The following is a 132,025-nucleotide window of genomic DNA, read 5'->3' on the forward strand; positions in this document are numbered from 1 at the left end:
TGGAACTGAAAACCGGGTGGAGTGAAACCCCCCAAAAACTCTGTTTCCAGAACTGGAGAAGCAGGTTCTGCACCATGCCATAAAAAGCCTGCAATCAAGACAGGAAGAGACACAGAGGGGCAGGAATAACCTGTCAGGAAGATAGCAGAAACATAATTTTGTGGGTCCAACAGAATCAATTTGCGGGCCCATTGGTCGGAAGGAGCCAGGAGCACTTTGTGACACCTGCTGAAGCCTTTAAGGGCTTGCATTGCCAGAGGAGAATGTTGGACGAAAAAGTAGTTTGCGTGTATGGAAAGACCCTGCTCACAGTGCGGCTCCTTCTCTTTCCGGGATTGTGAGGAAAATGTACTCTTCTCTCTGGTAAGATTCTTGAGGATGGTGTCCAGGGTGGCATCAAGGAGCTGCTCACCGGTGAAAGGCAAATTGGCCAATGCTCTCTTAGAAGTCTGGTCTGCAGTTAAGCCAGAGAACTTGCTGAAGCACAACAGCTGAGATGGGGGGCATTAAAAGCAATAGTGCCACAACATCTGTGTGCACAGCACATCCTTGGGACCCTGAACCACCCAGTCTGCAAGTTCTATGTAGTTCAGAGGCACCTGCTCAGTACCCCGACCTTGGCAAAGAGCTTATTCAAGAAAAAAAAAAACAAAGTGATGAAGCGGGACTGCAAACATGATGCTTCTTCCGGAGAAAAATCTAAAAGATAAGAAATATATATATTTTTTACATTTTTAACGGCACGCTCTGTGAATGGGAACACAAACATATAGTGGTGTTTTCTTAATTTTGACTGCAAAAGTTGCAATACGCTTTAAGGCGAACCTGTGACCAGTCTAAACACATTCAAACTTTTACATATCTTATATGTAAGGATAAGCTTATGTCAATGAGCTTTTAAAACAACTATTCAGACTTCTGTAGCTGGCATTGTGGAAAAATTCATCCGTCAGTTCCTATCAGGAGCTCAGCTTACCATGGGCACTGCCTAGCACCCTTCTCACCTGTAATGTAAACACAGAGCAAAAACTCTGGGAGGGGGAGCAGGATGAGCTGAGCTGCTAAACCTCAGCACTTCTACTGTGAACTTTGAGGATGTCTTTCGCCACAGTGCCCTGCCGGAGGTTCAATTTAACAGCTTGCCGACCTCATCACTTAGATGTGCAGCAGCAAGGTGGCTCTCCTGCGCTGGATCATGTACTTAGTATGTGATCCAGCACTTCCGGGTAGGGGGCACGCTCTGCCCCAGCTATGCTGCGATTAGACACAGCACAAGCCAAGCAGTTGGTCCCTGCCAATGATTGACAGCCCGTATGCACTGATCGGCAAGGAAGAAGACAGGGCAGAGCTCTGTGTATGTAAACAATACAGAGCTCTGCCTGGTCACTGGGGATGTGATTTTTGTTTCCCTGCAAAGCAGGGAATAAAAACTGGCTCATCCCCTAGTAAAAACACCTCATATTACACATGCAAAGCAGTGTTAGGCATACACTTAACCCTTTGTATATTATTAGCACTGATCACTATATTAGTGTCACTGGTTTCCCTCAATGTCAGATTTACCTATGTACTATTACAGTCCCGCTATAAGTCGCTGATTGCTGCCATACTATTAGAAAAAAAAAAAATTCCAGTATATATTCCATAGGTTGTAGATGCTATAACTTTTGCGCAAACCAATCAATATACACTTATTGGGATTTAAAATAAAACCCTGTTGGTGTCAGTACATTTTCTCAATTCTTTATTCCTTTGATGTAATAATCCAAATGTGGTATAGGCATCCACCATCTACCTCAAAAAAATATAAAACAAAATAGTGTATTACCCTCAGTATATAAACACAAAATAATCAAAACATATAGAATAATATTTGAAAAAAGTGAATAAACGTAAATTTGGAGGATATTGCACTATTAAAATCTTTTTTTGGAGGTAATTTTTCCACAGCTACTATGGAATGGTTTTGAAGGAATTATTGGAGAATACCTATCGGGAATATTATCTTAAAGGCTTTTGTCTATTTTCTTTAGCGTAAGAGTATTTACTCTAGCAACTTAGAAGTGCTCACAGGGTGTTCCACTTTGTCACGTGATTTACGTTTATTCACTATTTTCATATTGTATTCTATATGTTTTAATTATTTGTGTTTATATACTGAGGGTAATACACTATTAATTTTATAATTTTTTGAGGTACACGGTGGATGCCTTTAAGGGAATTCCCAGGAGACGGCTGACGAATAGACATGCGCACAGAAATGCGCGATCGCGCACACGCACGACGAAGATTGGCACCAGACGGACTATTTAAAAGGTGCCTCTGTCTGTGCTGAGTGCGGACTGGTCTTCAGCTGTTCCCCGTTTCCTGCTCGTTCCTGTGTGATTTCCTTGTTCCTGACCTGACTCTGATTACGCTCCTGCTTGATACTATTTCCTGACTTTGGCTTGCTTCTGATTTGGTACCTCGCTGTCCGCCCGTTGATGACCTTGGCTATTTCTTTGACACTGCTCCTGTCTCCCATCCCAGCTTCCTGCCGTTCTCTGGTGCACAACTGGCAATCTATCATACCAGCTCTGCATATTACTACTGTGCCTGAATTGGAGGTTCATCAGCCTTCCAAGGTCACCAACCGCAAGAGCTGCAAACATCTACTGGCGCTTTTGTCCCCCTGGTCCCTAGACACCCTCTGTTCCACCTCCAGTGGGGTTAGGGCTAGTGACACAAGGGAGGCCTACCTCGTAATTTCAGTCTCCTATCAGGTACGTGACAATGCCTATACATTTGGATTATTACATAAAAGGAATAAAGAATTGAGAAGATGTACTGACACCAAGAGGGTTTTTATTTTAGACTTTTGGACTTTCAGGGGTGAAAGTGTGACTTTGAGTGTCAATTAAGGGTATTCTTTGTTTTATTTCATTTGAACACCGATTTTTGAATTTTATCTACTTATTGGGATTTCTTTTAACAAAAATATATAGCAGCCTACATTTTGGACTAAATTTATGAAGAAATTTGATTTTTTTTTTTTAATCGATATGTTTTATAGCAGAAAAGTAAAAAAAAAAATTTTCTAAATTGTTGGTCTTTTTGTTTATAGCGCAAAAAGTAAAAACCCCAGTGGCGGTCAAATACCACCAAAAGAAAATGCTATTTGTGGTAAAAAAAAAAAAAAAAAAAGTAAAATTTCATGTGGGTACAGTGTTGCATAACTGCGCAATTGTCATTTAAAAGTAACAGCACGGTATAGCAAAAAAATGGCCTGGTCAGGATGGGGGTAAAAACCTTACGGAGGGCAAATGGTTAAAAGGTAAAAGTGTACAATCTCTTTATACACGTACAGTACGTACAAGCCCAATACTTTGCATAAACCAAATGAAATATAAACTGATAATTTAAACTAATAAAATGTACGGCTTGCTTTTTAAGCAAAGTGATGTCCCTTTACAGGGGACCTATTCTGAGCTATATTAAGTTAGAATGTGAATTCTAAAGGGAAGACTAGACTGTTTGTCTGTTTGGTCCAGAATTTTGTTTCCATACATCGGTGTTTCTAGATACTGTTTTCAACCCTTTATACATCCAAATGCCTTAGCAAAATGATGAAAAGCTTTTTATGCTTTATATGAATTCACAGTCAAGCGTCTTTTTCTGTATTATTTCTTTTCTTTGTATTTTTTTTTTACTGGCTTCTTCTATATTATTTGTAACATCTCATTTGTCAATACTATGCAAACAATGCCCATTATGTATTTGTATATAAAACTATGTCAATCAAGTTACTGACTAACACAGGGCATTTTGTTCTATACAGTGTGCTAGTTCAGTTTTGAGAATTAAGCTTAAAAGAACAAATTTCTCTCTTTGTTATATCATTCCAATTTTAGACTAGCTTCAAAATGACCAATTTGATAAGCTACCATGCATTTATTCATCCTTTACTCCATAAACTGGCTTGGTACAAATCTACACATTAGGGATTGTTTTTCTGTGTATACCTTTGCCCTGGTGCCAAGCCTTCCACAGCTTTGTCCAATACAAAATAGCTCCTTCCCAATGAACTATTATAAATTTAGTCCCCAGCCTCTCCCAGGATCCCTGTTAAGTTAAAGGATGTCTATGGCACTCAGTTTTCTGTTATCCAGGTGTTACAGCACCCATGTCCTTTTCACCATAATGCTTTTAGGTCTCTCTCACTTAAAAGGTCAATTTAATCTTTTAGGAAAATTTACAGACAATGGTAAGGCCAGGTTCACATATGTGGGCCGCAATTTGTGTTGGCACGAGAGTACATTCATTTGAATGGACTCCCGTGCCCCGGGACACACAGGGAAGTCCCTGCACTACTTGGAAAATCAAAGCCTGCAAGGGAACCGAGGTTCCCAGTACGATTGCCATTTCCAGTGAGGGCAGTGTGCTATAAGAATTAATGGCACCAGCCTGCAGGTCCCACATTCCTCTGTGCGGGTGCCGCAGTGGCACCACCCGCACCGATGTTAACCTAGCCTAAAACACACTGCGCAGTTCAGTTAAAGGCTGGTCCAATTCCCAATTGACTAATCAGTTTTTTGTAAGAGTGCAACAAAGCTTTGGCTTATTAAATGCAATGGTGCTCTTTAATTTATCAATGTCTGTATTTAACCTCGTAAAAAAAGAGGGAGCTATTCTGCAGCAAAACGTTGGCATTTCTTTGGTCTATCAAGTCTACCACCTGACTTTTTGGACAGTAAGCATCACATTTCCTATTTTCGGTGTATGCTTAACTTTTTCTTTTCAATTCCCTTCATATTTTGTTGAGGACATGCAGTTTACCTCCACCACATTACAGCAGTCTTTGGTCCTTCACCCAGCCCTAAAAACCTGACATAAGGTTCTAACCTCTACCCATTCCATCAAAAATTCAATGAAAAGGTTGTGGCTGCAGTTCCACTTTCACTCTTAAATAAATAATTTTGCTGATCTTTGATAAAAAATACTACAGGAATTACTAGAATGTTTAAAGAAATGTCTGCATGGCCTTATAACAACTAATCACATTACATCCTGTATGTTAAGTGAGATGCATATAAAGATAGTTTTAATCGGATAGGTTTATACGGTGCAATATAGACAGTTCTTATTGAGAAAAAAAAAAAAAAACAAAATGTAGAAACCTTAAAAAATTCAAGAGCTATTCCCCCACTTTCTGTCCCATTGACAACAGTGTCACCAGACAGGAAGTGAAGGAAAATCTAAAACTAGGAAAAAAACAAAAAAAAAATAAAATGTAAAATCTTACAAGGGTCTAGTCTTCCCCTTAAAAGTTTATTTCTGTCTGTGTAGCTGTTGGGGAGTTCCAGGCAAGTAAGCAATGTCCACAGTACAGACCACAAAGGGTAATTTCTCAAACAGTACCCCCATTAAAAACTCAACAGGGCTTCGAATCCTTCTCTCTCCAATATTTGGAAAAAAATGTTTTGGCTGACTTTTAAAACTAAATGTATTAAATGGTAGCTGTTTTACCTGCTAAAAAGATTTGCATTTCTGGCCATCCGATCATGACATTTACAGAGCACAGCCTGATTTGTATCTATTGTAATTAGGTGACACATACAAGTCATATACCTCCCTCGGTCTATGACTGGACAATAAATAGAGATGCAGCAAATGGATTAGCTCATCTGTTACTCTGCTATCAACTCCAGAATGCCCCTCTTTAGAACATGGGCACTGCAGCACAGCTCACTGGCTCCTTGTACTGCTTCATCTTCTCCAGTCTGAGTTTTTGTTATACAGGGGGACTGAAAATTGGTAATACCAAGTCACATTTAGGAATGTTCACTGTTTGCATTTAAAAATAAATTTAATTATATGTTAATGAATACAGAGCTGCATTAGTTTGTGTCTTTAAGTATGTATAGAGTTCATCTTTAAAGAAAACTGGATGAAAACTGGAGCTGTTGCAACAGATTTTGTTTTAATAAATGCTTTAATAAGTCTATTTGTTGCTGCGGCTACACAACACCAGTGTTCATAAATCAACTAAGTACCTGCACTTTATACCTGTCAGAGGCATTTCTTTTATTAAGTAACAAAGCCACTGAATCTACAGATGAGCTCCCAAATGAGACTTCTAAAGTATTGCTACAGGAGTGCATGTGATAATTTGAAGACTAACTATTCTTTTTAAGGTCATGTATGGAGACATCTGTAAATTAAGTCTCCCCCTTAAGCTAAGACACTGTATAAGTCTGGAAAGGAATTCCATATGAGAAGGCAGGTTAAGTTTTAGCAACTGTGTCACTGGAAAGTTGTTGGAACAGTATCTCTCGTTACATAGGCCCTAGTCTAAAAAAAAAAAAAAAAAATGAGAACAGTGAGATGACGGTCATCTGATCCGGAAAATGTAATGGACCCCCATCTGGCTGTTTTTGGCATACTGGAATGGATGTAGGCAAGTGCAAATGTACACATGGACTTTTACACCTGCCGCCACATACAGGAGAATGGAGGTTCCCAATCAGGTCCATCTGAAAAACAGACAGGTGGATTCAAGCAGAACTTTCATGTGAAAGGGGACTTAAGACTGAGAAAAACTGAGGTACTCACTGCTATGGGATGATTATTAGTTGTATGGGTGGGGAGGCTCATATGGGCACAGGCAGATACCACAGACGCGCCTTTTTCTCAGGGGAACTAGCATTAGTATTTGATAAAGTCAAAAGTATGTTTGGACTTCCCGAGCCTGAATGCTGATGGAGTAATATTTAAAGGAAAGACCGCTCTAAGGTTAAATTGTGTCTGCAGGTCCCCACAGCTCTGTGAGGCCTACAGCTAGCTCTAGGTTACATTATCTTCATGTATCAGCCATCGTGATATCAATAATCTCACTATGAGCAATAGAAAAGTTTGGTCTGAGAATGTTTATTGCACAAGACAAGACACAGGCAAGGCTGGAAATACATGTCATGTATTCTGGCCTGTCATTTCTAGAAAACCTGGAATCCAGTACCTACATCTTTACTGGAGAACCTGAAAATAACATTTTATTACACACAGGGGAAATGCTTTTTGGTTGATGCATCAAAAAGACATACATGCAAATTCCTTCTAAACTGCATAACATGAACAAAAAAAAAACAAGATAGACAACTCCTCCATCTCCAGAATGTTTCCCATTAGGAAATCTGTGATACAATATTTAATTTATAATTCACTGTAAAAACATTAATTAACAAACCTGGGCATTGTAAACTATGCATTATCTTAAAAAATACAAAAAGATTACCTAAAGTAAAATCTCAGCATGTCAAAATGGGATATAGAGAACAAGAATTATCTGTAAATCCCAATGTTTCCATGTTAACTTAGAGCTTCACTTCTCTGCATCTTTCCACCTTCCTCACGGTCCTTTTAATATGATAGGCAGTGGTACCCTCACTGACTACTCGGGAGGCTTATGAGGTTAGAGGTAGTAGAGTAAAGGTCAGCTTTTACAGAAAAAGTGTACATTCTTACATAAAGTCAGCTTTTTATAGGTCTGGATCTACTGATGGCTTCAGCGTGCCATTTTCATTGCAGGTAAACAAAAACTCCTGCATTTAAAATATATGCTCAATCTGAATTTCCCAATTTTGTGTGTTACTTTTGAGGTCAAGTATCATAGATAACAGCAATGGGTACACGCTTTAGTTCTAATGGTGATCTGGCTTCAGCAACAAGACCCTGCAGCAGTTGCACTACCATTTTATCTAGACAAAAGTTCTAAGATCTCTTACTAAAATACAACAGCTGTAAAATGGGGTAAACCTTTCAGCTCACAGATCTAAGTTGCCAAAGGGCAAAATGCATCTGAAAATCTGGTTAAATAACATTCTGAAATCTAACCTACATTGAATAATTGCTAAATCAGAGTGTTTCTATTCTGCTTGGTTGAAGAAACTTTACAAAGTTCAACTGCAGTTGCAGGCCACAAGTGAATACAATCTATGAGCCACTAATGCTATCCTGCAAAACTGCTACTGTGCTTAAAAAAAAATAATTCATTTGATTCATTCAATTTACCTTAACCTGAGAAAAGTATACTGTACTGGCTAACTTCCTCTCGATCTACTACTGGTATCAGAAATTAAGTTTAGATTTTTAAGGCAGAATTGGATAGGATAGTGACATTTTTCTTTCCACCAGGCTTTACAAGTGTTTTAAGCAACAAAGTGCCTGTTGTGGGTGAATTTATGAATCCTCTACTACATCATGAGGAGTTCTCAGATCACCAGACCAAAAAAATAATAAATCAAAAATAAACACACAATAGAGTGGACAGGTGCACTACAATTCTTGAAAAGAAAAAAATGGAAGTGTTGAGCAGGTAGATGTGATCTTTTATGCATTACAGGATTTACTTTTCAATATGGTATACCATTAATTGTTTTTAGCTTTAATTGTAATATGATTCTGCTCCCAGCAACAATCAAAAGGGTGCCTTTTATAGAATACTTGAGAGCAATTACAAGGAGGAGATATTTTTCAAGAATGAACAACGTTGTTAGACTGAGAATCTATTGCACTCTAACTTTGAAGGGTTTAAAATATAAGCCATAAAAATGTACATATCATATTAAATTAAAAAAACACAAGTTGTACATAGAATGCAGTATAGATGGAAAACTAGCTCAACAATTTTACAAGTAAACCTCTCATGAATATTATTTGGAAGGCACGTAGCAATAATGTACACTGCCTTAAAGCATCATGGTGTATCAAATAACATCATGATCACTGGTCCTGGGCAAAGTAACAAGTACCCGGGGATTGCGAAATGAAAACTGTTAAACATCATCCTGAAACTTACACTTGAGTAGTATTTACAATAGTTTACAAATGGTTGTTTAAAAATTAAAAGAACTCGATGGAATGCTGTAAACACAATTTCCCAAGGTGCTAAATCACTGGAGACAGTCATCATTGTGTGTCATCCCAACATCCATTTAAAGTCTGTACAAGGTAGTATTCTTCATATTCAGGCATTTGCTGAGAAATGAAAAAAATCACTGCCGTCGCATTGGTTAATCCACCTTTACAACACTGTAGATCTTCCTGACAAACCAGTAGCATGCAAAGAATCCAATAGTACCTGGAAAGTAAACAGTTAATAAGTAAGCATGCAAAAACAAATATCCTTCAACATGATTCAAACAGTACAATTCTGGACGGTATAATCTGACATAGGGTTGTGAAAAAAAGTTATTTATGCGATTTTCAGAGTATTTGTAAGCCCAATACAAAACATTATGTGTAAATTCATCATTTTAGTAAGCTGCTACAGTCTGAGTATAAAAGCCTGTTCTTTTTTCAGCATGATGTAAAGAAAATATCTAGCTTTCTCTCTGTGTGTAAACTACCACAATATCTAGTGGCTTCGGGTGTTACTGAATCACCCTGCCCAGGAACAGGATTGAATTTTCTTGCAGTGGGAAGATGATCTGCTGCAAAGTGCTGGAGTGAAACTGAGCAAACAGTACTGCTTTTGAAGGTGGAGACTGTCCAATCTAGTACCAGCCCACAAGCAATACCTCAGGGACAGCCGACAAAGAGATCAAAATTGTCAAACCTCAAAACTGCTGCAGCTACCTTTGCAAACAATTGAAACTAAGGTAAGGTCAAAGAGAAGGGCCAGACTAACAACAGATGTCATCCACCACAAAACAAAGAAATCACAGATGACCCAAAAAGATCGGAATGTGTAGATATACATCCCTTAGGTCATTGGATGCCAAGAGATCTCTATGATGCAATTTCTGGGAGGGAGGCAATTTTGACATTACAGAGACATGGGAAGAGGTGAAGCAAAGGACCATGGAGGACAGAAAGATAACTATTTTGTAGCCTCTAGGAACTAATGCTCACATCCAAGTGTCAGATATGCAAGCTTCCCAAAATTTAACAAAGGCCATCATACAACTCTCCACCTTTGACGGAACTGGTGGAGGCAGCCCTAAATGCAGTGGCAGTTATCCACAGGCTTTGTAAATTGAAGAACCGAACAGACAGTCCTCTTCCCATGAAGGGTAAATTTAATGAAGTCTTCTTGCATACCAAAATCAAAGCCTCAGTGCCCCGATGACAGAGAAAGGGTTACCCAAGACATTACTTGGCTAGCCTCCAATGCCACAGCACATAAAATAGGAACTTGCTGTAAAATCTAAGTTCTTGTGGTTCATTGAAGGACACATAAATTAGGATACACTTGGGTTATACTGCTGCTTACAGGAGGATTTGGTACTGGTAAACTAAAAACTTTTAAGCCAGCCAGTCCCAGTACAACCCTTCCTCTACCAAACATGCTTCGGATTTGTGGTGAAGCAGCACTAAGAGCATGAACAAACACACAGATGGGATGGGTGGGGACCTGCCAAAAATGGAGTTTACGTTCAGTACAAAAATCCCATTTTCTTTTTTGTCCATTGAGAGAGACAGAAATTCAGATACTGTCCAAAAGTACTCAAACTAAGGGAGGAGCAGCATAGCAAAAACCACCTCATTAGGTGGACTGGGGTCATGTGTAGCCCACTTGCTACCTAATGAACCACCTTTATGCAGAAGGTTTTTCAGAGGGGTTAGCCCTACAGACAGCACAGGAGGCAGGCCCAGAAGGCATTATGGCACCAACTACAGAAGTAGGTGAGATTCAGATGACCACTCCCTAGACCTCGCTGGTGTCCAGTGCAGGGTCAAATATACAATGTACATCAGAGGTCAACTGAGTCAGATGCTCTTTGGTTGTGCTTCTGGAATACTGATGACACATCCAGCGTGCCCTGCACATCTGTATGGACATCAGATTCATGCAAGATATAAAAGTTTAGATGCTTGTAACAGGCCATTCCAACCAAAGCACAAAGCTCCAAACATTTGTTCCATCCGTACTTTAAAACCAGTGAAGAAAAGAAACCTTTGGAGGGAACTAACCCAGTCCAACACAGTCTGACAAATTAAAGTAATATTAAAGCCTATTTTTTTTGTTATTAAAACAATAAAGAGGTATTGCACAGAACAGTCCCTTACCTTTTCTTCTGGCATCCCCCCGGCAGCACTGTCCGCTCATTCTTCCTACAGGTGTCCCTGTAACAATCCATGTACTGAGGGCACTCATGCGCTGCCAGGCCACGTTATGTGCCTCCATAGACACACACAGCACTGCTCAGCCTTGCCCTCTTGCTCCTTCCTCACAGAGCTTGACTGACAGCAGCAAGAGCCTATGGCATTTTCTACTGCCTGTGTCTCATGTGAGACCAGGAAGTGAAGGGAAACCAGCTGCAGCTGGAACAGTACAGGATCACCGATAGGACCCAGCTAAGTGTTTTTGGGGGGGATGTGAGGGAATGCATTAGTGACATTAAAGTTCAGTTTTATTTTATTTATTTTATTAAAATAAACATGTCATCAATAACATGATGACATACATATATATTGGTTACGCAGAGTTTTTATTATTTTTATGGATTTGATTTGCTGTGAGAACACACAACAACAGCTGCTGCAATCACTGTGGAGATTATTTATATTTAATATATTTTTTGTAGTAGCGAGGGAGATTTTGTTTTTTGTAACAAACATGTCATACTTACCTGCTCTATGCAAAGGTTTTGCACAGAGCAGCCCTAATCCCCCTGCTCTCGGGTCCCCTGTCGGTGCTCTGCTCCCAGTTCCTCTCCCTCCCGAGTGTCAACCATAGGAAGCAGTCAAACTGATCTACTTGTGTCTATTCAGACACACAGCCCAGCTCAACCCTTTCCCCTGCTCATTGGGTTTGACTGACAGCAGCAAGATCCAATGGCTCCTGCTGCTCTCAGCCAAGCCTGTGAAAGTCAGGAAAGGGACTGAGATCAGGCTCATGTGAGCATCTATGAGGAAGGGGGGGGTGAACAAAGGGCAGAACCAGCCAATCCAAACTGAGGTTTGAGGAGAGATTCTAACTGTCCACTGTTTAACAAATTCCCTCTTAAAAAGGAGAACATTCCTACACACTTTTAGGTTGGGCCCAGGACCAATCAGACTGCTTCCAGTTTGCATAGAGGAAGATCTCGAACAGCAGCTGTAGGAGCTCTAAAGGACGCAAGGCTTGAAAAAGTAAGGGGATCCTTCACATGCAGGGTAGAATGCCCTATATCAATAAGGTCAGGTCAGACACAACCGCTTGTAATTGTGAGGTGAATGCAAAAGACTGGTATGCCCCAAAGATATAGTCTCCTAAAATACAGACTGTTGGACTATGAATTTGAATCAGAGCTAGACACAGGGATCAGCAGCTTGGCCTGACCCAAAGGCTCTAACAGGCCAGAGATATACTCTGCACAGTATGTCACTTGAGCACATTTAAAGCCTCTGTGGTCCATGTGTATGAAGAGATATTGGAGACACGTGGAGATCTTGTGGATGGGTCAGCAAACTCGACTCTACCCTATGAAGCTTATGAAGGCTCAGATGAAGTAGAATCGATAACTATAAGGGAACTTGGTTGCAGAATACAGGTGCCGGTTCCTTAATAGGTTACCGCGTAAACACAGCAAATATGCCCGAAGTGTGAGGCAAGGCCTCAGTTACTCATATACTCAAGCAACTGATGCAAACAGTTACAGTCAGGTCCATAAATATTGGGACATCAACACAATTCTAAAATTTTTGGCTCTGTACACCACCACAATGGATTTGAAATGAAACAAACAAGATGTGATTTAACTGCAGACTGTCGGCTTTAATTTGAGGGTATTTACATCCAAATCAGGTGAACAGTGTAGGAATTACAACAGTTTGCACATGTGCCTCCCACTTGTTAAGGGACCAAAAGTAATGGGACAGAATAATAATCATAAATCAAACTTTCACTTTTTAATACTTGGTTGCAAATCCTTTGCAGTCAATTACAGCCTGAAGTCTGGAACGCATAGACATCACCAGACGCTGGGTTTCCTCCCTGGTGATGCTCTGCCAGGTCTCTACTGCAACTGTCTTCAGTTCCTGCTTGTTCTTGGGGCATTTTCCCTTCAGTTTTGTCTTCAGCAAGTGAAATGCATGTTTAATCGGATTCAGGTCAGGTGATTGACTTGGCCATTGCATAACATTCCACTTCTTTCCCTTAAAAAACTCTTTGGTTGCTTTTGCAGTATGCTTTGGGTCATTGTCCATCTGCACTGTGAAGCGGCGTCCAATGAGTTGTGAAGCATTTGGCTGAATATGAGCAGATAATATTGCCCGAAACACTTCAGAATTCATCCTGCTGCTTTTGTCAGCAGTCACATCATCAATAAATACAAGAGAACCAGTTCCATTGGCAGCCATACATGCCCACGCCATGACACTACCACCACCATGCTTCACTGATGAGGTGGTATGCTTAGGATCATGAGCAGTTCCTTTCCTTCTCCATACTCTTCTCTTCCCATCACTCTGGTACAAGTTGATCTTGGTATCATCTGTCTATAGGATGTTGTTCCAGAACTGTGAAGGCTTTTTTAGATGTCGTTTGGCAAACTCTAATCTGGCCTTCCTGTTTTTGAGGCTCACCAATGGTTTACATCTTGTGGTGAACCCTCTGTATTCACTCTGGTGAAGTCTTCTTTTGATTGTTGACTGACACACATACACCTACCTCCTGGAGAGTGTTCTTGATCTGGCCAACTGTTGTGAAGGGTGTTTTCTTCACCAGGAAAAGAATTCTTCGGTCATCCACCACAGTTGTTTTCCGTGGTCTTCCGGGTCTTTTGGTATTGCTGAGCTCACCGGTGCGTTCCTTCTTTTTAAGAATGTTCCAAACAGTTGTTTTGGCCACGCCTAATGTTTTTGCTATCTCTCTGATGGGTTTGTTTTGTTTTTTCAGCCTAATAATGGCTTGCTTCACTGATAGTGACAGCTCTTTGGATCTCATCTTGAGAGTTGACAGCAACAGATTCCAAATGCAAATAGCACACTTGAAATGAACTCTGGACCTTTTATCTGGTCATTGTAGTTGGGATAATGAGGGAATAACACACACCTGGCCATTGAACAGCTGAGAAGCCAATTGTCCCATTACTTTTGGTCCCTTAACAAGTGGGAGGCACATATGCAAACTGTTGTAATTCCTACACCGTTCACCTGATTTGGATGTAAATACCCTCAAATTAAAGCTGAAAGTCTGCAGTTAAAGCACATCTTGTTAGTTTCATTTCAAATCCATTGTGGTGGTGTATAGAGCCAAAAATGTTAGAATGGTGTCGATGTCCCAATATTTTTGGACCTGACTGTAGATGGCCGAAAGTGACCAGGTCAATGTAGGCAGCAGTGGGAATGGAGACCTGAGTGCCACAAAGTGCTTGCAAGCAGGAGATTGGAACATGCTATAGAGCAGAGCCTGGTGCACCATTGTTACAATCCAAGCTAGCCATGCACTTCCAATTCCAGCAAGGTCCGGTATGACACTTCAAAATCAGGCTGAGGAAAGGTTGATCTGGTAGAGACCAGCTCAAGCAGCAATGTATCAAGGAATCTTGAATGAGGTCAATTTAAAAAAAGGAGTCCAGGAACAAAAACAAAGAAAAAAAAGGCTAAGCAGAAAAGTTGGAAAAACTAAAGAATGCTGGGTAAAGGAAAGGCTAAACTGGGGACTGGCTTACAATTTTTCTGTTTGCCCGTGTCCAATTCTCCTGTAGGTAGCAGTATAACCTAAACTAAATCTGAAGATCCCTTTCCCTTAAAGGGCGAGAAAGAAAACAAAATTTACATTATAATCATCTGGTCAACACAATCAATAAGCAGATTGATAGGGTCAGTGGCCAACCAGTCTGGAGAAAGAGTAGACATGAACATGGGATGAGGGGTACAACCCACCAAGGTTTAAACTTACCAAGAAATTGCTTCCAATTTTTTGTCAGTAGGATCCTTTACCCCTCCAGCCCAGACTCCAGCATCCCTTTGATCACTGTGCTGAGACAACATTCTAAGCACAGAAACCTCGGCCATCCATGGACATGTGTGGTGTTTGGGTGTAAAGCCCACGCTTTTCACTGCTGAACATGTTGCATGGTCAGCAAGAGATTAAGGAAGAAGAATCTTCTAAGGGGATGGTTAAAGCTTATTAAGGTAGAAAATCTGAGAGCAAAGCAGACACCAATACATCCTTATTGATGAGCAGATGTAAGTGGACTTGCATTACGCCCACCTCTGGGCCCATTCAGGTCTTTCGGATTAAACAAATGAGTCCATGTTTACTGACTGGACCAGAGGTAGGTGGATATAGGCAAGTCCATGTAAATCCACCTACCGTAGATATCATATGGGTTAATTTTTTTCCATGGAGAAAAATGAGTGGACACAGAAGTTCCAAATGTGACATCCATACCATTCTGATCCAAGCCAGCAGGGAATCAGTCTAGGATCCCTTGCCAAGACTGAACATACACTGCCTATGTGAAAGGGGCCTTAGATGGTTGTAAAAAGGTAAAAAAAAAATTAATTTTTTTTTGTTACAAATCAACTATGTACAGTCATGGCCGAAATTGTTGGCACCCTTGATATTTCTCCAGGAAATCATGTATTTCTCACGAAACGTATTGCATTAACACATGTTTTGCTATACACATGTTTATTCCCTTTGTGTGTATTGGGACAAAACAAAAAAAGGGAGGAAAGAAAGCAAATTCGACATAATGTCACACAAACCTCCAAAAATGGGCTGGACAAAAGTATTGGCACCCTTTCACAACTGCGGATAAATAAGAATGTTACAAGCATGTGATGCTCCTGTAAACTCACCTGGGGCAAGTAACAGGTGTGGGCAATATAGAAATCACACCTGAAAGCAGATAAAAAGGAGAGACGTTCACTTAACCTTTGCATTGTGTGTCTGTCTGTGCCACACTAAGCATGGACAACAGAAAGAGGAGACGAGAACTGTCTGAGGACCTGAGAACCAAAATTGTGGCAAAATATCAACAATCTCAAGGTTACAAGTCCATCTCCAGAGAACTAGATTTGCCTTTGTCCACAGTGCGCAACATTATCAAGAAGTTTGCAACCCATGGCACTGTAGCTAATCTCCCTGGTCGTGGACGGATGAGGAAAATTGATGAAAGATTGCAACGCAGAATAGTCCGGATGGTGGATAAGCAGCCCCAAACATGTTCCAAAGACATTCAAGCTGTCCTGCAGGCTCAGGGAGCATCAGTGTCAGCGCGAACTATCCGTCGACATTTAAATGAAATGAAACGCTATGGCAGGAGACCCAGGAGGACCCCACTGCTGACACAGAGACATAAAAAAGCAAGACTACAGTTTGCCAAAATGTACTTGAGTAAGCCAAAAGCCTTCTGGGAAAACGTCTTGTGGACAGATGAGACCAAGATAGAGCTTTTCGGTAAAGCACATCATTCTACTGTTTACCGAAAACGGAATGAGGCCTACAAAGAACAAAACACAGTACCTACGGTAAAATATGGTGGAGGTTCAATGATGTTTTGGGGTTGTTTTGCTGCCTCTGGCACTGGGTGCCTTGACTGTGTGCAAGGCATCATGAAATCTGAGGATTACCAAAGGATTTTGGGTCGCACTGTAGGGCCCAGTGTCAGAAAGCTGGGTTTGCGTCCAAGATCCTGGGTCTTCCAGCAGGACAATGACCCCAAACATACGTCAAAAAGCACTCAGAAATGGATGGCAAAGAAGCGCTGGAGAGTTCTGAAGTGGCCAGCAATGAGCCCAGATCTAAATCCCATTGAACACCTGTGGAGAGATCTTAAAATTGCTGTTGGGAAAAGGTGTCCTTCCAATAAGAGAGACCTGGAGCTGTTTGCAAAGGAAGAGTGGTCCAAAATTCCGGGTGAGAGGTGTCAGAAGCTTATTGATGGTTATAGGAAGCGACTGATTTCAGTTATGTTTTCCAAAGGGTGTGCAACCAAATATTAAGTTAAGGGTGCCAATACTTTTGTCCAGCCCATTTTTGGGGTTTTGTGTGACATTATGTCATATTTGCTTTTCTGCCTCTGTTTTATATTTGTTCCAATACATACAAAGGGAATAAACATGTGTATAGCAAAACATGTGTTAATGCAATACCTTTTTTGTGTGAAATACTTGATTTTCAGGAAAAATATCAAGGGTGCCAACAATTTCGGCCATGACTGTATGTACTAAATTAAAGTGAAGACAGCATTAGAAATTGTTGCTGCTTTAAACAAGTTGTTTGAATTGTTTGCTAAAGAATATTCTCAAAAGTAAAATCCTGGTGTTTTCCTATTATTTTCTAGGTTGTACAGCTTTCATACTCGCCTGTCAATGACAACAATGGTGTGATTCCCTATTTCTTGCCCAGCATCATCTGCAGTGTTTATAAAGAAGGGTGTTTATATACAACCAGGCAAGGTAGTTACATTGCTTTAACTACTAGTTCCATTTTAGAAGCACAGTAAATATGTGCATGCACAGCCAATTCTGTCTGTAGAAAAAAAAGAAGGCTGACTGTCTGCGTTCAAGGAAGCCCACTTCATGAAAAAAATGTAGATTAATTAATTCCAATCTGCCGTGAAGACACAGCGAGGCAGTTGTCTGCTAGTGTATGTTTTTACTTGCCTAATGTATGTTTAGACAGATCCAACCTTAAGCTGCGCTAATTTAGTGCTTTTTCTGCCAGTGTTTCAAATAGAGCTGGAGACAATTATAGAAATCCCTTAATACTAAAATGTGGGTAGATCGGTTAAGTGATTTTACGAGTGCATCCTGAACTGCAGCACTTATACCAATCTAGATTGACTATAAACACTATTCCTTTACTATAGCAAGTGTATTCATAAAGGCAGTGAAGAGAGCAGTAATGTGTTGTAGATAGTCTACAGCAACTCTGTGCAAACCATCTGTTATCTGATCTGGCCACAGTAAAGAGCACCTGTGGCTGGAGATCAAACAACATGCTGCAGAGGAGGAGAGGAGGAAAATAGGAAAGGTGGGCAGTCCTTTTTCTCTGTGGCCTATTGAGGGACCCAGCTTGATTATAATTAGGTAACATAGGGTTATGCTGCTGCCTACAAGCGAAATGACCACTAGGCACATAGAAAAATGAAGACCAGCTCATTGGATACCTCAAACCTATTCAGTTACGCTTGCTGTCCTTAGGAGAATGGATGTCTCCCTCCCTCTGCTAAATTTTGACTTAAATTGCAAATTTGTTTTAGCTATAAACAATCACTGGTAGATTCAGGTCAGATCTTGGAACTCCTGGAAGGCACTCCAGCAAGCGCAGGTTTTCTCAGTTCATTAAAGCGGTATTAAACCATAAATGTAATATGTTACAGCTTACGAAACAATAGATGTGGTGGCTGCATTAGTTTTCTTTTGTTTTTTTCCCCCCCTCAGGGGACAGAAACAAACCTCCTGTATTAGCATGCCCCCACTCTGGATGAAGGAGCACAGGAGGCAAAATTAGACAGCACCATTGTCAATCTGGGGGGGGGGGGGTGATAAATATACTATCAGATTTTGATACACCAACAAACTGAAACTGAACTCCAGCTAACACGTTATAAGCAATTACAGCAGGAAAGCTTGTTGTTAAAAAACAAAAACAAAAAAGGTTTACTTGCCAGATAACCAAGTGAAAATAAAAGAAATAAAGCCTAAAAATTGAAAGCTAATGCAGCCATCACATCTAAGAATTGGTAAGCTGCAATATAATAAATGTTTGCTTTTGTGTTTACTACTACTTTAAGTATACTGGTGTTGTGCTGTTGCCAGTGACATCCTGCCTCCAGTTAGCACAGGACTCGGCTATTCAAGTCAGCACAGTTTATCTGTGGATTCCTTGCAGAGTTATCAAGACCAGAGCTGTGGCAGTTTTTTCTGTTCCCATCTCTGAAGACTCACTTGTCAGTGGCTGCAGCAGGTCTCTTGTTGTGTTAAGGATAATTACCTTTTAATGTACTTGAGATTTTGGTTGTATTTACCCAACAAGCACCTGTAGCTGGCTGGGCATTGTTGAGGGGGACAGTAGTTTCATGGGCATGTTTTTTTTTTTTTTACTTCGATTTCAGTTTTACAGGGTGTGACATCCTTTCTTATTCTAGGGCTATGAATGTGTTCTTCTGGTAGTTGGGCACTGTTTTATGCCCGAACCGCCATTTTCCTATATCAATGCAGTGTTTTTGTTGATGTGCTCTGATGACCAGGCACTGTTTAGTTTGAACAGACATTTCAATTTTCTGCCACTACTCTTTTTCTAATTAGGTTTTTATAACACAGTAAAATGTATAGCAAACTCTGTACGATGTCTGGTGCCAAGTAGAACGGCATTCATCAGGTGGCTGTGGGCGACTATCTGGTTCAGAACATCATTTGCAGTGTTTGTGAGGTTGAGCTCGACACACAAGGATTATATTTTCTGTGCCTCTTATAAACCCCAGTCAGATCTACCTATGGTACGTGCAAATCAGTTGGTCTCAGTTTCTGCAAATCACAGTTCAGCAGACTAAGATTCCGAGATGCCCGATATGGCTGATTCTGGCATGGACCCTCAAAGTATTTGTTGTTAGATTTTGAATCCTTCACTTTCTACAGGAGCAATCCCACCAATCCGTTTCACCAAAACAGAGAAAAACTGTATTCTTTCTATTGGAGGTAGTAGGCACTACTCCTAAAGCCTCTGTGCAGCCAAAATCACAAAAATCAGTACAAGAGACAACACTTACAGTAAGTAGGATGTGTCTTATGTACAAATTCCATTCCTGTTAGTAAAAATCTTCCTCCATCCTATGCCAGGCTGAAATATGCTACAGCTGGACAGAGCTGTTACTCACATTTAGGACCCATATGCATTCAGGAATGTATACCCAGAATGCAGGTATTCTGTGTTCCAGGCATACATCCATGAACACTGGGATATTGTGGGGAATTGTGGTAGTAGCAATTTCAGTGAGTCATGCCAGTCCCAACTGTAGTTTCAGGGCTTTTCCGCTCAATTTTATTGAAAAGGAAAGGTCCTTACATCAGGCTTCCAATGCAGGGGTTTCAACTTTTCACAGCATCAGTTTAGCACAAATTGTTCAGTCGTCTGGCTGTTTCTTTCAGGCTCCCAGTCTTGTCCAAATGCCTTTCCTTAAGGCTAGAACAGATACTTGGCGAGTGTTGTGGTCACACAAACTGCTCCCTGGCAACACAAGACAATGACCAATACTGTCTATGTCAGTTGTCTGACCGGACAAGGCACCTGTCTTCCACACTGGACATGCACACACACTACCCATGCAGCCATTTGTCTCCTGGAAAGGGAGCCTCCTGTCCACAGATAAAGCCCTCCTTACGCCTATGCTCCTGACTTCTGGCTGGAGCCCACACCTGCCTCCTGATGGGAGCTCTGACCTACGACACATAGCTTGCCGATCTCCTGCAAGACCTAGACACTGGATTGGAAACGTCTTCCCACCCAAAACACTTTGAAGACTCCAGACCCCTCATCCGAGAAGGACCACTCAGTACAGCATTCAGCCCTGTCCAGTCATAGAATACTATGATAGCATAAATTACATATTGGATGCACCATTTGTAATCTTTTACAACAGAACATCCACTTAGTAGCAGCATAAGCCTCAGAGGAAAGATGAAAAAGATCATCTCAAAGCAGCAATGGCAGCTGGACAACTGTAGCTTAGAGCAGTGATTTCCAAATTGCAGCCTGGGAGCCAGATACAGCCCTTTGCTTGTTTTTATCTGGCCCTTAAGGCTTTATTCCCCCCACTCCCAGCAACAGTGGGGCATAGTTCCTGCCACGGACACCGACAATGGGGTACTATTCCCCCCACTAACACCAATGATAGTGCAGTATTCCTCCCCCTACTACCAAAGATTGGGCATGGTTTACTGCCACTGACACCAGGACATTTTCTACTCCTGTTGACCACAGTATAGCCCCCCTAAAGTTTGAAAGACAGTAAATTTACACTTTGTTTAAAAAGCTTGGAGACTCCTGGCTTAGATGGTGAAGTCTCAGTACCAGAGCCCCAAGAAACAACATGAAGCCAGTGGGTGAATGAGCTTATCATCCTCTGTCCAAAACTAAAATATTAATTTTTGTAGACTTAAAGTACATCTAAAACAAAACCTTTTTATAATTTTGGATAGATCAGTAAAAAGATTTAAACCCTCTTAATCTTCTGTTGCCATCCATGCCCTGAATGAGAAAAGTTTCTTCACTTGTACTGAACTGTACTAAAAACCCTTCAAAATGAGAAATGTCCCAGTTCCCTTTATTTCTGCTCTGGCGACAACTTAAAATGTTGGGTTTTCATTTACTTTAAGTGGTCTGGTGACAGTGGTCCCCTAGACAAACTGAATAATTTTCCATAATGGGAATAGCAAATTGAAAAACAAAGCCGACAGCGGTTCTACTCTTGTATTCAAAAAACAAAAACATTTTAGCTTTATATCAGCTTGAACCTTTAAGATAGCATTAAGTGAATGCTCTATAAGACTTTCCTATATGTAAAGAGCAACACACAGTTTTTAAAACAATTACTAAGACCAACCAGATGACAGGTTTATCACTTCTGTACAGAGAATGAACTTTCAGAGAAAAATGAGTCACTCTACATCCACCTGTACTACTCCGAGGGCAAAAAATGGAAAAACAAACACTGCCGGCTAATTAGTAAGGCCTAATGGCAAAGCAAGAAAGGAATACTAGAAAAGGAATGATAATTTTCAACGTCTCAGAGAAAAATTGATAACTATTGGTGCTAAGATAAAGTAAAAGAAATCCAATCCATCTTTATAAAGATTTATAAAAAGTAAACATAGAAGTTATCCCTTCAGTTATTCTGGCTGTGGAAATTATTTGTTTTTTTGTTTCACTATTATTTGCATTACAATGTTTTATTATTTGAATTGAATACACTTTAAAAACAATACGATGTAGATGGACCCTCAGGTCACTGGCACTTTACTCCATCCGGTGCTCACCGTCATAAATGCGTGTTTCTAGCAAAGCTTTACAGAATTTCAAGGAAGGGCAAGGTGTCTAGTTGTGGCATTAAAGCCAGGAAATTAAGTTTCAAAAGGAGGGTTGCAATGACAGCCCAAATATTTGTCTTGTGACAGGTACACCTTTAAGGCATTCTCATCATCCAGTACAAGTGGGAGCAACAGTGCACTTGTGCACAGTCCTTTATGCTGTACAAAGAGCAGTCAAAGTTGAGCTGCAATTGGTTGCTAAAAATTAAAGCATTGGGATCTTTGTTTTAATATCTAAGCCTTAAGATTACTTAGAAAGATAAAGCTTGATTATCTCTTGCACATCCTCATTTCATAAAACAGGAAACTTGTATAAAACAAATACGTTTCTGGGAATTGTCTATAATTATCACCTACCTGTAAACAGGAAAAAAATTAAAACCATGATCATTGTGTATCCAAAGTACAAAATGGTGCTGGCAGCTCCTGTGATTTGAAGCTTAGAGAAGAAATAATGAACTGCATAGATAAAAAGGTAAACAGCAGTGAATCCGCTTGTTAGGAAGGACCTCCACCACCAATGGTAATCCTAAAAGAAAAACGGTAAAAAAAAAAAAATAGAAGTATAACAACAAACGTATGTATGGTCAATAATAGCAAAGGCATAAAAAAGTGGACTTGAACTTAAAAAGTAGATATTGGTTATGTTATAAGAAACAATTTATAACATTTTTATTGTGCCTAAGCAGTACCTGGAAGATTTGCTATTGTGTTGCTCAAGTGTTCTCTTTGCTGGAGGCTCTGACATAAGGAAACAAAGATGTATGCCTCCATCAAGATGGCCACCTCTGCACAGAAACAAACACAGTGCAGAACAATGTATGCTATGTGGAAAAGACCAGCTGTCGAGAGACCATAGGGTATACTGGTGCACTAGCCTTTTGCCCTTTGCCTGCTTTTTTGGGCACAGCTTCCTAGTTACTTTTTAATGAACAGTCTGTAGTCTCATTGCAGGTAAACCACATATTTTTTTAAAGGGTTGATTCACCTTTTTTTTTTTTTTAAATTAAAAAAGGTGAACACCGTACACAGTTCTTGTCTCCCTGTCCCTAGTGTACTTATGTCTGTGGATGCAGAGCTGGCAAGTGCCGACACAGCCAATGCCGCGGTCTGGGGATTTGAAATCGTCGCTCTTCTCCCTCTTTTCTCAGCAGTGATTACTGAACAGATGAGAGCGATGCTCTGTTCCAGGGCTGTCCAATCAGAATCGCTCTGGTATGTCCTGGAAGCGCTGCACAGAGAAGAGTGGGCACTGATAACTCATCACCCAGGGAGGTACAGTGGGGACAGAGGGAATGAGGAGGGTGTACAGTGTTTATTCATGATTCATTTCAGCAATAAAGGTTTGTATTAAAGTGAAACCATAAAATACAACAGTTCTCTTTTGAAAACAAAATTGACTCCATTGACCAGAATCCAATTCGTGAGATGTGGGGGTGGTCAGCAAATCAAACAAGAGATCATTTATTGGAAATATCCTTCGAATAGCACACAACACAATATGGGCAAAGTGGGTAAAGTACCTCTGCACATAGATGGAAGTAGCACAGCAAGATGGTAGCTTCTGAACAAGTTATCAGTAGTATTATGAACACCAGAAACAGGAAACCAAACATATAGTACATTTGATGAGACCTACAAAACAAAATACATAAAGTGAACACACACACGCATGTCTACAGTATACATATCCAAAGAAACAACTCTGACAGACATTTGGATTTACAATGCACATTTAAAGTGTTACTAAACCCACAACAGTGAAATCAGTCTGTATATGCAGTAAAGCATGCTTGTTATATTCACTGTGGAACCTAAGGGGTTAATCCTCCATATTGTGTAAACAGGCTGTCTGATCTTGTCTTCTCTGATCCTCCCCTTATTCTACTGTCCACAATCCATCTGCTGATAGTACAGAGCTCTAGGAGTTACTCTGAACATGCTCAGTTTAGTGTACATTGCTAGAGTTTTTTTTTTTTGTTTTTTTTTTTTTGGGAGGGAGCATGTGATCAGCACTGGGCCAAATCAGCGCTGTCCAGACAGAAGGTCAGGGTTTATGCAGCGTCACAGAATAGTCAGAGGAGAACGAAAACTCCTTCTACAAGATTAGCCAGTGCTCAGCTGGACACAGATAGAAGTCACAAGACCGCTATATATTGCTGATGAGAAAAGGTATTTAGCAGTTACTATTTACTACAATAGTTGCATTTCCATGTTCTGTGTACTGTCGAAGATCAGATATAGTGAATGCAGGGTCCTGGGTTTAGTAGCACTTTAATGTCTAGAGCAGCATGATATGAATTACATAAAAATAAATGTTTTCAGGGAGGCCCTTATGAACCTGTATGCATGTAGCGATTAGAATACAGCAGCTGTCGGTCATTGATTTGTACAGGCTGTCTGCCGCAGCTGCCACTCCTGGTAGGAAATATCTGGCCTTATTGCACATTATATGGTCATTTGCAGCCCTGTGCATGAAGCCTAAAAGACAATATACACACACGCGCATACCTTTACTTTGATTATTTCCATTAAAAGGTTATCATATTAAAGTGTACCAGTCATCCACAATAAAGGTAGCAAATTTTCAGTAATTACACATTTGAGTTACAACTGCCTGAAAGTAATTTTTTTAACCAATGTCTTGCATATTCATCAACCAGCTGTTTCAGAATGTATTTATCTGTTTTTAACATGAATTGTTTGCATTAACGTGTGAATTGAACTTCTTTTGGGCAACACGCATCACGCAATGTGGTTTGCCGCATTTTATCACATGACAATCACGGCAGAACCGCACAGAGTTTTCAGGTGCCATTAAAATGAATGGCATCTGAACATGCGGTTCCACGATCTGTCATTTTAACAGAGCGTTTTGAAATTGCAGCTGTTGTTCTGTTGACAATTTTCAGTCCAGGTCCTGCAATTTTTCAATTGAAGGATGTCAAGTGGGAGGGTGGCAACAGAGCCACTTGTGGAGCAAATTTTAGCTGGTTCATAAGAAACTGGATGAAATTCAAATAGTGTATGGCAAACTTTGGATAACATCCCTATAAACTGCTGCTGCATAATTCAGGCCTTAATTGTTTTCAATTAGGGCAGACCTGACCCATACCTTACCGTGTACGGGTTTAAAAAATATCCACTTTTAATTCGTTATCACTTTTAAAGATATTATCTTTTAATTACCAATGAAAAGCTGAAAAGGGGGGGGGGGAATTGGGGCTAATAGGAGAGGGGCAGCACTCTGTGTTATATCGATCTTAAGCAGTAGGCCACTTTTATTATTAAATGGCATGCTTTAAATTTGAACAACAGATCCAATTTAAGGATAAACCAACTGCATATTTGGTTTAGTATGCTAAATGACAGGCAGTCTTAAGCTGGTCATATATTGTGTGGAATTCCCCATCCACAGAAGCAAAGTGGATGGGGGAATACTCCCTGCTATGCTGCCGTATTCTGAGAGCAGGGACTTCTCTGTCAGAATACACAGATCGAACAAAAAGCCAGTTTGTGAGAAATTGATCATTAGACTGACGTCTCATGAATGGGAATGACCATAGATGGATCAAAATTTGACTTGTCCCAACTGAACCAATCTAATTTCAATCCACCTATGACCAGCTTTAGTTAGGTAATATGCATACTTCTGTGAATCTGAAATGAAAAGGTCTTTTGTCATTCTACCACCACATTTTTAGTCCTCATGCACCCTGGACGTTTTTACAGCTGCTGTTTTTGGCTTTTGACATCTTTTGCTACAGCCAGTAAACTTCCCAGTTTGTTATCCTATGTGTCCATGCATGCATAGACTGTAATCAACGTTTTTTGGCAGGGGCGTTTTTTGGCTGGAAAAACCCAGAACTAGTGGGTTTATAGAGAAGTTTTTTTAGCTGTAAATCGCAGCAAAATGGCATTTTTGGACAACTTTTTGAGCAAAAAAAAAAAACACGCTAAAAACCGCAAACACGGCAAAACATCGCTAAAAGCAGCAAACGCCGCTCAACGCAAATGCAAAAATGCTGAAAAACTCACGTTTTTAACGCAACTTTACACAGCTAATGTTACCAGCGTTATTAAAAGCCCATTGTGCATGGAGCCTTATTCTCACATCCACAATCTTATTATAACCTGTCAAACAATAGGAGCTGCTAATGACGACTTGATTTTAAAGATGCAATCCCCTGGATGGTCATCCTTAACTACTTAATGAGTCACTGGAACAAAACACACATTATTATTATTATTCAGGATTTATATAGTGCCAATAGTTTGCTCAGCGCTTTACAACAAAACGGGAGACAATACAGCAACAATACAGTTCAGTACAAGAGGGAAAGGAGGGCCCTGCTCCTTGGAGCTTACAATCTAGGATGTAGCCAGTGATGGGTCACAATACAAAATCTGCACAAACTAGTTACAAATCAGTGACTCTCTAAGTAATGAAGCCCTACAGCAAAATAAGTTAGCACTGACAGTCTCCATATGTCCACCCTGAAAAGTTCCTTAAAATGATTTGTGTGTCTTTGCTGCCTTCCAGATCCAACAGAGATTTATTCTTCACAATTAGTTCTCATGCACACTGGACATTTTTACAGCGGCTCTTTTTGGCTTTTGACATTTTTTTCTACAGCCAGTAAACTCCCCAGCATGTTATCCTATGTGTCCATGCACACAGACTGTAATCAACGTTTTTTTGGCAGGAAAAAAATCCCAGGACTAGTGGGTTTCTAAATGAGTTTTTAGCTCTAAAAATGCTCTAACGCTGAAAAACGTGGCAAAAGGCGGTAAATCGCGGCAACCAGCATTTGTGGACGCTTTTTTGAGGTAAAAAAAAAAAAAACACCTCTAAAAAAAACACAAACATGCCGCTAAAAGCTAATACAAAAACGCTAAAAAACTCACCTTTTTAACAGGACTTTACACAGCTAACGTTACCAGCATTATTAAAACACCCCGTGTGCATGGAGCCTTAATGCAGACAGACATCTGACACATCCTGATCAACTTACAACATTGTAACAGCAAACGCAAAAATATAGTCAGTCTTACTGGATTTCAGGAAAGCAAGATATGGATAATGTTTCTACACGTTAGGGCTAACACTGCACCCATGCACATCAGCTATCAAAAGGAGAGTTCCAACTCTATAAAGATATTTTAACAAGTACCAAAAACGCCAGATGACCCTATGAGCAGCTGAAAAAACATCCGATGTGCATGAGGCCCAACCGTTGAACTTCGCTACGTACCTGCTTCCAGCAGCTATATCAATGCCCTGGGAGTGGGAAAGAGGGTAGTCAAAAGATGGAGAAAAATCTTCAATCCTACATGCATTGCCATCCTATATTTAAAGGGGGATCAAGAAGGTAACCCAGGAGGTAAAAAAAAAAAAAAAAAAATGAACCCCTGCATAAAAGTAAGAAGTATGGTCAGGCCAAAAAACAAAAAAAAAAAAAAAAAGTACCAAATAACCATAGGAAGGACCTCACATCCATTCTATACTGCAACTATTCTGGCAGGTTCCAGGTTTTGTGAACCACAAAGGTATATAGCCTATTTTATAGGCATAGAAGGAGGTGAGTGCACATTTTTACTGGTTGGAGGATTCACGGAAAGTCACCAATTGATGATTTATGAATCACTTTATCACTATTATTGGACTGTTTATTGATTGATGGGACTATTATTAAGAATACTTTGTTAATAATCACATTTTTAGTGTTTGATTTTTAATCACGGTCACTTTATTTGTTATATTTAATTTTGAATTTATGGTGTGTGTTATCACAGATGGAATCATATATTTATTTATTATTGTGGTATTAGGGAGCGCTACATTTATAGGTATACAACCAAATAACTTCCTAGCTACATAAGGATTCTGAATAAGAGAAATTTCTTCCCAATGTAAGGAATTACATACCGTATTTTTCGCCGTATAAGACGCACTTTTTCTTCCCCAAAACTGGGGGGGAAATGTCAGTGCGTCTTATAAGGCGAATATGGAGCGGCCGGTCCGGTATTTCCACCGCGGCCGTGTCAGAATACCGGGCCGGCCGCTCAGCTCTGCAGCGGGACCTTACCTGTTCCTCTATCCAGCGGCGTGCTGTCTTCCTGGCTTCTGTAGTGTGGGCACTGGGCATGACAGCCGGGTGTCAAGTGCGCATGCGCAAGAAGCGGTGCTTTTTGTGAATGGTAAGGCGGTACCTGGGACACATGACAGATCCCAGAAGCCGCCGGACCAATCACAAAGCGCAAGTGCTTCTCGCTCATGCGCACTGGGCACCCGGCTGTCATGCCGAGCACCATTACAGAAGCCGGGAAGACAGCGCGCGGCTGGATCGAGGAACAGGTAAGATAAAAAAAAAACTCTGCGGAAGTAAGAGCGGGTACCTGTCAAATTCAGGTACCCGCTCCCCCCCTCCCCAAAGGTCAGCAGTCATCTGTACTGTCTGCAGTCTCTGGTCATCCCTGTGCTGTCCGCAGTCTCTGGTCATCCCTGTGCTGTCCGCAGTCTCTGGTCATCTCCTGTACTGTGTCCGCAGTCTCTGGTCATCCCTGTACTGTGTCCGCAGTCTCTGGTCATCCCTGTGCTGTCCGCAGTCTCTGGTCATCCCTGTGCTGTCCGCAGTCTCTGGTCATCTCCTGTACTGTCCGCAGTCTCTGGTCATCTCCTGTACTGTGTCCGCAGTCTCTGGTCATCCCTGTGCTGTCCGCAGTCTCTGGTCATCCCTGTGCTGTCCGCAGTCTCTGGTCATCCCTGTGCTGTCCGCAGTCTCTGGTCATCTCCTGTACTGTCCGCAGTCTCTGGTCATCTCCTGTACTGTGTCCGCAGTCTCTGGTCATCCCTGTGCTGTCCGCAGTCTCTGGTCATCCCTGTGCTGTCCGCAGTCTCTGGTCATCCCTGTGCTGTCCGCAGTCTCTGGTCATCCCTGTGCTGTCCGCAGTCTCTGGTCATCCCTGTGCTGTCCGCAGTCTCTGGTCATCCCTGTGCTGTCCGCAGTCTCTGGTCATCTCCTTACTGTGTCTGCAGTCCATTAGTTCAGAATTTTTTTTTTCCTGTTTTCTGCCTCTAAAACCTAGGTGCGTCTTATGGTCAGGTGCGTCTTATATGACGAAAAATACAGTAAATCGTGGCCACGGAAAAATAACAAATACTGCCAAATAGGAAACAAACTTACCAAATGCTGTTGAGAATGAAAAACAGTTGGATAAAAATGCACCCAAAGGGGAGAATACCACCCATAATGATGCCAGGAAATGGCTTGGTGAAAAAGGACTGTGTGGGAATCTGACGCGGTATTTGATTTGTGCGAACCGGATGTTCAATAGGCTATAAAAGCAAGTAAGAAAATGTAAGAAACAGCAAAGACTAAAAAAAAAAAAAAAAAAACAACACACAACAGAATTTACAAAAGAAGCTTAAAAATATCACATCATTTCTAGACAGCAATAAAAAGCCATACATTGGGTGGGTGGTGATAAGGGTACACTGAGGCTGCAGAGGTAAGCGTAATCATATGCTCAGTCTGAAGATCTGCCTCTGTCACGTTTCTACGGTAGTCTGCTCTTCTTGCTGTTCTCATTGCCCTGCATCTCAGTTTATTAAAAGCCAATATAAACGAACACTACCACATAACGTATATCAGAAGGTAGGTTGAATGGCAGGTAAAGAAACTGATAGAAAAATGTAATGGTTCATTTCTGGAGGCAAGTACAACTTTACACCTCCACTCAAAATAAAAGTACAGTAGTAGTATACGAGTAGATTACTACATTTGTTTTTGCAGTTTTTACTTTACTGCCTAAAATAACCACTTGTTATGAGGTACACAATTTATTTTCAATCATTTTACCTGTAATTTTATCTACTTCAACTTCATAAATATCCCCCTGCTGATAATTAAATGTAGAAGGCAACAGATGATCCAGTGAGTTTGTATTTGTAGCCACCAATGGAAAATTATTGCGTTAGTAGAGAGAAAACTAGAAAAAAAAACCTCATTGATGAGAGAGAGTGATGCCACCTTGTGCCCATATCACGTATCACTAATACAAAAACTTGGTGATTCACAAATGGCTTAAAGTAGAACTACAGACAAAAAACTTTTTTTTTCATTTTGAATACAGCAAGGTAGTTATAACCCCTGTGAAGTTTTTTGTTTTTTTTCACCATATTTCTCCCACTGTGGATATTTCCCTTCACTGCCTGCCCTATAGCCAAACAGGAAGTGAAAGAAAATCCCTGCAAAAGAAGGGAATCCATTGGGGCCCCCAGGTCACCAGAACTAGTGTCCCCAATGGAAGATTTCCTCTCCATATGTTTCTGGGGACAAACCAAAATTTGGGATTCTCTTTTACTTTCAATGATAATGGTAAACAGGACAAATAGAGAGGGTGAATCTACTTAACAGGGACACGGGTGTGCTAATCTTCTAATCCATCTCTCCTTTATGCAAAGCATAAAAAACAGGTTTTCCCGTTAGTTATACTTTAAAGTGGTTGTAAAGTCTTATTCAGTGAAGTGACTGGCCTCAGGTGATACAGAGAGATGAAACAGATCCTTCTACATAATTTGTACTTGTTTATCTGCAGCCATCTGTCCTGTACATCCATTCAAAGTGCAGAAATTACCCAGGATCTCTCTGCTCTAAAAAGCAGGGGGCGGTGAGCTGAAATTAAACTTGGCAAAGCTCAGTGAAAAGATCTGATTGGTGGGAAGGGACTCCTGCCTTCACACAGGACACAGGAACATAGCTGAGGCTGTCAATCACAGGCTGTGTGCTGGAGCTCTATCCCCTTTCACCTTTTTTCTCTAGATGTAAAGAAAATCTGTCACAAGTGATATACTTTGTTCATGTTTCATGTCTCATGTTCACAGCCACTTTAACCTCCCTAGCGGTATGAATATGTCAGTATTTCTGTGCTCAAAGCAGTACGTTTTTTTGAAGAACATATGTCTTTTTTTTATTGTAGGCCTGTAATTTTTTGGGAATAACTCACTGAAATCTGTCCAAACAAGAGTCTAGTAAACATCTCGGGTATGATAAAATTTGAAACACTAAATCATAAATTGTAATTTAATAAATAATCATAAAAAAATAGAATAATAAATTGAATTCAATAATGTAATCAAACCAAAAACACTGAAATTTGAAATAGAGCACCAAGTTCGCACATCACTGAGCAAAGTCGCAAAATTGTTTTCAGTGTCTGATGACGAATTTCCCCACAAATCATTATCACTCAACTCTAGCTGGTCTAAAACTGCTTTTGACCTAAAGGGACGCTTTTTGGACGTTTCTCAGTTTCCAGGCAGAAAGAACAGTAAAAATGCAGGCAGGGCACAGGACAAAGCACTAGGGACAAAATGAATGTGAAACACTTTGATACAGTAATGTTTTATTATGTGATTTTAGTGTATTGAGTGAATGTCACTTTTAAAATTTTTGAATTTCCCGCCGGTTACGTCCCCTGTACGTCCTGACGCTCGCAGGGACCGGAACCCGGATGCCTGCATTGGCCGGAGGAGGTGGCCGGGGACGCTGCAGGGGGGACATCGTGGGAGCGAAGGAGAAGGTAAGTGCAAGAGGGATCCCGGAGCAACGCTGCAGGGTAATCCTGAGTGTAGCTCGGGGTTACCGCTTTTGGTACTGAAAGTTTACCCCGAGCTACACTTGGGAATACCTCCAGGGAGGTTATTGACATTATGGGACTCTTCAACTGCTTCCCGACCGCCTATAGCAGAACTACTGCTAGAGGGTGGCAGGGCTGTACAAATCATGTATATATACACATGTGATTTTGCATTTCCAGGTGGGGCGCACGCAGTAAAACAGCACACAGTTAACCCCTACTGCCCAGTGTCGTTAGTACAGTGTCAGTGCTTTTTATCAGCACTGATCACTGTATTAGTGACACTGGGGATGTGGTGAATGATGGTTAGTCAGTTCCCACCCCCAGTGTCAGAATGCCCTCCGCAGTCCCGCCATAAGTTGCTAATCACCGCCATTACTAAGAGATTATATATATATATATATATATTATTCATACATACATACACACACACACACACACACACACAATAAAATTCCAGTGTATATATACCGCCATTTGTAGATGCTATAAGTTTCACGTAAACCAATTAATTTAGGAGTATTGGGATTTTTTTTTTTTTTTTTTTTTTTAGCAAAAGACATATAGCAGAGTACATTCTGGCCTAAATTTGAGAAAATTTGATTTTAAAATTTTTTTAATGGATAGGTTTAAAAAAATAATTGTTTATTTTTCAAACTGTCGGGTCTTATTTTTGTACGTAGCACAAAAAAAAAACAAAACAAAAAAAAGGACGCAGAGGCGATAAAATACCACTGAAAAAAAGCTCCAGTTGTGGGGGGGAAAAAAAAAAGGGACATCATTTTCATTTGGCTGCAGCGTTGCATGACTGCGCAGCGTCATGTTGTAAAAAAACGGCCTGGTCAGGAAAGGGGGGGGGGGGGGGGGTTAAATCCTCTGGAGGGGGGCAAGTGGTTGAAAATAAAGAATAAAAATATGAAACTGTAAAAAAATTTACAAAATTGACTTGCAGCTATTGATACCAATTTACTTACTTTTTTTTTTTTTTTTTAAATAAAGGTCAGCCTTGCAGTAGAAATCTGTCACATGATAAATAAGCAAATGCACAAGCTCTGGAGGGTACAGGAATTGCCTTTTTGTATTGATATGCTGTGAGATGTTCATAACCAGGCTTGAAAAGCTGTGTCATTTTCCTTGGTACCCTCACCCCAACAATTTTCTCAGCAGCAGTTGCAGAATATCTTGCTGCCTACTCTCCAATCAGAGCATCTGTTGAAAAGCCTAAATCAGCTGAGGTGTGCAAAGGAAGGGCTGTAAAGAGAACTATACCAACTGCCTACACACTGTACTGCAACACACCAAAGAGAAGGGATGCAAGGGTTAACCAGCAGAGCCTATCCTGTCCTACTTCTGTTGATATAGGAGTCATGGCTGGTCTGATTATTGTGACTTAGAAGCTCCAGCATACTGGATCTGCCTCTCTCTTGTCTCTATAGAACTCCAAGCATCAGCACATTAACTAGAACTATAGGCAAAACTTTATTTCATTTTGGATAGAGCAAGGGAGGGTTACTACCCCTGTCAGGTTTTTTTGCCATCTGTGCCCCATTGGGCAGAATTTTCTTAATTTCCTGTCCCAAAGCCAAAAACAGGAAGTAAGGAAATCTCTCCAAAGCAAGTAAATCCTTTGTTGTCACCAGGCTCACCAGAACTAGTGTCCCCTTTGGAAGATACCCCTCTATTACACGTTGTGGGGATGATCAAAAATTAGGGATTTTCCTTTACTTTCACTCTGGGTGATAAAGGTAAATAAGACAAACCGAGAGAGGGTGAATCTCCCTAATGTTGAGACAGACAGCAATAAAAACCTGACTGGTGTTCTAATGCCTCTCCACTCTACCGAATAATAAAAAATTGCCTTTAGTTATACTTTAAATGTATTTATTTCTCAGTGGTACAAGTCTATGCATGCAATACTGTCATTTCCCCATCTGTAGAACACTAAAGTGGACCCACAAAAACCCACACACAGCAAAGAACAATTTTTATCAGTTAACATATTCATTTGGTTATGCACCTGGTAGCCACCTGTCCCATCCCGGAGACGAGATTTTAGTTTTAATTGCAAAAAATCATTAACAGGATATCTAAAATTTTTATATATTGCAGCTTTCCAGTCCTTTGTTCTTAGGCTGAATAATGAAAATCTAAAAATCGGTTTTATCAAGTACAGAAAATACCTGTTGAGCTTGCCAGAAATGCTGTGTTCTTGTTAAGTTGACAAGAACTGTGAGCTGCACTGAAAGCCCAATGTTTTCTTCCTTTTGTAAAGTGCTAACCCCACTACCCTCCCTCCATGTCATGGCAATGAAGAGAGGAAGGCAAGTCCAATGTGGGTGATAATCATATCTCGCTCTATTATTACAGTGGTAAGAGAAAGTAGTAACCTTAGGATAGAAAGGGTATTATTTACAGGATTACCAGTTGAAGATAAAAGGGAAACCAGCCTGAAAAAGGAAAACAAACGCATCCACTAAAGTCCAATAATCCACAATAAATAAACATTCTTTTGTTTGAGTTTAGATACGCTTTTAATAATGTAAGGAATATAGGATTATTGTCCTCTGGTACTTACTCTGTCTTTAAATCCGAAGTATGCTCCTAGGAATGTCAGGGGGACAGAAATTCCAAACCACATTGCCAGGATAGCCACTAATGTCCCAAAGGGGATTGCAGCTGAAGAGCCTTTAACCCACAAAATTACATTCATAATGAAGAAATCAGCAAAAATAATTCTGTGGAAAAAGAAAAAAATATCCAATAAAGGAACAAATATGGCAAATACTAAAAGCACCCTATATATGTAGTTGGCACCCATTATATTACAGCTTCATTCTGGTAGCTTTAGCTATGTGGCTTTCTGGTGGCCAAATCTAGTAAACAGATGTCCATGTATAGTCTTTATATTAAAAGGATAAATTCACCTTTTGGGGAAAAAAAGGAAAAAAAAATGATTGCACATATTTTTGCAGGAAACATGTACATTTATTATTTTCCCCTAAAGAGCCTGAAAAGCATTGCACTCATTAGTGGTTCAGGGGTTCAATGCCAAACTCCAAGAGGGAAGCCCTGCAGCTTTCAGCCCATACCTGCATACAGGCTGACTGCTTACAAGCTGCAGGTCTTGTGAATGAACCAAGAGGCCGCTCATCTGCGACCCCGCTGTCCATTCATAACTGAAGATAAAGGCAACAGCCACAAAGGCTGATAGTACTTGTAGTAATTCACAGGAATCTCTGCCGTGTTATTTTCAAATAGTGACCGCAGGAGCAGGGAGAAGATCCTTGCTCGTTGTCACGGGGAGGAGCGGTGGAGGGGAGGCTGCAGCTGCTGGAACATATTACATGTTCCACCCTAAATACAGGTAGAACATGTAACAATGTTCAAAAAGGTTCTTTAACCATTAAACAAGTTTGGTTATATAGGATGCTCTTGACTATAAATCATATTATTGAATGCTTAAATAAATATAAGAAATGTAATATATGTCAATCAAAAATGAAACCCTTAAATTATTATACTAGCAAAGATAAATGTCACAGGCATAGTAGCAGTGGACCTATTAACTACATAAAAAAAAAACATGATCATAGAAACACCTTTACATTTTCAAGCTGCCACCAACCATGATTTTTTTTAAAACGGAGGGGGAAAAGTACAAATGTATTAATCTGGAAACCATGGAAATAGTCTACTCCATTTTTACATGGACTTTTCCTGCCTGAATAATTTGGGACTTCCTTCATCAGCCAGTCACATGACCATTGTCAAGATTTAAAAATCCAGAGTCCCATATTTGTTTTAGCAAAAAGCAATTGTTTACCATTCACCATTACCTTATAACATGATGTTATTTGATTTTTCCAATAACCTAGGCTTGAGTTCTGCTTTAGGCAGACTAGTAGTGGAAGTTTTTTTTATATAGCACAAAAGTACGTAAAATTTTAGAAGTACACCAACAGATCATACCCATCTACTTCGAAACATAGACGCCGTTTACATCTTTTTGGCTCCAGTGGTGGAAATCCTTGCTTTGAGGTCTATAGCACCAGTGCAAACTAGGTAGAAAGACTTTTTCAAACTTCCCTCAACTGAACTCTACAACCCCATTACACCTGAGCAACACTACTGAGTCACGTTTTCACAGTTTTTTTTTTCTGCGCTTTTAGCACGTTTTTGGAATACCACCCACTGCGCTGAAAGCACGCTAAAAGAAGCTCATGTACAGTTGTGCTCAAAAGTTTGCATACCCTGGCAGAAATCGTGACATTTGGCATTAAAATTGAAAATATGACAGATCGTGCCAAAAAACACTTTTATTTAAAGGATAGTGATCATATAAAGCCATTTGTTAACACATAGTTGTTTGGATCCTTTTTAAATCAGAATGATAATAGAAAGCACCCAAATGACCTTGATCAAAAGTTAAAATACCCAATAATGATTGGCCTTGGTACAGACACACAAGGCAACACACTCAGGTTAAAATGGCAATGTAAGGTAAATTTCCCACATCTGTAGCTTTTTAAATTGCAAATAGTGTGTGTATAAATGGTCATTGACTTTGTTAGCTCTCACGTGGATGCACTGAGACGGCTAGATACTAAGCCATGGGGAGAAAAAAAGAACTGTCAAAAGACCTGTGTAACAAGGTAATGGAAAAAAAATATAAAAAGACATCAAAAGCCTTGAATATGCCAGTCAGTTCAATCAATTATTAAGAAGTGGAAAATTCGGGGATCTCTTGATATCAAGCCACGGTCAGGTAGACCAAGAAAGATTTCTGGTCTGGTATGGGTGTTTTTGGGGGGAGCCCACATTTTTTGGTGTGGGTTTACCCCTAAAATCCACACCAGACTGAAGGGCCTGGTATGGCTGGGGGGACCCCCACACTGTTTTTTTTTCCAATGCCGACATCTTTGTTTATATTCTGCTGTCAGCGGAAATCCCCACTGACATCAGGGATGATTCACCATTGGTAGGATGCTGGCAGCTTAACCAATGACTCATTCCTGCTGCTGGCAGCAGGAATGAGTCACAGGTTGGGAAGGCGGTGGGTGCCTTCTCCTTAAAATGCCAAAGCTGAAAAATGCTTCAAAAAGTTTGTACAAAAACACTCAAAATGCCCAAACAATGCTCAAAAAAGCAATGCTCAGGTGTAAATGCAGCCTAAAGAACAATTATACGTTTATATCACTACAAGTTAACAATAAACACACAGAACTTACCCTGGACACAAAAGGGCTGTCAGTAGCACATTGGATTTCCATCGCTCTCCTCCAAAAGCTGAAAAAAATTGGAGTACAATGAAAGCAAAATTAGTAAAACTTGCTTGCTACATACAGTGGATATAAAAAGTGTGTGTGTGGGGGGGGGAGTAAACATAAAATACTAAAATAATGTGGTTGCATAAGTGTGCACACCCTCTTATAACTGGATAAATAGGAGTCAGTACACACCTGTCATCATTTAAAATGCCTCTGATTAACCCCAAATAAAGTTCAGCTGTTCAAGCACGTCTTTCCTGACATTTTTTTTGTCACATCCTACAGCAAACGCCATGGTCCGCAGAGAGCTTCCAAGGCATCAGAGAGATCTCATTGTTAAATGGTATTTGTCAGGAGAAGGGAACAAAAGAATGTCCAAGGCATTAGATATACCATGAAACACAGTGAAGATGGTCATCATCAAGTGGAGAAAATATGGCGTAACAGTGACATTACCAAGAACTGGACGTTCCTCCAAATTGATGAAAAGATGAGAAGAAAACTGGTCTGGGAGGCTGCCAAGAGGCCTACAACATTAAAGGAGCTGCAGGAATATCTAGCAAGTACTGTCTTTGTGGTACATGTGACAACAATCTCCCGTATTTTTGATATATCTGGGCTATGGGGTAGAGTCACAAGACGGAAGTCTTTTTTTTTACAAAGAAAAACATCCAGGCCTGGCTAAATTTTGCAAAAACACATCTGAAGTCTCCCAAAAGCATGTGGAAAATGTGTTATGGTTTGATGAAACCAAGTTTGAACATTTTGGCCATAATTCCAAAAGATATATGTTTGGTGCAAAAACAACACTGCACATCACCAAAAGAACACCATACCCACAGTGAAGCATGGTGGTGGCAGCATCATTCTTTTGGGTGTTTTTCTTCAGCTGGAACTGGGGCCTTAGTCAAGGTAGAGGGAATTATGAACAGTTCTAAATACCAGTCAATATTGGCACAAAACCTTCAGGCTTCTGACAGAAAGCTGAACATGAAGAGGAACTTCATCTTTCAGCATGACAACCACCCAAAGCATACATCCAAATCAACAAAGGAAAGGCTACACTAGAAGAAGATTAAAGTTTTGGAATGGCCCAGCCAGAGCCCAGACCTGAATCCGATCAAAGATCTGTGGGGTGATCTGAAGAGGCCTGTGCACAGGAGATGCCCTCACAATCTGACAGATTTGGAGTGTTTTTGCAAGGAAGAGTGGGCAAATATTGCCAAGTCAAGATGTGTTAGCTGATAGACTCATCCCCAAAAAGACTGAGTGCTGTAATAAAATTAAAAGGTGCTTCAACAAAGTATTAGTTTAAGGGTGTGCACACTTATGCAACCATATTACTTTAGTTTTTTATTTTTTCTTCCCTCCACCTAAAAGATTTCAGTTTGTTATTCAACTGAGTTGTACAGTTTATAGGTTACATTAACCACTTGCCTACCAGGCACATATACCCCCTTCCTGACCAGGCCAATTTCCAGCTTTCAGCGCTGTCGCACTTTGAATGACAATTGCGCGGTCATGCAACATTCTACCCATATGAAATTTTTATAATTTTTTTTCACACAAATAGAGCTTTCTTTGGTGGCATTTACTCGCCGCTGGGTGTTTTATTTTTTGCACTATAAACAAAATAAGAGGCACTGCTGGGCATTGACTGGCGGCACTGCTGGGCACTGATGGGCAGCACTGGTGGGCATTGATCATCAGGGCACTGATCATCAGTTCTCCCTCCTCTGACAACTGCCGGTTATCGGCAGTACTTTCCTATGACAGCGTGAGGAAAGTGCAGCCGATAACTGTTAACTGCATTTCCCGGTGATCAGTGTGTCAGTGGACATGGCTGACCACGTGGTAAAAGGCCATGTGATTGGCCTTTTACCACGTCACGTGATCAGCTGTGTCCGTAGGAGAGTGCATTCTGGGAGGACGTCAGAGGACGCCCTCCCAGAACTTCTTGCCGCAGTGAAGCCCTCATTCGGCTATCTGCAGTCGGCAAGTGGTTAAAAGGTGGAAAAAGTTCTAAAATGAGTTATTGTCTCTTTTTTACATCACAGAAACATGACATTTTAACAGGGGTGTGTAGACTTTTTATTTCCACTGTACATGTGATGCACTGAATTGTTTTGCTTACAATGTCTTTTTCACCGACAGCTGAATCACTGCCATAGGCTGTAATTGACAGCTCACTAGGCTGTTAATTACAATGTACAGCCTGCCCATAGTGAACCCACCTTCCTGACATCACTGACAATTTAGGCTACCCAGCAGCTGAGCATTAGTGTGTAAAAGAAGCCTGCCTGCACGAAAACATTTTACCTCCTCTTGTTTGAGCCACTGCAGCATTTATATAAAACCCCTGCATTTAGGGCTGATTGGAGCTCTGAAGGTGCAAGCATTGGAGCTAATCTGATGTCTAAAGTTGCGTGAATTATTATGCAACCAACGTTGCAATACAATGTGCAAATGTTTATGGCTATTGTCTAATGTCTGTAAAATTGACACATCATGTTAAAAATTAGAATTTTTGATTCACATGTAAAATTATTTTTCTCTGTGTATAACACAGGACCCAGGGTACATCATATTTAAGACTACTTGGGTTATGCTGCCACTTTTAGGTGAATGGACACTGGCCAAAAAAAAAAAGCAAGAAATTCCTACCAAGGCGTATCCCCTTCCAGCTTAGCTGAGCCACAGCAGTAATGAGGAATACAAAGAAGGGACCCACATGGAAGAAAAATATATCTGAAATATTACAAAATGTATAAAAAATATTTTTAAAAATACATTTCCAATATACTGTATGTCTTTAAAAATAGAAATCTAAATTTATAGAATTTTAAAATATATTCTTCAGATTTTTTTGTTTAACAGAAAAAAGTCATTTTAACATATTTTTACATATATTTGTATTTTTAAAGACATTCAGTATATCTGAAATGTATTTTTAATATATATATATATATATATATATATATTGAATATGGTCAAAATTGTAGTATTTCAAATATATGGCAAAATTATTGGGAAGAATATTCTCAAAATATATTTCAAATATATTTTTCTTCCATATGGGGAAGGATCCCTGTATTCTGTGATTTACTCCAAGAAAAGGATTTTACTGGTAAACCAAAACCCTTAATTTGTTAAATTGTGCATTCCAGGACAAAGGGTACTTTTATGACTACTTGGGATGTCCAAAAGTATTGAACATGAGGGGTGAGTAACACAGCAACAAGGCCAAAATATCCAAAAACCAAAACACTTGCTACAATGCAGTCTACAAGACCTTTTGTGCAAAACTGGCATCTGCGGAGGCATGAACAGGGGTGCTCAACCTGTGGACCTCAGAGCCCTCAAACTGAATGTGAGAGTTTTGGTGCCCTTTCAGAAGTGCACCATGCCCACAAGATATAACGGAAGTCAAGGGCAAAGCAGAGCTAACCCACAGAAAAGCCGCAGGTGCACTATGCTGCTTCCGAGGTGTGGGTAAACCGCAGCATATCAGTGTGAACGTAGCCTTACAGGGGGCTCAGGACAGTAAAAGCTTGTTTACATTTGCTGTTTGGGGGGACGATAAACCCAATAGTTGAGACTTTTTTTTACCACGCCCTCCCCAACCGCTGGTGTAGCATCAGGGGTTGCAATAGCAACCCCAACCCATGCTCCATGTGGCCCCCCTCTCACATACGGTTTTAGACTTGGAACAGGAGGGGTGGCAAATATAGAAACCAATACACTCCATTTTCTTCCTGCAACTGCTGAAAGCAGGCTTCTCCTCCTCTCCCTACCACTGGCATTCAGTGGCTGCAGAAGGAAAATGTTCATTATGCCATTCAAAATAAAAATCTCAAAATTCTGAACCATTCCATTTCATTGTGACCCACATCTAGTTTACAAATCCCTAAGTGGCCCTTGATCTTCAAAAGGTTGGGCACCCCTGTGGTAAAACTACGTAAATGTGTTCAGAAAAGACCGGGTGGAAGCCCTATAACCTTGAACAACAGAAGCTTGATGCTGAATAGCTCAGTAAGTACAGATTAATCCACCTAAAAATAGTGGATCAAGAAGCAGCTTTACCCTTGAAAGATCCCTCCCCAAAGGGAGAACAGTCAGACTGTCAAACTGGAGCTGTAGATCTCTGATAAATTTAACAGCTCAATCAACATCCAAAGAGTGAAGCATCTCCTTCTTAGCATGTGTAGGATTAAGACAAAAAGAATAGCAGCACAATATCCTTATTCAAGTGGAAAAAGGAAACCAACTTTACCAACACGGTTTTATTTGAGGGCTACATACTTGCCATATAGGATAACATATGAAACACAGAAACCGGTTACTTACTCTTGTACATCCGAGCAGACACATAGCCAGCTGGAGTTCCCAGCAAGACCCACAATACAACTGCACATGTCATCAGTGCTCCTCGGTTAGCAGGTGACAGAAATCCAAGGCATGCCAAAACTTAAAACAAAAAAGGCCCAAAGTTAGATTATATCTATTGTGTAAAGAGAATAAAACATTGTTTCATAAAGAATTCCCAGTTCCTGAAGAAAAAAAAAAAAAAAGTGATTTAATCCACTTTATGCAAGGTCCATTTTGTACTTAAAGGATTCGTTCACCTTTAGGAACATGTTACGTGTTACACCCTAAATGGAGGTGTAACACTCCCCTCGCCCTCTGAGTCTTCCCCCATGACAGAGGATTCCTCTGACCCGCAGCACCTATCGCATTTAAATTAAAAAGAGTTCTGTGAATGAATAAACTAGTCCCATCTGCCACAGCTGTAGATGGACTAGTACTTCCCATTGGGCTACGAGTGCTGTAATCAGCACGCTTAGTCCATTGACACTTCCTTCTGCTCTCAAAATGGAAGCCTGTACAGAGTCATTAGCAGAAAGTAGGAAAAAGTGTCTGCAGGAGCCTGACATTTCACTGATCGCAGATGAAATGCTTTGCAGGCTCCTATAAATAAGAATATTAAATGCACATTTTCTTCTGCAAAAACTTGTGCATTTATGATTTATTTTTAAAAAGGTGAACCTAGCCTTTAAAAAAAAAGTGTGGTTAAGTAAGCAAAAATGGGAAGAGTACATTGCATTTGTGTGCATTAAGAATCTTTTTATTGTACTTTTACTTTTTACTGAAAATATAGACTATTAATGTAGGATTTCTTACATTTCAAACCATTTACATTAATATCATGTAACATGCAAAATTGGGACAGCCAGCTTTTTATTGAACCTGTCCTTTGCTTTCAGAAAACATAATTTTGTTGATCTATAGTCAAAGTTGATATCTGTACATTTGCCAAAGATAGGCTTCAGAAGCTCACTACTTCTGTTTATTACATTGTGTATGACAAACAGTTTACAAAGCTTGCTGGCCCAGCAAAGGTGATACAATTTATGATCTTTGCTTTCCTGGGTGAATCAAATAATCCTGACCACACTTGCAACAATATATGCTTGCCTCATAGTTTAAAATGACACAATAGCAGCGTTTCATGCTACCTAGCTGAATAAAAACACTACATATGTACTTACACAGCGTAATGAATGTCATAATAAAAATTTGTGTTCCTTGACCCAGGAATATAGAAAGTAGCATTCCTTTCTTGGGAGGTCTGAATATATCACCGTGTACTAGTTTCCAACCAAATTCCTCTTGTGCATCTTCCTGGAGCAAAAAAATATAAAAGAAAACCATAAAGCAGTGTGGGATGTCTTCTGGGCCAAGAAACATTCCATCTTGTCTACACTTACACCTACCTAAGGTCCACTGAATTCCCATTGGGATGAGCTAGTTAACGTTGCTCAGCGCAGTCCGAATGCAAAGACAAGGGACTGCAATAAAGTGGTGTGCGATGAAATAAGTGCAGCATGCAATGATTTTTTTCCAGTGCAGCAGGTTGTGCCAGAAACCACAGTATCCAAACACCAATGTGTGACTAGAACTTGATGAAATGTCACTTGTAACATGTCAATAAAAGTTTGAGGTTTTTTTCGTAAAAAGAGAAGAAAACCAGTACCCTTCCCTGGGAATGCAGCTTCAGTACTGTGATCCCCCCAGTGCACACAAACACTCATGTGTGACAGCTGCTGGTGTGAATTTTCCCTGTTTGGAAGCAGAAACAGTTTGTCTTTAGAAAACTCTTCCTGCTGAATTTTAGTGCATTTTCTGCAGGGCTCGACAAATCCCAGGTCACCATGGAGACTAGAAAATGCATCCTAGCACCTGTGTTCATACATTGTCTCCCATTGACTTCAATGCAAAAACTCCTCCCATTGACTTCAATGCAAAAACTCCTCCCATTACAAATCCTATAGCAACACTTATCTCCGCATGCTACTCTACTCTACACTTGCAAGGCTGGAATGAACTGCTATAAACTCACACAGGACCCTTTTCATAATGGCACTCAAAACACAATGCGTGCGGATAGCATCTGTGTGAACCACCTCAATAGGAACCATAGCTAGCCTGTCATGCGAATCTGTGAGTTGGAAAACACATCCCATTCACACCTGGGCGTTTTGGGATTGTTTTAGGGTATGGAGAGCGCCACTGGAAACACTTATTAAACAAATAATCTGTGAAAAAAAAAAAAAAAAAAAATCAGCTAAAACCTCACCCTCAAAACAAGGTAAAAAGTGACAAAATAGAAAAAAGGTAGCGCTCTAACCAATTATTGGTTAAGGACACTATTATTGGACACATTTTTTTTTCCAGGTTTGGTATTGATTTTTTAGAATACATATTTTTTAGGATGAAATAGAACACTTTGTTAAAAGTTTTATCAAAATTTGTTTGCACATAAGATTATATATCTTTTGTATTTTTATATATTTTTCACTTTTTTCCTTTTTTTAAACATTTATATATTTTATTCAAGTTTTGATGAGTGATTTTTGTCATTATTGATTTGGTTAGAGCGCTACCTTTTTTTCTGGTTTTGGGATTGGTGCAGAATCGCTGCGATCGCAAAACGCAGGTCCAGGTGCCATTATTTTCTATGGCATCTAAAACATGGTGTGGTTTTGATGCGATTGCCATGCAGAAAGTTGCATCACGTTAAGCTTGTTGCCCAAGAGTTGCCTTGCCCCGGGTGCTGACAACCCACGCTACACTAAAAGAAAAATTGGCTCCTAACTTTTTTAGCTGCCTCCTAGATTCAAAGCAAATTTGTCAAGCCCTGATTTTCTGCATGTCACGTATGAAAGGGAAATGAACATATAAAAACATGCACATGCTTTACAGGGTAAATTACATATGCAACTACACAAAACAAATGTACAGTTTTCAACTACACTGCAAAAAAAAAAAAAAAAAATGCTTGCTAAAAAAAAAAATTATAATGCGCACAAATGAGTTTAAAACAAATAAAATACACGGTCCAAATGAAATGTAAGCCTTATTAACCCTTATAGATAAAACATTAACCCAAAATGAATATCCGTATGGTTTCAATGCGTAAAAAGTGAAGACTCATGTAGAATACTCACAGAAGAATCTATCTGGTTATATCTGGCTATGTCCTTATGAAGAGTACGCAGCATGATCATAGCTACCATCCCAGAAAGGAAGAGGACTATTACCAGGGAGTTCATTATACTGAAAGACAAAAAGCAAGCTCTTTACTGAACACTGTAAAATGCCAACAATACGGGTAATCAATGGACATTGATTATTCAGCAAAAATCTGATATAATGTATAATCCTTTTAAATTAAAATGAATACATCATCATAACAGGAGCAACAACTGCCTACACATCTACTTGGGAAATTTTCTGTAATTACCTGATCTGCTTACCTCCAATAGCCATAATAGCACATAGTCCTGTGGCAAACCTAATTTTATTTAGTTGTGGGGAAAGTTTAAAACCTCTGTGGAATGAAATATGAAAATAAGGTGCCAAGAAAGAAAAAAAAAATTGCAGGAATTGGGTTTCAAGAAAAAGAGGGATGTTAAACTCTTGCCGCCAATACAGTTCTTAGCGGACAGCAAAAAAGACATTTGCAGACTTGCTTGGTACTGTAAAAACATTATTTTCAGAAACAATTCAATAGCATGACAAAATATTCTGCAAATATCATGAATTTGGGGAACAGGCCAGCAATGTAAAGGGCTTCAAGACCTTCAGTTTCAGTCATCGTGAGAACAACTGCATGAGTACACAACTTTTTTTATTTATTTATACATGAGCAAACTAGATTTTCTGTAATTCCCTTGCTGGTTTGTTTACAGAAGTGAAAATACAGTCAAACCTGTGTGTGTGTTGGTTGCATCATGATTCTGGGTCTGAACCACACTGATGTTCACTAAAATTAAAGTGGAACTTTGTAAATGAAGTCCTGCTAGATCACTTCAGGCTGGCCCCTTTTGCAGGTATAGCTATATAAAAAACATTAAAAATAAGTGCCTATACTGTGTAAAATCCAGTATCACGCTCTCACCTTGCTCTGCACATGCTCAGCTGCTCTCTATTTTTAGGAACTGTATCGAATTTTGTAGAGGCCAATTTGCTGTCATTCAGGGACTCAGCAAAATGGTAGCCTCCATCAAGAGGAAACAGGAACAATGCTGGAGGCAATTTAAAGCACACACTATTTTTGGTAGCATAATTTTTAATGTGGAATGTATGCTCCTTGCTAAAGAACATACAATTTAATCAAGCTGTTAAGGGTAAAGTTTTTTTCTTTCAGCCAGAAGTCCATAAATAAAAATTGGAAAAAAAAAAAAAAAACTGAACAGATTTCCCCATCCAGGCATTTGAGTTTTGAAGTGGATGAATAATCCCCGCTGTGTCAACGTATTGTATTCTGACAGTGGATCTCCACCCCTATCAGAATACACTGATCAGCACCATAATCGATTGGCTGCATGCACTGATCAAAGAAAAATTTGCCAAGAAGCCCGTTCATGAGAAGTTGATTGTTAGATCAAATTCTCATGAACAGAAAAGGCCACAGATGGATCAAAATGTGGCCATTCCCTGCTGAACTAGCGGAATTTTGATCCATCTATGGCCAGCTTTAGTCATATTTGCATATGGCTTTGCAAAGCCCACACCCAAGCACAGGGATTCATGCAGCAGTATTAAACTACACAAGCTATTGGATTATGTGCATTCATCCTGCTTTTTCTTATGCTGACCAGGCATCAGTCAGATTTCTTTTTTTGTTAAATTGTTTAGCTAGGTCCATGCACATATTCGTACTCATCAAGTCAGAAATAAAGGAATATATTACTCTTCAGGTACAATCAATGAGGAGTTGTTACCGGGTCTTACCTGAACCACTGAATGTTTGTGTGTGGCATGGACTCCAGTATGTAATCCCAACGAGATGCCCATTTATTGATATTATTTTCCTAAAGAATGAAGATCTTATATATTAAAATGGTACTGTAAGGATGATGATCATTTTACTAGCACAGCAGACAAATAAGCAGCAGCTTTGAGGATGTAAATTGTTAGCATACACACATGCAGGTAGGATAAGCAGCAAGTCATGTCCAAGCAAAACCAAAAGGTTTTTTTTGTATTGTCTGTGTTCTTGAGCGCCCTTGAAATACAGAAGCCAGTAGTAGGCTTTAGGACATATACAAACCGGTAATCACATGGGTAAGTTGCTGTGGGCCCAAGTATTCCACAAGTCCCCCCCCCCTTTACTACACCACTACTTCCAACTGAAAATGTACAAAGCTGAATGGTCCAAAATACATATGCTTCCAATAAAACACATACCTTTTGCACCTCCCAAAAAAATTAGTTTGACCTGTACTGTCCATTATCCTGGGCACTGAGGAAGCTTTCACCTTATGCTCGTTAGAGAAACCATTGCACTCATATGGGAATATGCATGGCTTGCATTAGACAATAACAGAGCAGATTTCAGCTTTAAACATACATTTATGGATAACCAATTTTAATTATTTGGATAAAGAGACATACTTGCCTTTTCTGTAGAAAATGCTTCATCAGGCTCCATCTACAGGATATAATGCCTGAAGGTCTTGGCACATGGTCACCTGCTCCATGTCAAAGGAGAACCCTTGACCCCCTTTCAATAGATTTCACATGACAAACAGTCTAGGTCTACAGGTAAGGGAGCCTGAAGCAGCATGCTCTTACCGAAAGGGTATTGCAACTGTTAAAGTATATCTAAAAGGGCAAAACTTTTTTTTTTTTAGTTTTGGACAGAGTGGAGAAGCATTGACATCTGTCAGTTTTTATTGTTGTCTGTCCCCTGTTAAAGAGATTCACTTTCAATGATAACGATAATGGTAAACAGGACTAACAGAGGGTGAAAATAAAAAGAAAACCTCAAATTGTGGGTTGTCTCCAGAAAAGTAATAGAGGGGAAACCTTCCAATGGAGACACTAGTTCAGGTGACCTGGGGGTCCCCAAGGAATTCCCTTCAATTTGCAAGGATTTCCTCTAATTTCCTGTTTGCTTGTGGGACATTAAGTGAAGGGAAATCTCCACGATGGGAAGCAGATGGCAAAAAAAAAAAAAATCTGACAGGGGTTGTAACCCTCTCTTACTCTATCCAAAATGAAAAAAATATTTTTGCCTATAGTTCTACTTTAGAGGCCACCTATAGTCTATTTGAATGCATGGCCAGCTTTTATTTTTAATATGCAAGTTGATAAACTAATTGCATAACTTTTCAAATTAACTATATAGAAATCTTCTAATAAAACCAGAGTCTCATTTTAGTACAGAAGCCAAAGAAGCTTCACAGCACACAGAACTTATCTTATAGTAAATCTACATAAACAATACTTGATCTTTACATGACTAAAAGAAATCAAATCAGTATAGTGCTAAATACAATAGGCAAATAAATATTTTAAAACACAGATTATTTTTAATTCAGTATATCAAGTTGTGACAACATTCTTCAAAAGAAAACTTATAACTTACAAACACTTACTTGAAAAGTCACAGAGTATGTGTAGATAACCTCCAGGTGGCCAGTTAGGTCTTTGGGGATCTCCATTGGATGACCCTCACATTTTAAGTCATTTACATTGGTGTGTTTATAACTAACAAGAAAAAAAAGCAACAGAAATTACCCAACTGGCAATGCTACCCACCAGGGGCGGACTGACAACTCATGGGGCCCCTGGGCAATAGGGGATCATGGGGCCTCTGTGTCCTTGCCCAAACTCAAAAAAGCCTATGAAAAAGGTACCAGGGGCATCTCATGGGGCCCCCTACTGACCCCGGGCAGTGCCCGAGTTTCCAAATGGTCAGTCCGCCCCTGCTACCCACCCATTTGAGTGACAAAACTCAGATCTCTTTCCAGTGATTGTGCAAAGGATCCCATGTAAAGTACTGTAGGTTAAATTTGATCAAAAGCTTGCAGTACCTTTATAACATGGTGAAAGCCATAAAAATTTTAAAAGTAAGATTGCATATTTAGGTCTGCTTCATATAAAACAAAATGTTAAAAAAAGTAAAATGATTAATATTTCATAGCAAGGAGATCCTTAAAAGCCATCCTCTAACAGGCAGACAATCTTTATATTAAAGGAGCCCTAATGGAACATGTCCCTCTGATAAATACAAATCTAGTCCAGCTTCACACAATGTAAGTATACATTATTCATATGATGGACAACTGAGGAAGCTGACAATCACTACAGTAGTGAATGCTACTACAGTGATAGCAGTAATGTTCTGGGCCCTGCTCAAGTTCTATGCAGGAGGCTGCCCTACTGCAAACTGACCAGAGCGATTCATTCTCTCGGTACCACCACTATTCATAGAATGGCTTGTAATTTTTTTTTCAATGAATACACACAGGATGAAGTGGAAATCAAGACATCACTACTGCTCATCTCCACCACATCCAATCAGAGAATGTCTTGTATTCATGGAAAAGTGCCAGTGTGCAGTGTGGCAGCCGATCATACAACACAAATATATCCTTCTTAATTAGTCTATTGGTCTTGTAAAATAAGACCCTACCAAACTGCAAATGCAACAGAGTCAAGATGCTAAACAGTCACATGATTTCTTGGATCAACAGCCCAATTAATGAATTACAAAAAAAAAAAAAAAAAAAAAAAAGTATAGAATGGTGCAAAGAATACTTCTGAAACATGTAAGATTGCTTTCTTTGTAGTATGCTTTGGAAGTCAGCCTGAGTTTCAAACTTCATGCTGATTATTTTATCTTTTAACCACTTTGGGGGTCAATTCACTAAAAGGTTACCGCATGCAATAACAGGGTCACGTGATTCATTTGCATAAATTATCGCATGAGATAATAAAAGAATCAATTCATCAAAGTAAAATATTGAATGTGAGGTAAACACCGCACATTTGTTAAAATAGTGAAATACCACAAAAAAAAAAAAAAAAACACGAGATAAATCATTAAAGTCAATTCATTAAAAAACACACACATTCCTTTATATTACCAGGTGTTTGCTGGGGGTATTTTAGAAATATACAAAATAACAATTAGAGGAACTCTGCACTGGCCAGAAAGTGAAAAGTACACAATGTATCAGAGTAAAAATGCTCTCCTCTGAGCTCAAGAATGAAAATAAATTGTAACATTTCATCAGAGGGAGATCATTTTGTAAATGAAAGCACGCTACAATGTTTTCATAGTTTCACAACATTGCTGTGTGCATGCTGGCGCAATGTTAACCTGCATAAAAAAAAAAGAATTGTGAAAAAACACCAAATACAATGCAAAATTTAAGTGCTAAAAAATGCAAAACATAAATATTTAATGTATTTGGTAAAGAACACATGTTTTTTTAGTGAATTGACTACTTTTGAAATAAATATCGCATGAGTTATTTTAACTCGAACATTCATGCAGTACTTATCTCTTAGCAGGGTGGATAACAATCAATGATTTTTTTTACAAAATAAAAAAAAAAAAAAAAAAAAAAAAAAAAAAAAAAAAATCGGATTTTTTTTATTTAAATTGGATTTTTATTTAAATCGGATTTTTTTAAATAAAATGCTTTTTGAGGAAAATATATTACCATCCAAAGGTTATTCCATCATGAAATAAAGATTAGTTTTTTAATTATGTAGAATAAGGCTGTATATGTTTAATTTTTTTGGTAAATAAATTCCATGAATCCATTCACAATGTCATGCTCTTCCAGAGGTTTTTGTAAGATTATTGGGCAGTTTCTCTGCCTACAAGATATTATCACAGATGCTTGGTTTACTTTTGCAGTTCTCAAAACTGAATTTGACTCAGTGGAGATCACATGCCTCTTCACAGCAAAAATGTTATAACATGAACAGAGTTAAGAAAAAGACCTTAATCCTAACTTCTACAAATCAATGAATACAGAATCAAACCCTTCAGTGCTAAGTTTCAAGAAGTTCAGTGAACAGAATAGAAACAATATTTTTCTGATTGTTTGGAGTGGAATAGATCTGCACAAGAAGAAAGTGAAACTAAGTGTGAGGAGGAAGGGGCTGACAGTCTAAGTTTCTTAAAATATATATATTTTGTTTAGCCAAATTAGTTAAACATGGATGTTTGTTTAAGCAAATAACATATGCTGGAATGTTATTGTTTCAGTTGACTAAATCTATTTAAATTGTTATTATTAAGGTAATGATTATTTTTTTCCTTCCTAAGTACAACAGAAAAGTTGTCCAAATATGAATGATTAACCTATTAAACTGGGGATAAAAAAAACTAATATGAAAAGTTGTTATTCTAAAAATCTTCATCTACTTGCATATTAAAGTTGTACCAGCAAGAATTAGTCTTTATGTAGAAAACTATGATTTAAATCAAGCCTTACTGACTAGTGATTTAAATCAGTTTGATTTAAATCAAATCCACCCTGTTTCTTAGTGAACTGACCCCATAGGTAACACAACAATTTAATTTTTGCACACACATGCTAAAATCTGATTTTTTTGACTAGAAAACTATTTAACCCCACCACCACAAAAAAAAATTCTAGAAGCAGAGATCCTACAGAAGGATTTTTTTGTGTTACACAATATTTGTGCAAATTAATTTTAATCCAAGATGTAAAGACAGTTCATGACACATAGGATTATCTGGTGTTTTATGGCATGGAAATACTTTATAGTATGGATTAGTAATTTGTTAAATCTTGTTTGTACAAGTTGCACAACCTTTTTTGCTTTTTCTCATGTAAAATCAATAAAAATTTCCATTATAAAAATAAATTTTAATGCACACAAAAACACAATATAGTTCCCTATGGCTTGGTAAAATATAAAATGTGAGTGGGTAAATAGATACCAAACATGTCAAGCATTCTTAGCACCCTGATCACTTGTACAGGAAAACTAATCACTGTCTGAAAAACAGGAACCTAGCTCATGGCTGCTGCGGCAAATGTGAGCCTACATTAATCACTTAAAATTGACCTATATGTACTTTGAGCAGTGGGTAAACAACTAAACAGAAGACAATTATACATGTATTTTGTTTACGGGTTACAAGGCAGTCTCAAGGGTAACAGGCATAGGAAATGAATCACCTTTTTGGTTCAAGCCTTGCAGCAACAAGTCTTCCTCCATCCCAGTTTTCCTCTCTACCACTGTGATATGTAATGGTTATATCAACATGATTGAAGAGGTAAAACGTGTCTTTCTTGTTAAACTCGGTCTGGAATGACATGTACAAAAAGTGTTAAATAAACATAATTGGTCTGTAAGAGAACAGGTTTTACAATTGCTATTGTTGCAGCATTAGGTGGAATTCTGGAATATAGTATGTTTTCACCCAATATCAGAAGTGCTAAGCTAATGTATGCTGATAATACTATTGTCAATAAATGGAGGTTGTCATTAGCTTAATTAAGAATTACACACCAGGGACACTTTGTTACATGCTTTGACTGATTAACCTTGAGGGACGTTTTTAAGGGAAATCTCAAGTGGCATTCAATTTTAATTAAAGCTATTGCCTGACAGCCCATTGCTAACCTGTAAATAACACTTGATTAACTAATAGTATGCCCCCCTAAAGGAAATCTTTTGCGAATCAAAATACAGTACTAGTTTCAGAAGCATCTTATCAAAACTGTTATTTCCCTGAAAATGAACTTCTTCAGCTAAGTAGTTATTCTCTTGAAACAGTACACAGTATATATTGCCAAAAGTATTGGGATGCCTGTCTTTACACACACATGAACTTTAATGGCATCCCAGTCTTGGTCCGTAGGGTTCAATATTGAGTTGGCCCACCCTTTGCAGCTATAACAGCTTCAACTCTTCTGGGAAGGCTGTCCACAAGGTTTAGGAGTGTGTCATTGGGAATGTTTGACCATTCTTCCAGAAGGGCATTTGTGAGGTCAGGCACTAATGTGGGACAAGAAGGCCTGGCTAGCAGTCTCCACTCTAATTCATCCCAAAGGTGTTCTATCGGGTGAAGGTTAGGACTCTGTGCAGGCCAGTCATGTCCACCCCAAACTCACTCATCCATGTCTTTATGGACCTTGCTTTGTGCACTGGTGGGCAGTCATGTTGGAACAGGAAGGGGCCATACCCAAACTGTTCCCACAAAGTTGGGAGCATAAAATTGTACAAATTGTCTTGGTATGTGATGCCTTAAGAGTTCCCTCCACTGGAACTAGGGGGCCAAGCCCAACGCCTTAAAAACAACTCCACACCATAATCCCCCCTCCACCACACTTCACACTTGGCATAATGCAGTCAGGCAAGTACCGTTCTCCTGGCAACCACCAAACCCAGACATGCCCATTGGATTGCCAGACAGAGAAGCATGATTTGTCATTCCAGAGAACACGTCTCAACTGCTCTAGAGTCCAGTGGCGGCATGCTTTACACCACTCCATCTGACGCTTTGCATTGCTCAGCCATGGAAACCCATTCCATGAAGCTCTCTATATACTGTTGTGCTAATCTGAAGGCCACACGAAGTTTGGGGGTCTTTAGCTATTGACTCTGCAGACATTTGGCGAATTCTGCACACTGTGAGCTTCAGCATGTGCTGACTCTGCTCTGTCATTTTACGTGGCCTACCACTTCATGGCTGAGTTGCTGTTGTTCCCAGTTGCTTCCACTTTGTTATAATACCACTAACAGTTGACCATGGAATATTTAGTAGCAAGGAAATTTCCACGCTTGAATTCACGGAGCTCTTAAGAGCGACCCATTCTTTCACAAATGCTTGGTGAAGCAGCCTGCATGCCTAGGTGCTTAATTTTATACACCTGTAGCCATGGAGGTGATTGGAACACCAGGATTCAATGATTTGAAGGGGTGTCCCAATACTTTTGGCAATATATTGTATAGGGCCTTGGACTGAGGAGCAAGGTTGATTTTCGTCACAAGATTTTGAGACTAATGCTTTCTTTTTATGACATATGTTATGTCTCAGTAAAAAACTGAAAGCTGAACTCCAGAAATACACCACTTTGTAAAATGTGTAGACATACCATGAGTTAAGTAAAACAGTCTGCATGCCACTTCCTGGGCTTATCTCTTATATACATCTGACAGTTTTCTGCAGCTCTGGGAGGATAGCTATAATTACATTTCATTTACAGAGCTCCAAAGCTGGCTCTTCTGTTCTCAGTTCTTTCAGCTACAAAGTTGCATGCAGCTGCTGTGCCTGCCCCTCTCCACCTCTTGCCCAGCCACAGAGTACTTTGTACTACGTGAACTTATTCACAAAATACAAAGGCTCCTGTGAATGGGCAGCTGAGTGAAAAAGCGAGCAGAGATGCCATATGTGAGAAGATAGCATCTCTTCTCTCAGAGTTCCAGAAGTGTAGTGATAGCAGTCCTCCAGGAGCTCCAAAAAATTGTCAGATGTAAGTAAAAAAGAGATAAGTCCACAAAGTGGAATGCACCTTGTTGGACTTGGCTCATAGTATGCTCTCTCTCCACAAGTCACCAGACATATTTGTTTGATTAAAAAATTGTGTATCCCAGAAAAGATTTGTTGCTAAAAACAGGCATAAAAAAAGAGTAAGTATGTAAACCTCCCATGAAATTATATTGTTACGGTTAACATAAAAATAACTTAAAACATGAGCTCATTCAAACACAACAGAACTTTAAGGGTACATTGACAGCAGGTGAGGTAGGACCGCGTTGGGTGGCTATTCCAGCACACCTAGGTGGTTCACAACACTGTGTTGCAGTGGTGTGACCTAGACAAAAAAAAAAAAAAAAAGCAAAGCAAGTACTTTTTCCCCAGAACACAGCAGTGTGAGTCAATCCATAGCCTTTCACTGAGCGGTGGCCAATGTTGCTCTCGCTGTGTGTCATTTCAATAAAGGTTTGTTTATTGAAATCATGCAATCAGAGCATCAGCACTATTGTTATCCCAACACACACCAGCCGATGCGATTTGACACAGCAGCTGGTGTTAACGTACCCTTAGCGTTCTTTAAGCACTTGCTGGTATCAAACTTACATTAATCACACAGGCATCCTTCACTCTGCCATCTGAAGTGACAGCACACCCAACAGGGAACCCTGGACTGCAATATTTCTGACCATCCTCCACTTCATAACACCAGGTAACAGGCATATTATCAATGATCCTAGAAATATGAAAAGCACTCAGTTTAATAGTCATAATATGGAAAAATACTATACATACAGAATACGGTGCTGTGAATAAGTATTTGCCCCTTTACTTTTATTTTTTTGCATTTTCCCTTTACCTTTTTTGGGGGGATATTTGCCAACCTTAAATGATTCAGATCAAACAAATTTTAATATTTACACAAAAAATAACCCGAGTAAATACAAAATGCAGTTTTTAAATGATAATTTAATTTAAGGGAAAAAGCTGCCCAAACCTGCCTGGCCCTATGTGATAAAGTAATTGCCCCTTCACTCCTGCTAAATCATGAATAATTAACCACAGCGGAGTTAAATGTCACTTGCCACACTCAGGCCTGAATACTGCCAGACCTGTTGAATCAAGAAACCACTTAAATAGAAGCTGTCTGACAAAGCAAAGCTCTCAAAAATCAACACATCATGATGCGATCTAAAGAAATTTAAAAACAGATGAAAACAAAGTAGTTGACATGTATCAGTCTGGAAATGGTTACAAAGCCATTTCTAAGGCTTTGAGACTCCAGTGAGCCAGGTGAGTGCCATCATCCGCACATAGAGAAAACAGTGGTGAACCTTCCCACTTCCCATTTATATACTGTAGGTAAAACAAAGTAAGCCGAATGAATGGATGACGTATCCTTCTACTTACCAGTGATGCTGATAGTTAAGCTGGATGCCCTTTTTAATGAAATCAAGCTCAGCAGTTTTAGTGTTTGGGTCATATCCTTTTGTACAAACCAGCGCACAGCTTTCATTTTTGTTAAAGTGAAACTGGGAACAAAAGGAAGCGGACAAGTTTAAGAATAAAATCATTAAAGCAAATATAATATATATACTGTATGGACTATATTGAGCCACAGGCAAGACCATCTACATAAACCCCTTCCCCTATAAAAATGAAGGCCGAAAATGCAGCCTGTGCAGGAATGATTTCTCACTTGCCCTTACATTAGAATCCCAAAGTCCAACCTTACATCAGGGTCCCCCGGATCTCCCCCCCCCCCTTCTTTAAATCAGGGACCCAAGAGTTCTCCCTTACGTCCCCATTTCATTAGGATTCCCAAAGTCACCCCCCCTTACATCAGGGTCCCTAAAAGGGGATGGACCCAGCAACAATTGGTTGGTTGGGGCCCGAGTCAGCAGCCGTAGCTGCGCTCTTCTAGTTTGCCAGTGTATCAATTCTGAAGAATCTGTGTACAGTATTACAAGGAAGAATATATACTTTATATGGCGATGAAGCAATTCTTTCTCCAAAAAGGACTTGTCCAAGGTTTTCAGAAGGATGTTTCTCATGTTCATCCTTGCAGAAGTCAAAGCTACGTAAAAAGAAAAAGAAGTCAGTGCAAAAAAAAAAAAAAAAAAAAAAACACCCCAAAAAAACTAACTGAAAAAAAAAAATATATATATACATATCCCCTTGTTTTTACCCTTTAAAATGCTGTAAGTACAGAAAATGATTGTTAATCTGTCAGTTATCTAGTTATCCAGAGTGTTCCTGACTTCCACTTTGAGATGACGACAACACAAGGTTTTTGTTGTACTGAAATTCCAACCAGTGTTGTCAGCTAGGGCTGCAACTAATGATTATTTTCTTAATTAATTAATCGAATAAAAACCTCGAAAAAAAATATTCTTGACTACTTATATACAGTGGTATATAGAAGTAACCAGCTACAGCCTTATTATTCGTATATTCATACACCTTGAAATTTTCCACATTTTGTCATGTTACAACCAAAAATGTAAATGTATTTTATTGGCATTTCAAGTGATAGACCAACACAAAGTGGCACATAGTTGTGACGTGGAAGGAAAAAAAGATAAATGTTTTTGCGGTGTGCATTTGTATTCAGCCCCCCGAGTCAATACTTTGTAGAACCACCTTTCGATTTAGCTGCAGTCTTTTTGGGGATGTCTCTACCAGGTTTGCACATCTAGAGAATGAAATCTTTGCCCATTCTTCTTTGCAAAATAGCTCAAGCTCAGATTGGGCAGCAATTTTTAAGTCTTACCACAGATTCTCAATTGGATTTAGGCCTGCACTTTGACTGGGCCATTCTAACACATGAATATGCTTTGATCAAAACCATTCCATTGTAGCTCTGGCTGTATGTTTAGGGTCGTTGTCCTGCTGGAAGGTGAACCTCCGCTCCAGTCTCAACTCTTTTCCAGACTCGAACAGGTTTTCTTCTAAGATTGGCCTGTATTTGGCTCCATCCATCTTCACATCAACTCTGACCAGCTTCCCTGTCCCTGCTGAAGAAAAGCATCTCCACAACATGATGTTGCCACCACCATGTTTCTCGGTTGGGATGGTGTGTTCAGGGTGATGTGCAGTGTTAATTTTCCACCACACATAGCGTTTTACTTTTAGGCTCAAAAGTTCAATTTTGGTCTCATCTGACCAAAGCACTGTCTTCCACGTTTGCCTTGTCCCCCACATGGATTCTCACAAACGAGCCTTCTTATGGCTTTCTTCTTGCCACAGTTCCATAAAAGCCAGATTTGTGGAGTGCACGACTAATAGTTGTCCTGTGGACAGATTCTCCCACTTGAGCTGTGGATCTCTGCAGCTCCTCCAGAGTTACCATGGACTGCTTGGCTGCTTCTCTAATTAATCTAATTAATGCTCTCCTTGCCCAGCCTGTCCGTTTAGGTAAACGGCCATGTCTTGGTAGTTTTGCAGTTGCGCCATACTCTTCATTTTCAGATGATGGCTTGAACATTTCTTCCGTGAGATGTTCAAAGCTTGGGATATTTTTTTTCATAACCTAACCCTGCTTAAAACTTCTACACAACTTTATCCCTGACCTGTTTGGTGTGTTCATTAGCCTTCGTGATGCTGTTTGTTCACTAATGTTCTCTAACAGACCTCTGAGGGCTTCACAGAACAGCTGTATTTATAATGAGATAAAATTACACGCAGGTGGACTCTATTTACTAATTAGGTGACTTCTGAAGACAATTGGTTCCACTAGATTTTAGATAGAGGTATCAGAGTAAAGGGGGCTGAATACAAATGAACGCCACACTCACCAGATATTTATTTGTAAAAAAATGTTGAAAACCATTTTTAATTTTCCTTCCACTTCACAATTATGTGCCACTTTGTGTTGGTCTATAAAATAAAATCCCAATAAAATACATTTACGTTTTTGGTTGTAACATGACAAAATGTGGAAAATTTCCAGGCGGTATGAATACATTTTCAAGGCACTGTATATTGATAGCGAACAAAATATCTAATCCACAATCAGAATAACAGACGAGCTATATATACACACTTGTAGAGGTTGAATATGGTACATATTAGATTCAGAGATCAAAATGTTTAAAGAAAACAAATTAAAAAAAGACCTAAAAACACATGCAGATTTTCAGACAGGACTGTAATATAATATTATGCAACAGACTCCCATTGATACAAGCTACCTGTGCCTGCTGTCACTAAGACATGTAGTAGCAGCATGTATGATTTTTATATCACCTGTCATGATGGGGTTAAAAACAATTAGCCATTTATAGTGCAAAACCAAATATTTGTACGTGAAGGATGGGGGGAATAAATATTTTTATATTAAAAGTAGTACTAAAGGCTGAGACTTTTTTGCATGAATATAATAATTTTTAAATATACTTTAAATGTAACTATAATGCCTTATATTACTTCCAGTCCATCAGCCTCCAGTTTCCCTGGGTTCAGAGCCTGCACAGACCCCTTAAAGTGATTGTGAATATTGGAATAATTCTTTAATAACAAACATGTCATACTTGCCTGCTGGGTGTGTTGATTTTGCACAGAGAAGCAGAGCTGTGTGTGTCTACAGATACACACGGTTCAGCTCGGAGTTCACCTGCATGAATGCCTCCTCAGCACACAGCTTAGCTTGCTAAGAGGGCACTCAGAGAAGCTAACAGCACCGGTGAGGGGCCCCAGAGGAGGAAGTAAAGGGCCACTCCGTGCAACATCATTGCACAGAGCAGGCAAGTATAACGTTTTTATTTTAGGGAGAAAAAAAAAAAAACCTTTAGAACTTAATGTTCCACTTTAAAATATGTGCTGACTATGTCATAGGTTCACTTTATAACCACAGAGAACAGATTTTACTATGTTTTTCAGCACCGGCAAAACAAAAAGACATGAGAAGATTCAATGTTTTTAGTTGGGCCACAAGCCAGGGGCGGACTGACAACTCATGGGGCCCCCGGGGAATAGGGGGATCATGGGGCCCCTGTGTCCTTGTCCAAACTCAAAAAAGCCTATGAAAAAGGTACCAGGGGCATCTCATGGGGCCCCTACTGACCTCGGGCAGTGCCCGAGTTTCCAAATGGTCAGTCCGCCCCTGCCACAAGCAGAATTTACTGACAAAAAAACAAAACCAAAACAAAAAAAAATTAAAAAAAAAGATAGGGCTGCTTCAAAACACAAAAAATAGCTTCTTTTGTGAATATAGAACAAGTAGAATGTACTAACACACACACACATATAGGGACAGTAAGGTCCTGTCAGACAGGGCAGACTCTCTCCCGATCAGCATGGGATCAGCTCACAGATCTCCTGCTGATCAGAGCAGAGCAGGCAGATGACACTCTGTTAAAGTGGAACAGACACTGACAAAGCCCGCTCTGTACTAGGAGTGGCCAGGTGTAAATGGACTCTGCTGTCTGTTTACAGCCGACTACCCTCCAATCCGATCTGCCTAAACAAAACAGGATGGATCCTCCGTTCTTTTTTTCTTAACGGACCAGACTGGACCTGAAGGTAAATGGGTGTAAAAATGCCAATAGTCTGTTTACACCTGCCTGTCCATAGGGGTGAATGGACCATCTGATCTGGTCTGCCTGTGAAAAAAATGAGAGGCAAACCTGGTCGAAGTGTCTGTGTGAAAAGGGCCTATAACTTCTACTATAAGTTAGTGCTGTGTAGGAGAGTCTTGCTACTTACCTGTCATACTCATATGGCAGAACTGATTCAACAGAGTCCAGTCGGTTTACGTAGAGTTGAGTTTCTGACTAAAATATCAAGGTTAGAGAAAAAAAATGACAATCAATAGAGAAATCACAATAATCCAAAGCTGAGAGCTGTAGTGCAACAATATGAGAAACTAAGTGATGATCAATAAAAAAATCTGAAATCTGTCAACAAGCCAACTAGCGCTTCATAAACATCAGTAACACAAGGATTTCCCTTATTGGTGTGTTCTGTGATTAGTGTGCTTTACTTCTGAATACAAAGAAAATCAATTTATTCTTGTGACACAATATTACTAAGGAAAGAACCTGAACCCAGAAGAAAGCCGAGTAAAAATGTGAGCACCAGTGAGGGAGCGATGGGAGGAAAGATTTAGTTCTTCTTTCAATTTTAATTTTCTTTTTAAAAAGATAAGTTCACCTTTTGGACAAAAATTATAAATGCACATTTTTTTGCAGGTAAAAAAAAAAAAAAAAGGAGCCTGGAAAGCATTGCACCAGTGCAGTGATCAGTAGATCGCTGATGCCATGCAGGTCTCCTGCAGACCTGTCAGAATATCTGCTTGCCGTACAGGATGTACAAGCAAGCAGATATTCTGACAGGAAGCTTCAATGAACTACCACAGTGCCGTGGTAGTTCATTGAAAACTACAAGCCCACAGCCGCTAAAGATGTCAGGACTTGTAGGCACTCAATCACAGAATACTGTGGATGAGTGATGCGGCCAGGTGAGTTGAGCCCCACACGGCTGTGCTGGTTTCAAATCTAAGGGCTCGTTGACACATTCGACTGTTTTACCAACTCTTGCCAAATGCCCCTATAGCGTTTGGCGTTGGTCCGGCGTTTGCCAAGCGTTAACGCTCGGCAAACGCCGCATGCGCAGTTCAGCGGCGGTTGCTAGGCGTTTGCCAGGCGTTAAAAATGCCCTACAAACACCTATAATGAAGTTTGAATGGTGTTACCACTCTGCAAACGCACAGCAAAAGCCGGCCGGCGTAACAGAGCAGGGTCAGCGCATGCTGAAGAGCACAGAAGTCACCAACTGTCTGCAGAGTAAATAGCTAAAAACCTCCAAACTTCATGTGGCCTTCAGACTAGTACAACAGTGTGTAGAGAGCTTCATGGAATGGGTTTCCATGGCCGAGCAGCTGCATCCAAGCCTTACATCCCCAAGTGCAATGCAAAGTGCTGAATGCCATGGTGTAAAGCACGCCGCCACTGGACTCTAGAGCAGTAGAGACGTGTTTTCTGGAGTGACAAATAACACTTCTGTCTGGCAATCCGATGGATGTGTCTGGGTTTGGCGGTTGCCAGGAGAACGGTACTTGCCTGACTGTATTGTGCCAATTGTAAAGTTTGGTGGAGGGGGGGGTTATCGTGTGGAGTTGTTTTTCAGGGTCGGGTTTGGCCCCTGAGTTCCAGAGAAGGAAACTCTTAAGGTGTCAGCATACCAGGACATTTTAGACAATTTCATGATCCCAACTTTGTGGGAACAGCTTGGGGATGGCCCCTTCCAACATGTCTGAGCAAGGTCAATAAAGACATGGATGAGCGTGTTTGAGGTGTAGGAACTGACCTCAACCCGATAGAACACCTTTGGGATTAATTAAAGTGGAGACTGCGAGCCAGGCCTTCTCGTCCAGCATTAGTATCTGACCTCACAAATGCTCTTCTGGAAGAATGGTCAAACATTCCCATAGACGCACTCCTAACCTTGTGGACAGCCTTCCCTGGAGAGTTGAAGCTGTTATAGCTGCAAAGGGTGGGCCAACTCAATATTGAACCCTACGAACTAAGACTGGGATGCCATTAAAGTTCACGTGCATGTACAGGCAGGCTTCCCAATACTTTTGGCAATCTATGTATGTATATGTAATTTTCATTTTATTTATTTATTTTTTTTTTATTGGCTAGAGTACCACTTTCAGGCCATGTAACACATATACAGTGGGTATAGAAAAGAATACCCCCCTTAAAATAATCATATTCTGTTTGTCATGAAAACAGACACATTTTTGTTTTATCCAGCTGTATTTACTCAGTGCAACTTATAACGTCCAAGTGAAAGATATAACACCAACACGTCAGAAAAAAAAAAAAATCAAAAACAGAATCAGTGAGTGGTCACCCCCTCCTAAAAATGACTTGTAAGCTCAATCAGGTGTAGCTAATCATCTTCTCAATGGCACACAAAGCCATTTGACTTTCAACTATGTTCAGCTCTGGTCATTTTGATTAGCTCAGCATGTAAAGAGCTTTCCTGGAGCATTTTAGTCCCCGATAGTGCAACCGAAGCAAACAATCAACTATGGTTGGCTAGACACTGTCAAGAGATCTCCAGGATAAGGTTGCGGACAGGCACACGTCAGGAGATGGATACAAATCAATTTCAAAGGCTTTATCAATGTCTAGAAGCATAGTGAAGGTATTTGATACAACACAGAACCTCCCTGGATCAGGATGTCACTCCAAACTGGATGAAAGAGCCAGGAGGGAATTGGTCAGAGAGGTTACCAAGAGGCCTAGAACAACTCTAAAGAAGATGCAAGAATTTATGACAAACCGTGGTCATTGTGTACATGTGAAAATATCACAAATTATGTTGCAAGAAAAAATCCACTTCTCAAGAAAATGCACCTTGAATTTTCTGAGGCCACATGAAAAAAGGTGTTATGGTCAAATGAAACTAAAATGGAGCACTTGTCAGGATAGAAGGAAAAATGGATGGGGCAAAATACAGTCAAATTTGTGACAATGACCCAAAGCACACAGCAATAATGACCACACAGTGATTGAAGAACAAGGTGAATACCTTTGCATGGCCTAGTCAGAGCCCAGACGTAAACCCCATTGAAAATCTATGGAATTACTTGAAGACTGCAGTCTACAAATGGTTACCATCAAATTTACCTGAGCTTGAGCAGTTCTGCAAAGAAAAGTGGGCAAATATTGTAAAGCCTAGATGTGCAAAGTTAGTACAGACAATTCCCAACAGACTAAAGGCTGTAATTAAAGCAAAAAGTGGCTCAACAAAATACTGACACAAGGGGCTGATCCTTTTCCCAACTCAGTAATTCTGTTTCATTTTTATAAAAATACATCTGGATAAAACAAAAACTGTCTGTCTTCATGGCAGGCTCCAAGGAAAGAAATGTGATTATTTTAAAGGGTGGGGGGATTCTTTTATATACTCACTGTATGTGATAGCAGGAAAAGTGGGTTTTAAAATGATAAATAATGCTCTTTTAGTAACATGTTCAGGGTGTAACATGTTACTAAAGCACCTGCTGGCACTGCAACCTGATCCCCCATTGTGACAGCAGGCGGAGGATCTTCTTCCCACACCTGCTGTCACAATTCAAATACTGCCCACAAAGACACATCATTCAATCACAGAGTTCTGTGAATGAATAAACTACAAGTACCATCAGCCACTGCATCGGAGGGCTTGTATTTTTTAAGTGAACTGCTGTGTGAGCTCTCTCGTAGTTCATTGATTCTTCCTGGACTTCAGCAACTGCCTGCCTGTACGGGAGGTATGGGCAGACAGTATGCTGAGAGTCTGCAGGAACCTTGCACCTGCAATCTGCTGATACCTCGTAGAGTATCGTACCTGCTAAGAAAAAAAAAAAATACACATTTTTTTTTTACCTGCAAAAAGATGCATTTATTTATATTGGGGTTTTGTTCTTCAGGTGAACGTATCCTTTAACCCAGGTCACATATATACGAATTGGATGCTTTTTGAACCACATCCGATTCGCATGACAAGTGAACCAGAATCCTTTTCTATGGAGCTGGTTCACATATATGCGGGCCAACCGTAGTGCAATTTAAGAAAGAGACCGGTACAATTTTCAGCCTGGTTCAGGTGCGATTTCCAATGTCATAGGCTTTAACAATTCACACTGGAATTGCACCTGAACAACTGCAACGGACTCTTTTGCATATCACACTGCAAACCAGCCCCGCACATATGTGAACCTTATGTGGGTTCATGACAGTCTTAGGTTGTGAGCTGACAGCATGCTCACAGCACAATGAATGGGCTGCCTCGCCAATAGCTCTTGGTCATGGTTTCAGATTGGGAACTAGCAGGATGGTCTAATGATCGTGTGACTGCTATAACTGCCAATCACAACATTCACACGAGTGGAAAGCTGCTCTGCCTTCCAACATTAAAGCCCATTTAAAGGACAGCCATTGCAAAAGGGTTAAGTGTTGCAATAATATTACAGTTTGTTGCAATAATATTACAGTTGTACCTTTGGTGGACTGTTGCTTCTCTTAGTAACACAGTTGTCACGCACAAATAGCTCACCAATTACTAACATTTATGAAGCCATTATGTGTCAGGCCAGCAAGTTCAAGGAAAAAAAAAAAAAAAAAAGTATCTCCAATCAGTACTGATAATATTACTGAACAAAACTGTGTATCAGTCATATCAATACTGTTATCTAAACACTTCCGGAGTCATTTACATGTAGTCCATGACCATAGTTTCTTGGCTGTTTAAAACTGTCTGCTCATGCATGTCATGCTATACCGGACTATAGTATATTAGTCTATATTAGTTGTGCCAACCCTACTCTACATCTAAGGGTTACCATACACATTACATTCTGACCATGCAATCTTTGTACAATCAATTTTTGATTTACAAAAATTATGTAATATGAGGACCTACCTATTGCATCCAATAAGACAGGCCCCTGCGCTACATAGCTGTTGGTAGATCTTAAGCTCACCAACACATAACAATCTCCTTTAGATCTACCAACAACTATGCAGTGCAAGGGCCTTCCTAATTAGATACAGATTGACTTAATAGATTAAGCAGGTCTTCATATTTAATACAAAGTTTATGGACACCTGACCATCACATAATATGGTCAAAAGTATGTAGACACCGCTTCAAATCGCGGAGTTAGGGTGTTTTGTGTTAAGGGTCCATTTCACACATGCGTGTTGTGGTAATACATGGTAAAGTACATGTTATTACCGTACTAGCATTGGTGTATGCTTGTCATTGATTCTGAATGGCACCCCAAGGCACCAGAACACTACTTTTTGTGGGTTATAGAATTTGCAGCCCATTCATTTAGAATAGATTGCTTAACATAGCATGTCAACCTAAGGCTTCTATGTGCAAATGGCATGTGTGTGTTTGCACAGCCAACACTTTTTTTTTTTTTTCACTAGATCATGCAAGGGTTAAAACCCTGTATGTTTTTTTTCTGCTTGTGTCCCGTTAGAACATGATGGGAACAGAAATTTCCTAAATTTCATAATTTTCCTGAGGAAGAAACAGGACGTGGAAATCTGTAGAAACTGAGTAGTAGGTCATACGGCCCATGACCACCTACCACCATTGCAGATGTGAGGTATACTGGGGTTGCACACTCCAGAGATCAGATGCTGGAAGCTTCATGTCCATTAAAAACCGTCAACCATGGAAACATAAACATACCGCTGATCCAGAGAAAGTTAAAAAAAAAAAAAAAGCCAGTTCACACCACAAAAAGCATTCCCAATAAGTTTTTTGCTTGCAGTTCACACGGCGTATTTTTGATGCATTTTGCTGTGTTCCAGTACAGTTCTGTGCAGAAAAAAAAAGGTTTTACTTTTTTTCTGCACCAGAACACGCTGGGTCTGACTGCACTGTTGTGAACAAGGGCCATTGGAATACACATGCATTTTTGATGCAGAAAAAAAGCAAGAAAAAAAAAAAAAAAAGCACCGGACTGCATCTGGTGTGAACCAGCCCTAAAGTTGATGCACAAACAGAGATATAGGTATTTTGTATATCTAGCATAAATCTTTTGGTGCTGTCCAGCTCCTGGTAGCCGCACTTGCTGCGTACAGCCTGCCATGTAAGTGAATTGCTTTATGCGCCTGTGCCTTCTTTGCATCAACATTTACCTACAAAAACGGGTTTAATGTATTACCCAAATTAAAAATTTCCACTTTTGGGAAATATGCCAGAAGCACATGTGTAGATAAACACAAAAGCTTCAGGTTTTTTTTTTCTAAAATAACAAACAGGTCTATACTTACCTGCTCTGTGCTCTGAGCAGCCCCGATCCTCTTCTTTATGGGTCCCCGTTGGTGTCTGGCTCCACAACCTCGAGCAGTGCCTCCAAGGAAAACTGCTCGCTCTGGGGGCACCGCTATGTGTTCGTCCCCAAGCTGCAGCTCTGCGTCCATAACACACGTACAGCTGTGGCTAGGCTCTGCCCCCTGCTCACTCCTCATTGGCTCATGGCTGTGATTGACAGCAGCAGGAGCCAATGAGCTCCCGCTGCTATCTCAGCCATTGAGATGGAAGAGTCCCCCAGACAACAGCGGCTGTCAACAACAAAAGAATAATTTCAGAACTTTTTCCACCTTTTAATGTGACCTATAAACTGTACAACTCAGTTGAACAACAAACTGAATTTTTTTTAGGTGGAGGGAAGCAAAAATAAAAAACTAAAATAATATTGTTGCATAAGTGTGCCCCCCCTAAACTAATAGTTTGCTGAAGCATCTTTTGATTTTATTCCAGCACTCAGTTTTTTTGGGGATGAGTCTATCAGCATTGCACATCTTGACTTGGCAATATTTGCCCACTCTTCCTTGCAAAAATACTCCAAATCTGTCAGATTGCGAGGGCATCTCCTGTGCACAGCCCTCTTCAGATCACCCCACAGATCTTTGATCGGATTCAGGTCTGGGCTCTGGCTGGGCCATTCCAAAACTTTAATCTTCTTCTGGTGAAGCCATTCCTTTGTTGATTTGGATGTATGCTTTGGGTCGTTGTCATGCTGAAAGATGAAGTTCCTCTTCATGTTCAGCTTTCTAGCAGAAGCCTGAAGGTTTTGTGGCAACATTGACTGGAATTTGGAACTGTTCATAATTCTGACTACCTTGACAAAGGCCGCAGTTCCAGCTGAAGAAAAACACCCCAAAGAATGATGCTGCCACCACCATGCTTCACTGTGGGTATGGTGTTCTTTTGGTGATGTGCAGTGTTGTTTTTGCACCAAACATATCTTTTGGAACTATGGCCAAAATGTTCAACCTTGGTTTCATCAGACCATAACAGATTTTCCACATGCTTTTGGGAGACTTCAGATGTGTTTTTGAAAAATGTAGCCGAGCTTGGGTGTTTTTTTCGGAAGGCTTGCCACTCTATCCCATAGCCCAGACATATGAAGGATACAGGAGATTGTTGTCACGTGTACAACACAGCCAGTACTTGCCAGATATTCCTGCAGCTCCTTTAATGTTGCTGTAGATCTCTTGGCAGCCTCCCAGACCAGATTTGTTCTCCTCTTTTTATTAATTTTGGAGGGGCATCCAGTTCTTGGTAATGTCACTGTTGCACCATATTTTCTCCACTTGATGACGGTCTTCACTGTGTTTTATGGTATATCGAATGCCTTGGGAAATTCTTTTGCACCCTTCTCGTGACTGATACCTTTTAACAATGAGATCCATCTGATGCTTTGGAAGCTCTTTGTGGACCATGGCTTTTGCTGTAGGATGTGACTAAAAATGTCAGGAAAGACCTACTAAAACAGCTGATCTTTATTTGGGTTAATCAGAGGTACTTCAAAACAATGGCAGGTGTGTGCTGACTCCTATATAACATGATTTTGAATGTGATTGCTTAATTCTGAACACAGCCACATCCCCAGTTATAAGAGGGTGTGCACACTTATGCAACCACATTATTTTATTTTTTTTTATGTCTACTCCCCCCAAAAAAAGATTTCAGTTTGTTTTTCAATTGAGTTGTACAATTTATAGGTCACATTAAAGGTGGAAAAAGTTCTGAAATGATATATCTTTGTCTTATTTTTTTACATCACAGAAACCTGACATATTAACAGGGGTGTGTAGACTTTTTATGTCCACTGTGTGTGTGTATATATTTATTAGGTCCATATACTGTATATTTGGACACAGGCATAATTTTAGTTTTTTTTTTCAGGTATTTACCAAAACATATTCAAGCCATAGGTATAGAATGGATATGGGCTGAAAGTGCACACTGTCTAAATTTGTGTCCGAGTCCAAATATATATGGACCAAACTGTATATAGCCTCATACTGAGGTGGTTATACCAGCAACATAGTTGAGGCTACAATCATGGTCCTGGTAACGTTTTCTTCAGGAGGAAATTAACTACAGAATAAATGTGACCTGAGTGGCCATACAGATGTTGATGTGGTTCCTCCTCCTCCTCTGTGATTTTAGAAACTGTAAGCAACAAAGACAGTTTTTGTCACTTCCAGTTTTGGCTTGTTTGTTCAAAGCCAAAGCCGTTACTGGCTAGTAGTGATGGGCTGAACACCCCCGTTTGGACCCTGGTCGAACATTCGAACCTACCGAAAGTTCAACCGCAAACTTCGAACAGGGACAGTTTACTGAGTGGTACCTTATCGCATTCAAGTATGCGATAAGACACCACTCAGCTACTAAAATACCACACAAGTTGTATTATTAAGTACTGCGGTATTTTAGTATTGAAACATTCTTTAATGTTTCAGCTGTCAGCAGGGTTTCCCACGAACAGCTGAATGTCAAAAGAATTGTCGGCATTGCCCAACAATTAAAAAAAAAAAGAAAAAAAAAAAAAAGCATGGGGTCCCCCCTCCCATCCATACCAAGCCCTTTGGGTCTGGTATTGATTTTGAGGGGAACCCCCATGCCAAAATTAAAAAAAAAAAAAAAAAAAATAGTGTGGGGTTCCCCCCCAAAATGAAAATCCACACCAGACCCTTATCCGAGCATGCAGTGCAGCAGGTCAGGAAAGGGGGGGGGGGGGGGTGCAGACAAGCAAGCGCCCAAACACCATGCCAGGTTACATACCCCCAACTACTACAAATACTGTGATGACATCACAAAGGTGTGGGGTTACCCTACCCATTGTCACATCATCATGCAATGTGATTGACCTACTTTGTAACTCTATATGCAACACTTCAGAAAGCCTTTTTAGGTTAGAGACTTTTAGGTTCCTTAGTAAAGTATCTATTTACTTGGTGTAACTATCTTCTATATTTTACCAAACAATTAGTTATAAATTGTGTTTATATGCGCTAAAATTCATTAAAGACTTACTCCGCTTTTTACTGAAAAAAAATATTCCCATTTGTGTGGTCTACATTGCAAAGATTTAAACAAACTTTGCTACAGATTTCTACTTTTTGTTATTCTGTAGAGGTTTGTTTGTCTCTGTCCATGTGCAGAGTGAACCTATATGGAAGTAATTTCAGAATTGTCAATCAGCTGCTGCACCTGCAGGGCTTTAAGGAAAGTGGCAGGGTCTGCATCCCTGAAGTGATTTTCCTTTTTTTTCCATTTTCTGTTGAAGGGGATTCTCAAAATCTGACTTGAATCTTAGTGCAGACTTCTGGGGAAATCAATAAGCCAATCACGCAAGCAGGAAATTACATATCTGGGACGTGTTCTGTATGTGTAGAAAACCTCCAGGTAACCATATTGCATTTTACAGAAAATTACAGCGCAGCAGATTGAAAAGAAAAGGTAATTTTTAATAACATTAAATTACAATATGACTTGTATACGCTATATTATAATTTTTTTTATAGGCTAAATTGTTTCCATGAAGGTGGAGTTACCCTTTAAAGTGTAATTTTTCCTGAGAAGTTGAGTTGTGTTGCAATTGTATTAAGCTATATTATTTATATACTATTTTTTATTGCCTATTTTTTTCCCCATGAAAGTGGAGTTACGCTTTAAAATATAATTTCTCCTGAAAATGTGAGTTGTGTTGCAATTGCATACACTATATTATATTTTTTTTATTGGCTATTTTTTTCCCCATGAAAGTGGAGTTACCCTTTAAAATGTAATTTCTCCTGAAAATTTGAGTTCTGTTGCAATTGCATACACTATTATTATTTTTTTTTATTGGCTATTTTTTTCCCCATAAAAGTGGAGTTACCCTTTAAAGTATATTTTTTTTCCTGATAATTTGAGTTTGATAAACTGCTTGGAAAATATCAGGTGATATAAAAAAATTGCCACAACAGCCATTTTATTCTGCAGAGCCACTGTTTAAAAAAATATTAAATATTTGGGGGTTCTAAGTAATTTCCTAGGAAAAAGATGCAGATTTTTCCATGTAGGAGAAGTCAGACTTGGCCCTGTTCTGGAAGTGGTTAAGAAAGGTTCAGAGACTTTTCTTCCTTGTGTTTCCTGCAGGTCCGGCAGCTGATTGCAGTGCATGGGATGCTGGGCCTGTACAAACGCACCCGCACAGACCTGCAGTGTGAACCTAGTGTTAATAGGAACCTCTATTCTGTGTATTTATAGACACATCCGGCTTATTTTGGAAAGGAAACCACAGAGTAAACTACAGAGCTGTCTAGAACACATTCCCATGGAAGTCTACATTTCTTTGGCCTCGGTCACACAGACGCCATGCTCTACCGCCCCTCTGAAAAAGCGATCGCTGGCGGATGGCCTATCAGATGGAGTCAAAGCAGTGGCCGCCAGGCATGTCCATCTGATTTGTATAGAGAGGGGCAGGTGAGACCCTCTTTCATGTTTTTTTTCTTCCATCTGTGTCCCCACTGGGGGAGTTCACCCCTCTATTTATACTGGGCACTACTGTTGCGGAGACAGAAAGTGATGGGAAATTGTAAAAGTTGTCACCAGGGGAAATCTTCCCATGGGGACACCTGTTCCAGTGACAACTACCTCAGGACTCAGGTCAGTGTACTACAGCGGCAGGTACAGATAAGTGCTTATGTACAAATCAATGTTCTGTAAAGAGATGCCTGTGTAATGAGTCATGGCGATCGCTCCTTGTGTGATTAGAGGACAGCTGCCGAACCTCTTTATTGGTCTCTGATTTGTACGCTGAGGGGAGGAAGCTGAACATAAACATCTCTCCATACCTGCTGCCATAGTACACTGATCTGGGTGATAAATGCATAGTACACTGATCTGGGTGATAAATGGCTGTATGAATGAGCCCTGAGATAGTCCTCACTGGAAAAGGTATCACTATCCTGATGTCTGGTGCTGGTGACAACTTTGGGGGGGGGGATTTCCTCACTTCCTGTTGTGTCTCTGGGACAGGAAGTGAAGGGAAATGTCCCCAAGTGTACACAGACAGCATAGACATAACCTGGTAGGTTGTTACCCTTCTGTACTCTACTGAAAACAAAACAAAGCTGGTACCAGACACAGACTTTTCCTGGGGGACTCAAGTCCCCACCAATAGGACCAGTGTAGTCCTATAGGACGGAGTATAGCAGGCTGACCTCTACCCCCGGTCTCCCCGGGAAGTGCTGTGTCCTCCTCACCTTGCAGTTCTCCTTCTCACTCCCCACTTCACAGAAGCTGACCGGAGCCAGGCCGGGGAGGTAGAAGGCGGCACTCCAGCCCGAGCACAGCGCACACACCAGCAGAGGTAAGTAGTTCATGGTTCTCTGGGGCCCCGCACCTTCCTCCGGGTCAGATGATGGTGATGACGATGATGACAGCACTCGCTTCCTCACGCTCAACCGCTGCTAAGGGCTTGGCACGGCGTGATCCGACGTCAGGACGCGACGTGCGCGGTCCGTACCGGGATTAGGCGGGTGCACGAGGAGCGTTGTATACATCGGAGTGTGGGGGAGAGAGAGCTGCCTGGAAGTTGAGGTGAGAACACCTGGACTGAGTGTGCCCGGGGGAGGACGATGAGTGTGCTTCAATGACAGGGGGATTTCTTACAAGTATGAGTGGGAGAGGGGAGGAGTGGGGTGTAATGTTCAGGGGGTAGGCTGAGGACTGAAAGATAGGTTTGTAGGTGGGGTGGTGAGGGCAGGAGGTACAGACAAGGTGGGGTGGTGAGGGCAGGGTGGGCACTGTCCGGGAGTGTGGCGCTCTGGGCCGGAGGGGACACTGGCCGGGAGTGTGGCGCACTGGGCCGGAGGGGACACTGGCCGGGAGTGTGGCGCTCTGGGCCGGGGGGGGCACTGGCCGGGAGTGTGGCGCTCTGGGCCGGGGGGGGCACTGGCCGGGAGTGTGGCGCTCTGGGCCGGAGGGGACACTGGCCGGGAGTGTGGCGCTCTGGGCCGGGGGGCGCACTGGCCAAGAGTGTGGCGCTCTGGGCCGGGGGGCGCACTGGCCAAGAGTGTGGCGCTCTGGGCCGGGGGGGGACACTGGCCGGGAGTGTGGCGCTCTGGGCCGGGGGGGGCACTGGCCGGGAGTGTGGCGCTCTGGGCCGGGGGGGCACTGGCCGGGAGTGTGGCGCTCTGGGCCGGGGCGGGCACTGTCCGGGAGTGTGGCGCTCTGGGCCGGGGGGGCACTGGCCGGGAGTGTGGCGCTCTGGGCCGGGGGGGGCACTGGCCGGGAGTGTGGCGCTCTGGGCCGGGGGGGCACTGGCCGGGAGTGTGGCGCTCTGGGCCGGGGGGGGCACTGGCCGGGAGTGTGGCGCTCTGGGCCGGGGGGGGCACTGGCCCGGGAGTGTGGCGCTCTGGGCCGGGGGGGGCACTGGCCGGGAGTGTGGCGCTCTGGGCCGGGGGGGGCACTGGCCGGGAGTGTGGCGCTCTGGGCCGGGGGGGGCACTGGCCGGGAGTGTGGCGCTCTGGGCCGGGGGGGGCACTGGCCGGGAGTGTGGCGCTCTGGGCCGGGGGGGGCACTGGCCGGGAGTGTGGCGCTCTGGGCCGGGGGGGGCACTGGCCGGGAGTGTGGCGCTCTGGGCCGGGGGGGGCACTGGCCGGGAGTGTGGCGCTCTGGGCCGGGGGGGGCACTGGCCGGGAGTGTGGCGCTCTGGGCCGTGGGGGGCACTGGCCGGGAGTGTGGCGCTCTGGGCCGGGGGGGCACTGGCCGGGAGTGTGGCGCTCTGGGCCGGGGGGGGCACTGGCCGGGAGTGTGGCGCTCTGGGCCGGGGGGGGGGCACTGTCCGGAAGTGTGGCGCTCTGGGTCGGGGGGGGGGCACTGGCCGGGAGTCGGGCGCTCTGGGCCGGGGGGGGCACTGGTCGGGCGCTCTAGGCCGGGGGGGGGCACTGGCCGGGAGTCGGGCGCTCTGGGCCGGGGGAGGGGGCACTGGCCGGGAGTATGGCACCTTTTAAATATTCTGTCTGGTGCCAATCTTCACGCATGTGCACGTCTATTCGCCAGCCGTCTCACAGGAATTCCCTTACAGTGGCGCTCTGGGCCGGCCGGGAATGTGTGGCGCTCTGGGCAAGAGGGCAACTGGCTGAGAACAGGACTGTCCAGGTGGGACAAGGATAGGCAGGCACTTGACTAGGGTGTGTGCATTGGGGTCTGACATATTGTGGTGCTAGAGGAGTGGGAGAGAGCGCACGTCTGCCCTGGTGTAATAATTTATTGATAAAAACAATGTAATTTCTCAGTCAATACACTCAAAAGAGATGATGAAAGGATCGGCATGTAGAAGGACCCAATCTCCACTCCTGAGTGGCCACTGTAAAGTCTCCATGGAAAGGGGTGACTTGTGATCTGCTAAGAGTCAGCTGGTACTCTTGATATAAACAGCCTACCGCGATGGGTCCACTGTACATGTGCCTGGTCCAGCCAGTGCCGTGCACCAGAGGGATCCTCCATCGACATGACAAACAGGAGATTTCGTGCCATCACCTGGTGGATGTTCTAGAGATCTGCAACGCCAGATTGAGAGGTGAACTACTATTATCAGCTAGTCCAGAGGGGCTTTTGTGACCAGCGCATCAACTAACTTTCTTTGGGTGGTTTTGCTGGTGACAGAGGAAGCGGCTCTCAAACTTGGGACTGTAGTGGTTCTGAAGGAATGCTTCAGGATCGAGGATAATTGGCCAATAAGTGGAAGAGGAAGGAGGAGAAATTTCTATTGGAGGCAGATTCCCCCAGTGGAAAAACAACACTGTGACTAAGGCAGCCCATGCAGTAGTCCTTTTTTTTTTTTTTTTTTTTTTCTAGAACCAGAAAAAAAAAAAGAATCTCTTCTCCCATCCACACATTCACATCCACTACTTGTCCAGCCTGTCAGTTTAGGTGGATGGCCATGTCTTGGTAGGTTTGCAGTTGTGCCATACTCTTTCCACTTTCCGATGATGGATTGTACAGTGCTCCGTGAGATATTCAAAGCTTGGGATATTTTTTTTATAACCTAACCCTGCTTTAAACGTCTTCACAACTTTATCACTGACATGCCTGGTGTGTTCCTTGGCCTTCATGATGCTGTTTGTTCACTAATGTTCTCTAACAAACCTCTGAGGGCTTCACAGAACAACTGTATTTATACTGAAATGAAATTACACACAGGGGGACTCTATTTACTAATTAGGTGACTTCTGAAGGCAATTGGTTCCACTAGATTTTAGTTGGGGGTATCAGAGTAAAGGGGACTGAATACAAATGCACGCCACTTTTCAGACATTTATTTGTAAAAAAGTTTTTCAAAACCATTTATCGTTTTCCTTCCACATCACAATTATGTGCCACTTTGTGTTGGTCTATCACATAAAATCCTAATAAAATACATTTACATATTTGGTTGTAACATGACAAAATGTAGCCAATTTCAAGACAGGGATTTTGAATTTATATTGCCTGACACCTGGGACATGTAGTTTCTATTTAACCCTTAGCCCTGCTGCAGGCAAGCAGCAGGGCTCATCTGTCAGGTGAAAGCATTCGGGAGGCCACGCTGCTACTAGATTGCTTGCACACAGCCTACAGTTCCAACCTCTGCTATGTGCACTGCATTGCATTCAGTGGAGTACAAGGGTAGCCATTGGGGCAGAGAGTGACGGGGGTAGGGGGTACGCGGGAGGGCGCTTTCTGGGAGGATGTCATATGACGCCCTCCCAGAACTGGACAACCACGCTGTAGCCGTCATTTAGCTATAGAGCAGTTGGCAAGAGGTTAAATACGGTTTTGCATAAAAATTTATTTTTTTTTTTTTATCTGGACAAGTAGATTATCATGAGGGACAAGTAGACTGAAACCTTAATTTAGTCCCTGGACAAGTAGTTTTTTCAAAAATGTCAACACCCCTGTAAAGGGTATGAATACATTTTAAAGGCACTGTAAATTTCATTTCCACTTCTTTTTTGCATTACTATTCAAAGATACTTACCTGGTAGTGATGTGAACCCTAAAGTCATCCATCATTAGTCATTATTATTGACTGTCCAAATGAAAATGTACTTTTGATATGTATGGATATAGGCATTACATGCTATGTTGTCTTTTGCGTCTCTGCTGTATATGAGATCATCGCAGCTCATTGTCATGATTCTCTGTATCTTCCTTAATGTAATCATGCTTTATTTTGTTTTACTCTGTACTGGTGTTTTTCATTGTCTTTGTTTTTCACGTTTCTCTTTTAATTGAGTTGTTTGATTAAAAAGAAAAAAAAAAAGTCCCCTATTTTTGTTCCACTTTTTGGTATATATCCTTTTTATGGATATATAACATCTTCAAGTATTCTTATTACAGCAGTTGTAGACCATCTAGTTTAAGTTTGGCATGGTTAAAGTATAACTAAAGACATTTCTTTATTGTATTTAGAGTGGCGAGGGATTAGGACACCTGTAAGGTTTTTATTGCCATCTGTGTCACCCCTTTTGGGGATCTTTACCCCCTGTATACTAGTGATGCACTGATATAAAATATCTGCCAAAAATAGGGTTATTGGCGTTTTGCCGATTTAGAAGGAAAAAAAAAAGGTGTCGATAATCATAATTGACTTCAATGCAGAATCGTGTCCCGTTACCTTCAATGCAAAAACCCCTCTATTTAAGGTTTTTGTTTTTTTTAATTTTATTTTATTTATATATATCTGTCCATTTCAGTTTTCGGACAAGTGCATCCTGAATTTTTGGTTTTAGTCCAGAATTTTCTTTTCGGTTCACCATTGCATTATCACTGAGCATGAAAGTGAGGGAAAATTCTAAATTTTGAGTGTTCACCAAAACAAGAGTAGAGATTAAGTTTTCCAATGGGGATACTAGTTCTGTTGACAACCAGGTGTTTTCACACTTTGGAGAGATATATTCCTAACTTTGCGTTTCAGCTGTAGGACAGGAAGTGAAGGGAAATCTCGCAAATGTGTACACAGATGGCGTAAAAACAAAACTGACGGGTTATAACTCTCCCTTAATCTATTCAAATTTTTAAAAAAGTATCAAACACAGATCATCATGGGCAGGGCTGCTGTTAGAAAACACGGGGCCCCATACAGCCAGCCAACCCGGCAGCCCCCCCAAAAAAAACAAACCGTTTACTATGTTTCAGTTATGAATGCACACAGTGAGTGATCGATACCAACATATTTACCAGACCCTTCCCCCACTCTCCTTCCTGAAGGATCCTACTGTGTGTTTGCAGCTGCCAGTGTGTAGGAGAGGGAGACCTGCAGCACTGCAGAGGTGGGGGCACACAGGGAGAAACATATAGTGTACAGGGAGGGGTGACTGGTGGGGTGCAGTTACTGGAAACGATCCCCTGTATGGTTCTCTCTGCAGTAGCTGAAAGCCAGCAGGAGGGAGAGAAGAAGAAATCTTTCAGCTGCTGCAGAGTTTGTAATACAGGGGTTTGGTTCCAGTAATTGCCCCCACCACTATGCCGATCACCCTCCCTGCCCACATCTGATCTCACCCAGCTGCTTGGGCCCCATACAGGAGGACTGGTGGTACCACCTTATCCATGGCCCCGATAATGAGGATGGTGACTATCACTTAAAAAAAAAAAAAAAAAAAAAAAAAAAAGCTGTTTGCAGGTTCAGCAAGCTTTGGCACTACTTTCAGATATTATTATTGGCCTATGAAGTGGTTTTAAAGTCCAGTTTTTTTAAAGCTATTTCACTTGCTGAAAAAAGTCAGTTACAATGGAAGTTGCTCCTTGATGCTATGAACTTCTTGTTTCCTGCAGAATCAACTGATCCTGATATCTGGTGTTGGGTTGGCTCCCTTTCTGTGTATGGCGCCATGGAATCCAGCTAGAGCCCCCCTTTCCTGCACTCCATGATCAAGCTATAGAGCGACATGTGGATCTTGCCAGTGCTGACACTCATATACAGCCTGAGATGACCAAAAACACAGAAGACCCACCTCTGTCCCCTCCTCCAAATGAAGAAATTGATAGTGGTTCCTGAGGCTTCTCTGTAACAATAAAGGTAAGGTGTTGTGTTTTTTTTTACAGTATTTAAAATGAGCAAAAAGCTGTGTTTTTATTTTTACTATATTGTGGAAAAATATCTGAATGAGGATGGCACATATGAAATAACATTACAGAGCAAAGTAAGGTGACATAATAACCATCATTTTTGTTGGAAGGTTGGTTTACATACTGGAACAGTGTAGACGCTTCATTTTCAATTACTGGAATTGGTGCAAATCTTCTTCATAAAGGGTATGCTTTTACAGCTTTGTATAGCTAAGTCTGTGCTGCAGAGGGCTTTGCAGTAACGGCATGTACTTGGGATGGGGAAGGAACAAGAATGAGTAGAATAAAAGCAATGTACAAATAACTTTTACTTTAGTTATCTATTAGTTTTTTAATAAATAGATAACATTCTATTTTTTAGGTGTTTCAGAGTAAACTCCTTCTATTCCGTGGGGTTGGTTTTCTTTTCAGTGAACTGTGTAATTGATGGATTGACAACATGATTGATGTGGATGCTGTGATTGACGCTTGGTTTACTTTTAGGAACGATAATAAACTTTATTTTTAAAGTTGAGAAGTATGTGTTTGTGTTTTATTTCAATAAAGGAATTTTTAAATAAGGGTTGTGTATTTTTTTTATTTTAATGTTTAACTCTTTGTGGGTAAAAAGGGGTTACTAATGTAGGCCTGTACTCATTCCTTGGAGGGGGCTGGTACAACAAAGGATGGAGGGGTGGTTGTATGTTTGTTGACCTCCCTTTCTTGGTCACCTAAGTTTTATGCATGATAAGGGTCTGATTGAGATAGCCAGGGGAACACCCCACACCATATTTTTTTTTTTTTTTTCTTTCTTTCATAACATTTTCTGACTATATGAATTTTAGGAAGGAATCTAGAGGTACACACTATAATGAAGGCGCCCTCAGATATCTGCCTCCTACTAGAAAAATGAGTACAGCCATACTTTAGTGCCCCTTATTTCCACAAGTCGTTCAATTAAAAAAATACTGTTAATCATTTAACGAAACTAAATACAAACACATACTGTTTTTAAAAATACATTTTTATCTTAATTGTATAGTATAGGACATAGGCTGGATATTCATAGACCCACTTATAGGCTGGTATCTTCAGGTGATTGGACACTGTCAAAGCGTTTTAGTGATCAATCAGCTTATATCTTCAGCTTGTTCAGTTAGGCTTTGAATATGCTGTATAGAAGCTGCTTAGTTGGCATGTACAACTGTTTCAGTAAATTCCTCTCTCTGTCGTCCTGTTTTTTTGCTAATGTCTACAACAATAGAAGCAGGGCACTTGGTGCAAATCTTGTAGTTAGTAGCAGGGTCCTATATGGGTCCAGGGCTGTAGTCCACTCCTCTGGGGCTATGGCACCCTAAATAGCGACCAGCGCCATGGAAAGGATCACACCACAGATTGCACATTTTACCACCACGTCTGCCTAGAGCCCTTTATAAGGTACTCCTGGTGTTCCCTCCCACCTTTTTGCTAAGAAGACTTTTCTTCAAAGCGGTCAATACTTGGGTTTATGCATATTCCTTCATGGAAATACCCCATTTCTGATCCCTACTCCATGAGTATCCACAGGGGCATACCCTCAGTGATAGCAATGATGGAAACCAGGTGCAAGGAAACAGCAGCAGAAGTGCAGGCAAACATTTGCTCTGCCAAAGGTCTGCAAGACACGCAAACCACTCAGTGTGATGATACTTCCCTTTGCATTTAAATCTAACACTACCTCAGGCATTCAGCAAAGTCACACTTTCTTGGACATCTCTGCTTTAATACAGCCATCACTGTTCAGAGCTCAAAAGCTCCAGATCTTTTCCCCACCAACACCATCTAGATGATTTGGAACTTGATATGCCTGTTCTAGGAGAGGCAGACATTGAGGAGAATGAAGAGAACCTGAACATAGTGGTAGAGTAGGCTGCATATGATTTTTCACTTCCAGACTGTAATACACCAAATGTTATCGCTTCATGCAATGCCAATGTAGATATGCTCATTTCTTCTGTACTCAAAAGCCTTGCCATTATTGCACTTGATTCACATTCTCACCATTCCCTATTGTGTACTAAGAGACCTGCTAAGTTTAAAAAGACATTCCCCATTTAGGAATAAATAGAATGGGCAGTCTATGACAATTGGGTCCGTCCTGAAAAGAATTTCACCCTTCTAAGAATCACTGCTGAGCTTTGTCCAGTGGAAAAAGAGTAAATCAGAAATTAGACAGCAGTAGGCCTTGTTGTCTTAATCATAAACAAGCATCCTTATTGTGTTCATAGAACATGTTCCTTCATTTAAAGATTCTGCAGCCAGTTTGAGAACCTTCGAACAGCTCTTTTTTTCTCTTCCAGGCCCAGCTCTGCAACTGGCTATTACTATTTCTGTTTCCCAAACAGCAGCTAATTGGACCAGTGACTGACAGGATGTGGTATTGCAGGACTGAACTGGCAGAACATTTGCAAATACTGCCCTGCACGTTATACTTTTCTGTTGATGACAAGTTGTTCCGGTGTGAACCAGAGCTTAATTCTGTCCATAAGCACAGGTCATTTGAGGATACCTGTAAAAGATGTCTCAGAAGGATTAAATTTGAAGGAGAAGCACTTCACAAATTCATTAAAGATGTCACATTAGGAATGGTTCCCCTTCCATAACAGAAGAGTCAAAAATATTCAGGTGCCTCTACCCCCCCAAAACAAAGAACACCTGTTCGCTCTCATCAGGCTTCATCCTGTAAGCATAAATGCAACCCTTTTGGCACAAGACTTGGAACCCGAAATCCACCAAGTCTACCCAAAAGCCCTTTTTCCAATGTAGGGACACCCTCATTCCTAATAGGCGGTGGGATGTCTGTTACAGTTTGCTTCTCTCTGGGTCGCAGACATCCCAGATGTGGGTTCATTCAAGGTTTCAAAGGGGTAGAACATTTTCTGCTTTCTTCTCTTAAAATAGCCAAATTCTTTTAATGGACAGTCAGTTTTGCAAAATGCTCTGAACCATCTCTTGTCGCAGGGACTGATTACTCCAGTACCTTCGAAGGACAGGATCCAAGGATTCTATTCAAACCTGTTCATGGTACTGAAGCCCTATGGGAGTATTCATCCTATCCTGGACCTATCCAATGAGGATGAAAAAATATGTGCCACATCCCTAAATATAACACGTAATCAAAAGGGCAAAAACAATAGAACGGGACTTTTGAGGCACATCATTACACAATAAAATTAAATTTTATTTTATCCATATATAAAAAAACAATGTTACAACATCAATTTCTCTAAAATCGTTGCAACAGTTTAGTATAATACATATATATCACTTATATGAAGCATCAAATTCCAGGAGTAATATATGGCCCGATGTATTTCTTGGACAAAGTCCACTTCTTCCAGAGCCAATCTATACATCAACATTTTAAAAGATAACCGTGAGAAAGATTAATACAAATGATCTAAATTGAATCAATAATAATCAGCATCCCATTGGACAGTTCTAAAAAAAAATGGCCTGAAGCACCTAAGGGGGGGAAAAAAGGGAAGGGGGAGTTGGGGGCAGACCAGAACTTTCCCCTCGGTGCAACGCCAACATAAATTAATTTAAATTCTAGGTGCCTCGTGGTCTACATAATAGTAATGTTTAATGATAGTCCTTCCACACAAGTAATGTTAGAAAAAGACTGCAATTTAATACCTGGGAGAACATCCATGAGCTGCCCATGAAATAGCAGCAATAGCTAATCTGCGCCCCTATTCTCCAAAAAAGTTCAAGGAGGACAACTGACCAAGTACCATCCTATCACTGCAGAGATCTAAAATATAACAAATACAACAATAAATGCAAAGATGTAGATGCGTCCTCGGTATATAAAGTAATCCGTCACAAACAAGCCTATCTTAAAAATGCAAATCCGCCCAAAGATTTCGGCTTTCTTTATCATTGTACCGTGGTCCAAGACCAGATGCTTAGTAGGATAAAGTAATAGTTTACTCCTGCGGGGGATCTATAGCATAAAAGCAGAAGTATAACATACAAGTACACCCATATAATATAAACCAAGGAATTCACCATAACAAGGCCCACCTTAAACCATCCAGAATATCCTGTCACATAGAGATATATATTGTACTTTTCCAAAGTTTTGAAAAAAAGGGGGACCATCCAAAATCTACCATGCAAAATCTTCAATAACCGCTTCAAAGTCCAAAAATCATAGTCAATAGACAAGGACTAAGTTCTAACTTTTAAATAGAATCTATATATGCTCACCTATGCAGAGTATGTTCAAACCACCAATGCCATTCAGTAAGCACAGGGAGAAAGAGGAGAAAACAAGGGGAGGGGGACCTCACACGAAATAGGTCCACTAATAGAACATAGATGGTGCAACTACTCACCCAGACAAGGTCCAGGAAATTCCAAAATGGCTGCTGCTGACTTGCATAGGAACCTCGCACGCACAGGTAACATAAGCGAAACCCGGAACTTGGGCTATCGCACCGTTCACCGCACCGGCGCATGCAGCCACATGCATTCCCAGAAGCGGGCAGCATGCTATCCTGGACCTAAAATCTAAACAAGTTACTCTAAATTCTAAAATCCCTCATGAAATCCCCAAGATTGGTATTTGTCTTTCTGAGACAAGGGGAATACCTAGCATCCATAAACATTCAAGATGCCTGATATCTTCATATTGATTTTACCCACAAGATTAGCTTTTTCTGTGCTTTGCAGTAGGATACAAACACTTCCAATTTATCACAATGCCATTTGGTCCATCCTTTGCTACCAGAGTATTCACAAAGGTACATGTACACACCTACATTCCCTCCTAAGAACTCGGGGCATTTAGATCTCAGGATATCTAGGTGACCTTCTTATGAAGGATTCCTCTCCCTTCCAGTTATCTGCAAACGTCCAGGTTTTAGGTTAGGTAATCAACTTTCAAAAATTTGCCCCAAGTGCTTATCTTTGTCTGGAATACCTGGGCTTAATTTTAGACACAGGCAAAAGTTTTCCTACCTGAAAACAAACCTGTCTAGGACCTCACAATCGGGCCTTAAGATCAAAAAGATATAACTTTGTGAGAGCTCTGAGACACATAGTGGCCTCCTTTGCCTAATTCCATTCAAGACTTCTCTAATATAACATCTTGTTGGCCTGGAGCAAATGTGTTCCTTCTCTAGACCTCCCTATCCTCCCCAGCAAAGCAAGGAACTCCTTAGCTTGGTAAATTTCCAATCTAACCTTGGCAGTGGCCTTTCTACCACACCAGTGGAGGGGGATAACAACTGATGCCAGTCTCTAAGGAAACCAAGCATCCCTGTCAACATCATGGAGCTCAGAGCAATAAAGCTGGCTCTGAATCACCCTTCTTCAGGGACACTCAGTCAGACAATGCTACAGCTATGGCCCATATCAGTCACTGAGGGGGACCAGGAATCAGAATCACATCCCAGAAGTGGACAATTGGAAGGCAGATTTCCTTAGTCTTCTTTGCTTGGACCAAAATGACTTGTCCCTTCATCCCAACATCTTCTACCTGATATGTCAGAAATTAAGGACTTTGTGGATATCCTGGCTTCCAGGTTCAACAAGTTATCCCTGTTTGTGACCAGGACCAAGGATCATCTAGCACTTGCATTGGATGCATGGATCTGATAGTTCCCTGGGCTCTCTTCAAGTCAATCTGTGCCTTTCCACCAGTGCAGATACTGCCTCAACTGCTCTGCAAAAGAGATCAAGAGAGGAAAACCGTCATTCTGTTTGCACCAAATTAGCCCAGGAGAACATGGTACATAGACATACTCAGAATTCTAGAGGATGATCCCTTTCCACTTCCAAACAGGCCAGACCTTCTGTCTCAAGGCTCTGTTAATCTGAAAGCCAGAAAAGCCACTTCCAATAGGATCTATTATCTATCACAAATCTACCAATTCGTCTTTACCTGGTATAAACACAAGCACTTTAAACACAGAGATTACTGTGTCTTGCATTTTGGTCTTCCTGCAAGTGAGACTTGACCAGAGCTTGGCCTTAAAGTGGTTGTAAAGCCTAAAGATTTTTTCTACCTTAATGTATTCTATGCAAAAAGGTAAACAACCTTCTGTGTCACAGAATCCCCTCTTATACTTGCCCAATCTCTATCCACCCTTGTGCATGAGAGCATAGATTCTCTCTGTTCTCTCCCTCCAATAAGCCAATGGTTCCCGCTGCTGTCAACTAAATTCTGTGGAGGTTGCAGGCCTAGTTGCTCTGTCTGTGTCAATAGATGCAGACAGGGCGGCTCAGGAGCAAGCCTGCACAACTGCCCCCATAGAAAGCCACCAAAGAGGAGGAGCCAGAGAGTGCTAGCGGAGCACCCCAGAAGAAGAGGATCAGGGCTGCTCTGTGCAAAACCATTGCACAGAGCAGGTAAGTATGATGACTTTGTTGTTATGTCTGTCAAATGTTTGTCTCAGTTGGTGGTTCTTTGTTGTAAGGAGCTTTCCCTTCCTTCTCCCCAAGGTGGTGTCATCCTTCCACCTCAACTAAGACATTTGCCTTCCTTCCTCGTGCTATATTTAGAGTTTATCTCAAGCCACAACTTCCATCTGGAAGAGGGACTCTTCTTCCTGTTGTCAGGGTCTCGAATGCAGCAGCATGCTTCCAGATCCACCATTGCTAGGTGGATAAGACAAATGATCTTGAGAGCCTACGCTGTAAAGGATACTGAGTTGGGTCCATCGACACTAGTTATTGTTGGGCCTGTTGGCATGGTTCTGTTTACCGCCTTTTTGTCCACCCTTCTTATTCACTGCTTGGAGACATCTGAGGGTCTATGAATTTACAGCCTGTGTCTTATACTGTACAACTAAGATGAGAGGAAATTTCAATACAGTGTCCAATGAGGTAATTCATGTCAATCACAATGCTCCTTTTGGCCACCGATTTTATAGACGCCAAACTCCCGTTGCTAATTGAGAGATTCTCGCAGCTGTTCTACCAGGGAAAAGTGTTTCACATCATTGATGATGTAACCCTTGCTTTTTCAATGTCAATTTAATTTACCTTTTTCTGGCAATCTCTAATTTAGTGTTTAGAGTACAGCATTTACAGACCACCCAAATATAGTCGACATATACACTTCACTGGTGTCTGGATTATACTTTTTTTTTTTTTTGTTTAGAGATTTGCAACCTAAAAATTAAACCAGACTCCTTTTTTTTTATCCTATATCCTCACATACCTTTCCTACTATTCTAAAGGTTATGTATAGGGTGTTGTAATTATTATCCTTTTATTAAAGTGGTGCTAAAGGCAGAAGGTTTTTCACCCTAATGCATTAAAGTAAAAAACCTTCGCCCTCAGCCCCCCCCCCCTCTTATATTTACCTGAGCCCCAGCTTGATCCATAGGTGTGCATAAGAGCTGCAGCTCTCCTGGTACATGTATACTGTGTTGTGTTGTAAATGACAGAAATGTAAAAAAAACAATAACATAAAAATAATTGCACAAATACTAAACACAAATGAAATAATGTCCATAAAAATCCAAAGATAAAAAGAAGAAAGGGTGTCCCTGGAACCATTAGGATCCCATTAAATGTGCAGAAGAAATATAATTGTTCCTTGCTTAGCTTAATTGTGTCAATTGCATCAGCAACATCCATCGCCATCAAAAGTGATATCAGGATGCAGGCTTGCCAGGTCTGCATGATCCCCTTACTTAGAGTGGTCTTAACAAGCTCAACCAATTTGCATAGACATCAGTGGCATCTCCCACTCATGTTCCCAGATCCTCCAAAGAAGTCACTCACCAAACAGCCTTGATAGGTCTCCCTGCAGTAAGACTTATGCAGGAGCAAACAAATGTTCTTCAGTGTAAAATATCTTCTAATATATTTATTTAGCATGAAAATGACCTCACATGTGAATAAAAACAAAATCAACGAGCTGGCATATGCCATTCACTTTGAGTCTGCCTTGATGTTAGTAGGAGGCTTCGTCTGGCGCATTTCGTCATCAAAGGATGGCTTTCCAGGGGGATCCTGCTCCCCTTTCTAGTAAATGGTCATTCCAGATCTGTGAATGCTTTTTGATTGCTAACATATTACTCCTTTATTAGCTTTCAGGACTGGCAAATTTTTTTGTTATTCATATATTTTCAAATTTTTTGCAAGTGGACATAGGACAACGTATAAATCATACATTGTGCAGATGTGGCAAACATCCACACAATCCAGGTGAAAACTGCAGTACTGCTTCTATTATGTGTGGTTCCTATATCAGCACCACCTAATAGTCACAATGTATTTTTCTTCCAGAAATACCTCAGTCTGGAAACAAAACCATATTATGACCACTAGATGGTGCAGATGGTGCTGATTATATAGGAACCACACATATTAGAGGAAGTATGGCTATTTCTGTTCTGATCGTATCTGCACAATGAATGTTTTGTGCATAAACCCCATAATGTTCTCTTTAGGTGTTACAGCTATAGACACATTTGTTGATACCCTTACAGCTGACTAAAACAACTCTTTGTTCCTCCTGAAAAGTGATCAAATTAAAAGCAAATGACTGGTGTATACCTGCATGCCCTTGGTATGTCATACAGTAAAGGAAAGAAGTGTGAAAAAAGATAAATGACATATTGTACAAGTATCTGATCTCAATGTGCGTTGCTTTTGAGTGACAGTGATCTCAAAGGAAGACCCAAGAAGACCTCACTTTGAAAGAAAAGCATAAAAAGCCATAATGGAATTTGCTAAAATGCATATTGATAAGCCAAGACAATGCTTCTGGAAGAATGTCTTTTGGACAGCTGAGTCCAAACTGAATAATTCTATCAAATCACATCAGTTCTATGTTCAATGTAAAGAACACTGCACCCACTGTGAAACATGAAAGTGAAGGCTAAGTTATGCTTTGGGGCTGCTTCATGGAATCTGCACAGGACACAATAAAATCTAAAGACTATCCAGGATACCTAGAGTGAACCATATGCAGGGGCGTATCTACAGCAAGGCAAACAAGGCACTTGCCTAGGGCGACAATTTTTAGGGGGGCGGCACCGCCCCCCCAGAAGAAGGGACCTGGTGAGCAGTGGCGGACAGAGCGATGCAGGGCTGCCATCTTAGGGCTACCACCAGTACTCCTGTAGGTGGCCCAGACAGCAAGAGGATTGGTGTGGTGGGGGAGAACAGTTGCAGGACGATGCACTGTGTATCGCTCCCTCCAGCAGCTGAAAGCCAGTTTCTACCCCTCTCCCTCCTGTCGGCTTTCTGCTGCTGGAGGGAGAGACAGAGCTGGCCGGATCAAGGGGGTGCCCTGGTGTTCCTGAGTGGCCGCTCTTCGCTGAGCTCCTTCCCCCACCTGCACTCAGAGCTGGGACCAGGGGAAAGCCTGGAGCAGGGTGAGGAGAAGTGTCGGAGAGGAAAGAGTCCAGAGGAGGTGAGCCGTGTTGTGTTCTCTGGGCTCTCCCTCCTGGCGTCAATGCAGCACATGATTTACGATCACTGATCGATCATATGTGACTGCACACACACAGTATGATTACCACCCCCTACCCACATTTCCTGCTGCCCGGATATCAGCAGCCCTTAGAGGAGGTGGGGGAGCGTAATCATACTGTGTGTGTGTGTGCAGTCCCATATGATCTAGAAGTGATCGTCTATCATGTGCTGGATGAACGACAGGAGGTAGAGCCCAGGGAACACAACACAGCTCACCTCCTCCAGGCTGTTTCCTCTCTACTTTTTCTATGAAGTGTAATGTGGATTTTGGGAAGGGGGGGTATTTGCTAGGAGGAAATATGTGCTAGTAGGGGAGAGGGAAGAGAGAGAGAGAGAGAGAAAAGCGAGGAGGGAGAGAGACAGAGAGAGGGAACAGAGACAGGAAGAGAGAGGGAACAGAGAAAGGGGGGAGAGAGAGAGAATCATATATACACACACACACACTCATTGAACTCTCTCATGTAGGGGGCGCACAATTTTTGTGGTGCCTACGGCAGTACAAAACCTAAATACACCACTGACCATATGATTTTCAGGTTAAACAGTTGCAAGCTAGTCAATCTTCAGTGTCACTAGAACACTTAGGCTTGTTCAGTATTTTTTATGATTTCACAACCAGACTTGAATATACTTTAACCACTTCAGGTCCAGACACTTTCACCCCCTTCCAGTCCAGACCAATTTTCAGCTTTCAGCAATATCACACTTTGAGTGACAATTACTCAGTCATTCAACACTGTACCCATATGAAAATTGTATCCCTTTTTTTGAGACAGAGCTCTCTTTTGGTGGTATTTGATCACTGTTTTTTTTATTTTTTGCTATATAAATGAAAAAATACCGAAAAGTTTAAACAAAAATCATTTTTTGCTTAATTTTTGTTATAAAATTTTTCAAATAGATAATTTTTCTTCATGAATTTAGGCCAAAATGTATTCTGCTACATTTTGAGGATAAAAATAACTCAAAACAGTTTATATTATTTAGTATGTGTGAAAGCTATAGAGTCTGCAAACTATGGGATATATATTTGAAAATTGATCAGTTGAGATCCTAAAATGTCGGACGCTGGTATGACGTAAGGCAGTGATCAGGAAGCTAGAATAAGGTATGGCGGTGATCAGGACGCTGTTATGGGGTGTGGAGGGTGATCATGATACTGGTATGTGGAATGGCTGTGATCAGGATGGTGGCTTAAGGCGGTGATCAAAACGCTGGTTTGGGGTATGGCAGTGATCAGAACGCTGGTATGGGGTATGGCAGTGATGAGGACGCTGGTGTGGGGGTATGGCAGTGATCAGGACACTGGTATGGCAGTGATCAGGACACTGGTATGGCATATGGGATGATCAGGACACTGGTATGGCATATGGGATGATCAGGACACTGGTATGGCATATGGGGTGATCCGGATGCTGGTATGGGGTATAGTGGTTATTAGGGTGCCAGTATGGTGTATGGCGGTGGTCAGGGTGCTGGTATGGCATATGGCAGTGATCAGGGTCTTGATTTGGGGCTTCCCTGCATTTCTTGACAGGGCTTCCCTGCATTTTTTATTGTTATTGTGGGGCAGTGATCACGGACACTGGGGTGGCTGGCACTGCAGTGTGTGAGTTTACAAGCAGCCCGACAGGCTGCTGTATACTCACACACTGCAGGAACACTTCTCTCTGCTCTCACACTGAGAGCAGAGAGAACCGATCTTTACTTTCAGTTTCTGGTGTTTACTATGTGAGTGCTGTGATTGGTCACATCAGTCACATGGTAAAACGCCACGTGATCTCCTGAACACAGCGGTAATCTGATCTGCTGTATCCGGGTGACGTACAGGAACATTAGCCCGCATCGGTGCTGCTTCCCGTCTGCCATCTATTTAGAATGGCCGGACGGCAAGTGGTTAAGTAGTCATCATGAAAATGCATTAAATATAGTTTTTGCTTGTTTTTCAGAATGCCGAGTTGTATTGTAAAATCCTGCTCCTTTTCATGGAGAACACGGACTGAAGAACTAATTTTACATGCCTTCCCCCGCAATCGTGGTCGAATAAGAAAATGGCTGGAGCAACTTAACGTTCCTAAAGAAGATTTGGAGTATTTCTCAGAAAGGATTGCAACTGCTGGAAAAGGCATATATAGAATCTGTTCCAGTCATTTCAAAGATACAGATTATGAAATGAGGGGTCCACATAAGGTTTTGAAGTCTACAGCATACCCTACCATGAATTTGGAGGACATACTGGAAAGGCATACTACCACAAGCTATACAAATAATAGAACTGATGTTGAGCACGATTATTACAAACGGCAGAGAATAGAGCAGGCCCATACAAGTCGCGATTCTTCAACCAAACCTTGCTCACAAAGTAGCTCTGATAGCACTTTTAGTATTGTTGGAATGAATTCTACAAGTCAGTTTTTTCAATCTTTTGTATCACAAACTGCCGAGTGTGATCTAGAAGAGACTCAATATGTTGACTGCATTTTGGATAAGTCCAGTGTAAGTGGCTATTTGCCTACAGAACCTAGTTCTGATGTTCCTATATCACACACTCAAATAAAGAAAAGCAAGCACTGTAAAATTTGTACACATGGTTTACTACTCTCTAGAAAATTAAAAGTTAGGAAAATGCATAAAAGCACACAGTGCAACCAAAAAAATGATGTTCGTAATAAAAAAGTTCAAGTTACAATGAAGAAGTCTAAAGTTTCAGTTGGAACACAGTGTTCCCTTGTTGATTTACCTCCACTTTCTCTACTTCCAATTATTGATTCAAGCTGTGTTAAGATTGAAGCCTCAGCTACATCTACCGAGGGTATTTTTCAATCTTCAATAAAAGTTGAACAAGGTGATATTGTTTCCTCTTGTGACTATTTATCACAGGTCAACACCTCAACTGTTACACAAAAGAAAAGATCAGACAATGACACCTCTTCTCATCCCTCTCATGAAGAAGGGATATTTAACTTAACACAATTGGAGGATGAAGAATTTTATGTCAATTGTGCAGATCCTGACCTGTCCTTTATCTACTTACCACCAGATATAGAACATTCCAACATGGCCAAGCAGAAGAAATTTCTAGTCTTTGAACAATGTTTGGACCAACTGCTTTTGAGTTCTCGTTGCATGCGTGATACTCAGTGTAATGGACATATCATTGGACTGCAAAAATACATGGTCGGATCAGCACTGGTAGTGCATGCTGAGTGTAGTTCCAAACACAAATTTAAATTGTGGACTAGCCAGCCCTTTATTGGGCGCATGCCTGCAGGCAATTTGTTAATTTCAGCTGCAGTTCTATGTAGTGGGTCCAGTTTTTTCAAAATGCACAATTTCTTTTCTCTATTAGAAATGGCAGGCATTTCGGCAACCACACACTACAATAATCAAAAAAATTACTTGTTCCCAACTATCGAGTATCACTGGTTTTCTCAACGGAGTGAGATCCTTGAACAGATTGGTCCAAAAAGTGTGGCATTACTTGGTGATGGTCAATATGATACACGTAGTTTTAATGAGAAATATTGCACTTATACCCTACTTGATGCTGAAAGTCATCGCATTATTGATTTTCAGATTGAACAGTTGCAGGCCAGTCAGTCTTCAGCTTCACTAGAACATCTTGCATTTGTTGAGGTCTTAAATAGAGTTCTATCTGATCAACTTAGGGTAAAAGTTGTTGCCACAGACAGACATTTTCCCATTCAAAAAATCATAAAGGAGAGATATCCACTCATAAAGCATGAGTTTGATGTGTGGCATATGGCAAAATCGATTGGGGCAAAACTTCATGTAGCCAGTAAAAAAAAAAATTGCAGGGAATTGTCTAGCTGGATTCCTTTGACAAGAAAACATTTGTGGTGGGCGTTTAATACTTATCAACATAATCCTATATTGCTGAAAGAGAAATGGCTTTCTATCATATATCATTCCACCAATGTCCATGAATGGACAAGCAACACTTTATACCATCAGTGCTCTCATCCACCAATACCAAATGATGAGCCAAAAGAGTATGAGTGGTTAACACCAGGATCAGCAGCTCACAATCAGCTGAAGTCTATAGTCCAAGATTCAAGACTGCTAAAAGACCTTGATCGCCTTTCTATATTTTGTCATGCTGGAAAAATTGAATTCTTTCATAGCATGGTCCTAAAATATTGTTCAAAACAGCATCATTTTGTTATGGATGCTATGGTGGCAAGAACCCAGTTGGCTGTCATGGATTATAACCAAAACATCAGTAAACTTCAAGCCACAACAGATTTAGAGGGAACCTTGCATTACCGTTACTTCAACAAAGAAACCAGAGACTGGGCTGTGAATAAACAATATCCGCCAACCAATTCAGTTTTTATGAAGAAAATTATCTCTAATGCAGTGGACTTTGCAGCAGGTCTTAGAAATTTCTCATGGAAGTCAAAACATGACAGTGCACTTGATAACATAGCCCTTGTTCCCAGAATTTAAAAAAGGATCCTTTAGCAAAGTACCTCTCTCACTTCTCCCAAAACCAGTAGTTCATGTTTTATATGAAAATGTATCCATATCTGCAGTTAGAAAATAATTACTATAAGTTCTATTTCTTTAATTTAATTTTTTTTTAAATAATAAAGTTTAAATTGACTTTGCTTTGATAACCTTCAAGTCTTATTGTCTATAACTTTAGTTGAATGTAGGTATGTTCTAAATTGTGCACTTATAACCATGCTTCACATGAGGCCCAAAGCTCCTGCATGTTTTTCAGTAATTAAAATAGACCCAAACATATAGCTAAATTTGATTACTACTCTGCATATTATAGCCACTAAACTCCACTGCCTACCCACCTGACTATTACATGCGGGAGTTGCCTACATCTTGAGATGTTCTACATCTTACCATAGGATCCAGCCAAGCTCTGTTCATTCTTCCCTTCTTAGAGCACTCCATTACCTCTCATCCCGCACCACTGTCTTTGCTAACATCAGGAAATGGAAGGGTACTGTGAGGTTGATATCTTGAACAGGAATGTTGAAAAATGCTTGACTTAATCATGCTGCTTTGCATTGCTGATCAGTGTATTCTGACAGTGGAGGAGTTTCACTCTTAGAATATAGTAGCGCAGTGACTGTGGGGAACAGCAAGTTTTTACTCCCTAAGAAAAAGGTGAGGGCGACAAGTCAAAAACTGGTGTTGTCTTTGGAATCCAAGAGCCCCGTTCATATGCAGCAAGCCTCGGGCTCCAAGCAGAATCCAATGTCTAAGTTCCATTAAAAAAATAAAAAAAACACCCAAATCCTCCACATATAGAGGTAAGCTCTCTGCACAGAAAAGGGTTCCCCCCATTCACTTGGGTGGGGGGCCATCTGGACTCAGGAAGTCACAGACAACTGGGTTTGCAACATGGTGTCCACAGGATACAAGCTGCAGTTTCACTGATACACACACACACATTTTATTCACTGAAGGGTGTCTTTGGAGCCTCAAAAACAGCGTTGTTTTTTTTTGCTTCTTTGTTAAAAGGCTGCTGTCTCAGGGGATCATTGCCCTGTGCCAGAAAATGAGAGGTCTCAAGGCTTTTATTATTATTATAATACAGGATTTATATAGTGCCAACAGTTTGCTCAGCACTTTGTTATTCCAACCTGTTTATGGTTCCCAAGCCACACAAAGGTGTCTGGCCTATTCTGGACCTGAAGGTTCTCAAAATGTACCTGAAGGTACAAAAATTAAGAGTGGAAGGAGTTCACCTGGTCAGCGATTGCTTCCGTTCATCAGGGGGAATTCCTGGCGTTAGTGAAAGGATATCTACACATCCCAATTTTGTAACCTCACCAAAGGTTTCTGGGTCTCGCAGTAGAGGCTCGTCACTGACAATTTATGGAGTAGTAATCTGACTTGTCAACTGCCCTCAGAATGTTTAGTATGATATTTGCTCTGGTTCTGGGGTTGTTGAAGACCTACAGTATTTCCATGGTGGGGTACCTGGATCACCAGCTCTCACAGGTACCGAAAAGATTTGGTTAGGTGCTGAACCTTCAGAAGTTGGGCTTGGTTCCAACTCAACATCTGGAATACTTAGGCTTTGTCCTCTACACAGCACAGAAGAAGGTATTGCTTCTGCAGGAGAAATGTCTGTCTCTTCAATCCCACGTGGAGGTTAGTGGAAAGTTTCTTGATTCTGCCCTGCATGAAAGTGCTGCTGAAGATCCCTTGTATGTTTCATTCCTGTCGGTCAATGTATCGGTTTTTGACTGATTCTCTGCTGTTACCTATTCTATAATAAAATTCTTTGTAAAAGAAAGTGCTGCTGAAGGTAGTAGCTCCCTATGCCCAGTTTCACTTCAGAGTTCTTCAGCTCAATATCCTATTGGTATGAGGCAAACATCAGGACTCCTTGGACACGCCAATGTGTCTGACTGCCAAGCCCAGGTTAGCTCTGAAATGGTGAATATCCATGTAGGTGCTGGATACCAGGAGATCCTTCCAATGAATTGGAATGTCTTGATGATGCATATCAGCCTGTTGGGCTGGGGAGGTGTTTAGGAGAACCTCAGTTCAAGAAAAGTGGTCATCAAAGGAGCGCAAGAGTCCAACATCCTAGAATTTTGCTGGGTCTCCTACACTGATGTGTCTACCTTCAGCATCTTCCTGTGTGGGTCCAGTTGGATACTGCCACGGTTGTTTTGAAAAAAGCTGTTTGGATGATACTTGGGCTGTTTGGATTTATCTGTAGTCTTTGTTTGTTCTACCTGAGGGTCCTCGCAAGAATCAGGCTGTTTCTCACTCTGCTATTTCTAAGTGTATTTGTCAGCACATTTCTCAGGTATCAAGTGTAAGATTCCTTCTTTTGTGGTCAAGGCCCATTCTAGCAGGAATGTCAGTGCTTCCTGGTTGATTCAGCATCAAGCCTTTTTTTGTTTAAGTTTATAAGGATGTTACCTAGTCTTCTTTTCACAGTTTATGAAGTTTTAACAGGTAGAAGTTTATGCGTCTGCAGACACTCGATTTTGGCGAGTCTTGCAGGCTGCTTTGCAGTGGGTCTTCCCTATTCTGTTTTGATGTATGGGCATGTTGGCTTTGTTGCTGTGTTTGCCCACCCCTCGTGTTCAGTGCTTTGGGACATCCTAAGTAATCATGAATATGAAGACACCGCGGGGTTGATTTACTAAAACTGGAGAGTGCAAAATCTGGTGCAACTGCGCATGGTAGCCAATCATCTTTTAACTCCAGCTTGTTCAATTAAGCTTTGACAAAAATATGATTTTGCAGTCTTCAGTTGTAGTAAATCAACCCCTCTATGTTCTGTGATGTATAATTAAGGTATTAGGATTTTTAGTTTACTTGTAAAATCATTTTTGGGGCACATCACAGGATACAGGGATCTCTGCAATCTTTATCAGTTCCTCATTGCTTACCACAAAACTGAATCATAGTTGAGCTGAGAGGGGTTATGCCTGGATGTGGGGATTCCTGCCTTTACTGGCCAGACCCCATTCACCTGAAATTGGCAGCATAACCCAAGTAGTCATGAATATGAAGACACCAGTGTCCTGTGATGTACTCAGAATTTTAGAAGTAACAGTGAATGGTGGTCCTAGAATTATTACTTTAATTCAAGCAGTACCTAATATGTGTCATGCAATCATCATTTTCATATGTGTGTGCATGTGACATGCATGTTTGCATATGTTTATATGTGCATATAAGTTGGGGCAAGGGGCTTTTACATTTTTTTATGGGTGTTTTTTCATTTTCTTTTTATTAAACTTTAATTCTTTGAACATTGGAGGCTGATAATCCCTACAGATTCTCTATTGGACCCCTAAAGTTACCCCTGCACTGTTGGCTGTTGAAACCAATCAAACACAGACTGTGCTTACATGACAGTGCTGTAAACATAGTACTTAGGGTTTAAGTGACCCTTCAGGTGGATTGAATACTTGTTACCCTCACCATATGCTGTGGTTTCTCCCACTGGCCTGTACATCCTGTTGTGGAAAAGCCAATGGACGGAATCACAGCTTGCAGTGGGGGAGCAGGTATTCTACACAACCAAAAGTGTACAATACTTGATGCAGTCGGGAAGGATCAGAACATCAGCTTTTCAACAAATATGCTGCTGGAAAGATACTTAGAGCTTTATCTTTTAAAGGATGTGCATTGCTTACAAATGAACCTGTGGTGACAGGCTCAATTTAAAAGCTTTAACAAAGCCTCTCAAAGCTTGTTGAAAGCTCATATGAGCTTTCAACAATCAGCATAATTAGTAAAAATTTGTTGTACACATTCAGGGGAATTGGATAAACCTCTAAGAATACTTTTCTGGCCATAGTTTAATTTAGAACTTTCTGCGCCTATTTGATGGAAGCATTTGTGCCAGTTTTTGATAACATCATCAATCTTTGTGCCAAATTCAGGTGTGGTATGTCAGTGCTGGGAAGCTGTCATGTCAGTGACAGCTTTATACATAAGGCTCTATCCCTAGCCCCGTTCACCTGTTGGTTGGGGCCATGGATATTGGTGATGTCATCAATTAGGGCAATGCCCATATTTGCAAAATAATTTAAGTCACTGGATGAGTGGAGCCTGAAGGGGAACTAACAGAATAGTTCCCTATCAGGCCGGTCTTACTTTTTAATGACAGCGAATAGCAGTGGGTGAATTTGAAAGCAGCTACTGGACCAAACAGTGGCTATGGATCCACCCTCTACTGTGCGCTGTCAATATACAGTGATGGTTTTGCACAGAGAAGCCCCGATCCTCCTCTCCTCGGGTCCCCTGCTGGCACTCCTGGCCCCTCCCACCTGCTCATGTTGCTTGCTATGGGGGTACTGATACATGCTCATTCAAGCTGGCTCTGTGTGTCTATGATACAGACAAAGTGTGGCTCAGCCCCACCCTTACTCTCTCCTGGCTGGCTGTGGCAGCAGCAGGAGCCAATAGCTCCCGCTGCTGTGTCTCAGCCAATGAGGAAAGAGAGACCCAGGAGACCTGAGGCTCCCATGCACAACGCTGGATAGAGAGGGGGCATAGAATGGGCATGAGGATGCAAAGAATGCATGAAGGTAAAAACCTTCAGCTTTTACAAACACTTTTAAGCTGGAAATTATTTTTAGCCTTTTAGCTTTAATCACATCATTTAGCTGTAATGAAGTATGTTCCACATTTTGCAGACAGCTGGTCCTTAGAGAAATCTTTACTGCAGGAATGCTGGTCCTTTCCCTGCATCTGAACTTCCAACACTACAATGGTTAATAGCTTAGGGTATCCAAGCTGATTTCAACAAAAAAACTCCAGACAGGGATAAGCCCCCCCTCCTCCATTCCTCAATATTATTTTTTTTAATGTTTATATGTTTTTAAACTGTTTATTTTGTTTTTGTTATTACGTATTTTCATTTTGTTTCATCTATTTCCTAATCACAAATAAATATTTAAAGCTCAGTCACCTTTATTTTCAAACCTTCAAACCTCTGCATACTTTTCATCTCTGCCATTGTTTTACAAAAAGGTTTTATTAATCCATTGTAAGCTTCGCTCAGCTGCTTCAGGGCCCGTGTCTCTGGGCTTTTATTCACTTCAAAAGGGTGTTGCAACCTATAAACATCTTGCAGAATACAAATCTTGCTTGAAGCAGGTCAGAAGGAGGTTAACTGCAGGTGAGATGCCTGTCAATAAACGCTGAATGACCTCACAAGCGTCTAAAAATAATTCCATGGACACAAGCCCAAAGCCTGTCAACACAGGTCTTCAGACCAGCTGCAGCATCCTCACAGGCTATGCTTTGTGAATGGCGAAGCACAGTGAGAAGGTGGAGACTCAAACCTGGGACTGGTTTCTGTCATAGAACCTGGCTTCTGCTGTATTTTTTTAAAGCAGCTGAATATACGTTACAATAGACTACAACAAAAAAAAAAAACTTAGTGAAACAGTCGCAAAAGTAAAACAGTTGGGCATACATTGTGCACCCGTAACACAGGAGGGTTGTCTGTGACTCATTCAGATATGTGTGTAGATTATTGAGCTCCAGACATGTGCCGAATGACAGGTAAACATGGGGACGGGGTCACCCATGTTTGTCATTGGGTGAGTGATGTGTGCCGTCCAGAGATGTGCAGCCATGTCAGGTAACCATGTTTACCTGTCATTTGGAATGTGTCTCTGGATAGGACACCTTGTGTTCAGCCCATTTTTTTTGTTTTGTTTTTAGTACAGGTCGGCGTTCATTATGATTGAGGTTAGATCTACTTTAGAGGGCATTTGTTTTTTTGGTTTTTTTGTTTTTTAAATAAAGACCTTGTCAAAAACTGTTTTTTTTTATTTTTGACTTTTTTTTTTGGTGAATGAGTAGGGGTACCCCCATAGTCATTCACATGGGGGGCCGGAGCTGGGGGCCCCCTTTGTTAAGGGGGGCTTCCAGATTCTGATAAATCTCCTGCCCTCAGACCCCTACAACCACCTTCTAGGGTTGTGGGGAAGAGGTCCTTGTCCCCATCATGTTAAGGGCATGTATGGTTCAGGAGGGGGGGGGGGGCTCACTTGTCCCCCACCGTTCCTGGCCTGCCACAGCATTTATTTTTTTTTTATTTTGGCATGGGGTTTCTCTTAAAATTCATGCAAGACCTAAGGTGAGAAGCGCCTCTAAGTGCAATAAGTCTTTTAATTCAAGTCTAAATGTAGAAACACTCACATGTGTGAAGTAATCATAAGCATAAAAACCGTGGTTAACAATCGTTAACGGTGGGGTGGTAACCCGGGTGAAGAGCCGTCATCTCTCTGCGATGTGGGGAGGTCAGCTCTCGGCTGGAACAGCGTGGTGGCTGGAGGGGGAACAGCAGCTGCTTGAAAAAGGAGTGCACTTTTGCCTTCCACGGCCAGTGCATGCTCCGAAACGCGTCGCAGTGCACCCTGGGATCTGACGTCATCACGGCCACGCCGCCGCTACGTTCCAGCGTGCGTTCCATCCGGCTCTGAGGGAGGACGTGCATGAAGGCTGGCCTCACCGCTGTTCCCCCTCCAGACACCACGTTGTTCCAGCCGAGAGCTGACCTCCCCACATCGCAGAGAGATGACGGCTCTTCACCCGGGTTACCACCCCACCGTTAACGATTGTTAACCACGGTTTTTATGCTTATGATTACTTCACACATGTGAGTGTTTCTACATTTAGACTTGAATTAAAAGACTTATTGCACTTAGAGGCGCTTCTCTCCTTTTTCTCATCTACAGAAGTTGCTACAGCTTATTTGGAAGCCTTGCCCTCAGTGCCACACGGAATCCTACGCTCTTCATACAGTAGCCACTAATACCACCATCACCCATACTACCATTTCCCAGGACTTTGCAGTGTTTGCGCTGTTACAACCCTTCCTCATTTTTTCTGATACAAGACCTAAGGATCTGCTATGGATTTGGGGGGGGGGGGGGCACACCATTATTTTAAAATTTTGGAGTGGGGCTTTTTTTTTTTTTTCTACATTGTGTTTTGTTTACATTCTGCTGTCAGTGGAGAATCCCGCTGACAGCATATGAGTAATGGTTGTTTAGGGTGTGGAAGCCGTCCGCTCCTTAAAGGTATAAGTTCACCTTTGGGAACATGTTACATGTTCCACCCATTTTTAGGGTAGAACATGTAACATATGCCCACTGCTGTGGCTTCTGAATTCAGCGTGACCATGCAGATCTCCGCCCACATGGCCATCATTCATTCACAGAGTTCTGTGAATTAATGAACTACAAGTACTGACATCCTTTGCGGATGTCGGTTTGTAGTTCTCCATGAACTACCACGGTGCTATGGAGCTCTGGGGTAGTTCATTCAGTCTTCCTGTCAATGTTAAATTGTCTGCTCGTACGAGGTACGAGCACACGGATTAAACTGACAGATCTGCTGGAGACCTGCATGGCACCAGCGATCTGATCACTTGTGCAATGCTTTACAAGCTCCAAAATTAATAATAATAAATTCACATTTTTTTACCTGCAAAAAAGTGAACTTATCCTTTAACAACCAGCTATTATTGACAATGGATTTGGAACCATCAGAAAACAGAAAAAAGACTTATCGAAACTGTTTGAAACTTTTCGAATCCACCTGGTATAACAAATATACAAAATCGCGAAGAAACACATCATTTGGACTGACACAACGAAAATGAAAAAACAAAATTTCTACCTAGCAAATGCATACAAAACTAAATTGAGTGCTGGAAACAGGTGTTCTTTTTTTTTTCACAACAGAGCAGTCACTGACTGCATGGAATTCAGGACTTCTGACCTAAATTACCACATGCCTGTTCCAGGTTAGTGACGCAGAGGGTCAACATGACATCTAGGCAACTAGCATTTCCACAAGGAGGTTAACAATGTCATCTTACACATAATAATTAGCACAAATTCTTTTAAAATATAAACCTGTCCTGCTTTTCTGGCCTCCTGAAATTACTGGCTGTTATGCTGACTTGCTGTCTTTAAATTGGAACTGAACACAAACAAGATTTGCTATGTTGTAGGAATAAATAAAAAATGAATTGTGCTTAAGCAGTACCCTGAAAAAAATGAGCCAGTTGACTGAAATTACTCCTGCAAAATTTGCACTTCACTTTGTATATCTGTAGTTTGAGATCTCAGGCATTGCTGCCTCTAACTGCGACTCTCAGGGGATATGGAGTGAGATTTCATGATGTCACTGGGGGGGGGATTCACTAAAACTGGAGCACTCAGAATCTGGTGCAACTGTGTATTGTAGCCAATCAGCTTCTAACCTCAGCTTGTTCTATTTAGCTTTGGCAGTAAAACATGGACGCTGATTTGTTTCTCTGCAGAAGTGCGCCTGATTTTGCACTCTCCAGCACTAAATAAACCCCTGTGATGCTCAGTGGTATTCTTGCTAAAGACTCTGACATGAGGAAACAAAGCCCTGTCTCTACTAGAAGGCTACCCCCACACAGAGATAGAGTGGAGAACAAGGCATACAAAGTCAATAAGGCCTAGTTCACACTGGCATTGAAAATGCCTATGCAAATAATGATATGGACAGCACCCAGTGCTGTTCACATTATCAAAGCATGAAGCATTAGCATCACTTCACTTCAAAATTGAAGCCTCATGTTGAGTCTGAAGGAGTTTTTCAATGCCTCCCATTCAAGTCTATGGTAACGCTCCACAAATTCACTTGCAGGCATGGTTGCAGTGCAGCTGAGGCGTGTTAATAACAGTACGGTTTATTATAGGCATTTGTGGTGCGGTTTTAAGCTGCTTTTTAAGTGGGCTCCATGAAGAGGAGGACCCAGGAGCGCCAGCGGGGGACCCAAGAAGAGGAGGAACAGGACTGCTCTGTGCAAAACCACTGCACAGAGCAGGTAAGTATAACATGTTTGTTGTTTTTGTACAAAAAAAAATTACCTTTAGAAACACTTTATTAATATGTATTGACTTTACAAAATGCCACTGTCAGGGTCCGCCACGGCTCCGTTCCCGGCGCATGCGCAATAGCGGCGGCTCACGCCGGGACACAGGCACCAGATCCCGGCGGGCCGCGGCTGACAGGAGGCCGTGCATGCGCAGTAGGAGCCGCGGGCGCGCCTCGGGCGACCAATGACAGCCCGGGGGCGCGTCCTGGGCGGCCAATGACAGTGCAGGGCGCGATATTTAAAAATGCCCTGCACTGTCACAAATCGCCGCAAGGTCTGATCTGATACCTGTGTTCCCTGTGATTGTGACCCGGATTGTTTGACGTTCTGCCTGCTCCTGCCCTGACCCGGATTATCTGACTACGCTGCCTTCTCCTGTGATTGACCCAGATTGCCCCTGACTACGCTGCCTTCTCCTGTGATTGACCCGGATTGTCCCTGACTACGCTTCCTTCTCCTGTCCCGACCCCCGGCTTGTTGACCATTCTGCGGACTGACTCCGGTAACTGACCCTGCGTGCGACCTGACCACTCTCTGCCTACTGTCTCGGTACCACGCCATTTCCCACGGTGACAACCGCCGGTTTATCCTGCCAGGTCCTGCCGGCCTCCTCACATCTGGCTCTACTCTGTCCTACTCCTATCCCTGGAGGCTCCCTCTGCCACGGGTGGTATTGCTCGGAGGTCGTGACCTGGTCCTGGTTCTGCTCCAAGTCCATCCCCACCATCAGGGGCCCTGGTGAAAATGCAGACCGGGACTTAGACCCCACGCTCCGGGTGATTCCGCCTAGTGGGCTGCCAGAGGTGCCACCTGGCGGATCCGTAACAGTACCTTGCAGCCATGACAGAGTCAGGAAGAGGCCCGGCCTCCCTGGAGGATATCTGCCAGCATCTGGCGACCCTAACCCAAGCGGTCCAGACTTTTCATACCCGATGCTCCCACCTTGAGGACCGCATGGAGACGCTAGTCACCCTTACATCCCCGGCATAGAGCCCGAGTCCCGCAGCTTCTCCTGGGGAATCACCTGCTACCCCAGCTCCCGGAGCAGGGGCCGCACCCCCTACTCCCGAACCCCGCGTTCCCTTACCAGAACGCTTCCGTGGAGACCGAAGCCGCTTCAGGGCCTTCCGGAATGCGTGCATCCTGTTCTTCGACCTGCAGCCCCGCACGTTCACCACCGAGACCGTCAAGGTGGGGTTTATAGTCTCTCTCCTTCAGGATGAGCCCCAGGATTGGGCTCATCGCCTAATGGAGAATCACGACCCCCATCTTGATTCCGTGACTGAATTTTTTAGAGCCATGCCTATACTATATGACGACCCTCAGCGAGCTGCTTCCGCAGAGACCACCTTGTACTCTCTGCGGCAGGGTCGCCGGGCAGCCGAGGAGTACGCGTCTGAATTCAGACGCTGGATGGGGGACACCCGATGGAACGATGCGGCATTATGTCACCAATTTCGCATCGGGCTATCTGAGTCACTCAAAGACGAGTTAGCACGGGTAGGCCTACCTGACTCCCTAGAGAAGCTAATCGAGCTGGCCATACAAATTGACCGCAGACTGAGAGAACGCCGGCTTGAACAAAGCAACCAGGGTCAAAGGGCGGCTTGGGTACCATCGAGGGGATTATTCCCGCCCACAGGAAGCACTACCCGGAGCTCGGAACCTGGGGACACCTCCGAACCCATGCAACTGGGACTGGCTCGGTCCACATTATCGGCCGAAGAATGTCAGAGGAGACTATCACAGAACCTCTGTCTGTACTGCAGAGAAGCTGGCCACCGGGTGCGCTCCTGTCCTGTGAAAAAATGTAAGTCTACTTCTAGTTTTTTTCCGTTATCTGCAGAAAGGGGTGATCAGTCAAGTTATCTGGCAAAGAACCTTGACGGTGACAGCTATCATAGATTCGGGGGCATGTAGCTGCTTTATTGACCTCACGTTTGCTCACCAGCAAGGAATCCCACTCCAGACCAAGGAAAGGGGGCTGAACATCTTCCTGGCGGATGGGTCTAGCTTAAAATCGGGAGTGGTGAATCAGGAGACACCCCCTATTTTCGCCTCAATGGCTGATCATCACCAGGAATTCCTCCGTCTGGACTCCATCGCGTCCCCCCATTTCCCGGTCATTCTGGGGCTTCCTTGGCTGCAAGCCCATAACCCCCAGATTGACTGGGAGAAGGGAACCGTGCAGTTTCGGTCCACATACTGTCTGAAAAGTTGCCACGTCTCAGGGCCCGTGGCCCCCCAATTACTCGTATGCATGGATGGGGATACAGATCTGTCCCAGGTTATTCCCCCGGCCTACCACGACTTTCTGGACGTGTTTAGTAAGCAAGGGGCAGACACACTTCCCCCACACTGATCTTACGACTGTCCCATAGACCTCCTGCCCGGATCTGAAATTTCGTTCGGCCGTATTTTCCCTTTATCGTAGCTCGAGTCAGAAGTTTTGAGGGAATACAAAGACGAAAACCTTCAGAAGGGGTTTATTCGCCCTTCCACGTCCCCAGCTGGTGCCGGGCTATTCTTTGTAGAGAAGAAGGACAAGACACTGCGGCCCTGTATAGACTACCGCGACCTGAATAGGATCACGGTAAAAAAACGCTACCCGTTACCCCTGGTTCCCGAGCTCCTCCAGAGGTTAAGGTCCGCTATGGTTTTTACTAAGCTAGACTTACGGGGGGCCTACAATCTAGTTCGTATCAGGGAAGGTGATGAATGGAAGACGGCCTTCCGTACGCGATACGGACACTTTGAATACCTGGTCATGCCGTTCGGGCTCTGTAACGCTCCGGCCACCTTCCAACATTTCATAAACGACGTGTTTCGTGATTTCCTTGATATCTTCATGGTGGTCTATCTGGACGACATCTTAATCTTCTCGCCCTCTCTGGAGGCTCATCGAAATCATGTGATGCGGGTGTTGGAACGTTTGCGCCAACACAGGCTATACGCCAAAGCAGACAAATGCTGTTTTGAACAGCATAAGATCACGTTCCTGGGATTGGTTCTCTCCCCCGCGGGGGTCGCGATGGACCCCCGGAAAGTCTCGGCAATCCTGGATTGGCCGATACCCACCGATAAGAAGGGCGTGCAGCGTTTTATCGGTTTTGCGAACTTTTATCAAAAATTTATCAAGAACTTCTCCGGTCTGGTCTCCCCAATCACGCAACTGACTAAACAGGGGATCCGCTTTAAGTGGTCTACCGAAGCACAAACTGCTTTTGAAGTTCTCAAGAAACTTTTTACCTCTGCTCCGATTCTCAGTCATCCCGATTCTTCTCTCCCCTACATGTTGGAAGTGGACGCCTCAGAAAACGCGGTGGGAGCGGTCCTGTCTCAAAGGAACGGCACCAAGGAGCTGCTACATCCTGTAGCATTCTTCTCCAGGAAATTGACACCTGCCGAGCGAAACTACGACATCGGAGATCGGGAGCTCCTGGCCATAAAGACCGCCCTGGAAGAATGGCGGTACTTGCTGGAAGGAGCTACACACCCCATCCTGATATATACCGATCACAAAAACCTGGAATATTTGATGACGGCCAGACGACTGAAGCCACGCCAGGCGAGATGGGCTCTTTTCTTTTCCTGGTTTACCTTCCACATAACTTATCGACCTGGCTCTAAGAACACTAAGCCGGACGCGCTGTCCCGCATGTTTGAGGACCCGGACGATACACCAAGACCTGACACGATCCTACCATCCGGAAACTTCCTCGTCTTACAGGCGGAACTCCGCTCCAAACTTCTTGATGCTTCCGTGGGACTACCAGCGCCGCCTGGGACGCCTCTCCTGAACCGCGAAGGGTTATTGTGGAAGGAGGGTCGGATCGTAGTTCCCGAAGGAGTCCAAACCATGGTCCTGGGCCACTGCCACGACCATCCAATGGCGGGCCATTTCGGAGTTACGAAGACCCTGGAACTTCTGCAGCGCTCATTCTGGTGGCCAAACATGGTCAAGTACTGCGAGCGCTACGTTCAGACTTGTCCTACTTGCCAGAGGAATAAACCCTCCAGAAGCAAGGCCTGGGGATTGTTGCGCCCGTTGCCAATTCCAAAGAGGGCCTGGCAAATGAAAGCCATGGACTTTATTGTCGAACTCCCACCATCTCAAGGCCACACTGCCATATTTGTGATTGTCGATCGCTTCTCTAAGATGGCCCGTTTTGTACCCCTGGAAAAGACACCATCCACACCGGAAACTGCATGAATATTTATCAAGGAAATAGTTAGACTACATGGAGTTCCCGAGGATATAGTATCAGATCGGGGAGCCCAGTTCACTTCAAGGTTTTGGAAGGCCTTGTGCGAAGCATTGGGAATCAAGTTGTCACTCTCGTCCGCTTACCATCCCCAGACCAATGGGCAAACAGAGAGGACCAACCAAGTATTAGAGCAATACCTCCGATGCTACACGTCCTACCTACAGGACGACTGGCTGACGCTGTTACCGTCAGCGGAGTTCGCCTACAACAACTCGAACCACTCCGCTATGGGGCAATCTCCGTTCTTCACCAATTACGGTTACCATCCAACATTTCTTCCCGATCTCATGCCAGAAAGCTCAGTACCAGCATCTCAAGACATCCTAAATTTCCTTTCGACCAATAACAAAACAGTTCAGGAGGCCATCACGAAAGCCCAGGAGGACAGCAAGAAGGCATTTGACAGGAGGAGAAGGGGGGAACTGGCGCTTCAACCTGGAGACCGGGTTTGGCTGGCCACTGCCAACTTGAAGATGCAGTGTCCATCAAGGAAATTGGGACCGAAATTTGTTGGCCCGTTCCAAGTCAAGCGAGTCATCAACGAGGTGGCTTACGAACTCGAACTGCCGGAGACTTTCAGGATTCACCCGGTGTTTCATGTGTCTCTTCTGAAACCGGCCGCACCGGACCCCTTCCCGGATCGGGAATCCAGACCTCCTGAGGCAGTCACCATAGGTGAACAAGAAGAGTACGAGGTAGAAACGATTCTCAGTTGCCGTAGGAGGGGAGGCCAGACGCAGTTTTTGATAAAATGGAAGGGTTATGGTCCTGAGGAAAACTCATGGGAACCCATCCAGAATGTTCACGCTCCCAGGCTCATCCGGGAGTTCTTTCGTGGCCACCCACGGTGGAGAGATCAGTGGGGCTCCCGGAGGGTGCCCGTAGGGGGGGGCAATGTCAGGGTCCGCCGCGGCTCCGTCCCCGGCGCATGCGCAATAGCGGCGGCTCACGCCGGGACACAGGCACCAGATCCCGGCGGGCCGCGGCTGACAGGAGGCCGTGCATGCGCAGTAGGAGCCGCGGGCGCGCCGCGGGTGACCAATGACAGCCCGGGGGCACGTCCTGGGCGGCCAATGACAGTGCAGGGCGCGATATTTAAAGATGCCCTGCACTGTCACAAATCGCCGCAAGGTCTGATCTGATACCTGTGTTCCCTGTGATTGTGACCCAGATTGTTTGACGTTCTGCCTGCTCCTGCCCTGACCCGGATTATCTGACTACGCTGCCTTCTCCTGTGATTGACCCGGATTGCCCCTGACTACGCTGCCTTCTCCTGTGATTGACCCGGATTGTCCCTGACTACGCTGCCTTCTCCTGTCCCGACCCCCGGCTTGTTGACCATTCTGCGGACTGCCTCCGGTAACTGACCCTGCGTGCGACCTGACCACTCTCTGCCTACTGTCTCGGTACCACGCCATTTCCCACGGTGACAACCGCCGGTTTATCCTGCCAGGTCCTGCCGGCCTCCTCACATCTGGCTCTACTCTGTCCTACTCCTATCCCCGGAGGCTCCCTCTGCCACGGGTGGTATTGCTCGGAGGTCGTGACCTGGTCCTGGTTCTGCTCCAAGTCCATCCCCACCATCAGGGGCCCTGGTGAAAATGCAGACCGGGACTTAAACCCCACGCTCCGGGTGATTCCGCCTAGTGGGCTGCCAGAGGTGCCACCTGGCGGATCCGTAACAGCCACATCCCAAAATACTAAATACTACTTGGTTTGGTCAATACAGGGAGTATACACACTTCAGGTTTTATTGGCTGCACGCTCATTCAAGGTCAGTGTTTACTAGTAAATGATGTTGAATCAGCACCTTTTCACAACATACCTGCAATCCCATACTTCTGTCTCCATAATTGTATCTTCATATACCATAGTTGTGTCTTCACAGATGTACCAGAAAATAGGAAAACACGCCTCGCTTTTTTTGCTCTGCAAGGAAATATGCGTCCTTTATTAAATGTTTTGTGTTGAGCTGAGGTTCAGACTCGTTTTGAGTGTATGCACTTTTTAGTGCTGTAAAGGAAATTTGTAAATTCTATATAAATTGTATTCTATTTTGTGTGCTTTAACTATGTATTGTACACTGCACTCCTTGTGCACACGGCACTAATAATGTTTTGATTATGTTTGCATTCCTTCAAGTCCTGATTAGAAATTAGCCTGCCTATGGTAACGCCTCATGTTGCCATTATTATTATTATACAGGATTTATATAGCGCCGACAGTTTGCTCAGCGCTTTACATTATGGTGGGAGACAGTACACGAGACAGTACAGTAACAATACAATTCAATACAAGAGGGGTTCGAGGGCCCTGCTCCTTGGACCATAAAAGTACAATTGTAACATTTAGGGGTGCACCGAAATATCAGTGGCCAAAATGTTTCGGATGAAAAAACCCCTATCGGTCATTATCCGATATGAAAATAAGCACCGGAACAGGTGCCGAAAATAACCCGCCCCCTCGCCACTGCCTCTACATCGCCCACCTGTCACCGGCGCCACTGGCCTCTGCTCTGTAATTCTCAGTCTTACCTGAGAAACCATTGGATGATCCCAGTGCTGGGCATAGAGATAAGTGAAGGTAAGATGGCCTCCACTCATCTCTATGCCCTTGGAGGACCTGAGCAATGTCACTTCCAGTTCCGGCGCCTTGTAAACAAGGCCATTTTTTTTTTTTTTTTAAAACACCAGATCAATTATTTTTTTGATCTAATGCTCTACATTGTAAAGGAGAGATGTGGGGTCTTATTGACCCCATGTCTCTCCATAAAGAGGACCTGTCACTAATTATCTCTATCACAAGGGATGCATGCATTCCTTATGATAGGAATAAATGTGATTAAATTTTTTTTTAAAGGCTTTTTTTTTTTTTTTTTAAACACCAGATCAATTATTTTTTTGATCTAATGCTTTACATTGTAAAGAAGAGATGTGGGGATTATTGACCCCATGTCTCTCCATAAAGAGGACCTGTCACTAATTATCTCTATCACAAGGGATGCATGCATTCCTTATGATAGGAATAAATGTGATTAAATTTTTTTTTGGAAGTGTAAAAAAAAAAAATAGTTTAAAGTTCCCCCGTCCCCCCTTGCTCACATGTAGTGGTGAATGCGTACGTTGGCCACACCCACTTATGTAAACCCCTTTTTGGAAAGTAGACACCCCAAGGAGTTTGATAAGAAGCATGGTGAGTATTTTTCAGACCTCGTTTTTTGCCACAAGTTTTTGGATATGAAGAAAGAAAACAAAAACATATTTTCCTTTTCTTTTTTATATTTAAAAACCTTGTGAGAAAAGATCTGTAAAATACTCACCATGCCTCTTTTTAAACTCCTTGGGATGTCTACTTTCCAAAAAGGGGTCATTGGGGGGGGGGGGTTTGGGTCTATCCTGGCATTTCAGGGCCTCCGAAACTGTGATAGGTAGTGAGGAAATGAAATGAGGAAGTTATGCACCTCTTTTATTAAAAGAGTTATAGACTCCAGAGAGAGAGAGATATCATATTACCCCTGTACAAATCATTAGTAATACCTCATCTGGAATATGCAGTTCAGTTTTGGGCATGAATTCACAAAAAGAACATTGGAGAACTGGAGAAAGTACAGAGAAGGGCAACCAAACTGATAAGAGGCATGGAGGAGATCAGCTATGAGGAAAGATTAGAGGAACTGAATTTATTCTCTTGAGAAGAGGAGATTAAGGGGGGGATATGATCAACATGTATAAATACATCAGTGGTTCATATAGTGAACTTGGTGTAGAGTTATTCACCCCGAGGTCATCACAGAGGACAAGGGGGCACTCTACGTCTGGAGGAAAAGAAATTTAATCTCCAAACACAGAAAGATTTCTTCACAGTAAGAGCTGTGAAAATGTGGAATAGACTCCCTCAAGAGTTGGTTCTGGCCAGCTCAGTGGATTGCTTTAAAAAAGGCCTGGATTTTTTCTTAGTTACACAGAATATAACTGGTTACTAACATTTATAGGTAAAGTTGATCCAGGTAATATCTGATTGCCTCTCGGGGGATCAGAAAGGAATTGTTTTCCCTGCAGGAGCAAATTGGATCATGCTTTGCTGGGAGTTTTTTTGCCTTCCTCTGGATCAACTGTGGGTGTAGGATTATAACTTGTTTTTTTAATGGTTGAATTGGATGGACTTTTGTCTTTTTTCAGCCAGACTAACTATGTAACTACAGTATGTAACTGACTATTGCGCGGTCATGAAACTCTGTACATAAATTAACTTTGTGTCATTTTTTTCCCCCACAAATAGAGCTTTCTTTCGGTGGTATTTGACCACCTCTGCATTTTTTATTTTTTGTGCTATAATCAAAAAAAGGGCTGACAATTTAAAAAAAAAATAATAATATATTTTTGACTTTTTGCTATAAAACATATCCAATAAAAAAAAATAAAAAAAATAAAATGTTGTCACAAATGTAGGCCCAAATGTATTCTGCTACATGTCTTTGCTTAAAAAAATCCCAGTAAGTATATATTAATTGATTTACATGAAAGTTCTAGCGTCTACAAATGGTGGTATATATACTGGATTTATTTTTATAATAGTAATGGCGGAGATCAGCAACTTATAGCGGGACTGCGGCGGGCATTCTGACATTGGGTGGGAACTGACTAACTGCTACTGACGTGATCAGTGCTAATAAAAAGCACTGACACTGTACTAATGACACAGGGCAGGAAAGAGTTAACATCTGGGGCGATCAAAGGGTTAACTGTGTGTTAGGCAGTGATTTTATTGTGTACCGTGTTGTGTTTTACTAAGCAGAGCTGTTACTTACTATCTCTCTGCTGTGCAGAGAGATAAAAAGCAGCACATCCATGCTGATAAGAGAGATCTGTGTTGTTTACACACAGATCTCTCCCCTCTCAGCTTTGCCGATCATCACCGAGTCCTAGCAGAAAATCACCATCTGGGACCCTGTGACTGACATCCCAGGAGCCAATAGCATGCACGTGTGCCCCCTACCCAGAAATGCAAAATCACGTATATTTACGTGATTTTGCCCAGCAAAGCCGCCGTGTAGCAGTACATCTGCTATGGGGCGGCGGGCAAATGGTTAATAGTAGAAACAATGCATTGAAAAACTGGAAATGAAGTAAAGCGTACTCCTTTAACGAGATGTATCTGTGTAACTGGAATTAAGGTGTGATGTTTACATTATCACTCAAGTATTCATTTCTGATATGTTAACAATTTTATTAATGATATAGATATATTTTAATTGGTTTAGACAACATTTGGTTGGAAATTGAATATAGGTTATTGGGAAAATTTGTAATTATTATTATTTTTATACAGGATTTATATAGCGGCAGCAGTTTGTGCAGCACTTTACAATATAAAGGGAGACAGTACTTTTACAATACAATAAAATACAAAGAGGACACTGCTCATAAGAGCTTACAATCTAATAGGATGGATATGGGGTTACTTTAGTTTAACATGAGGTGGTTATAATGCAGCAGCCCTAGTACTTAACAGAGCCTAGATGGATGGGATACATGAGAACTTTTTCTATAAAAATTAAATCTAAAGGTCTGATATTAACTTGTGCAGTGCATGATGTAATAAAAAAAAAAAAATTACAGACCCATCTCACCAAGCCCATACACCCTGTTAGGATAGATGCCACTTGCAGCCGGCTGTTTTATAATTTTTTAATCTGGTTGATGATTTTCTGTTCTTTCATATAAAGATTGTTGGTATTTTTTGTCTGGTTCCCTTGTAAGTACAGTGGTAAGCTGAAGAAAACTTTGGATTTGCCAACATCTTTGCATGACCGGATGGTATTGTTATCATATATTATGTTGTGACATTTGGAAAATATGTAAAACGGAAACTAAGAACTTGTGTTATCTAGCTAAAACTAACAACAGAGCAAGCAAAGAGAAATTACAATATTGCTAGGAAAAGTTTGACTTTTTAGAACATGAAACCGTTCTTTTAAACAAATAGCATAATAGCAAAAAAAAACAAGCCATTGAGATATATTTCATGCAAGTTGTACCCAGTAATGACTGCTTCACCTGGCTATATCAGAGCAGTAGTTGTATGCAAGGTGCTACCAGATAAAGTTACAGACATTATTTTGATCAATTATTCAACTTTAATGGTCCCACATTTTGTACAGCAGTTATTGCAAATAGTCCATTTAAATATTTGTCTAATGCAAGTGCAATGCAATAGATTGTTATTTATGTACAAATCTAACAATGAAAAAAGCTTACCATTGAACCCAGCCACCTTATTGCCTATATTAGAGGAGGCTGGAGACAAAGAAAACCACATGTTAAATTGATGTTGTAGGAATCAGCTGCTATGAGCGCAGTGAGGACAAACTCCTTGAAAACCCAGATATTTGATTTTCTGTAGATTTGATCCTGATTTTTTTATTGAGGATGGCTGGACCCATACTGAATATGCAGTTATCACCCAGAAGGATACTTTGTATTTAGATCCTTCTTTCCCAGCCCAAGAAGCAGAGCTCCACACTATAGCAAAGCCTGTGAGCTATAAAAAGAGTATAAATCTATATAGATAGTAGAGAATTAGAGAACTTTTGGGGTGGTGCATGATTTTAGTTCCATTTGAAGGGCTAGAAGATTTTACTTTGGCAGATAAAGCATTCAAGCATGCTACAACAATTGATTGGCTGTTTTCAGCCTTCCAGCTTCTTGCTGAGGTAGCCATACTAACATTAAAACGAGCACATTGGAAGCAGACCAGGCAACTAAGAATGCTGCATTACAATCTCGGACACTTGCTGGGTCTGTGCAACTCACAGATTCTACCCTAGTTCTGGCCCAGTAGAGCTGGGATTAATAATTAAACTTTGAGGACCCCAGAAAAAGAAGAACAAGTGGTCCACACTGGGGGCAACTTCTTATCAAACAGGACTTTGGAAAAAGGTGATCTTTTAGGTCTGCCAGCCACTCTTTTCCCTTCAGCTTGACATATGGACCGTGCCATCAGTTAGAAGCAGTTATGGCTGCCTTAGTAAATGAGCCTGGGATAGCACCAGGGTTCACTACAGTTGTTTTTGAATATAGCACTTCTTGTTTTACATGTTACCAAAGGTGTTACCAAAACTGAACATCCCTTCCAGAGATTACAAAAGGATATATCCAGATCCAGAAGTCAGGATTTTACAAGTATACTTGTCTGTATGGACATGTTTTCTGAATGGCCAGAAGTTTGGCCAGTGGCATATGCTACTGCAAAGGCCACAGTAAAGAGTGTTATTAAAAGTAGTTTGTAAGTACAAAGTCCCAGAAACTGGGGAGAATAACAAAGGAACTAATTTTATAAGAGAGTTCTTACAAGAAGTTTGAGATTGTATTTTACACCCCCTACCGTTCACAATGTAGTGGAAAAAATTAACTAAGGGAAATGTCAGAAACTAGAAAACTATAGCCTGAATGTTGTCATATTTTTTACTCCTCTAAGGGGATATATGAACTCTTTCCCCATGAGATTTTGCTTGGTAGTGTGTTGCTCACTTGCTTTTTATCTTTCTCAGCAGCTGAAGGCCTCCACTCAGACCTCAGGGAATGTTGCTGATCTCTTAAGGTTTTTATTTTTTTATTATTATTATTATACAGTATTTATATAGCTCCAAAAGGTTTGCTCAGCGCTGTACATTATAGTGGGGGACAGTACATGAGACAATACAGTAACAAAACAATACACGAGGGGTTCGAGAGCCCTGCTCTTTCGCGTTTACAATCTAGGAGGGAGGGGATAGTGGTACAGGAGGAAGTGGCTGTGGGGGATGGAGTGGAGGAGATCGGCTGTTAGGTGAGGGCAGGTAGACTTCCCTGAAGAGATGGGTTTTCAGGGTGCGCCTAAAGGTGAGGAGGGTAGGTGACAGTCTGATGGATTGGGGTAGTGAGTTCCAGAGGATGGGGGAAGTCCTGGAGAAGTCCTGCAGTCGGGCGTGGGAGGAGGAGACCAGGGAGCTAGAAAGTAGGAGGTCTTGTGAGGAGCGAAGAGTATGGGTTGGGTGGTATTTGGGTATCAGGTCGGTGAGGTAGTTTGGGGCAGCGTTATGAATGGCTTTGTTTTTAAAAACTAATTTGTGTTTTCTCCCCAAATTTCAGATCCTAAGACCTCGTTCACACTTGAGCTTTTCAGCTTGAGGCTCAATGCTCAGAAACGCTCAACAAGAAAAATCCCATTATTTTCAATGGCCCCTGTTCACATTTCAAAAAATGCTTGAAAAAAATGCTTGAAAAAACACCTGAAAAACGCTCAATGCTGTGTGATTGGAGCCTTAAGTTTGGAAGGATCTCATAACCTAAAGCCAGGTGACTTTTAAGAGGCATTTATACTATATATATTGGAAATGGTTGGAGACACAATACAGCTTCAATTTCATCTACAGTTTACAAAACATGAAGGAAAAGTCACCTGGATTGTTACCAAACACTGTAAAAATGACTAAATGAAAGTATCTTTGTGTTTAATTTGGTTTCCTCTTGGAATCACAGTCTGGGGTACTATTTATTCAAATGCTTTAACCACTTCCCGACCGGCCGTTGCATATAAACGGCCGGACGGTGGCAGTGCAGGGTCGGGTGGCCGTCTATAAACGGCCTCCCCGCACCCTGCTTGTGCGCGCTCCCTGGGCGCAGCACCGCAATCAGGTGCCCGCTGTGTCCTCCGGACACAGTGAAACACCGATCGTCGGACGGGACCTCTGTATGAGGTCCCGATCATGTGATCACTGATTGGCCAATCAGTGATCACATGCAAAGTAGTAAGCAAGATGTCACTTGTGACATCATTGCTTACTACGTGTGAAATCTGTGAATGATCACAGAGGTCACATGGTACAGGGCTATTCACAACAGCCTTGTACCATGTGACAAGCTGTGACCAATCACAGCTCACTCTACTTCTCAATGAATGCAGACAGAGAAAGAGAACTTTTACATGCTATATGGGTGTAAAAGCAATCAGTGTAAAAAAAAAAAAAAAATCTTCATCACCCCCCACAAGTAGTACAGTGTCACCATGGTGACACTGTACTGCTAGGGTGACAGTATGTAAAAAAAAAATAAAAAATAATAATATAAAAAAATAAAATAAAAATGTAAAAAAAAAATGTTTAAAAATTATAATTTTTGGTTATTAACTAATTTGGATTTTTTTTTTTTTACTAAAAAGATAACTGAATACATTTTGGCAAAGATTTATGATGAAATATTATTTATTTGCAAAATTTAAAAAAAAACAACCTTTTTTTCAAAATTTTTGGACTTTTTCATTTACATAGCAAAAAAAATAAAAATCCCAGTGGTGAATAAATACCACCAAAATAAAGTTTTAACTGTGACAAAAAAATGGTAAAAAATTCATTTGGGTACAGTGTTGCATGACCGCGCAATTGTCATTCAAAGTGTGATAGTGCTGAAAGCAGAAAATTGCCTTGGTCAGGAAGGGGGTAAAGTGTCCGGACTGGAAGTGGTTAATAAATATATTAATAAGTAATATATGTATATTTAATGTGATTTGAAAAGTAGTTCAGCCATGCTGAAGTCATATTGTCTTTTATATGTCTTCCATTTTATGTAGAATTGTGTGTGTTTAACTATGCTGGTAAGTCAGCATGACCACAATTAAACTGCAAGGCCATTCCGGCCACAGGATCTAAGTGTACAGCCATAGAATGCATGAAGGTAAAACCCATCAGCCCGTAGAACCACTTTAATTAGTAAAAATGTGTAAAGTTTGGGTGAAAGTTGAGTGAAAACACTAATACATAGAACATTGAGCAGGATATTTATAAGGCAAGGAATGTGACTTGCATCAAACATGAATCACTGTCATTTAAAACAGTGTTACACCCAAAATTCAAAACCATAAATGTAATATATATTGCAGCTTACCAATCATTAGATATGGTAGCTGCATTGTTTTCTTATTTTAGGTTTTCTTCTCTGTGTTTTCATTTGGTTATCCGGACAGTAACACATTTCCTGTATTGGAGTGCCCCACTCTGGATGAAGGAGCAGTATTGTCAGTATGGAGGGAGAGCAGTATTAGATGCACTAGCAGATTTAGATACACTAACAAATTAAAGCCAAACTTCAGCTAACTGTTTTTAAGCAGTTACAGCAAACAGTTTTGTTCCTTTTGGGATAAAGGTTTTACATAAATGAAAGCTGATCATTGTAAGCACCCCTCTAAGTGTTCAATTGTTTGTCTCAACCCTCTAACTACTACATCTGCAAGTTTGTTCTGTTGAAAAAGAACAGACTTTCAGGCAAGATCACCAGGTGATAATAAAAGAAAAAAAGCCTAAAAATAAAAACTAATGCAGCCATCACATCTAATGATTGTTATGCTGCAATGCAAAAAAATTTTGCTTTTGGGTCTATTAACTCTTTAACACCAGGTTTAATTTAACTTTAAATAGTTAATTTGACCCAAATACATTTTATCCTTCTCTAATAGCATCAGCTAGACAACTACATACAGTATATAGCGCTGTTGCCAGTCTTTTATTAGTTTAAATAGGCTGAGTGACTGCTGCTATTTACATGCCTCGGTCATTCCAGCCACAAGAATCCGCTGATTCTTGCAGCTTGAATCTGGTGGATGCATCAAAGCGGCCGTGTGAAGGAAGCCTGAGAGCTCAAAAAATGGCCTTGATTTGAATGAGCTGAAAGTAAAATGTTCAATCTATAACATTCTAGACAGCATAGCATTTTATGTTACTGAATTTATACATACAAGAAAATATCAATGACACATTTGATTGCTGCCAAGATAAACAGCAATCCAAGAAGAGCTTGTCAAATGTCTCTCATAAACTTTATTATCAGAGATTAACAAGTTGCTGTCTTTGTTAGTTTTGCATTAATATGCTTTCACATTCTTCCATTTACTGCAACAGGGGTATATTTAGTCAGTACTGAGTACTTCCCAATGGAATTGTCCTGAAACTGTCTGTGTGTTAGAAGTGATTTAATTCAATGTAGATTATGTACAGAATATATGTTTAACTAGGTCTTTAAAAAACATTCAAACCTAAAAAATTGTATATATTGTAGTTTACCATTCCTTAGATGTGGTGGCTGCATTAGTTTTCTTTTTTTTATACTAATACACTTCCTGTAAGCACAGAAAAATAATAGTTTATTTTAGTTTATCTTGTCAGATTTGCAGTATCCTTATAACTTCATATTCACTGAAATCATAAATCAAACAATATTTCCAGTTTTTCCAGCCACCTTCTACAAAAGAACATCTCCCTGTGTAATGGAGATACAGCGTGGAGGGTAAGTGGGGTTAGTACTTCAAATCAGGAGAGTAGTCTAGCTACAAAAAAATAGTGAAAGAAAAGGTAGGCTAAAGCACACCCAGATCACAACATCAGCAAATAAAAGGTTAATTGCATGAACATGGGTGCTGGAACCATATACTGGGCTTCCTCAAAAAAGACCCAGGATTAATAATCTATAATTATAGGCAGCACTCCAACAGCTAACCGTTTGATTTTCTTATATTTATGAAAGAAAGTAACATAGACAGACAAAACAGTACACCAGAGTGTGACGATTGTACGCAATAGAAGCACGGACGCTGTACGTGACAGCCATCTTGTTAGGTCTCAGCCATGTTCACTCCTGTCCTCCCTCCTCCCTTTTCAAATGGAATGCATAGCTATAAATTGAACGGAGGTCAAAAGGATCTCTTATCCTAAATAAAACACAGATAGATCAGCACCAGGGCTGTAAACCGCTACTTATGCAGGCCATAGATGGGGAGAAAACCGGCCGATTTTTCTTTAAAAAAATGAAAAATCAGTCGTTCAAGCGGCCGACGTTACCAGCAACGGTAAAAAAAATCGGACGATTTTCATCCCGTCTACAGCCGGCAAAAAGTGTCCCTGCAGAGAGCTCCGCTATTTCTTTGACAGTTCTTTGTCATTTATAGCGGTTGCAACATTGTATCTATTTGTATCCATTTAGGATACAGATGTTTTTATTCGGAAACAAATAGATACATTGTTGCAACCGCTATAAATGTCAAGGAACTGTCAAAGAAATAGCGGAGCTCTGCAGGGACACTTTTTGCCGGACTGGAATTCTTCTTCATCCTCTTCTTCTTCCTCTTCTTCTTCTTCATCCTCTTCTTCATCCTCTTCTTCATCTTCCTCTTCTTCTTCTTCTTCTTCATCCTCTTCTTCTTCATCATCCTCTTCTTCTTCATCCTCTTCTTCTTCCTCTTCTTCCTCTTCATCCTCTTCTTCTTCATCCTCTTCGTCATCCTCTTCTTCTGCATCCTCTTCTTCTTCTTCTTCATCCTCTTCTTTATCCTATTCTTCATCTTCTTCATCCTCTTCTTCATCTTCCTCCTCTTCTTCATCCTGTTCTTCATTCTCTTCTTCTTCATCCTCTTCTTCATTCTCTTCTTCGTCCTCTTCTTCATCCTCTTCTTCTTCATCCTCTTCTTCATCCTCTTCTTCTTCTTCCTCTTCTTCTTCTTCATCCTTTTTTTCTTCATCCTCTTCTTCATCCTCTTCTTCTTCATCCTCTTCTTCATCCTCTTCTTCTTCATCCTCTTCATCTTCTTCTTCATCCTCTTCTTCATCCTCTTCTTCATCTTCCTCTTCTTCTTCTTCATCCTCTTCTTCTTCTTCATCCTCTTCTTCTTCTTCATCCTCTTCTTCCTCTTCATCCTCTTCTTCTTCTTCTTCTTCATCCTCTTCTTCTTCATCCTCTTCTTTATCCTATTCTTCATCTTCTTCATCCTCTTCTTCATCTTCCTCCTCTTCTTCATTCTCTTCTTCTTTGTCCTCTTCTTCATCCTCTTCTTCATTCTCTTCTTCATCCTCTTCTTCTTCCTCTTCTTCTTCTTCATCCTCTTCTTCATCATCTTCTTCATCCTCTTCTTCTTCTTCTTCATCCTCTTCTTCTTCTTCATCCTCTTCTTCTTCTTCATCATCCTCTTCTTCTTCTTCTTCATCATCCTCTTCTTCATCCTCTTCTTCTTCCTCTTCTTTATCTACTTCTTCTTCCTCTTCTTCATCCTCTTCTTCTTCATCCCCTTCTTCATCCTCTTCTTCTTCCTCTTCTTCTTCTTCCTTGTCTTCATCCTCTTCTTCCTCTTCTTCCTCCTCTTCTTCATCCTCTTCTTCATCCTCTTCTTCTTTTTCTTCTTCTTTTTGTCTTCCTCTTGCAGGTCACTGCTCATGCGCAGATTTTTTTATCGGTAAAAAGATCGGCCGATTTGCCCATAATTGCCGCGAAAATCAGCCGACCTGCAAAATCGGCCGATCTTTTTCCAACTTTACCGATAAAAAAAATCTGCCAAAATACCGAAAAACGGCCGAACAATTAGCCCACAAACGATCCGCAAATCGTCCGATTTTATTTTCGGCCGAAAAATCGGCCGATTTTCGACCCATCTATGGCCTGCATAAGTCTGGTTCCATGGGGTCTGCTTGAAAACCACTTTCCTCTGCCGATCGTAAAACAATAACTCAGTCAGTCATGACCTCTTAGGCCATTAGGGCTAGAGCATGCCATAAAACGTACATTCCACATGAGTTATTTTTCATACAATTCATAAATTTCAGCAGGAACTGGGCACATTAATATGAAGTATATATTCGGATAGATCATTTTAATATGAGTCACCCAAGACCTTACATCGCTATATTAGTACCTACAAGAGAGAAGAAGCAGTCTCTTTTATCCTGGGTGACAAGGGTATGCTATGTTTGGTATCTTTGCATTTGGAATATAATTCTAAATATTAATCTGCCAGTTGCTAGGATGCTACCTGTACCTATTGAAGGTTATTGACCTTAGTATGAAATTACAAGGGATTTGGTCATAACCTTGGTTTCTGCCTAACACTCATCCCCAAACGGGACGATTGGTCATTTGTTCTCAGTAGACAACCCTTTGATATGATAATAAAAGACTGACAGCCTGGAGAAAGATAGCTCTCCTTTAACATCAATCAGAAAACATCTAACAGACTTCAGAGTCAATGCAACCTTTTGTTCGGACAATTGGACTCTGCTCAAACCAAAGACTTTTGCCTTCTGTACTCCTTTCTTTTATTTCTCTGTTGTTTTATTGTTCTCTTTATATCTTTGTTACATCTTTTTCTGTAAATATTTTAATTGCACCATTTTGACCTTTTTAGTAATAAATCCTATTTTCTGAAAAGTGTTGAACTGTCTCTAAAACTTTTAATGCAAACTAAAGAATCCCTGTCTCTGAAGAGTGTTTCTGTATGTAATAATCCTCTGAATATATATGTCTGTGGTGACAGTGTGTATTACAGACACTTATACTAATATCATAGTGTTCCTGCTAAGATTTGTGAGTTTCCTCCTTCTCTGTAAAAAGGTGGTGGTGGCAGTGTGAAGGGTTAATTGTGTAATTAACCTGAACCAGTAACAACAGCTCTCAGGCTGCTGGCACATAGACTGTAGTCCCGTGAGCTGAAAAATCTTTGTGCAGGGCGCAGCTGAAAGTGGCATTGTTGCGCAAGTGACAGCAGGATGTGAGATCGGCTGGTCCTTCAGTCACGAGTTGGTGAGAAGGGCAAGGGTCGGACACCGCGCACCGTCACACAGAGTGCATGCACAAGATCTGCCCACACTTCCTCTATCTAGACCAGCCTTTTTCAACCAGGTTGTCCAGGCACCCTGGGGTGCCTTCAGGGTTATTCAGAGGTGCCTTGGCAAAATGCTTAAAAATTGCCCACAAATTGTACATAAGCCAGCAGCAGGTGGAAGAAGCCTGCCTTTTAGTTGCTGAAAGCCACAGATGTTCATTGTGCACCATTACAACCTTCCAGCTGACGGTGTTCTAACAACTAATGACATCACTGGTTGCTAAGGGGGACATTGGGTGCTTACACAGCATCCTTGTTTGCCCCACCCCTGCCCCTCTCCTTTAGCAATGAGGTCACTTTAGCTGAGTGAAGGAGAAGAGAAACATTGGAATACTAGTCAGTACCAGTGTGTGCAAAGGTGTATTTGCTTTGTAAGAATAAATTGCCTCTAACGTTGGATGTCCTACATGTTGCTGCAAGTATGTAAAACTATTAGTTTAGGTTATTTGCATTTTAGAATGGGGTGCCTTGATATTGTTCTGAATTTTAAAGGGTGCCTTTGCTGAAAAAAGGTTGAAAAACACTGATCTAGACCAGGGGTCTCCTTACTTTTTAAACAAAGGGCCAGTTTACTATCCTTCAGACTTTAGGGGGGCCGGACTGTGCCCAGTGGGAGTAAACAATGGTCCATCTTTGGTATTTGGAGCAGAAATAGTTGGTATCAGTGGGAGGAACAGTGCCCCATCATTGGTGTCAGTGGGAGGAATTGTACCCCATCATTGGTGTCAGGGGGAATAATAGTGCCTCATCATTGGTGTCAGTGGGAGCAATAGTACCCCATCATTGGTGTCAGTGGGAGGAATAGTGCCCCATCATTGATGTCAGTGTGAAGAATAGTACCCCATCATTGGTATTGGTGGGAGGAATAGGACCCCATCATTGGTGTCAGTGGGAGGATTAGTGCCCCACCATTGGTGTCAGTGGGAGGAATAGTGCCCCATCGTTGGTGTCAATGGGAGGAATAGTAGCCCATCATTGGTGTCAGTGGGAGGAATAGTACCCCATCATTAGTGTCAGTGGGAGGAATAGTACCCCATCATTGGTATTGGTGGGAGGAATAGGACCCCATCATTGGTGTCAGTGGGAGGAATAGTACCCCATATTTGGTATCAGTGGGAGGAATAGTGCCCCATCATTGGTGTTAGTGGGAGGAAAATGCTTTCAGAGCGATTGTCTGATAATCTGATCGTTAATATACAGCTTTCGAGAGCAGATCACAACAGTTCATGCAAAAAAATCTGAAGTGATAAGCAGGAAAAATGTTCTTGTGAGATAACAGAACAAATGATTTTTGTGTAATTGGTATAGTATTTGTACGAACAAACTCGAGTAATCAAGACCGCGCATGCTTGAAAACTAAAAAATACAATACAATACATGACATCTCTTCCGAAATTGTATTCTGTATAATGGGAATTTTTGTGACTGTAGTAACCTCTTCATTTTCTATATGAAACTAACATGCAAAAATAAAAAACAAATGATCATTCATCCGATATTCTCATCGTGTGTACTGGACAAAACTCTCAGCTACAAGCAACATATGCATTTTCATTACAACGGGGGAGATTCAGGCTAACAGTACAGCAATTATCAAACATCAATACACATAGATAGATACCAGAAACTGGGCTGTGGATAGGGGGTGTGTGATAATTGTGCGTATAGATACGGACAATTGACAATCATATTTGTATGAGACTCTGCAAATATCATTCTCACTCCCTCCAGTCCCCCTCCCCTTGCAAGGAATGTGGTCTGTGTGTGTGCACTGAGTTCACGAGTGCATAGGGCATGGCTGGATGGGCTTCATGGTTGTAATCCCAATTAAGCCTGGTGCCAGAGGGTCTGACAAACCCTTTCATCTGCCCGGTCGTAAAACTATAACTCAGTCAGTCCCTTGACATGTAGCCTTACCTCAGTGTGGCCATAAAAACATACATCCCACTTGAATCACTTTTTCATACAAATTCATAAACTTCAACAGGAGCAGGGTACATTACAATAAAGCATATATTCAGATAATTCATTTTAATACGAGTCATCTGACACCTTACATCCCTAGGTAACGTCTACCAGAGAGTAGAAAGCAATATCTTTTTAAACGTCACAGCAGGATATGCCATATTTGATGTCTGGACGTTCAGAATATGATTCTGCATATTAATCTGCCAGTGGCTAGGATGCTACATGTACCTAGTGAAGGTTATTGACCATGGTATAAACTGGGGAGGGATTTGGTCACAGATTGGGCCGCCGCCTAACACCCCTCCCCAAATGAGGCGATTGGCCCTTGGCTTCAGTAGTCACCCCCTGCTGGGACACTAGAAAAAAGGCTGTCATGCCTGGAGAAAAAGAAGAAGAGATTCTCCCTTTTAACACCAGGAACCATCTTTGGGAGAAAAGGCAACCCTTTTGTTTGGACACTTGGAATCTGCTTAAACCAAGGACTTCTGCAAGTATCCTACCTTCTTAAACTTCTTCTTTTGTCTCTCTGTTGTGTTATTGCTCTCTCTATATATTGGCTACATCTTTTCTGTAAATATTTTTATTGCACCATTTTGACCTTTTTAGTAATAAATTCTATTTTCTGAAAAGTGTTGAAACTGTCTCTAAAGCTTTTAATGCAAACTAAAAGAATCCCTGTCTCTGAAGAGTGCTACTGTGTGTTTTAAAACCTCTGCATACATCTGTCTGCGGTGGCAGTGTGTATGCAGACGCTTATTCAAACATCATAGTGTTACTGCTAAGATTTGTGAGTTTCCTCCTTCTCTGTAAAAAGGTGGTAGTGGCAGTGTGAAGGGTTAATTGCGTAATTAACCTGATCCAATAACAATCGCTCTCAGGCTGCTGGCACATAGATTGTGGTCCAGTGAGCTGGAAAATCTTTGTGCAGGGCGCAACTGAGAGTGGCATTGTTACGTAAGTGACAGCGTGGTCTGGGATCGGCTGGTCCTTCGGTCACAAGTTGGTGAGAAAGGCTGGGGTCTGACACAACAGTCCTCCTGTACAGGGCCCAGGCCAGCAGAGAGGCCTAAGGCCGCTGGGTAAATCGGATGTGGGCAGCGAGGGTGATGGATTTACTGGAATCGATACCCTGTATGGCACTCTCTGCACCAGCAAAAAGCTGGCTTCTTCTCTCCCCCCTGCTGGCTTTCGCTGTTTCAGAAAGCCATACAGGGAATTGATTGCCCCCCCTCCACTGCACTCATCACCCTCCATGTGCACCATACAAATCCCCCTGCTGCCCAGGACCACTTATGTGCCACCACCCCCACAGTGCTGTCAGCTTCCCTCCTCTCCTTCCCACTGGCAGCTGCAAACGCACAGTTGGATCCTTCACGATGGAGAGTGGGGAAAGGGTCCAGTAAATATTCACATTTACCAGGCCCTTCCTTTCCTGAATGAAAACGATGAGTGATCGGTACCAATCACTCAGTGTGTTCATTTATAACTAAAGCATAGTAACAAAAAAAGGTGTTTTTTGGGGGGGCTGTCAGGCTATATGGGGCCCCGTGGTTTCTAACAGCAGCCCTGACCAGAAAAAAACCAGCTGACATGCGGACACTCAGGATCAGGATCAGGCGGAGGTGGGTATCAAAACGTTTCAGAGTAAAAACCCCTTCTTCAGGTGACATCCACTCTTGATGAGAGCTTCTGATACCTCCTCCATTGTATCAACCCCAACCACAAGATTTAAGATTATGGCAGCAGGGGGTGGGAATCGAAAACGATGAACATTCCTCCTATTTCTCTAGAACAAGAGACGCATCATAAATGTAAGTTGTGTCCTTGTGCTGATTTTTATATTTGTAATTTAAGGGTAATTTAGGCATTAATATTTCTTTATAACTAAGGTCAGGATTGTCTAAGAACTCGTTGGGGGGATTTCCCTTCACTGCCTGTCAGAAAGACAAGACACGAGAGAAAATCTCCACATACAGCAATAACAAGCTGCCCAGGTTTGTAGTCTTCCTCTCCTGGTAAAAATGTCACTGGGACAGGAATTGAAGAAAAACTCCAGAGTGGAGCTCCAAACAACCATAAAATCTGGCAGAAATTGTAACCTTTCCCACTCTATTAAAAGATAAAAAATAAAGTTTTGGCTGGAGGCACATTTTAAAGTGATTGTCCTGGTTTCTTTTGCAGGTATAGCTTTTCTGCACTTCCATATGATGTTAAAATTGGCTGTTTCAACACACAGTACACAACTATGGTACACTGCTGTCACCATGAGGAAAACTTTCCTGAAACATTTCATGCAGCTATTCCTGGATTGCATGCATATATAGTATATAGCAAATGACTGCTAAGAGGCTGCAGTAGATCAACCACCCTGAGATCCAACAAAGGCTAAAAAAGGGAAAAACATGGTTTATAAATTTAAAAAAAGTTAATTGTTTGTGTATAGATACTGGAATTCTTTTATTTTTTTTTTACTAGTAATGGCGGAGATCAGTGACTTATAGTGGGATTGCGTCAGGCATTCAGACACGGGGGAAACTGACTTGGTGTCACTGACATCCCCAGTGACACCAATACAGTGATCAGTGCTAAAAAAAAAAAAGCACTGACACTGTACTAATGGCACTGGGCAGGAAGGGGTTAACAAGAGGGGCAATCAAAGGGTTAACTTTGTTCTGGGCATGTTTTACTGGGGGGCAGTGTGTTGGTGCTTCACTGTAAGCACACTGCTCTGTGCACAGCCATCCAGAGCAGTGTGCCCAAGCCGGCAGGGAGGAGGACTGTTAGTAAACAAAGCAGTCTTCCTCCCCATCGGAGATGCTCAGTAATCACCGGGCGCCGGAGGGTATTCACCGACCAGGACCCGGTGAATGACAGCCGCGGCTGCGAATAGCAGAAGCGGGTAGGGTGCACATGCGGCTCGCACGTGCTTCCTACCCGGTAATACAAAATCGCGTATATATACCTGATTTTGCGCACCCTGCCACCCTGTAGCAGTATATCTGCTATAGGAGGGGGGGGGGTCAGGATGTGGTTAAAGCAGAATTAAACCCTCCTATTCTTTTTACAGCCAAGGAAGTTGCTTCTGTTTGCTATGCAACTGCCATGGTGCTACACATGTGATCAGTTATGACTCCAGTCATTTGATGGTTCGACAGTTTGGTTGAGGACACAAGCCCGGCATTCCAGGAATGTAACTGTTTTTTTTAAACTGTTAGAATCAGAAGATTTATTGTCATTTTACATTAACAATCATAAAATGAAATACATCTGTAGCTCCCTCACATTAAAAAAGGAATTCCATGCTCAGCATAAAAACACTTAACCATAAACAACATAAATACCATAATAAAAACATAACTCCCAATCCATTTATTCCACAAGACCTCTAGTGTTCAAGAGCCTCACGTATTGAGGAAAGAAGCTATTCCGCAACCTGGTGGTACGAGAGCCAATACTTCTAATCTGCCTACCAGGTGTTAGCAATGTATACAGACCATTACCAGGATGTGAAGTATCCTCCAATATATTCATCGCTCTCTGAAGACACCTCCCTTCCCCCAGTTCATCTATACTTGGTAGACTATGCCCCATACACATGATGAGAATATTGGACGAATGATTGTCTGTTTTTTTTTGCCTGTAGTCTCATATCGAGTGTAAAGAGGTTACTAAAGATACAAAAATTCTCGTATGAGAGAAAAAAGATTTGGAAATGTTGTAATGTATTTGTATTGTATTTTCAGACAAAAACTGTACTGATTAAACGAAAATCATACAGTCTGGTATTGTACGAGAAAACTTTTTGTGCTAGTCCCTTGAAATAATTTCAGTCGAAAGCTATGCACTAACGATCAGATTATCGTATGATTGCTTCAAAAGCGGTATTTTTCATACGATTTTCTGATCGTGTGTACTAGGCTTTACTCCTGCAATAGACTTCTGTGTAGTTTTGTTTTCTATTTGTTTTTATTGAGTTTTTGTTTTTTTTTCTTCAATACAATAGTGCAAATAAGTACAAAATAGTACAGAAAAAATATAAGAAGGGTATCAAGACGATACGTTCATGAAATCACATACTTGTACATGAAATTCCAACTTATTGCCTAAGATGCTAAAATTGTATGTTTCTTAACTATCTTCATTAAGTCTCCCACGGGATCTCCTTGCGCCGAGTTCCCCTGTCCGGAGCATAGAGGAGGTTCCCAGCACCTTCTGTGCAGTTTTTATCACCTTCTGCGAGGCATTTCTGTCATGGATTGTGCATGATCCTTGCCACAAAGAAATGTGATACATTAACACACTTTCAATGGCAGCTTTATAGAAGCTAAAAAGGACCCACTCTGAAAAGCCTGCCCTCCATAGCTTCCTCAAAAAGTACAGTCTCAGATGAGCCTTGCCCACCAGATGGGATATATACCCTGTCCATGACAGGTCCCCCTTAATTATTGTTCCCAGGAAGTGGAACTCCTCTACCCTCTCAACCTCCATCCCATTAATCACCTCCGACACATAACTAACCTCCCGTACTTCCCTAAAATCAATAATCTCCTTTGTCTTTGCTACATTTAATTCTAAATTGTTCTCTCTGCACCATTTAACTAGTTTTCCAATATCCTGGCGATATGCAGACTCGTTGCTGCCCCACTTTATTTTCCCCACTAAGGTGGTGGTGTCGTCTGCAAATTCTAAAGTGGAGTCCCCCTCCAAGTGAGAAACACAATCATAGGTGTATAAACAAAAAAGGGATTAGCCCACATCCCTGTGGCACCCCTGTACTAAGGGGCCGCATTGATGAGTAACAATTACCAACTTTTACCCTCTGCTGCCTATCGGCCAGGAAATCCAAAATCCAGTTACAAAGCACTGGGCTCAATCCCAAAAGGTTCATTTTAGCAACAAGCTTCATTGGCAAAATCATATTAAATGTTGAACTAAAATCAATAAAGAGCATGTGAGCATAACTATTCTTATTTTCCAACTGAGACAACGCAGAATGCAAGGCCAATGCAAGGACATCCTCCGTAGATCTATTTTCCTTAAAGAAAACTGGTAGCTATCTAACCCTGGGGGAATATGCTGTTTAACCCCTTGATGCCAACCGCACGCAAATTAGCGGCCTCACAGAACTGGGCTTTTTTCCGTGTGACCGCTAATTTGCATACCTGTCACTGGGAGCCCCAGGTCCCGTTCTAACGATTGGGACTCGGAATGCCCAATTCTGGGTCACCTGAGTGCTGTGATAGCCTCTGATTGCCCGCCCCCCTACCTTTCTCTCTGAATGGAGGAGAGAGATACATTGTATCTATGTTCTTTCAGAGAGAGAGAAAAAAAAAGAGAAGTGTGTGTAAAAAATAAATAAATAAAAATAATTAAGCCTGGGTTCACATTTGCACGCGCCCCCTACCCGGAAATGCAAAATCACATATATATACAGGAATTTGCACACCCGTTCTGCCCTGTAGAAGTATTTCTATTATAGGGCGGTCGGGAAGCGGTTAAGGCCTCGTTCAAACCATACGTGCAGAAAAACTGATGGAAACTGACACGCAGATTTCACTTACATAGACATCGGACATCGTGCTTTAGTGTGTTTTATATGCGTTGCAGAAAAAATGCGCACATAATACCAGTGTTGTGGTGCGATCAGTGCACATAGAGAACAATTCTTTTTTTTTGTGCCCTTGCAGAACGCGTGCAGAAAAACTGACGTGTCTGCACCATGGTGTGAACGAGGTTTTGTATCTTGCGGTCCAGACCAGGAAAACGCACTGTGTTTGGAGAGTCGTTAGCATTGCACTGACAACAGATGCAGATCACAAGGGCAGTGCGTTTTGAACATGGAGCATGAAACAAGCATGGATTGCGGATTTCCTGCACCACATTCTAGTGTGACCTGGGGCTTATTCTGTTTTTTTTTAGAAATGTGGTCATTCGTCGTTGTCAATGAACCTGTCATGTCTCCTCTTCCGCTTGTCACTGAATACATGCAGACACTGCCATTGCTGGCTTCTTCTACAAGAGCCAGGCTGCCAGTCCTCACACCTCTGCAGTGATAGTGAGTGAGAGCTGACATCAATGTAGTATTATGTCGAAGTCTAGGGTCGCACCTAAGTGTTTTCTGCAGCATTTTTCAGAAACGCAGTACAATCCATGTAAGATGATTTCCTATGGGACATATTCACACCTGTGCATTTTCACCTGGTGGACTTTTTGGAAAGGGTCAGGAACTTTTATGGACACAAAAAGTTGTGTTTTTGTTTCTATAGACTTCAATGGAAACACAGAAAAGCATTTATTGCATTTTTGCTGTGTTTTTGATGCGTTTTGCTTTTTAAATCTGCCTAGCAACAAGAAAAAACAAAAACACAAAACACATCAAAAACGCAATGCAGAAACGGCTCAAACGCAACCTGCATAGGTGTGAACCTAGACTAATGAAGGATTTCATACTTGGAGTTACTTCAAATAAATGTTCAGGGTTGCGCTTTACCTGTTCGGGGGCGGAGCTGTCCTGTGACATTCTCCGCCCACTTAGCAAAGATTGACAGACATGGGAGCCAATAAGATTAGCAGTATCCAGCCGTCTTCATATAGGGGCCGGAACACAGCCCCAGGCACTGTAGGTGAGAACCGATATAGAGGACGGCTACTCCAGGCCCGGATTAGTGCACGATAATGTCATTATATTTTCAACTCCATAAGTAGCGCCTACTTTGCACCCGTTTTGCCATGTTAGGGCCTGATTTGTGCCCCTAATTAGCACCCAGTTTGTCCTTATGCTGCCACACTTGTGCCTGGTTTCCCTACACCTAATGCACTATTACATACAGACATGAGTGGTTGGAATGTCTATTGGGTACAGTGAGGACAATTGGAATGTCCGGGGTTCTATGACGGTGGACTGTAATCAGTTGGAATGTCATGGACTCTGTGAGGATGGGCTGTTATTGGTTGGATGTCCGGGACTCTGTGAGGGTGGGCTGTGATTGGTTGGAATGTCCGGGGTGCTATGAGGGCAGGCTATGATTGGTTGGGATATCCGGGACTCTGTGAGGGCAGGCTGTGATTGGTTGGTATGTCCAGGACTCTGTGAGGGCGAGCTGTGATTGGTTGGAATGTCCGGGACTTTGTGAGGACGGGCTGTGATTGGTTGGAATGCCCGGGACTCTGTGAAGGTGGGCTGTGATTGGTTGGAATGCCCGGGGGTTCTATGAGGGCCAGCTGTGAGTGGTTGGAATGTCCGGGGCTCGGTGATGGCGGGCTGTGATTGGTTGGAATGTCAGGTGCTAGGTGAGGACGAGCTGTGATTGGTTGGAAGGTCCGGGGCTCGGTGAGGACGGGCTGCGATTGGTTGGAATGTCCGGGGCTCGGTGAGAACGTGCTGCGATTGGTTGGAATGTCCGGAGCTCGGTGAGAACGGGCTATGATTGGTTGGAATGTCCGGAGCTCGGTGAAAACGGGCTGTGATTGGTTGGAATGTCCGGGCTCGGTGAAAACGGGCTGTGATTGATTGGAATGTCCGGAACCGTGAGGACCGGCTGTGATTGGTTGGAATGTCCGGAAGTCTGTGAGGACCGACTGTGATTGGTTGGAATGTCCGAAACTCTGTGATGACAGGCTCTGATTGCTTGGAATGTCTATGACCCTGTGAGGGCGGGCTATGATTGGTTTGAATGTCAGGGGCTCTGTGAGGCCGGGTTGTGATTGGTTGTCTGCTGGCAGTATGGCGGAGAGGAGCACACATCATCGTTCTACATTATAATATTGAGCCTACAGGATGTCCTATGAATGACACTGATATGGTGCTCAGTATAGGACAAGACTTCAGTGTTCTCTATCCAGAAGACTATGAGGAGAATTCATGAAGTGTAGGGTCCCATCTGTGTGTAATCACATTTGTTCCCCAACCTGCAGACACACAGGGGTGCCATTAGTTGTTAATGCAGAAAACCACTTGGTCCAGAAGGGTCTGGGACATCAACACCCCCCCTGCTGTTACTGCAGGTACAGCATCCCATTCAAATAAAAAGTCCTCTGCCCATGTAAGCGCAGCTTGCAGGATCCGCACTAGGGTGAATGAAGACACTCGCCTACCGCCACACCACAAATGTTGCTTAATTGATGTACATGTTGTAGACAGGAAATCTGGGCCCCCCCGAGGCCTGCTGCAGCAATCACACGGAGGTGGGACAGTTTGTATCGGGCGTGGATTCTCAGACACACGTTCCCCATCAGGTAGGCATGCTGCCCTTGTGATTGTGGGCAGGCAGTGGACGCTTCTTTAGCCAACAGGCAGCCTGCTATTGGCTCTGGAATCCACCCGCCGCCCACTGTCAGGTACAAGGAGTGACTCCGCTGTGTATAGAGGCATAAAGGTAAAAAAATAGACATGCTTTCCAACGTGGTGCTTTTTATACTTCCTGCCCATGTACATGTAGCCTAGTGAACTTAAAGCAGACCTTCACTCTGTCATTCAACACTATTGTTAATCCTTATGCTGCTACCATTCGTAAACAGGAAAGTATATTATATTTTCTTGTTTTAAATGTTTTGGGTTTTTTTTATTACTTCCCAGAAGTCTTCGGGAGGGGAGGAGGGGCTTTCTCAGCTAAGGCAGATGGATTCCAGGAAGTAAATTCATCTGCCCTTTCTTAAGATGGCTGCAGCCAGAAATGCTAGAGTGGTGTCTTTCAAAGTGATTTCTCAGCAAAATAAAGCATGGAGACATGGATGAATGGGGAATTTGTTTTGAATATTACAAATTAATTAAATTAAATTTTTGGTTTGTGCTGCTTAGATGCAGTGTAAAAATACATAAAAGGAAGCTAACCCCCTATGACTACGTGCCTTCGCACGAAACGCGTCTGGGAGCGGCTACAGCGGTGTGACGACCATTTGCAAACTTACATATGCATGGTCAGTATCTTTCCTGCTCCTGCCTGTATTGTGTTTTTTTGGGAATAAACACCCTTTGCCATTAAGGTATTACACTATTTGGCCTCCTTTGTTCTTTGAGCTCCGGTGGGAGTCATTCACATCTGCAGAGCGGCCTTTTTCATGTGTGACAATACTATCAAGTGGCGAGGGGCATTTGACCAGATCTGACCAGACTCATATAAGGATCCTGGATGTCCTGAGAGTATCTGCTTTGAATGCGCATTGTGATTGCGTATCTGGTGAGTGCGCAATCTTTACATATTTATCACCTCATCCACGGATCCAGCAATTGGATTTTTTGAAGATCTTTTTGGGATCTTTCTTGATCACGTCATAGACTGTGTTGTGGTTTAGTGTCCAATCACCTATAGTCACCAATAGGTGACATTTTGATTTGCACCTTTATTTGCACTTTAATATTGTCTTACCATGCTGTTTTCCTTGCATGAACATGTTTATATGCTCTAAGCACAATAACTTAGCGCTGCACCCCCCCCTTTTATGTATTTTGACTATTTTGGAGGTTTATATGGTACCTTTTTTGGTGTTCAGCTGCTATTATCTCATTTTATTCATATTTATCATTTTATTTTAAGCGCTCACTTACCCTGTGATTTATTAGATGCAGTGTAGTTCCTCTTTAACGCATATATACATAATTTTGCATTTCCGGGTAGGAGGCACGCATGCCCTACCCGCACAGCCACTGGCGGCCTCGGCTGTCAATCACCGGGTGCCAGCGGTGATTCCCTGCCGCCACCCAGTGATCACCGAGTATCATGGACGGGGGAGAGACCTGTGTGTGAACAATACAGATCTCTCCCCTGTCAGCTCCTGCACACTGCTTTGTATGGCTCTTCATAGCAGAGCCATACAAATCAGTGTGTTTAGGTGGAAAGCACAGCACACAGTTAACCCTTTGATTGCCCCAGATGTTAAACCCTTCCTGCCCAGTGCCATTAGTACAGTATCAGTGCTTTTTATTAACACCGATCACTGTACTGGTGTCAGTGACAGTCAATCCCCCCCAGTGTCAGAATGCCCGCTGCAGTCCCGCTATAAATTGCTGATCACGAACATTACTGGTATAAAAAAAAAATCCCAGTATATATTCCGCTATTTGTAGATGCTAAAACTTTCACGTAAACCAATTAATTTACACATATTGGGATTTTTTTTTAGCAAAGACATGTAACAGAATATTTTTTGGCCTAAATTTATGATGAAATTTGATTTTTTTTTTATTTTTTTACTGGACATGTTTAATAGCAAAAAATAAAAAATGTTTTTTCGTTTTGTGTTTTTTTTTATTATAGCGCAAAAATTTTAAAACGCAGAGGCAATCAAATACCACCGAAAGAAAGCTATATTTGTGGGATAGACAGGACATAAATTTAATTTGGATGCAGCGTTGCATGAGTGCGCAATTGTCAGTTAACCAGTTGCCTCCTAGCCTATAGCCAGATGGCGGCCGGACAAACAGCTTGTCCCTCCGGGTGGATGCCATATGCTGCACGATCTGTCACCAGCCATGTACCTCGGAAACGGCTGATGACAGATCTGTGTACAGGGCCCGTTGCCAGTACCATATGACGTGCTGTGACCAATCACAGCAGGTCACATGACAGTTGTATACAATGGATGGCTTCTTTTCATGCCATCCATTGTATACTAGTGTGTCTAGCTGTGAATGGTCACAGCGATCACATGCAGAAGCTGGGCCAATCACAGCCCAGCTGTGTCATGTGATTAGCCATGGCCAAATCACAGCTAATCACAAAAAAAACCCTGAATGAATCGATTTCATTCAGGTAAATGCTTGCTTGTAGCAAAGTGATTCTTTGCTATAAGCAAATTGTGTAAAAAAAAAAAAAATACTGATACTACCCCAAAGTAGTACAATGTTACTATGGTCATAGTTAAATATGACAAAAAATCTTAAAAAAAGAGAAAAAAATTTAATAAAGAATTAAAAAAAAAAAGATCAATTTTTTTTTCTTACTGTCACCAGTCAGTGTCCCTGTTCACCGCCATGCCAGTTATATGATGACGCTGTACTGCACTGGTGACAGTATGTAAAAAAAAAAAAACAATAGTGAAATCGTTTTTATAATTTCTTCATTTTCCGAAAAATTATGACACAAAAATTACAACTTCAAAAAACTCGCCATGCCTGTTATGAAGTACATCGGACTGTCTACTTTGCAAACAGGGGTCATTTGGAGGATATCTGTACTGTTCTGACATTTTTCTTACGAAATTAGATTGACTGTCAGTACTTCAGGGCTGATCAATTGTCAGATATATCCCATAGTTTGTGAATTCTATAACTTTCCTACAGACTAAAAAATACTAAATTGGGTTATTTTCACAAAAGAAATGTAGTAGAATACATCTTGGACTAAATTTATGAAGCACAATTATTTATTTGCAAACTTTTACAAAAGTATTATTTGCAAAAGTAACGCAGCACCGTAAAGCAGAAAATAGCCTGGTGAGGAAGGGGGGGGGGGGAATCCTCAGGAGGGCAAGTGGATAATTTCAGGCAGTTACTGTTTTGGTTGTGTAGTTGATGTTTACTAAACAACAATTATGCCAAGATGTTTTTTTCTGTCTTGCAAACAATGAAGTCTTTGTTTTTGTTAATGTGGTTTTTGCATGGGAGCTGACAAAA

General features: G+C 41.7%; 2 protein-coding genes across 6 annotated transcripts; one reads left to right on the top strand and one right to left on the bottom strand.

Moving 5' to 3' along the window:
- Window positions 1–6,890: 6,890 nt before the first annotated feature.
- On the bottom strand, window positions 6,891–71,047 carry LOC149456535 (transmembrane 9 superfamily member 2-like). Its single transcript, XM_089684988.1, has 17 exons — window positions 70,797–71,047; window positions 59,443–59,510; window positions 55,720–55,813; window positions 55,147–55,268; window positions 54,343–54,472; window positions 51,434–51,561; window positions 47,861–47,972; window positions 46,212–46,291; window positions 44,423–44,531; window positions 42,464–42,596; window positions 41,262–41,381; window positions 36,876–36,933; window positions 34,223–34,382; window positions 29,193–29,344; window positions 23,529–23,640; window positions 22,363–22,534; window positions 6,891–9,115 (listed from the first exon to the last, which is right to left on the bottom strand). The coding sequence occupies exons 1-17, from the start codon at window positions 70,914–70,916 to the stop codon at window positions 9,048–9,050; spliced, it is 1,938 nt and encodes a 645-aa protein (XP_089541114.1). The 5' UTR covers window positions 70,917–71,047; the 3' UTR covers window positions 6,891–9,047.
- On the top strand, window positions 71,046–90,749 carry LOC149456536 (uncharacterized). Of its 5 annotated transcripts, none has more exons than XR_016313876.1 (3): window positions 71,046–71,133; window positions 76,354–76,597; window positions 78,966–80,823. XR_016313876.1 is itself a non-coding variant. In XM_089684985.1 (3 exons), the coding sequence occupies exon 3, from the start codon at window positions 88,060–88,062 to the stop codon at window positions 90,577–90,579; it is 2,520 nt and encodes an 839-aa protein (XP_089541111.1). In that variant the 5' UTR covers window positions 71,046–71,133; window positions 76,354–76,597; window position 88,059; the 3' UTR covers window positions 90,580–90,749. The 5 variants fall into 5 exon arrangements, 3 of the variants coding, with proteins under 3 accessions (XP_089541111.1, XP_089541113.1, XP_089541112.1); XR_016313875.1 differs by lacking the exon at window positions 78,966–80,823 and adding an exon at window positions 77,009–77,164; XM_089684985.1 differs by lacking the exon at window positions 78,966–80,823 and adding an exon at window positions 88,059–90,749.
- The last annotated feature ends 41,276 nt before the right edge of the window (window positions 90,750–132,025 follow it).

The sequence above is a fragment of the Staurois parvus genome, unplaced genomic scaffold (assembly GCF_062004578.1).
Source record: "Staurois parvus isolate SC_StPar_1 unplaced genomic scaffold, SC_StPar_1.0 ptg000361l, whole genome shotgun sequence".
In the NCBI taxonomy this organism is placed as follows: domain Eukaryota; kingdom Metazoa; phylum Chordata; class Amphibia; order Anura; family Ranidae; genus Staurois; species Staurois parvus.

Bases quoted from the DNA above. Each gene is read 5' to 3' on its own strand.
- LOC149456536 (XM_089684985.1), top strand. From the start codon at position 88,060: ATGCCGAGTTGTATTGTAAAATCCTGCTCCTTTTCATGGAGAACACGG.
- LOC149456535 (XM_089684988.1), bottom strand. From the start codon at position 70,916: ATGAACTACTTACCTCTGCTGGTGTGTGCGCTGTGCTCGGGCTGGAGT. The intron at 51,562-54,342 runs GTAAGTTTGATA...ATGTCATTCCAG, and splicing joins AGGATGCCTGTGTGATTAAT to ACCGAGTTTAACAAGAAAGA. The intron at 22,535-23,528 runs GTACTTTACCCA...TTTTTCTTTTAG, and splicing joins ACTTCCATCTATGTGCAGAG to GATTACCATTGGTGGTGGAG.